At 38.8% G+C, this 143,110-nt stretch overlaps 9 protein-coding genes, 1 long non-coding RNA gene and 1 pseudogene across 15 annotated transcripts; 6 read left to right on the forward strand and 5 right to left on the reverse strand.

Annotated features, from left to right (window-relative positions):
* Positions 1–977: 977 nt before the first annotated feature.
* On the forward strand, positions 978–2,026 carry LOC145466738 (melanocyte-stimulating hormone receptor-like). Its single transcript, XM_081450447.1, has one exon. The coding sequence runs from the start codon at positions 978–980 to the stop codon at positions 1,911–1,913; it is 936 nt and encodes a 311-aa protein (XP_081306573.1). The 3' UTR covers positions 1,914–2,026.
* A 3,943-nt stretch (positions 2,027–5,969) lies between these two features.
* On the forward strand, positions 5,970–20,623 carry LOC145465221 (vacuolar protein sorting-associated protein 4B-like). The gene is made up of 14 exons (XM_081448995.1): positions 5,970–6,281; positions 6,463–6,574; positions 7,510–7,660; positions 8,526–8,605; positions 8,868–8,987; positions 10,282–10,319; positions 10,968–11,086; positions 11,863–12,011; positions 12,751–12,832; positions 14,277–14,408; positions 14,529–14,616; positions 17,580–17,646; positions 18,665–18,738; positions 19,241–20,623. The coding sequence occupies exons 1-14, from the start codon at positions 6,261–6,263 to the stop codon at positions 19,340–19,342; spliced, it is 1,335 nt and encodes a 444-aa protein (XP_081305121.1). The 5' UTR covers positions 5,970–6,260; the 3' UTR covers positions 19,343–20,623.
* Positions 20,624–21,346: 723 nt separating this feature from the next.
* Positions 21,347–23,729, reverse strand: LOC145466278 (uncharacterized). The gene is made up of 2 exons (XM_081449991.1): positions 23,418–23,729; positions 21,347–23,110 (listed from the first exon to the last, which is right to left on the reverse strand). The coding sequence occupies exons 1-2, from the start codon at positions 23,696–23,698 to the stop codon at positions 22,576–22,578; spliced, it is 816 nt and encodes a 271-aa protein (XP_081306117.1). The 5' UTR covers positions 23,699–23,729; the 3' UTR covers positions 21,347–22,575.
* A 2,573-nt stretch (positions 23,730–26,302) lies between these two features.
* Positions 26,303–35,563, reverse strand: LOC145465254 (V-type proton ATPase subunit d 1-like). Its single transcript, XM_081449033.1, has 8 exons — positions 35,312–35,563; positions 32,872–33,043; positions 31,677–31,855; positions 31,159–31,238; positions 30,527–30,604; positions 28,274–28,450; positions 27,591–27,668; positions 26,303–27,220 (listed from the first exon to the last, which is right to left on the reverse strand). Exons 1-8 carry the CDS (start codon positions 35,457–35,459, stop codon positions 27,059–27,061), a joined length of 1,074 nt encoding a protein of 357 aa, XP_081305159.1. The 5' UTR covers positions 35,460–35,563; the 3' UTR covers positions 26,303–27,058.
* A 1,232-nt stretch (positions 35,564–36,795) lies between these two features.
* LOC145465442 (neuroendocrine convertase 1-like) lies at positions 36,796–49,627 on the forward strand. Of its 3 annotated transcripts, XM_081449220.1 has the most exons (17): positions 36,796–37,494; positions 37,873–37,958; positions 38,756–38,928; positions 39,406–39,504; positions 39,656–39,763; positions 41,502–41,630; positions 41,781–41,854; positions 42,620–42,708; positions 43,145–43,320; positions 43,667–43,885; positions 44,173–44,273; positions 44,507–44,610; positions 45,590–45,707; positions 46,435–46,751; positions 47,695–47,784; positions 48,303–48,356; positions 49,189–49,627. In XM_081449220.1, exons 3-17 carry the CDS (start codon positions 38,770–38,772, stop codon positions 49,362–49,364), a joined length of 2,013 nt encoding a protein of 670 aa, XP_081305346.1. In that variant the 5' UTR covers positions 36,796–37,494; positions 37,873–37,958; positions 38,756–38,769; the 3' UTR covers positions 49,365–49,627. The 3 variants fall into 3 exon arrangements, with proteins under 3 accessions (XP_081305346.1, XP_081305348.1, XP_081305347.1); XM_081449222.1 differs by lacking the exon at positions 39,406–39,504; XM_081449221.1 differs by lacking the exon at positions 37,873–37,958.
* Positions 49,628–53,106: 3,479 nt separating this feature from the next.
* LOC145464970 (uncharacterized) lies at positions 53,107–75,890 on the forward strand (annotated as a pseudogene). Its single transcript, XR_014041477.1, has 6 exons — positions 53,107–53,676; positions 56,207–56,273; positions 59,303–59,898; positions 61,639–62,103; positions 68,951–69,016; positions 69,330–75,890. The product of XR_014041477.1 is annotated as an uncharacterized LOC145464970 (transcript).
* A 6,179-nt stretch (positions 75,891–82,069) lies between these two features.
* Positions 82,070–111,863, reverse strand: LOC145465572 (adenosine receptor A1-like). 3 transcript variants are annotated; one of them, XM_081449348.1, is made up of 4 exons: positions 111,141–111,863; positions 109,404–109,603; positions 96,915–97,013; positions 82,070–83,284 (listed from the first exon to the last, which is right to left on the reverse strand). In XM_081449348.1, exon 4 carries the CDS (start codon positions 83,275–83,277, stop codon positions 82,321–82,323), a length of 957 nt encoding a protein of 318 aa, XP_081305474.1. In that variant the 5' UTR covers positions 83,278–83,284; positions 96,915–97,013; positions 109,404–109,603; positions 111,141–111,863; the 3' UTR covers positions 82,070–82,320. The 3 variants fall into 3 exon arrangements, with proteins under 3 accessions (XP_081305474.1, XP_081305473.1, XP_081305472.1); XM_081449347.1 differs by lacking the exons at positions 109,404–109,603; positions 111,141–111,863 and having other exon boundaries at positions 96,915–97,929; XM_081449346.1 differs by lacking the exons at positions 96,915–97,013; positions 109,404–109,603; positions 111,141–111,863 and adding an exon at positions 84,378–85,364 and having other exon boundaries at positions 82,070–84,327.
* LOC145466155 (ATP-dependent DNA helicase RecQ-like) lies at positions 98,854–102,408 on the forward strand. Its single transcript, XM_081449918.1, has 3 exons — positions 98,854–99,249; positions 99,838–100,083; positions 100,747–102,408. Exons 1-3 carry the CDS (start codon positions 98,866–98,868, stop codon positions 102,406–102,408), a joined length of 2,292 nt encoding a protein of 763 aa, XP_081306044.1. The 5' UTR covers positions 98,854–98,865.
* Positions 111,864–129,372: 17,509 nt separating the features above from the next.
* Positions 129,373–130,836, forward strand: LOC145465259 (histamine H2 receptor-like). Its single transcript, XM_081449037.1, has one exon. The coding sequence runs from the start codon at positions 129,506–129,508 to the stop codon at positions 130,532–130,534; it is 1,029 nt and encodes a 342-aa protein (XP_081305163.1). The 5' UTR covers positions 129,373–129,505; the 3' UTR covers positions 130,535–130,836.
* Positions 130,837–132,630: 1,794 nt separating this feature from the next.
* On the reverse strand, positions 132,631–136,608 carry LOC145465274 (uncharacterized). The gene is made up of 3 exons (XR_014041552.1): positions 134,353–136,608; positions 134,034–134,242; positions 132,631–133,540 (listed from the first exon to the last, which is right to left on the reverse strand). It is a non-coding gene; the product is annotated as an uncharacterized LOC145465274 (long non-coding RNA).
* Positions 136,609–137,384: 776 nt separating this feature from the next.
* Positions 137,385–142,004, reverse strand: LOC145465485 (transcriptional enhancer factor TEF-1-like). Its single transcript, XM_081449270.1, has 2 exons — positions 139,933–142,004; positions 137,385–137,716 (listed from the first exon to the last, which is right to left on the reverse strand). Exon 1 carries the CDS (start codon positions 140,807–140,809, stop codon positions 139,940–139,942), a length of 870 nt encoding a protein of 289 aa, XP_081305396.1. The 5' UTR covers positions 140,810–142,004; the 3' UTR covers positions 137,385–137,716; positions 139,933–139,939.
* Positions 142,005–143,110: the final 1,106 nt, after the last annotated feature.

Here is a 143,110-nt window from a genome sequence, read left to right on the forward strand (position 1 = left end):
TGAATCAAGCAGCGATATAAACTTTTTTGACATTTCTTCAGCAACACTAATGCTATTGAACTCATCTTTGATCCCTGTAATGAAACTAAGACATGAGACACATTCGAAGCGCTATTATGGACATACTGCGAAATATATTAATTTTGTGTGTCTTGCTACTGATATTCTATTTGAAAATATATATTTTAATGTCATAATATTCGCACTGATTAATTACAAAAGAATAAAATCAACGATTTAGTGCTTCTTAAATGTGTCAGGCAAAAAGCTCATTTTTCAGGTGAAATGTAAGACATCTGGTTTAAACAAAGGCCGGGAATTTGAAACTTCCCAAATTAAAATATCATTTTTCTTAAAACAACAGCTTTATCATAAAAATTTCGACCAACTTTCAAGTTAAGTATAAAGCAAACGGCTTTTGAGTGAAAATTGAGCCGAATTCAGATTCGAAGCGCTGTTATGGACATACCGCGAAATATATCAATTTTGAGTGTCCTACTACTGATTTCCTGTACGTTTGAAAACAAATATTTTAATACTATAATATTCGTAGTCTAATTTACAAACGAATGTAAATCATCAACGGTTTAATGCCTCTGGGATGTGTCGGGCAAAAGAGGCTCACTTCTCAGAGGAAATGTAAAACGTATGGTTTAAACAAAGACAGGGAATTTGAAACTTCCCAGAAGAACAAATTTTGTCTTAAATACATAACAATGACCGCTTTATTATGAAAATTTCGAGGAACTTTAATGACGTATTATATACAGTAATATAAGTAAACGGCTTTTGAGTGCAAAATTAGACCGAAGTTTTTGAAACTTTCTCAGTCAATACTTATTCGATAGAGTTATGGTCAACTCATAGAATTGGTCTAGAACACAATTTTATTTTAAGCATGTGTCAGGCAATCTAGGAGTTTACCAGAAATATCTAGTATGGGAAAAGTACCGTAAGGATTGAAAGCATTCAAGACGATGAAGAACCATTATTTTGAGGAATTTATGGTATACCAGCCCACGAGTAAGGAAGATGAAATTTTATACTGGTCGTACATTGTTAAATGTGTCTTGAACGCTTTCCTGACTATAACCGCCATCACCTTCAACAGCGTCACAATCCAGGCGCTAAGAAAAACTTCCTCGTTACCACATCCTCTTAAAACAATGCTTCTGAGTCTTGCTGTCTCTGATCTTGGTGTTGGTTTACTTGTCGAACCTTTCTACATTGGGCTACTGGTCAATTGGTTACAGCGAGATATTTCAACTGACGCTACATACACCGCGTTTCTCGTTATCGGGCCAATGCTTTCCACAGTTTCCTTCTCGGGAGTCATGGTTTTAAGTGTGGACAGATTCTTGGCTGTGCAACTCCATCTCAGATACCAGGAACGTGTGACTCACAAGCGAGTTGTTACCGTGGTAATCTCGACATGGGTGTGCAGTGCATTTCTGTCGTTATTTTACACAGTGTGGATTTCCCCGAGTACTTCTTACATGGCGTTCACCATTATTGGAGCAGTTTACCTCGTATTCTCAGCGATGCTTTATTTCAAACTTTATTTTACCGTGCGGCGCCACAGAAATCAAATTCAAGCCCTCCAAATACAACCAGTAGCACAGAATGGCCAAATAGCAAATGCTGCTAGGCTGACAAAATCTGCTGTCAGCGTATTTTACGTCTATCTGGTGTTTTGGCTATGTTATGGGCCGATGTTCTGTTGTACTGCTTTCGTTGTAATCTCCGGTATTAGTACCGTAGTTAAAGTTTTTTTCATGACTTCATTCACCTTTGTATATATCAATTCAACGTTAAACCCTATTAGTTATTGCTGGAAGATGAGACACATTCGACGGGCTGTCTCGGAAATAGTGCGAAATATAGTCACAACTAAGGAAAGCGACAGAGAATAAAGGTAGAGAAGCTTCGGCTTGTTCACCATTAAGACATTTCTTTGTACTTTTTAATAGGCCTGATACCTACACTTGTCGAATAACTTAGATAGATAACTCACAACGCGATTGAGTTCATTGCGGCTTTGTTCAGAAAACAGAACTAAACTGTAGGTCGATCCTTCCCTTTATATCTATCAAAGGAAACTGTAAATATGGGCGTATATGAATGAACAAAAACCTTTCGTACTTTCGAAGCTTGTGGTTTGCAGAATCTATTAGCTTAGCACGTTTAAACGTCTCCGACATTTTTTATTGAGATGACGATCTCATGATAAATATGGTACACACGGCATTTGTTTAATACTTTTTTTAATAGAATTAGGATCAAGTTATAGACGAGAACGAAGACATTTCATCGAATTTGTCATTTTTAATGTGCGTCAGATAATCCGAGAGTTTATAGGAATCATTTAACTTTAGGAAATCAGGGTAAAGGTAGAAAACATACAAGGTTATGAAAAATCCTATTTGTGAGGAACTGCTACTATACCAGCCTACGAGTCCAGAAAATGAAAACTTAAACCCATGTCGAAGTTTTGCATTCGTAGCATTCTCTGAGTTAAGCACTGATATAAACGTTTGTGACATTTCGTCATCAACCCTGATGTTATTGAACTGATCTTTCAACTTTGTAATTTAGTGCTGGAAGATGAGTCACATTCGAATCGCTGTCATGGACATACTGCGAAATACATTAATTTTGAGTGCCCCGCTACTGATTTCCTGTTTGAAACATAATATTGGTATTCTATTTTACAAAAGAATATAATCAACAATTTACTGCTTCTTAGATGTGTCGGGCAAAAAAGCTCACTTTTCAGAAGAAATGTAAGACATATGGTTTAAGCAAAGACAAGAAATCTGAATCTTCCAAAACGAAAAAAAAACAAGTCTTAAATAAAACAACCGCTTTATCATGAAAATTTCGAGGAACTTTAATGACGTAGTATTTTAGTAAACCGCTTTTGAGTGCAAAATTGGATCGATTTTTTGAAACTACTTATTCAGTAGAGTTATTGTGAAGTCATAGACAGGGACGGCGGAGCCAGGAGGCCGGGGGGCGGGCTAAAGTACCTCCAATTTCAAGCAAAAAATACATAAAATGATAACTTTACAAATATCTCCAGACCCCCACAAGTTGGCACCTCTTGCGCTCGCTTGTAAGCCTCCTTTCCCCTCCCCCCCCCCCTCCCGCCGCCATCCCCCAATTCAAAATACGCTCCGCCATCCCTGATAGAAGTGTTCGAGAACACAATAATATTTTCAGCGTGCGTTAGACAATATCTAGGAGTTTACGAGAAATATCTAGTATGGGAAAATTACCGTAGGTATTAAAAACATTCAATTAAGGAGATGAAAAACCCATCTTTTTGAGGAATTAATTAATCATACGAACCCACCAGTACGGAAGATAAATAAATAAAAAAACGTTTGCTGGCTATACTGAGAAAGTTAAAACTTTCGAGCTTTCGCCTGTCAGACCCCAACCTTCGATGGATAATCAAAGTGGCTATGAGCCACTCAACTTGGAAGATGGCTCGTCTGTAAACAATAGCAATTTTGATGCCACTGACTTGAGGTTTTAATCCGTAGGTTAAGTTAAAGTTAAAGCCTACTAGCATTGTTAAGAAATAGTACAAAACGTAACGTTAAGTGAATACACGAGATGTGACACCGTTGAAAACATTCATGAAGTTATCGGTGATCCTCGGCTCGTCCGAGACAATTATAAGAAAGTACCGCTTCTTATCCGATCACCAAAGCAAGTAAAGTCTAATAATTCATTCTCCTTTTCATTTTTTTTTTTTCACTCTTTATTTTCCCAGCCAATATCAGTGATTTTTGTTTTCTTTCTTTGTTGCCTTTTGAGACATCTTAGAAATTAAATAAATGAATCCGACAAAAGAGTCACTGTTAAGTAGACAGTTCCGAAGTGGCGTGACACGCGAATAGCGCACGCGAGCACGGAAACATTTTGAATTTAAGTTACGTGTACGAAACATTTTGAATTTAAGTTACGCGTACGTTAGTTGCGCGTACGAATTTAAGGTGGCTGAACACAGTTTTTGATACCTGTTACCATGGCAACATGACTAAATATAAACAGGCCTTTAAAATCGGTTTTGTTTATTTGCAGAAAATCTAGTCATTAGATTTTCTTTATAATTTGCATGCAACAATCTTGTAACGATTTTCACAAGTTAACACCATTTTGCTAATAATTTAACAGAGAGATCTTTAATTATCCCTTGTTGAAGGTTCACCGGAATATCTAGAATTTCCTTTGTTAAAGTTCAATTATTTTCAATACTCCAGTTACTTATTTCCTTAAGTATTTTCGTGCCAAATTTCGTGAAATTCTAATGAGTGGTTTTCGAGTAATAGGCGTATTTCCGAGAGTACAATTTTCATTCAATCGCAATTTTTTGACTTACTACGCATGCGCTGCATTTAACTGGGTTCTTTCGGTAACAAAGAAAAAGCTGAGAATTGCTGGGTTCTTTGCATCATTACCTTTTCTAACATATCTTTCTAGTAAAAGACTACAGCCGTCAATACACTGGGTTCAATTATAGAGAAAAATAACGCAGATAGTGCAGGTGTTGAGTAAATAAAATGATCGCTGTATTGGCGGCATGTTTGTTTTTTTGCAATCCTTGTGCGCGCGCTGAATTGCATCAGCAAAAGCGCGCGCGAAAACTGTGTTCGGCCACCTTAAGTTGCGTGGACGTTTATCGGCAGAGTTTTAGACAGTTTCCAGTTAGCAGTTGTTGTGCCTTTTAGAGAGTTTTTTGCCGTTTAGAGTTAACCGTTTTACCGATTTTGGAGTGTTTTGGTCGAGTACCGTTTCCGTTTACCGCTAACGAACAATCACTATGTAGTAGGGGGTTTTAGCAAAACACGACGGCGACGGCGACGAGAGCGTCACCAAACAAAAGGTTTAATGAGCAGAACAATGGTTCTGCACTTGCGTTCTGAATTTTGGTACATTTCTTTGCCGTCCTCCGCAAAGCAGCAACGTGAAATGACCAAGTTCTACTTTTCTAATGGTTCTTCCCTTATTTCACATATCGCGAGCTACTCAGGACACAGTGGTTGTTTACCATTTACTCGAAAAAACCGGTTGGTCGACAGTAGTGGTAAATGGAACGCGTCAAATCCCGAATGGAAATCTCCACGGGGGTACGTTCGGTCCATTTCCACGACTTTTTCCCGGAAGATAGGATCAAAGGCGATCCAAGCCAAAAGGTTTGAAACTAGTAAAAACTAGCAAATGGAACGCACATTTTCCATTCGGAAATTCCGTTTGGGAATCTTGATCTACCTTTCAAAAAATCCCGTTTTCCCGAGAAAAATTCCGTTCGGGGAAACATTCCATCAGAAATTTCCGGATTTGGGGGGTATATGGTAATCAACCAGTCTTGAAGATTACGTCATAATGATGACGTAATGCCCCAAATCCTCCTCTTGCTGGCCTGGAAAACAGGTTCTTCAAGTTTTTCACAACCTCTTTCGTCGTTCCGTTCGCCGCGATCTCTTTTTTAGCTCGTATGTCACCGCTGACCGAAACGCGCGTGCTCTTGAGAAGAGATTTTCGCTTGGTGAGAAGAGGAGATATCCCAGGGATATCCCACGAATCACTCGTATTTTCTCGGTATACACACGAACCTTTAGTTTGTATACCACGAAAATACAAGTAACAAGTGGGATACCATGGTATACCACCAGAGAGCGCTATATAACTATTTTATACCATCCCGTAGAAAATACAATGGCCAAAACAATCAAAGCGACATACGCGCGTTGCATGATGGGAGGGTTGGATGTATACCGTCGAATATACAACGACTTTTCTGTATTCTGATTGGCTGTATTTTCTATGGCATAGTATAAGACCTGATATGGGCATTAAAATTTGTGTTGTTCACCCGTAGCTTCCACAGTTATCCAGTCAATTTTTGATAGCTCGCATCTACACGCCAACCCCAGGACACTCGACTCTGAATGAATGTATGAATAAATACTCTAAAGCCAAACACTAGAGAACCTGATAATGAAAGGCCGAAGTTAGTTACGCATATCTATAGCAATGTATGTCTGCGCAATAAGCTGGAATAACATCATTGATTTCTCGGGAGGGCATTTACGTAGACTTTAACGTGTCTTTATTTTTGGATGTTGACGCAAAGTCACGGTTTGCGGTCAGCGGTTTTCTTGGAAAGCTAGGGTAGCCATTTTAGTTACTGAGCGGAGGATCTCGTTCCTTTGCTTCATTTTCTGGGCTGTTTTGCTTCACTTGCGGGAATGTCCGGAGACACTTTAAAGGTGAATGTGCTTTTTGTTTTTCAGGAGGTGTTTTACTGGGTAGATTACCCTAGATGTCGCCTAAAGATGCGACAGAAAGTCGTGACGAGTTAAAACCTGTACTAAAACTTGAACTTATAGCGCCTTGCGAAATTATTCCCCCCTACGATTATACAATTGTTTTTGGTTGTTGTGTTTGCAGAAAGCTATAGAAATCGTCACGAAGGCTACAGACGAAGATAAGGCTGGAAATTACGAGGAGGCGCTTAGACTTTACGAACATGGAGTGGAATACTTTCTGCACGCCATTAAATGTAAGTAAGCTTAACTTAGAATTTTGTATAATAATTTCACTATTCAGTCTGTGTTTGTTTGTCGCTTTATTGAAGCCCCTTTGTAGTTCCTTGTAAACCTTGGTTCGTTAGTTCTGATCTTGTCATTGAACTCAGAGTTGTCATTTCCCGAAGAATATAGTGAACGAAACTCAATTGGCTAAACTTCTTCCTGTCTGTTTTCCTGTCGAAAATCAGGAAGGGGGCATGGGTTAAGAAGAGGAAGGTTTGAATCAAGACAAGGGTGTGATGCACACAGCCAGGGAAACACACTGTAGACTTTTTATTTGTTTTGGAAGATATTCACAATTGTCAAAATAATCTAATTAAAATAATGTATCATTAGGTATGAACTGGCCAATCAGCTGCTTTGTTGTACAAGTGTAGGTCTGACAGACGATTTTAAAATTTCAAATAAATGTCCAGTCAGGTTTTTCTCATCTTGCCCCAACCTCTTATCGTCCTTCCTCCTTTTACATTTGATGTCATGACAATAAATGCTTGTTGGGTCATGAGATAAACACTGACTGGAAGCAGTTTATTAATTAAAAACATACATGTAACCCTTCACTTGAGACTCTTTATTTACTGCAAACTTACTGTTGTATATTTTTCTCTTTTTTTGTTCATTTATTTTTAAGCTAAGCTTAGCAATATGTGTATGGTGCTCCAAAGTAAGTTTGGGAATCACAAAAGAAAGAGAGCCATTTTCAGACAATCATTGATTGAAACAATTTTCATCAAAAGTGTGTAAACATTTGGGCAGGAGAGCATTTGTATAAATCATACAGGACTGTATTAATATCAAGAATTTGGTGGCTGAATACAAAATACAGGGTTCTGCTTACTTCAGGGACATGATGCTCTTGCTTGAGAGAACTGATCAACTCAAACTGACTTCTTTTTTGCAACTGTAGATGAAGCCCATGGAGAGAAATCTAAAGAGAGTATCAGACAGAAATGTGTCCAGTACCTCGAACGAGCTGAAAAGCTGAAGCAGTATGTAAAAGGAAAAAACAAAAAGAAGCCTGTGGCATCTTCTGGAGGAGGAAAAGAAAGCAGCAAAGGGTCTGTACTTGTAACTCAATTTTGCATGTGTTTGATCAATACATTAAAAAGTAAACAGGTAATGAGTATTAGAGTAATCATCACCTCAGTATTGAGAGAACGTTATTATTGTTGGAGCAGGTGGCAGATTATGCCATCTTTTCCAAGAGACTCAAAAGTACATGTATAGTGTGGCAAAGTTGCTAGCCAAGGTACATTTACCTGGAGAGCACTGGTAATTTGCACCTTCCATAACCCTGCACCTGAGAAGGAAATGTTAAACTTTTATTTAAATTGATGTCAAAAGAATTACTTCTATAATTTCTTATTGACATTTCAAAGCTGAAAATGTAGCTTTAAAGAAATGCAATCTGCAGATAGAGCAGCCAAACTTGATGTAAATATTAAGTAAGAGACATGATGTTACAATTTTTTTGTGTGTAGATGCTGATAAGTACATGGCATGTTTGTCAGAATTGAGTTGTAGAAAAGATTGAAGGACAGGATGTAGCTGTACTATGTATTTTACCAAAGATATACATGTATGATTGATTGCAATACTTTTAGAATGTTGAGTGGTTTCAAATGGATCCGTGTTGACTATAAATTACTTGGGAAATTTTAGAACCAATTAAACCTTTAATCTTAGAATACAAGGGGCATTGTCATTGATGTTTACATGTTCCAGAATGTAAAGAGCTTCTTATGAGAGTTTAAAACTATTAGTGTGTTTGTAGCTGGGTCACTGGGACCATGAAGAAATAACCATTTATGAGAAGCATTGGCCTATGAGAAGTGTTCTTTAGCAGTTGTTCGACTGTACAGTAGCTGAGTTGATTTGTATTCATGAGCATGATCCTGATACATGTATGTATTTCCTTCTTAGTGGTAAGGATGGTAAAGATGAGAGCAGTGGTGATGAAGATGAAGATGCAGAAACAAAGAAACTTAGGGGGCAGTTAAACAGTGAGTAACAAGCCGGTAGTTGTTTTATAAACACAAGCACAGTACTTAGTGTATATGTTAAAAACACACATGGAAAGTTGCACGTGCATATTACTGTTTATGCACACCTGTATAACCCTTTAAGCCCCAATAGTGCCATGTGGCACAAGATGTTATAATAAGCTTAATATTTGGCCAATATCGTTTCAGTTGCCAGTTACCCACTTGTGTACCATAAGCTTACTGTCATAGTTTTCTGTTGATGATGTTTTTTTAATCTCAGGTGCCATTGTTATGGAGAAACCCAATGTTCAGTGGTCTGATGTTGCTGGCTTAGACTCGGCAAAGGAAGCTCTAAAGGAGGCTGTTATTCTTCCAATTAAATTCCCACACTTATTTACAGGTGATTTACGTGTATGAAACAAATACGATACCAGCTTAATCATAGCAATAACAAAATTCCTTAGAGCCACCTAAAATTTTTGAAACATTAGGGTGGTTCTGAACCCCCCCCCCCCCCTTCCACAGAATTTTCTTAACTTTGCAGAAGGTTTCACTTATCATGCTTATCACAGTTTGATAATAAACCTGGGTCAGCGAGCATTTTTTTTATTTATAAGCAATTAAATCTAAACTCAAAGGGTGTTACACTGCATTTCAGGGCTGCATTGTTGTTATGGTAACTTGTTATACAAAAAGGGTGATCACATTTTGAGCAATGATTGGGTATTTGTGTGCTACCATTATTTTGAGAGTCATAGTATTGATCCATTGAAGTATAAGTGTCAGAAAGAGATGAACACTATTGTCAGCCACCCATTTAAGATTAGGTACATGTATGTAAGTAGGTCAGTTGAGATGTAGGTTAGGGTTTTCTACCGTTACTTTTGTACACTACAGTGTATTAAGATGGAATCCACCAGACATTTGAGTAACAAGTGGACAAAAACCTAGTACCAAGATTATTTACATCGTATTGCAAACTTCTGTATGACTGTTTTAAAGATCTTCTCAAAAAAATCATTTCTAGCAACACCAAATGTCGAAAACGAATGTTGAACTTTGTATGAAACACTTGAAAGTACTGGTGAAATGAAACTGATGAGGAAATTTTGCGTGTGTTTGCACAAGTTCTCTGAACTTTGAAATTCAGTTTCTCTCATTCCCTTAAGAAATTGCTTTCGGTGTTATTTCAGGCAATTATTCATGTATTTACCTTTAAGAAAATGTAAAAATGACTGTAAAATACTTAAAATTATTCTGGTACCAGATTTTTGTCCACTAAAACCTGAAATTGCTTGATTTTCTATCAGATTTTGTCTTAATTTGTTAATGTCCTGATTCCCGAAACAACTTGGGATAAAGTTGTATCAAACCCAGCTCTGCTCCTGCTTTGAGGATCTAATTTGTGTTTCTCATTAATCCTTTCCCCACCAAGGAGGTATAATAATTATATACATGTATGTGCTAAGTGGTGTAGGTTGTGTCACCCAACCACTGAGGGAGTATGTAAGTCCTCAAACAAAATACTATGCCGAGAGCCCTGTTGTTTGTGGTGGCTATATATTATCAATCATTCACAGTCTTTTGGCAAAATACAATGTAATCATTGTAGTCACCTGGAGATGGAGAGGGTGTTTAACTCTTGTATCCAAGGGGTTAACGTTTATATTGACACAACTGTTATACATTTTTAGGGAAGCGTAAACCATGGAGTGGAATTTTGCTTTATGGGGTAAGACATCTGAGCCATGTATCTACAGTCTCGTTTTGTTGTTGTTGTTTTAAATCCAGAGCTATCATATATGTTTGACTTGTGATATAAAGTTATGACTAGTAAATGGTTTTAACCTGTACAGTGTACTCTAACCCTGCCAAAAAATGTCAAAGGAATGTACATTATTATTATAAGCTTACATATAGGATATATTACACAGTAGGTGCTAAAATCCCTTTGTTTTTACAATGTAACTTGACCCCTCAATATCAGAGAGTATGAGTTGCAGATTTAGTGTGGTTAGGGTGGTACTGGTTAGTTAGTGTGTTCAATTCCAGATTCAGTGTTCCAGGTTTGAGCCCTGTTGGGATCATTGTGCAGTGTGTTCTTGAGTAAAGAAACTGTTGCCTCATATTGCCCCTCTCAAACTAGAGTGTAAATGGTTGGGGCAACTGGTAATCTTTGAGGCAATTGTGTTAAAGTAGATTTGATCCCTGATACTGTTTGGCCAGTTCTTTCAGGATGTGCTTGTAATAGACTATCCGACTCAGTTGTTTTCAAAACTTTCCTCAGCCAGAGGACCACACTTGACAAGGCACTGTTGTTCTTGGATTCAAACCACGTACCATTTTACAAAGTATTGATCAATCTTCATTTTCTTGTTAGCCTCCTGGCACAGGAAAATCATATCTAGCAAAGGCTGTGGCAACTGAAGCAAACAACTCCACATTTATATCTGTGTCATCATCTGACTTGGTGTCCAAATGGCTTGGAGAAAGTGAAAGGTACAGTTTGAATTACTACTGTTGATATACACTCAGTTGTTATCTCTTTCTCAAGTATGCACAAACCCTTCTCCATTGTCCTTACATTGTGCAGTAGTCTTGTGATTGTGTGATGGTATTGCACCCAACCTTCCAATTGTGGACAAATTTGTTTTTTACAATAACTGTCTAATTTCTCATGCGCTGATTGGCTCATTTTTATCATCAATAAGAGTACAGACAGATAGAATTTTAATTTATGCAAGTTCAACTTTCAGCTGTCAAACTGTCAACTTTTTAACCAATGAGATTTTATGGACTTTTTTAAGTAGCCAATCAAAAAGCGAGAAAAGCTATTGACAGTGTTTGCATCATTTTGAATAAAATTCACTTACATGTATCTTTGTTTGTGGCAATTTTACGGTGTCTTTTCCCCTCATTTATTCCCAGCATTTGACCATTTTGGGGTCTTGTTATTGTAAAAAACAAATTGACATCAGTTTTTTTATGCATCTGTCCACTTATTGGTGACAAATTTTGTCCTAACATTGTGAAAGTTTACTGCAGAACCACTTGCTTGGGGTTCATGGTTCCATAGCCACCTTGAAAATGTTATGAAGCAATTTATCATCAATAAGAGGACAGACACATAAAAAACTGACATCAATTTGTTAATTGGAAGTACTCTGAAATGAGTTAATAAGTCATCTTCAGAAGTCTTTCCACACCCAAGGGTTGTGGGATTTCTTGTGGATGGAAAGATACTGTAGATAAAATCTATTTGAATTGTTTTGCAGGCTTGTAAAACAACTGTTTGAGCTAGCACGTGACAATAAACCAGCCATTATCTTCATTGATGAAGTGGATTCCTTGTGTGGCTCCAGAAGTGAAAATGAAAGTGAATCAGCAAGAAGAATAAAAACAGAGTTTCTGGTTCAAATGCAGGGTATGTTTGGTTTGTTTTGTGGAGTTGTGGTAAAAGCTCTGTGAAAATGCTTATCTTGGATGTAATAGCATATTTATTGAATACAAGAGGCAGCATATTACATTTTAAACACTGAGAAGACAGTTCAAATATTTTCGGTGAAACTTTAAGTGTTTGGATACTAAGGAGTAAACTGAGAAATAAAAGTGTTTAACCTTGATAAATGAATCAATTTTACTGAGTTTGAGAATGTCCTTGACTTGAAGTAAAAATTTACCAATAAGCAGGGGTTCCTAAGGCATACATGTATACACTGTAGACACGTATTCAAAATGAAGAAAACTCTCTTTACTTTGTGGCAAGCTGAACATGTCAAGCCATTGAAAACAACAATGAGCTGTTAAGAAACTAGGAAACAATACGTCAGCTCATTAATACTAACAAGGCATATGCCAGTACACTGTATACACAAATGTACACGCATACAATGTTTTTGCATTTTTGGCTGATGCAAATTATGCGGATCTTTTGGTTCACTGATATCTGAGCTGTATTTTATGTTTACAAAGCCTCATTTAAAATAGTTATTACTTCACAACCAAACAGAGTGTGTGTCTTATGGTTACTGTCCATTTAGTGCCTTCCTTCCAATGAGATGCCCTCCCACCTCCTCCCTCCTCCTCCCCCCCCCCCCTCAACCCTTCCACACCCTCCCCGCTCATTAGATTAACACTCAATGTATTCTGTTTCTTCACTTAAGGTGTTGGTGTTGACAATAAAGATGTACTTGTGTTAGGGGCCACTAACATTCCATGGACTCTCGATTCTGCCATCAGGAGAAGGTACAGAATCCATGATTTTTCAGTTTTAATTCATTAACTTCTGGTGATTTCACTCCTTCGTGCATATCATGACTTCGTTCACTCTCCTAAATCAAACCTTGAGTAATGTGCAAGGTGCTTCTAACTTTTAAATCTGTTGATGAAATCCCACTGTGTTTCCACCCAAATGAAAGCTATTGAGCAGTACATGTACTTTCAAGTGGTACACTTTACAGTATTCCACTGTATAATGTGGTTCTAACTTTCAAGTCTGTAGATGAAAGGTACATGTTCCCTTAGCTACATGTAATGTGTGACGATTTAAATGAAAGCTATTGAGCAGTACTTTCATGTGGTACTGTTTATTTTGCTGTACAAGGTGGTTATAACTTTAAAGTTTGTATAAAAAAAGCCCTAGTATGTGATCATTTAAGGGCCCATTAACCGATTTCTGCGCGCGCTCGCGCGTGTTGGTAAGGAGGTGAAATTTCACTTCCGGTTACTTACGTCAGCCTGAGCGCACAAAATAAAAATAACTCAATAACTTCCAAATTCGCTCAAATTTTAGATGTTTTTCTTTGTGTTTCACAAATTGCAAAGTAAAAAAAGTACAAGCAAAGACAAAAAAAGAGAAAGACAGAAAACCAAGAGCAATAGAAAGAGAAAAACTACCTCTGTGTGGCTTTGTTTGATCTTACCGAAGTGAGCTGGAAGGGTAAATTGCGCACGCGCTGATAGGGTAACTTCCAATATATATCGGGCGCACTTCCGGTTTCTTTAAATGCTAAAGGAAACGCGGTGTTTCCTTAAATCCAGCCTTTTTTGACGGATTTCGATTAAAACCAACGTTGGAAACATAGCTATGCATTCCTTGTTTTTTTCAGAAAATTACGAACTTTTTAATATTTTGAAATTCTCTCAAAATCTGACCTTTTAGAAATGAAACAAAATCGATGCATAGCGTAATGAGGATTTAAATTAAAATATTAAATCAATGAAAAAAATTCCGATAAAGTAATTTGCCTGGGAGCCTTTGCGTTTTTTCAGTATTAGTCACATGACCATGGGCGTGGCCTGATGACGTCATCACTAGTGTTGCTGGTCATGAAAAAGTTAAAACACATGAAATAACTCTGAAGTGACTAAAAATGACGAGGTTATATGAGAATAAATTTTCCCTAGCAACGGCTCGAAAAGATCGGTTAATGGGCCCTTAAACTAAGCTATTCGGATTCTTTCTTTTGATACTGTTTAATGTGGGTGCACAGACGATGAGTTATGCTTTCTACATATAGCTTATAATACTCACCATGTCTAATTTATTTTCTTGAACTCTCTGGGGAGAAGTTTACTTTAAACAAAGACTTCTTCAGAGTTGTTTGGGTCTTTCATTACGGATTAAAATATGTTAGAAATAAACATCTGCTGTGGATTGAAGTATCAAAATCTTGAAAATGTTTTGTAGATTTGAGAAGAGGATCTACATTCCCTTACCGGAAGCATCAGCAAGAGTGAAGATGTTTGAACTGCACATGGGAAACATCAAGCATTGTATACAGTCAACACAGTACAGAGAACTAGCAGAGAAAACTGACGGGTTAGTCTAGTTCCAAGTTGATGGATTTCTGTGTGTGTTGATCAATTGTCATTGGCAGGCACTTCTTGCCTCGTCTAATGGTCAGTTATTAATTGTGCCCATGTCTTGTTTTGGCATCAGGTATTCTGGCGCAGATATCAGTATAGTAGTACGTGACGCCATGATGCAGCCGGTCAGAAAAGTTCAACAAGCAACGCATTTTAAAATGGTTTGTATAATCATATCTTATACAGTACATGCATATCCTAATTCTGATCAACTGCCCGTCTGCTGTTTGTTTTGCTTGATGGCAAAATAATATAGGTGCACAGCTGTAGCCGCGAAAGGAATGGGGAGGAGAGGTCCCTTCTTTCTCTTACTCCCTGCAAACTGATGAGAGTGTTTGTTGCTGTTGTTGTTGTTGTTTTTAACCTAACATCAATTCAGTCCTGGAGACATCATTGGAAATCTATTGAAACTGTCCGGGAGAAGTTCGTTAAGATTCTTATTATCAAATTTTGTTATCCAAAGTCTTCGGAAATCCCACACATATTTGGCGAGACTTTGAGGTCTTCGCGAAGCTGCCAAGTTTTTTGATTTCTTCAGGTGTTTGGTTTGGTGGCGTGATTATACCGATGTGCCTTTCAAACTGCAGACGTTTTTTTGCACCACCAGTGTCCAACTCCAAAGCAGTGTCCTTTCTCTGGTAGTGTGATTTGTGAAATAGATTCTTAATCACGTGACCTAATTCTTCAAAAAATGAGTCCTTGGAAGCAAGCTGAAAAACGCCAGGAATTCCGCAAAATTTGGATTTTAAGTTTTTTTGTTAAGTAATACAGCCTATTGCTCACTAAGTTTCTTTTCGTTCTGTGTCTGATGTGCACTGACTATAAGATGTTGTTTCGCGGGTGAAATAAAACCACTTAGGGACCGTTCATTTTTTATGAGGGAGGGGGGGCTGGTGGGATTTGGGAAGCACCATTTAAAAATCGCATGACCCCCCCTCAGCTTACCAATTTTTTCACATGGCCCCCCCTTATAGCGGTCATTTTTTGGGATGACCCCCCCCCCAAAAAAAAAATTGAACAAACAATATTTAGATTTCAACTTTTTTAATATTTCTCTATTATCCCCCTACTTCACGTTATTGTGCTCACTATGAAGACAATATTTACAATCTCTATACGACAGAGAGCTGTTGTTTAAAAAACAAATCAAAAGAAAGAGAAGTCAATTTCGGATCTCCTAGTTATGGCTCGCCCTGAGCGTGTGGCATTTGGCCTCTCATTGGCATCTTCCTCATCTGAATTGATGAATGCAAGAATGACGTCTCTTGTGTCATCTTCTCCCCCAGAGTCAATGGCATCACTGTCATACTCATCATTGTCACTTTCATCCGTTTCACTGCTGTCAGCACTTGCCCTGTTGTCATTTTGTGTCAATGTCCTGGCATTTCTCAGTGTTGGTTGGCCAGCTCTGAGAGGACTCTTCTGCTACAAGCATGAATGTCTTACAATTGCCTTTACTTTCTCACTCTTGCTGCTTTTCAAATGCTGCTTCAGCCCGTGGTGGTTTGAGTACTTGTTTAGTTCTGGAACACGTAGCTTTTTAAGCTTGGTTAGATCTTCGCACAACTCAGTCCAAGGATAATCCTCCTTCCTACTTAACTTTGCCTTTTCTTCTGCTCTCTTTTTCCTTTTAAATTCCAGCACTTCAAGATGCTGAAGATAATCCACCACAAACTTCGATTTGACAATAAACTTATCTGCAAATAGAGCAACGCTCTCTGGGTCAGATAAAACCAGCCTGCCACTTCCATGCTCTTTCTTCTTTATATTGTTAATCCAATCGGGGAAAGAGCGCATTACTACATGAGCATCATGAAAGAGGCTCGTTCCAAAATGCGCAATAATGGCGAAAGCGACGAGTCGTTTAAGAAAAGGTTTACAGCTGAACGATGCAGGCAGTTTGACATCTTACATGCAAAAGAAGCAATTTTTCTAGGTGCGGATGGCTGTTCAGAAAGGGCGACTGAGTTTTTCATGCAAGGGTACCAGTTGAAGCCCATTGATGGAAGAAAACTGAACTTCTCCATCAAAGAGCACAGAGCAATGGTGGAAAAGTTGAATGTCATATTGAAAGATGTAAAGGAACACGATTCCACACTCTTTCAGTCCCATGGGCTTGCTTTAAAGCAGGGCGAAGAATTTGCCCACAGTTTAAATGTAAAACAGATCAAATGTACAGAAGCTAAGTTGACGAAGGTCACGCAGGACATGGAAGAACTAGAAAATGAGAAGAGCAATTATAACAGCATATTCAAAGGCATACTCAAACAGCACATCAACAAAAGGAGAAGGAAAAAAGAAAACCGCAGAAAGTCTAATGAAAGAAAGAAGAAGCGGACTGAAAACAACGTCCAACGAGTTTATGGAATCTGTGTTGAAAACCCGCTAGGAAATGATCTTCCAGAATGCCTTGTGTACCCTCCTAGAACGGCCGTCCCGGAAGAGTGTCTTAAAGTCACGTCGATATTTAGAAGAGATGGGCCATACATCGCACAGCTCTTGGAAGGGAATTATTTCACCGATGCTGCAAGCAGCAGAATCACCACCAACCTTGAGCGGAAAGTCAGAGATTATGTTTACACCTTCATGTACCCTGAAGAGTACACTCTGACGGAAAGCATTGCTGCTTCTTGCAGCATTGGTGAAAGAGACTCCCATAACAGCACAAGCGGCGACGAAGAACTCGACGACAGCGGAGATGAAGATGAGTGCCAGTGAAAGTTGCATTCGAAAATAACAGTGTTAAATACCTCTTTTCAGTAGCTACAAATGCTTTTTGTCGCCAAACGTTTTTTTAAAGCAGAAGGAAAGTTTGTAATAAATTTATATCCTTCCTTCTATGTTTATTCTATAGCAATTTTTTTGATATTCAAACATTATGCCATTTTAAAGTTTTACTAAAATATTTCACGTGACCCCCCCTTTTTCCCTTATTTTTTTGGGATGGCCCCCCCTCGAAGGCCATTTTTTTTCGCATGGCCCCCCCCCCAAATCCCACCAGCCCCCCCTACCTTATAAAAAATGAATGGTCCCTTAACTATACCTGTCAAATAGCTAAAGTGTTAGGTCAAACTGAGGCAGTATTGAATGTTGAGCGAGCCTGTTGGTTTTCTTGTCTTGTCAGGTGAGGGGACCCTCTCCACAAGACCCAGACCTCATACTGGATGATCTATTAACTCCGTGTTCACCAGGTAGGAGCGGTGTCCTGCATTGAAAGCGTAAATCAGATTAAATCCTGAATGTACGCATTGCTTGCCTATGCTCTGTAGACGGCAGAACAGCGAGTGTCAGTTGCTCTAGAACGTTGATGATCAATCCCTTCAAGCGCACAAGCAATGCTGGTAATACTGATTTTCCAGTGGTTATCTGTCGTAGAGATGATTGCGTGTCTGATTTTGGGGGCCACTAGCGCTTTGTTGGACAAAGTGAACTGATTACGTAATCCCTAATCGGATTCTGTGTGATAAATATCGGAACTTATCACATGACTGACAAATTTTTTTAATTGTGATTGACTGATAGCAGGCCAATTTATCTTTAATTTTTAATCTGCACTGCGCGTTAAAGCGCGCGTGTTCGCAATTTTCTCAGCCATATGCAGTAATAAATAAGTAATCGTCTGATAGCTTGTGCAATTAGGATCCACACTATACATGAATGATATCGCAAAATTCTCTCAAATTGCGCACACCTGAAGGCTCGTGTAATTTTGGGAGAATTTTCAAGTAATATATCATACCATAGTGATCATACACGGGAGACCGTCTTTCATCGGGATATCCAAACACAGGGAAGAGGAAACACTCTCTGGAGTGTTTGATATATCTTCTCAATCGAAACGAAAAGCAAGGAGTAAACAGACAAGTAAAATCTATGCTAATTGAGACCGAGTATCCAAACCTCCTTCATGGTTTTGATTTTCTTTGTTTTAACTTGATTATTTATTAATGAGTTTGAGAATTATCTCGCGTAACTGTGTGAATGCTTGGATAGCACCATTCAGTAGATAAATTGCTATCCAGGGGATAAACGTTGAGGAGACAAACCGCGCTATCCATGGGATAGTGATTTGTTCATTGGATAGCGGTATCCATGCTTTGAACAACCGGGCCTGTTCGACAAAAGTAAACCAACATTGCTGGGACTCTCTCGGTCGATGCATAATCCTTAAATCAAAATCTTGACGAAAATTTCTTTTCTCTTTTGTAGGGGAACCCGGAGCGCAGGAAATGACGTGGATGCAGGTGCCAGGAGACAAGTTACTAGAACCTGTCGTTAATTTGGTAATCAAGCATTTCTTCTTATCTAACTGTAGCAACCTGACAGACACTTTTTTATTTCCGTTCTCGTCCTTACACGCGACACTCTTCGGAGATTTACATTGTACAGATCCTCTTGCAGGAAGAAAAAGTGCATCATGTAACGTGTTGACTGTGTTTTTTTTGTTTGTTTGTTTGTTTTATGAATCACAGTAATGGAGTGTCAATGCAGAGTTTTTGTCCTTATTTGTAGAGTAATAGAAGTTTACACAGACTGATAAAAACATTGAGGTAGTTTGGGAGAAACTATTCAAAGCTAGGTAGACTTTTGAACGCTTCCAAACTTTTTCTCTGTACTTGCATTCAGTTTTGTCAACAAGCATATCACTTTCTATTTCTTACATCAATTGCCTAGTGTTCAAAGAGTGTTACTCAAGCCTGCCGACCTAGCACAACAGTTTCTTTGGAAGCCATTCTTTCTTTTTCCTTATAATGTTGAGATTGTTCTCATTGCATCTTTTTGTAGACGGACATGCTGCGATCATTGGCGACTTCCAAACCTACAGTGAATTCTGCAGACCTGAAAAAGTTCGAGGACTTCACCAGAGATTTTGGGCAGGAAGGATAGAGAAAGGGAGTCTGGAAACCAATGCCGCTCTCTCTTGTTTATTTCTTCGGCTCCAAAAATAATGAAACTAATCATAATTTGTCTTCTGAATAGCTGATTGTATGTCAATGTAAACTATGAAGATAATTTCTGTTTTTGCCTCTTCCGTCTTGTGAATGAAGAGATTTACATTTAATGCAAGAACGCTTTTACTGTAGAAATATGTTTAGTATTGTTAGTCGCGAAAAGTAGACGTAGTTTCTAAGTTAGAAAGTTCCACAGAAACGGTGAGCCAACCACAACGGTAGCAATAAAAACGAGAACTTCACGAAACAAAACATGGACCGTCAATTGCTTTGCACGTGCGTTGTAAATCTTGGTACATTTTTCGACCGTCCTCTAGAAAACTGCAACATGAAATTGACCAAATTCTGTGTAGTGTGGAACGCGTCAACCGTGACAATAAATTTTTCATGTTTCCAGTTTGATTTCAGCAGTGCGTTTATAGATTCATTTGGAGATTAGTGCTGACGGCAATAGCTAGACACGCTAAATTTAGATGGTCGAGTAAAGTATTTTACACTATACAACAACACATTCAAACACTCACGTGGCCAGCAGTCATGCAAACTTATTGGACCAATGGTATGGGGATATTGTGTGGCACGATATTGTGAAAATTTTGAACGACATTTTATAGTGTTAAACTACATATGAGGCTAAAGGCTCTTGAAAGTGTCAAATAGTAGCTGGTTTACTAAACGTTTCGGGCTTAGCCCTTCTTCAGTCTGAAACGTTTAATAAACCAGCTACTATTTGGCACTGTAAAGAACCCTCGGCCTCACGTTTAGTTTATCGTCATAGTGTCACACATAATATGAGTTTTTTCTTCTTTTTTTTTTTTTGTTCATTTCTACTGATTTTATATTGTTCCTTTCTTGCCCCTATGATTGAAGTAACTTGGACGGCTTGAGCTACTCCAGTTTGGGAAGTTTCCAATATAGCTACCAACTTTTCTACTACTACCTGAAAGTAATGTTCACTCCGACCCACAATTAATATTTTCTTCTTTAGTAAACGACACATTTGTATGGCGTTAGAAAACTACCCAAACAACACCCGTTTGCTCGGCCGTTGTTATGTATAAGATGCTGTTTTTGAAACAACATATAATGCACCAAACATGACGTCACGTGTAAACGGTATTCAGTATAGGTCTAAAATGAACCTTTATTTTTATCTTATCCTGGCAGTCTTTAATGTTGTACAGATATAACTTAGGCCACCCAATGTTTCAATAAATCAGTAAACTGTTACAAGACGAGTTCTGCTTTCACTGGATGGTTTTTCTTCCTTTCATTTTTGCCTACAAAGAATTCATATGCTACGCTTTGGACACATAAAACTGTTTCATTCGTGACCTTTTGTTAGTAGTTACTTTGCAGCAAAAGAAAAATTTGACAACAAACATATAAACTCGAAATTGCACAAACCGAATTAGCGCGGCGGAACGAGCAAGAATATAAATAAGCCTCTCGCTCGCACAAGTGCCTCACAACTCTAGTGGTAATTCAGAAAATGCTTCAAAGTCTGGTTACAGGAAGAGTTGTTAGTGCATGATAGGAGAGTTACCCTGTATATATCCCGCGCCATTTTGAGCGTATATAATGAAAAATGGTAAGTTGCTTGGTTCGGTCGTCGAGGATAACCTTCTCCATCAGTGCTACTCGTCTTAAAATTTCGTTGACGAGTAGCCCTCCGTTTCACCGACCACGTGACCAAAAGAAACGGAGGTTCTGGGGACGAGAATGGGATGACCCTCAAGGTTTTGAGCGCGTTCGATATGCCCTGACTTGCCCCTCCTCGACGAGCCAAAATATAGTGTCTGGAGGGGAAAACGAAGGCTTGCCCCTCCGTCCCTCGAAGTGAATGACCCACCAGCTAATGTCACCCCAGTTCCCGAGCCGACTTTTTCACATCTCGTATGAACAGTTCGCTGTTTTTTTCTTGTTTTTTTTGTTTTTTTTTTTACAAAGAAATGGCTGAAATGCGAAATGGTTCCCCGCTCGGGTTGCCCGGTATGGTGGGTTACCCTACGACTAGGAATAACATGTCTGCATTTAAAGGCCCTGCCCTCTATTCAGTCTCTCTAAGTACTTGTAAAGCATGCATGCATGTCAAACATGCATTAACAGATAATGCTGCACGCTAAATTTAACTTACTGAAGGCGCTTATTACACTTGACTACCTCAACTGAAAGCGGCAAAAGAAATTGATTGTCGAAGCGTCGTGCCACATTATCTCAGAGAAAAAACTTTTCATTGTGAACATGGGTGGGGCATTTTCACTCCTTTCTAAGCCCTGCCGTTGGAATTCGTATACTAAACGTCGCCACACCTTTGGGCATTGACTTGAACTTCCTGAAAACAAATGCCTGAGAAATATCCAGAGGGATGATTGGTCTTAAAATTGACAGAGCTATTGTGCGTCTATCAAAAAAAACTTAAGGTGTCATCCTCACAAAGTCCAACCACGTACTTCCTTTGTTCGGCACGTATGCTCCCTTTATGGAGTTCTTTTATGATAGTCTTTGAGAGTGTACTGACAGATATTTCAGTACATAATAGCATAGAAAACAAAATATATTTATATGCTTCGAATTTTAATAAAACAACGATGTTATAGCTTTGATCGTGGCTGGTTTTGTTGAAGGTGAAGATTGTGACAGCCGGCGCCATGTTGCCAAGTTGTGCAAGTTATCGTCTCGGTCCCCTTTAGTTGACGAGAAAGTCTTTAATAAATGGCACTACAACTAGACTTGAAGACTGCATTCTAAAAATTCAACTCAACCACGATTAAACGTGCCTTTTTAACGCAAATTCCATCATGAATTTGGTAGAGAAGATCCAACGGCGTCTTTTCGAATTGCCCACCTGAATAAGTGGGGTTTTATCAGTTTGGCTGTGCAACTTTAGACTATTAAGAAATGTAACTCATTTAAAACTAATGTTCACATTGATTTACGGAAGTAGGCGAAGAATTGTTCTGCACCAAAGGAATATTAAAGTACAACGAGTTTACTAAATTTACAAACGACTTGAGTTCTCCAGGAAGAGCTTTTTCACATAATAAATCTTTAAATACTTGAAAACATCAAAAAAGATCTGAAACCTAACCACTAAGACAACATGAGCCCGAAGAGAGAAGGATATCATAAAAGCTTTAACACTTTCTAAACTACTTCAATAAACTTTTAACGTTTTGGTATCCCCTGTTCTGGACTTCCAAACGATGCCAACAGCGAAGCAGCCCCCGCGGACGAAGTATGACCAAATCTACAAGAGTTGCTCTCCGTCCTCGGAGAATAGCCACAGTACTTCACAAAAGCGCTGTTATCGGACACCGTGAAACCAGGGCTGGTTGGCGGCTCGATCGGGCAGGAAGACACGGGTTGTTCAGGCCGCCAGTTGTTGTAAGAAGGTAAGCCCGAGAACACATCTCTAGTGTTCCACTGAAACTGGAAAGGAGTTGGCATGTAAGCGCCACAATTGAAAGACTGCTGCCTAGGAACGCTGAACTGTGAATGCAAAATGTTGGACACGCTCTGGATCAAGCCTCCGTTTCGTCCACTGCGATTCATAACGGCTAATTCTTTTTCGTCCTCGAGGCTTCTGTGTTCGTTGGTGAGCGCCGGTGATTCGGTTTTCACAGCGGCGAGCGAAAAATTCACTGCAAATTCATCAAAACAACACGTTAATTGAACTATACTGCAGTACAAGGAAAACCATTAAATGTAATACAGAAAACAATGGAGTGCAGTTAAGAAACGTTTCCCCAATGCATTAAAACAATTACGAAGTTTAACAAGAACAGTATGTTTACGCAAACTTCAAATAAACAAGTGAGAACTATACAACTTGAAACAAGTTTACCAAAACTGCGTAAACATTGTTAAGCTTTTGTAAACCAAAATATCCCTTTAAAATGAAAGCCGCGCTAAGTCTGCAACGTTTTAACAGTTGACCGGAAAAGAAGATCAAATGGAAGAGTAGAATAAGATTCACGTTCAGAGAAGAACAACAATCATTAGCTTACATTTCACTTTTCTTACCTCGCCCTGGTTCGACGGGTGTAATGCAGTTAGAACGACCTCGCTCAATATCTCTCATCTGTTTTCTCCGAAGACGAACTTGCTTTCTCATTACAACTCTTCTTTGCCTTCCCTTAACGCATGGCTGGCAGTCACAGCTCGAGAAAGGACATTGATGTTTGTGTCCCTTGGAGTTAGTTCGTACTCCGTGATTTCTACAAAGAGTACAACAAGGCTTTCGTTCCTTTCTGATGTTCATTAATTTTTCAATAGAAGACTCCTCCATGATATTGAATCTTTGTTCAAGTCCGAAGGTAGACGCTGGTGTGACTTTTTTTCGCTCAAGGTGACGCCCTGTGATCTAGAAATCTTGACGACACAAGCGACATAAATCTTGCAGCGGCGCCAGGGTTCGCCAGGGGCGGCGCTTATAAAATTACTTACTGGCATATGTCAGTCTGTCAGTCTGAAGTCAAAATGTCGAATATGATTGGCCCAAACAGCTTGTTCCCGTGTGCAGCACGTGCTATATGTACGAGTGCACTTTTCTGTTTTTTTGCACAGCGACACGGTTTAATTTTTTAAGCCTCTTTTTAACCAGCACAACCTCATAGCCTGTTTTTTAAAATGTATATAACTTAGATCCCGTCCACTTTACTATACGCCGGGTAAATTTGAAAACGCAGCTTTATTCCTACGATTAGAGCCACTGTCCACACTAATACGTCAAGAAAACGGAGCTTTTTGAAAACGCTCTTCAAACGGATATAACGCGCGCTCTGATTGACTATTTATAGGGCATTATCCTCCCATAATGCCCATGGGTCGATGACGGGCCTGCAAAAACAAAGCAAAAACCATATACGGCAAGGTCTCGGTTTGAGATTATCCCGTAAATACCTCACTCTAGGTCAATTGGTGGTTTTCAGTGTCACGCCATAAAAAATAGATCTAAATAAAAATCAAAACCGTTCAACAGATAAAGTCCAGAATCCGAGATAAAAAAGAAGGCAAATATTCCAAGACTCTCGCCAAGATTCAGGTCACAACAATTTTTCTTATCCAAGATATGCGAAAAAACTTTTTACCTAAATTTATAAAGATTTGTATTGAGACGCCATGCTGGTGCCCATCAGGATGGGCACCAACATGGCGGCCGGAAACCAACAGAAACATCTGTCACTGAGTTTTGCAACAAAAGGGTGAATTTATCCCTCGAGGAACTCAAAAAAATTAAAACAAGAATTGTTCAGATAGCCAAATTCCCCGCAATAAGTCACTTTTTTAACCAACATGAGAGCTCTCTTCGCCGTCATGTAAATGCCGCGTCACGCAAAAGCTTAGAAATTCGCAAAACCAAGAACCCATTCGGAGCAAAAATTCTAGGAATATTAGTTTTCAGCTGCTCTGAAAAGTAAAATCTCAGGAAGATCAATAGTTTTGTAGTTTGAATTTTAGTGACGTCATGTGAAAAGTGGCAATAAGTAGTTACTAATGCGGATTTGACGAGGCACAGTCAACTCTTGTTATAGCGGATACCCTCAGGACTGTCCAGGGCGTTTTTTGGCCTTTTTCCCCCCTGGGACTATCACTTGATGTCCGTTATAGAAAGTCCGCAATAGCAGGGTGTGATGAAAATGACCCAATTTTTAGTTTTAAAGTGTCACATACAACAAAAACTGCTGTACTCTTTCAAGATTTCCAATTTCTTTTAATTTGTAGTACACGTTTACTTGGATACGTACATAATCATATAATGTACAGGTGAAAACAGTGCAAACTAGTAAACAGTCCAAGACTGCAGGCCCCAGTTGTTCGAAAGGTGGATAACACTATCCACCGGATAAATCACTATCCAGCGGATAAGTGTTAACAAAACAAACCACGCTATGAAAATTAGTTCGGGAACAAAGGAAAAGTTCACATATTTCTTTCTAGTTTCGACCGGGGATGTAGCTTCTGTCACTATGTCTCTGTCAATTCAAAGCCCTCTCACCCCACCCCCCGGGCATTTAAACAGGTTGTAGGTCCCCACCATGGGGCATTTGCGCGCAAAGGGATACCGGGGGTGGGCCAAGAATTATAAACCGGTACTTTTTAAAAACTAAAGCCTTCTTTATCAAACATCAAAAGGATTAACCCTACGTAAAGAACATAGATTACCCCAACACCACCCCAAAAATTCGTGTTGGTCTTCCATGAGCGAGAGAATCGAGGCGAGAAGCGAGTAAGCGCAAAAGTCCGTTAGTGATTTATTCTCCCAAAATAAAGCTCAAGAAAAAGCCTTTAGACCGAAAAAGTTGGGGTTAAGGGGGAATTTCAATGCTCAGTTGGTCTAGTGCTCACCACACAGTCAAAGGAAAAGACAATTCATTCAGTCACTTGTGATTTATTTTGTCCTGAATTTGTAATATCATCATCGACCTAAACATGCTCACTATAAGTTTGCTAGACGTTTTCGCAGACATAATCTGGCTCGCTACGCCAAGAAGTCTACAAGCTTCCCTGAAAAATAAAGATTTCGGTCTACAACTGCTTAGAATCGTAAATGTTTTCTTTAATTAAGAAATAATTTCTTTCACATCGCGTGTATAGTTTTCCAAGCTGTCTAATAGAGTTCTTCATTCGCATTTTTTCGCCATTCGCATTTTTTCGCCATTCGCATTTCACTAGCCTTTTCCTGCCATGGAATAATATCAGGAGAGAACAGCGCGGGCTCCGATCCACACTACAGTAAAATGGGAACTTTATTCAACACTCACCGACAAAATCCGAGATAAGCCTGGGAACGAGGTTAGATCTACACTGTAATATTCATTGACGCATGAGTTCAAGACTTTTCCGTTCTACTGTACAGAAATAATTGAAAGTGAAATGCGAATGGCTCTTTGATCTAATGACACGCTTTAGCTTACTAGTTACTGTTTACTCACCCAAGTTGAATTTATCTTATGAGAACAGAACTTATACGAAAATCAAAGCTTACAAACCTCTTCCTCTGCACGCTCAATTCCGCTCCTGCTTGAGAGCGTCCGAGATTCGACCCGGATAATTCCAGTGATGATGTAACTCCAAAGAGACCCGTATGTTGCCGGTGATTGGCTATTGTTCGGTTTTGAATTTTCGCACGCAAGTTACAGCCAATCAAAGACACTGCACGGACCTTGCAAAAGTACGTCATCAGAATGGAATTTTTCGAAGTCGAATCTGAGATTGCGCAAAGAGAGACGTCTGTTTCACAAGACACGGTCTGTGACAGCAAAATCATTTAAACAATTCTTCGCGCTGAAATGGCTATAATTATTATAAGTCTCACTTAATTCATAGTATATTTCGTAGTTGTTGAAGTAAGAATCTCAAAAAGTCAGTTGTAAATAAAATGCGGTGTTAGTGTCATAGCATTTGAAAGGCTTATTCATGAGTAAAAACATCAACAGTGATAATCCATTATGAAGAAATGTAAACTACCCATGGCATTGCTTTCTTCAATTTTCCCTATCGAGTTGTAAATACAACTGCAAAGGGTATAGACTAATACATGTACAAACCAAACTTTCACAAGCAAATGGTTTCAATTCACTTCAATGTAATGTAATTACAATTTCTTTGATCAAAGTCATAAAGACAAAGTGGATGTCTCGTGAATTCAGAAAATGGGAATGTAGTTGTCAATTTTCGACTTGTTCCTCTGTGCAATGCATTCAGCAATCCATACAATATTCCGGCATTCCTGTTCCTTAAGCTTGACGTAAGCGTAAAACACTCCAAGATGGAACTGCTGTTGAAACGCGAGCGTGTTCATCTTAACCTGGAACAAAAAACAACAGCCTCAGTAAGATACATAATGCCTTTGTTCCCAATACTGATCAGAAAAAAAAATGATAATATTATAATACTATCAGAGTCGAGAGAAACGGTATCCCTGGCCCCATAAGTTGAAATTCTTTCAGGTGAGATTTCCTCATCAGACAATGCATTCTCCCAAACTACTGTATACTCATATAAATTATGCCGGCATTTCAATTTGATTGAGTCTTGAACATGCTTCCTTAATGCTTGGTTTCAGTACAAAAATAATAATTCAGAAAAAGTGTTCCTTCTAATATTGGTCACATTTACATATGTACTTCCTTATAGACTTGACTAGAGGTTAATAATGACTACATAAATATATGTACCTCATGTTCGAAGAACTTATCCTCAAGAGTCTTTTCACCGGGGTTTGTGCCAGCTCCTTCAAAGAGAGACTTATAATCCTATGAGAAGACCAAATATCTAGAATTCGTTTTATTGTATAAGTGTTGACAAATAAATACACACGATATTCTGACACATCAGAAAGTCCAATAAACCTTTAAACAACACTGTAAATAATTTTTAGCACAAACATCCTTGGCAACATGAACGCCTAAACTTTGAAATGTGAGATTGTCATGATCCAGTTACATTATATTTCACGGGCTTAATCTTGATTCTCCAAAAATTCACTTCTATCCCATTTGTTTCCTTATTAAAGATGAACACCTTGTTCTCTCAAAATTAGCCCCTCTTAGTCTAATAACTTTGCACGTTATGTCAATAGAAAGCCAAGCCACATGGAAATGTTTGCAGAAAACTAATTTAGGTTCTTTTTGGTAAAGGGCATTTGATTTACTAAACGCAGTTAGAAGATGACTGATTCATGTCAGTACAGCAGAAAAATTTCTGGGGCACCATGTACATTGTAGGTCAGAAAGTTTGCACACTAAGAAGCTTGAAAAAGTATTTCTCTCTAAACTGTGCTTGTCAAGTTGAACATCTGTGGATGGAAACAGTACTCAATGCTTCAAATAAACACAGAAATAATAGCAAAAGAACCTACGGAGTAGTAATCAGCCACAGCTCTGACTTGTTCATAATCATCTGCCTTGGCCAGTCTAGACAATCCCTCTGGGTATAGCTTGCCACACTTGGGATACAGCTTATTGCGATCATCTTTGCCAAGCTCGGTGCCAAAGGAGTTGATGGTGATGATGAAAGCTCTACGATCAGCCTCAAACTAAGTAATGTGGAATAAATCAAAATTATCATGAAAGTACTTCCGGAAAAGAAATGTCTTGATAGGTACATTCCTTACAGAAAAATTGATCATAGTCTGCTCACAGCCACTTCTTTTGTTTTGTTGGCCTTTTTTGGTTATGTAAACCTGCGAGTGAAAGGGACACACAAGAGGAAGCACAGAATCCCAGCCCCTTGCATTCTCGTTCCTTCAGTAATACACAGTTTCCAACCGTATGAACATGCTCTCGACGATAACATAATACTAACTGTAACTCAAAATTCAAGGTTTTGTTCTGAATCTACTTTTTAACCACTATCTTCTGTTCTAGATTTTATATTATACAGAAAATCAGTCTGCGAAGGACTTAGTTTTGCTTTTGAGGTTCCTTGCAAAATTGAGTCTCCTAATTTATGATGAATATCCAAATCTGGATATTATTTTTTTCAAAACAATCCAAGGGATCTCTGTTGACTCAGAATTTAAGGTGGCTCCATGGGGTAATCATTTATGGCGTTGCGCGCGCAAGTGTTACGTTTTGGATGCTGTTTTTGCGTTCGCTTTCACACCCAGTCCTTTCAAACATGTAATAACGAATGATTAAATAGTGTTTTGCCATCGTCTCTGTTAAAAGTTTGAACTTTAGTCTTGAATTATAAATGCCCAAACAAATGTGTTTTTTACCGTTTGTGTGGCTTTATTTGTGATTTTCTTGAATTTTCTTCGGTGAAATCTTCCAAAATTTTTACAACACATCGCTTCCAACGGGATACGAATTTTAAACACAAAAAAAGTTGGGCTTTTAAAGGCAGTTTTTTCGATTTTTTCAAATTTATGTCCTTTACCAGTGCAAAAAATCCGGTCTTATAGATTTCCCTGAAAAACGAGCTCTGACTAAAGTAAAATATTTTCTACCAATCTGCCAAATTTTATGGAATTTCACCGAAGGAAACGCGAGAAAATTCACTGTCAGTTTTGCTTTTTGTGCTCATGTCGACGTAATAAAATATCCAAAAACACTGACGTTTTCCTTCGAGCGCGCGCAGATTACTTGAGCTTTCGTCCTAAGCGCGCGTGCGATCGTAAAACTATAGGGAGCCACCTTAAGGTCATTCCCCAGTATTGCATCACGCATCCTTACTGCGCATAATTTATGGCGTCATTGGCACGCGTTCGTCCACGCGCACATTGAAAACATGGCGGATTTGCCTTGATATTGAGTTCTGTCAGTTGAAAAATGGCTATAGCTCAATAACGAGCATGGACACCCCAAATATTTTACCAGTCATTTTAATCAACTAATCATCAGCTTTGCATGAGAAAAGACTGATCTGATTTCTATGTTGAAAATTGAATAAATAAGGAAAATAGCAGCTGCACTGTAGTCTTTTCTATTTTGCAATTTGATAGCTGTGGGAAGCAATTTGGTTTCAATATTTTAACAAGGATTCAGCTGTCTGTCAAAATCAAACTTAAAAGGTTTATTTCTGTCCCACACAAGTATTGACTTTAGTTTGAGGAGTGTTTTCATGAGTCTGGGCTCACAAAGAGTTTATAATAACTTGGAATGCGTTCTTGTAAAAAGCATTAAATAACGCTAAAATGGGACATATTCAATGCCTCACTGCTCCTTAATGAACACGGGCACCCCCCTTTTTTTAATTTATAATTTAAGTTCTCATATGATAAATATTCAGTGGACAAAGTTTGAACAAAAATCTATGTGCAGTTTTATTTCAGGGGAATTACCTTAAGACAACTTGCCTGTCTGGCCACCACAACTGAATTTATTTTTTTTTAACCCTGTTAGTCACAAGCAGGAATTCTCTGCAGGTTTGTTACTGGTACATTACATATACATGTATTATCTTTGAGATATTATTGCAAAATAGGCCTAGTCTCTCCACCTTTCTCATAACAAGTTGTGGGAATGAAGGGGGTGATGATCTTAGAAGAGACACTATGACTAAAAATCAGATTCTCTCAAGCAGAATTAATGAAAATGTATGTAAACATCCTGAGAATTGAGATGCAGATCACGGAATTAACAAATACACAATACTACAGCAGACTCACTTGCAGAATTGGACACATCACATCAGCAGTGGTTCCACCTAAATCTTCACAAAACTTGTAGAAGCCCTCAAGGTATGCCTGATGGGGCAAGTGTGAGTCAGAGGAGACATTCTTTAAAATTGATCCTTGGCATAGTTAACCCCCTCCTTAGGTTTTCAAGTTCACTTGAAAACAAATTATAAGTCTCAAATTACATGTATGATGTAATAGTCAAAACAAATAAAATTTATCACTTCAGTACAGAACAGTTTTGATCTTCAAAGACTAAAAGGATGGTTTTTTGGGGGCTCAGAGCATGTGTAAGCTATAATGTTAACCAATTGGAATTACAATAAAGCGATAATTTATAACCAATTATTGGATGAGGTTTTCTGGGATATCTAGAATAATCCAGGGCAAGGTAAGTGTTATCAGCCAAATCAGAAGGCTAAAGCTGATTAGACTTATATGTACCAAGACCTTGATTACTTTGGACATCACAAAAAAACTGAATTCACTAACTATTGATTTGTTATGCACTGTTGCAAAGAATGTAGAACATAACGTACATTAAGCTGTGATTAAATCTAAGCACTGTAAAAGGAGGTTTCATTTGATGTTTTCTTTGGTGTTCATTGAACACGCTGACTGACCTTGTATAATGTGTTTCTGATTATTTCAATATTCATCTCATCCAAGTCCTGCTCTGATATGCATTCCACAAAAAATGGAGCTGCAAACAATACAGTATTCTTGGATTTAATACTACCGTTAATTCTCTATCAAAACATTATTCTTCTAGCTACAGCTGTATGACATTCAAGCAATCATATTATGTATCTTGTTAGGGAGGAGTGGTGACCTCATGGTTAGTGCGCTCGACTCCCGATCAAGGGGTCCTGGTCGGTGTCATTGCATTGTGTTCTTGGGCAAGACCCTTTACTCTCACAGTGCCTCTCTCCACCCAGGTGTATAAATGGGTGCTGGTAAATTTAATGCCGGGGGAAACTGTGCTATGAACTAGCATCCCATCTAGGGGGGGAGTAGAAATACTCCTAGTCGCTTCTACTACAGAAACCAGGATAAGCTCTGGCCTGATGGGCCACTTGGCTTGTAAGCAGACTTAACCATGACAAACAAGCAATCATGTTCAAGTTCTGTCTGTTCTCACCTAAAGGAGTGTCAATCATCACGGCATTGTACAGCTCCGCTGGAGTGGATGCAATATTAATGGAAGCCATCTCCTCAAAACTTCCAAGAGGATGACACTTTGGGACTAGTTCTGTGATAGGTCGCTGGTGCAATGTTCCAGTTATTAACAAGATGATATTGTCAATCATGTAACTATACCTAAAGAAAACCACAGTGTCATTAATTAAAAAGGAAATGAAAAACATTTTCTCCAGTATGACAACTTGTTACTGTTAATGTAAGCATTTTCATAATACACGTACTGTTATCTGGAACACTCTACTCTCTCCTTTGATATACAACTCAATCTGCTGTCTACTTTGATCATTTCAGTGCCATGGTTTTATTTGGTGGAAAACCTCCATTGTTGGAACAATGACACCATTTAATTGTTGGAAATACTGTCAAAGTGAAAATTTGTTGATATCTGTACATGTAAACTGAAAAAGCATTTCAATAAATGGGAAGATTGGATACAAATATCAGCCATTCTGCAATGGTTTGATCAGACAACAATATGTACCTCTTTTATTGTGTAACAAACCAGCTATGACATGTACAGTACAAGTCTCAATATAATTTTTTACAATAACTGCAGAAATTCTCATGTGCTCATTGGTTAATTTTCATTGTCAATATGCGGACAGACACATGAATTTATAATGTATGTGATGCGTCAATGACCAAAAGCGGACAATTTGACAACTTGTTATTGTAAAAAACAAATTGACGTCAGTTTTTCATGCGTCTGTCCTGTTATTGACAATGAATTTCATCATAACATTGTCAAAGTGATCCGCAGATCCACAGCTACTTTGACAATGTTATGACAAAATTCATGACCAATAACAGGACAGATGCATGAAAAACTGACATCAAGTGGTCTTACCAAAAAGAGCTTCATATTCCTATTGAGCACTGGTTGAGTTTTGAGTGATAACATTGCCAATGACCTGCGTTTTGGGGTGGGACATTCGAGCCCAAAACTGACAGCCCTGACATAACTTAAAAGACATAACTTTTGCTTTCTAACCAAATATGCCCCAAATACTGTTGAAGAATCACCCGGCAAAATTTCTAAATCAGTAGCATTTATGCTAAATTATGCACAAGTAAATACACGCCTTTCTGTCTGAATTCTACACATGTACAACAGTACTGTACAATGAACTTACGTGATAAAATCCATAAATGTTGCCATGGGCTCCAAGGCCTGATTACGTAAATGTCTAAATTCAGTGACCAACTTCTCTCTCAGTCTGTCATCAATAACTGACACATTCAAAGGACCAGCCTCATTTTGGAGAAAGTTTCCATAATCTGTACTCTGTAGATGAAGTTTTAAATCTGCAACAATGTTACCATTAAGTGAGAGGTCTTTGTTGGACTAATGCAACCATCTTTACTGAACAACAATGCTTGATGCTAAGTGATATATTGAACATGCCTCACAAAACTGGTACTGCAGGGCTTGACTCTAACAGTAGCCAACTAGTCACAGACTAGTAGAAAGTTAGTTTTGGCCAGAAGGTTTTTGATTTCCACTAGCCACTTTGGCTAGTTAAAAAATGAAACTGGCTGAACTAGTTTCTGTCTTCTTCAAGGAAGACAAACACAAAATTTACACTTTTCTCAGAAACAAGGTCAGAATTTCATAGTGGACATATCATGGTACCGGGCATGTGGTGTTCAGCACGTATGCAAATTTAAGTTTGTCTACTTTTCCCTTGGTGGTATGTAAACGGGCAACTGAACATGTTAATTTTGTTAAAAGAAATATCTGACAAACAAGACAGAATATTCTGAAAGCACACATCAATGCTCTTTTTTGTTATGAAATCTTTTTCATGCACAAAATAGTGCGGAACTGTAAAGGGATAACATTTCATTTAGTGTAACAATACATAGGTGATCTGTCGTTGTATGCATACTTACAAACCTACCACTACAGAAATAATTAGATGAGAAAGATTTATTTCCTTCAACATTTAAACCAGCCATTTTAGAAGTCGAATTTCGCCAACGACAGTTGACAGTATTGCTCAGATAGTTGTTTTGCTTTTGAAACATTTCTATGGTGCCTGTCTGTGAAGAAGTCTCGACAGTTTTAACAGTGACATCTTGGGGGTCTCGATATTTTTCCAAGGAAGTCTCAGAGAAAAACAGAGTCCTATAAGTCTTTTCGGGAATAGGAACTTTTTTGAAACTAGTTAAAGTACAGTATAATTACCAACATTATGTATTAAAGAGAGTCACTTGCATTTTGCTTTCAAGTCTTGCTAGTAATTCTGTTGTTATTAGACCTACCTGAAATTTTTGCAACATGTTAATTTTGCGAATTTCGCGATTTAAAAAAAATCGCGAAATTAAAGTGATGCAAATAAGTAAGTGTCTGGAACATAACACATTATGTTACGGTTGACATGTAGTAACGCCATTGCGTTTTTGTTACTTTTGACACCATTGTACCTTTGATAAAGTTAGTTCACTAAATTCAAAGACATGTCTAAGTAACATTATCAAGGAAATAAATTTTGTGTTACTCAAAAACGCGAAGTTAAAGTGATTCAAATACAAAATTTTAGCAAAATCACCAAATTTAAGTGTCACGAAATATGTGCACCCCCAGATCGCGAAATAAACGTGTCGTGAAAATTCATGTGATAAGGTAGCCAACCACAATGCTTGGCTAGTAAAAAAAAGAGCTTTTGGCTAGCAACATCTAAGTTATCACTAGCCACTAGGCTAGTAAGTTGAAACGTTAGTGTCGTGCCCTGTACTGCACGGAATTTATAACCTTGGATGCTTGACGATTCCTCTGTTTCCTTTAATTTTCAAAGATAAACAAAAATAAGTGTCCACTGGGAGGAAGTTTTTTGACAATTGAACATCTCTTAAAATAATTCCATCACAAGAAGTAAAGTATTAAAAAAGCCAACTAATTGTCCTTGGATTTTTTCACTCTTTATCAAGCAGCCTCCCTTAAAATTTTCTTCTGTTGCCAGACATACTCACATTTTGCTACAGTTTTTTTGGTGTGAAACCCCATGAAGTCTTCAATGAAAATAACACCTGTACTGGTTGATATTGAGTCTGGTTAAATATTATGCTCTTCCAGGTTAAAATGTAGAGAAAGTGTAGTTTGAGGGCAATGAAAGGCAACTTCTGAGCATCTTTTCGCGAAAATGGGTTTATGGGGTAAAGGGAGACAAAAATTATCATTGATAGTCTAATTAAGTTAAAATGTAGAGCTAAAACCCAGGGATTGTCTCAACAAGCTCCTCCGAATTACAGTTACTGCGGTAATGTGAGTAACCTGAAATTTAGTTTACTCGTGATTCCGATGTCAAAGATCGATCTTCGTAAATTAAATTTAAGCTTAATAAGCTTAAAATTACAGCAAGCTAATGTATATTTTATGAAAATACAGATGATCCGTTAAAGCCTTTGAAAATGCCAACGAAGTTATCGTGATGGATGTTCTAGCTTAGTTCTACTGTGCAATTTGATTTGATTCTATTTCGATGCCTGACAGGTAAAGAGAACCTAAATTATTACGACAACAAAGTGACCTTTCGATTCCTGTCGCAAGTTCTGTACGTACTGACGGCTTACCTTCCAGCGTTTCGCACTGCGACAAATTTAGGTAGTCACTTTGACTCAAGACACCTGACCTAAATCCTCTGACTAAACCTTCAAGATAACCATTATCAACATTGAAGAACAACTCGTGAAATGACAGCATTTGAGTTGTCTCAGCCATTTTGTCTTGTCCAATATGGCGGTCACAATAATTCGATCCAGTCCCTCTCAAAGTCACAAGCTCGTCATGTGACCATGTGAAACACAGAACACCCGAGTGATCCCTTCCCGACCCTAAATGATACTTGGCACAGAAATTATGACACCCGGTAGATAATAGGAGCTAACAGGGTGAAAAAATTGTATTACAGTTACTCTAGATCGTCTAAAAACATAAAACTTTTTCTATATAACCCACAACCGTATTCCATCTGATCTTTCATTAAGGTGATACCCCAGTAAAAGAACCCGCCATAGATTTCCTATGAAGCTTGGTATGCCGTTACAGGACAAGGAGATATTAAAAACGTAGTAAAAAGAGGGGGTCACCGTGCTTGTTTTCACGCCACAATGCTGACAAATACAGTTATTTAGGTGACTTTTGGTAATCTCCGTGCGCAATAAATAAGCTCGATTATTTTTCAATGCACCGTGTTATATCACACAGAGTTTGACTTTCTTTGATTGTTTATTCATCTGCTACGTCCCAGAAAAAATGTCTTCAAATACCCTGCATTTTTTATCCTTGAAAGAAAACATAATTTGGACATGCGCTGTTGGGCCCGTTATGTCTTCCTCTGTAGTATTTATTTCATTTGCCAAAAAAGTAGCCATAGATTTCTGCTAATTTTTTCTCAGTTATTGAAGATTTTGTTCTCGTTGAAATTATGAAATAAAAAGTGGGGATCACCGTGCTCGTTTAAGAGAAAAGGAGCATTTATTTCGCTATCGAGCTTAGTTTGAGGGAAATCTCTTACGTTTTGTACGATGCCTACTTTTGTTAGTGCGCACACGTTCTGCGCATCACGCAAGGCATGGTTTAAGCGCCACGCGCGCGCTGGGTTGACATGACGCGATCAACTACGCTACCAAGTACACGACTAAATTGAAAGCAAAATTTTCCTACTGTGACCAAATCAAGTTGAATGAACCTGTACATAAACCAGGAACACCAGAACAGCAGCATATCGCTAACCAACGTCTTCCAGCTGAAAAACTAGCTGTTATCTGTCGAAAATTATACTGAAATCCAACTGTAAACATATACCTACAGATGGCGTAGTGCGCACCAAAACAAGTGCGAGATACGCAAATGTTTTACTTACTGGGGAGTTGACAGGAAAAAATGTAACGGGCACCATAAAAAGTTTAAAAAAGGATCAAAAACTTTAAAAAACGCGTCGTTACCCCTATATTTTATGTTATGAATTGGAAGTGGCAAGCCAATTCAGCACGTGATTAATTTCTGGTTCTGAGCAAAAGATATTTAGACTGTATTTTAGCTGAAACAGAGGAAGGCTGTCAGAGACGCTAAAAGTGTTGTTGCAACGCTTTTGTTATTAAAAACACACCAAAAATGGTTTTTATGTTACCACTTACCACGCAGTTTTCAGATCTTTATAAAAGTGTTTGCTTTTCTGTGTGTAAAGGCGAATTCTAAAGAAAGCTTTGAAGAAATATCCTCTCCTACTAGTTTCAGAAAAATGCTGATGTCAGCATTTTTGTTGAGATTCAAGGCTAATTATCTCAAAAAAATGCCTGGCTACCCCCTTTTTTCTTTGTGGATTCCGGTAGCCCTTGCAAAGATCTACTTTTTCCGCGTGGTCCTAACCTGGCGCAAGAACCTTTTTATTTAGTAGGCACCGTCCTTAAACGATCCAACTTTCCAGGTTCCATGTTCCACGTTCGGCATTCCAATTTTCGAGGATTATTATGGTCCCTAAACCTAAAAATATGGCGGCCGCGCATAGTTCAGTTGCCCTTCCTAAAAGTTTCGTTGTTTGAAAGCCACCGTTGGATGAACAGTGCGACTCTTATCTCGCCATGAGATTACGATACCTCTGGGCGCTTTTATGAGAAGAGAGCGTGGAACCATGAAAGTTATTGTTTGATATTCAAGGAGATGGAAATAATACTACAGTAAATTTGCAGTCGGCCGGGAGGCAGCACACCTTGTGACAATTGAAGTTGAACTACTTTGATTATCACGGGCCACGGTGAGTAAAAATCCTTTTTTATGGACGAGGTTGCATGACTGCTGATGTGATAAAATGAAAGACCATGAAACTGAATTTTTTTTTTTCGTTTGTTCAATTTACCGCCTGCAGCTTAACAAAATTACATTAGAAGGGATTCAATATTTTCAACTCAAAATCTTTCAGATTCAACTCACGAGCTGTTGGTTTGGTCCAGATTTGTTACTTATATAAAGGCGTGGACATTTTCAAATGCCACTTTGTGTCGGAAAATATCTCGGGTTACAGCTGTTGCTGCCACTTGATATTTAAACAGCTGCCTAGAATATTAATTGGTGAATTCTACACAAAGATTAATCCTTTTGAACTGTAGTTTAAACTTTTGGTTCTCTTTTATAGCTGTGGTTTAGCTGTTTAAGGAAGTCTTAATGTTGCTGTAGTCTGTAGTGCTTCTGATCTTCTATTCCAAACCCCAAAAATCGAAGGTAATTAGATATAAATTGGGTCCTTGTGCGGTTTTCAATTGAGTGTCGTAAAACCAAACCAATATAATCACTTACCAATTACAATTGCATGCGGTCTAGACTAGCTATGCAACCAGTCTCATACCGTAGTGAAACCAAAACCAAAAACCAAAACGAAAACCAAAGAAATTGCCAGATTTCTTTCAGTACTTAATTGAAAACCGCCCTATTTTACAACAATAACTTTAATAAATTATTGCTTGAGTATGCAAGCTCCATACAGTATCCACAGTACAAGTAATCCTGCTTAGGCCTGTTAAAACATAAACGGAAAAGCAGTAATTTCTTTTCTGTTGTGAGATCGTTTTGGAGTACACTGGTCTGTAGCTGCATCACTATGCATATGTACGGCAATGTAAAAGGAACTATGATGGTATATTCCCTTCATCATTCACTGATTACTGAGTATTTGTTACAGTTTTCAGTATTATTTACACCTGAAGCCCTGCTTTTAGTGTCTAAGTTTAAAAAAATTGTTGTAAGGAATTCCCAAATATTCACAGGAAATTTGAAAGAAATACACAGTATACCCGATAGGATAGGTAAAAGTTTAGAGGCATTTATAATTACATGGTTGGGGTCATTGCATTGTGTTGTAATTAGCAAGTTAGTGGTTTTATAATAATATATATGTTCTGAAAAAGCAATTTACCAGTTAAACTAATTCACAAGTATGTAGTACAAAAATTAAGATGAAAGACCTTTTCATCTTGGACCAGTTTGCCAAAAGTGTACTATATTATCTCATTATTTCTTAGATTTATACTGTCTGATGTGGTTCTTCAAGCTGTTGGTTATTCTGGCTTTCTCTAATACCCATGTGATAGTGAGAAGTCACAAGTATACCAGCACATGGGCTGTGCAAGTAACTTTAGATACTGATGGAGCACAGAGAATTGCTGAAAATTATGGATTCTCATACAAACTGAAGGTAAATGATAAATACTTTCTGCATTGTATAATTTACATGTAATCATAATGCCACACCAGGGAGAAAATGTAGACTTTTATGAAATGCATCTGAGAAAATAATGGTTACAAGCCAAAATCATGCAACAAGTGGGAGATGATGCGTGAAGATGCAAGTGATTTTCTACTAATTTTACAAAGTTGTTTCTAAAAAACAATTTTATTTATGTTTTGCAATTCATGAAGTTACTGTAACTTCACTTGTAACAAATACACGTACCACACATACATTCCTACGAGGTCACTACATGTACATGAGCACCGGGATACTTTGAACATTTTAAGCTTTAATTTGGTTAACACTCTTGGTAACTTTGCCTTGTAAAAAGCAGTGTTTCGTCAGATGAATTGTCATACTGTACATGTATGTCTTAAGAAACAAGTAAGTGCAAATTACCATCATGATGACGTAATTTCATTGTGTTGTCCTGTCTCTCAGATTTCTGCTGATTGCTATCTTTTTGAGAACAAAAGCCTACCCACGATTTCTTCACAGCCAACTCAGATTCAGGGAGATGGTCTGAGTGCAGAGCCATTAGTAGGGAGTAACTAAGTCTTACATAATAGCTAATTAGCCTGTAGATGCAATCAGTTAATACACTTTAATGGCTCTAATAACTGAGTTTGCATTCATTTAAAAAAAATAATTTTCATTGTGTTTTTTTTTTTTGTTTTAATTGACTTTTAAGGTCATTTTGTTCTCCCAACAAGTAAGGCGGAAGAGAGTTCTCTATGACAGCCAGCTATCCTCTGTCTTATTTAATGATCCCAGGTGGAGAGAGCAAAGATGGTATTTGGTGAGTTACAAAAGTGATTGTCCAAGAAACCTTAAATTACTGGCTTATTGTCTGCCTTGATCTTCATATACATGTAGACCTGTATAGTTTAAACTTGTGTGTTGTACACATGTATGTATTGTACCCTGAAATATCTAATTGCCTTCTCTTTCTGCATGACCAGTATAAAGTAGGCAAATTATTTTCAACCTTCTGTCACAGAATATTGTGTCAAAAATATAAGCACCAAATTTACAGACTGAAAAAAACAGCTATAATATTATTCAATGATTGTGAAATATTCAGATAAGTATGACTGTACATGTCAGTTGAATATTCAAATAATAAGTCATGCAATGTATTTTGAGATTGCAGGTCAGACTGAAGTGTAATTGTCTGTTAATAAATTTTAAAATGTATTACATAAATTTTCTGCTCTGTGTTAATGGAATGAACAAAACATCATTCAATCAATCCAACAAGTAACCAAACAACAACTTTATATAACAGTATGCTTCAAAAGAAAACTACTCGGTGGCTATCCCTACAGGGTTTGCCTTCTTATTGGGGACACTTAAACTGTAATGCATAGAAAATGTACCAAAAAGTCTGGATTAAGCAGGAAAATCACAACAAAACCACAGTTTTAAATTTTACAAACATTCATCATATGTGTAATATACTGTAATTCATGTACACTTGTACATATATATTTACTTTTAAATTATATATAATTTATATAGTTATATTAAATAGCAGTAAGGGAGATTTGCAGCTTCATCCTATAGACAGCCTGTACACTTTGGCTATTTTTAGTAGCCTGTCTTCAAGGGTAACCGGAAAACACTGACCCCCCCCCCCCTTACTATGGACTGGGTCCACTTACTACCCTACGGACCGGTCCATGGACAACCCCTACAGTCCCCTTCTATGGACCGCCCCACAATAGAATAAAATATTGATTTCACGTATGGTTTGTCTAATGGATTATTCATGTCGGTGAAATTTCGAGCATTACGCTGTGCAAATGTAATGGACTAGCTGCTTTTAAAAAAACCCAAAATAATAAGCTGTTTTTGGTGTAAGGAGATGCCGTTGGAAAAAGAAGAAAAGTCCTTATCTTCCATTCATGACTCAATCTGGCTATGGAACTGAGCTTGCTTGTAATTCCGCTGATCAAATTGTGAAGCCTGAACGAATTCATAAGGGATTAACGAATGGCGAGGGAAGGAGCTCAAAATATTGAGGATTCTCGGAGGCTTCCCGGTCTTTCATATATACCCACGACAAACAAAAATGGCATTGTGTACATGCGATAATATAACTTGCACCTGAGCCTAAACCCAAGTCTGTCACATTTGCACAATGTAACATTCAAAATTTTGCCGACAAGAGTAATCTATTAGACAACCTGTGAATGAAATCCCTATTTATTATTTTTATTCTATTTTGGGGGTGGCCCATGGAAGGGCTATGTATGTATGTTTTAAGGGGTCTGGAGGGGGTCTGTAGGGGTTGTCCATGGACCAGTCCATAGGGTAGTCTGTGGACCCTGTCCATAGTGGTTAGGGTTAGGGTTAGAAAGAAAGAAAGGAAGAAATATATGCCTCCAGACCCCCCTACATGTACATAACAAGAGACCACCTTCAGCAGTCCGTATCACAAACCCCCTTCTCAAAAATCGTGCATTCACCCCAGATTGATAGTGTAGAGATGCAGGGGTCAACTGTATTTAACAGCCTATTTTCCTTTTAATCAGAATTCTCCTGACGGAAAAGGAATGAATATTGACAAGGTTTGGCAGCAAGGTGTAACTGGCAAAGGGATTGTTGTTGCAGTTGTTGATGATGGCCTTCAGGAATTTCATCCTGATCTAAAAGATAATTATGTAAGTAAAGTCTAAGTTATCTTTAGTTTACTTTAAAATAAAAAAGAAATTATAAAAAGTATATCAAACAGGTATCTGGGCATAAGTCAAAGCTGATTTGAAACAAAATTTTGGACACCTGTTTTGTACCTTTTGTTTTATTTTCTCCAGGATCCTGAAGCAAGCTTGGATCTGGTAGATTTGGATGACACTTTGGCACCTGATCCTGTGGGGACATTTGCAGGGTGAAAAAGAAAATGAAATTATTTTTACAGACTAAAAAAAACATGATTGCAACACTTTATTAAGCTTTTAGAACTTTGCTTGACTAAAAATTAGTAGCAGTTGTGAACCATTAGTGATTTGAAAGAGACCAGGGGCCCGTTTCTCAAAAGCCCCGGAAACTTTTTCTGGCCTGCAAAGCCATTTTTATTTAATCGGTATTTAAAGACAGAGAGGTGTATATGCCTGAAACTTCTTGTTTGAAGAGAACCTCTGTTTATGTTAACAATATGTGCTTAAAACAGCTCTGAAGTCATAGGGTTTGAGATTTTGCTATGGCTTTTCCCATGCGAAAACTTTTCGGGACCTTCGAGAAACGGGCCCCAGGCCACAGCCAGTTGAGGTTTTGATCACCCAATGTGCCAATGTACGGTTCTAAAGTAAACGAGTTGCAATTCATCATGAAAAGCAAAGTTCAGCCAGAAATAAATGAGCAAGTAATATATTAATTAGGCTTTCTTTCTTTTTTCAAACAGTTTTGTAAGTATATAGAGATCCATCCACAACATTACTGCAATTAATCATCTATAATTAGCCATCCAACTGTGGGTGCCCCTGTTAATTATTGTTCATTAAGATTCATCTATCTGTCAACACATAATCGTTTTCCTCTTCCTTCTTTTGTCTTCTTGAGTGAGTTCTAGTGGTTTGTGTGATTATAATATATAAATTACAGACAGTACAGTAGAATTGTATTGATACTGACGTGTTTAGCTTCTTTTCTTCAGGCACGGTAATCGTTGTGGTGGAGTCATTGCAGCTTCAGCTAATAACAGTCAATGTGGGATTGGAGTTGCCTTTAATGCAAAACTTGGAGGTAATGTTAATTTGATGTATAACTGAAGTGTTTTCAGAATTTTGGGGAGCAAGGAGATGGAATCAGGGATGTCGATGGTGAGAGCACTTGCCTCCTACCAATGTGGCGCAGGTTCAATTCCGGTCCGGTGCCATATGTGGGTTGAGTTGGATGTTGATTCTCACCTTGCTCCAAGGGTTTTTCACTGGGTTCTCTGGTTTTCCCTCCCTCCACAAAAACCAACTCTCCAAATTCCAATTTGACTAGGTTAGGGGACCCACATGAAAAGCAGCTGAGTCTCATGTGGCTTCCTCTCTAAATGCTGCAATTTATTTTATTTTTTTTATTCATTGTAATTTTCTTTGAAATGCTAAATTTCCTTTTTTATATGACCATGTATCATAAACGAGTTTGTCAAGAAAAACTGATCTTTCACCCAAGGTTTCTTTGCCCACAGGTATTCGTATATTTGGAGATGACGACCCTACAGATTCCATGGAGGCTCTAGCGTTTCAATACCAGCAACAGTACATAGATATCTATTCATGTAGCTGGGGTCCTGCTGACACAGGATGGACCATGGAAGGACCAAAACAACTAGCAAGAGACCAGCTGGAGAAAGGAACAAAAATAGTGAGTCTCTGAAAGGTCTTTAAATGAAGTATCTGAGTGTTGCTGGGTAGCCCAATCTACAGTGTAGAAATGAAATAACTCAAGTTTATACTTCTTTCCTCTTAATAAGTGTGTCTATCTTCTTTTGCCATCATTGATTTTTGGAATATCCCTCTAACTTAAACGTAAGGTTCACAAAACTTGTACGTTCATGCAATTTAGTCATGTTCTCTTTGTGCCTCAAGGCTCAACCTTGCTAGTGCAGGATCTTACACAGATTGCATTGTAGTTTTGAACTTGATTCATTTGCTATTATTTAATTAGTTTTAGTTTTGAACATGCTATTTTTTCATTCCTTTCAAATTAGGGCCGACAAGGGAAAGGATCAATATTTGTTTTTGCAGCTGGAAATGGTGGAAGAGAATTTGATAACTGTGCTTACAATGGATATGCAAACAGTGTCTTCACTATTACCATTACTGGAGTCAGTAGAAATGGAAGCATCCCTGGATATGCTGAGAGGTGTTCAGCGATAATGGCTTCCACATACAGCCAGGATAACATGGGAGCTGGAGTTGATGCTATCGTAAGTTCACCTGTGAATCAACCAGTCAGGTACTCAGCAGTCAGTGAGACAGACAGTCAGTTATTGAGTCAGATACTCAAGAGAGCAAGTCAGTGTGTCTGCCAGTCAAACAGAACAACGGGCAGACAGACAATTGCGAGACAGTCAGTCAGTGAGGTACGTCAGTCAGTCAGACACATCAGCCAGCCAAACAGTCAGTCAGTCAGATGGCTACAGTTTTTTCAGTGAAATGGCAAGGAACCCAAAATGTTACGTTCTTACAATTTGGCTCACATTATTTCCTTTAGATTACTTCAGACCTGAATGACACCTGTACATCAACATTTGCATCAACCTCAGCTGCGACTGCAATAGCTTCTGGAATCATAGCTTTGGCACTGGAAGTCAAGTGAGTACATATCGTAACTTCTATGTTTACTGCTGTGTGGAAGGGATGTCCATTCATTAGTGATTTAACTCTGGGGAAAACAAGAAATAAGAGATAATTTCACTAATCAGAGTTGAGGTTTTGACCAATCAGCTCAGCACTAATAACTGGAAAATTACCTATTAAAGGTATTTGCTGTACCTTTTCAGAATTATTGTATATGCTTAAACCGCGGTTTTATTTTTCCTTTGCAGTTCTAACCTCACATGGCGTGATGTTCAGCATTTGATAGCTTACTCATCAAATTATGATGTGCCTCGTTCTGATGACTGGCTGCAGAATTCAGCAGGGCTGTGGGGTGAGTCTAAAGTGTGTCCGAACCTAAGGTTTGTATGGATACTGCATCATAGCTAGCCTGCTCCTCCTTAGGTTGGGGATCATCATGAGAATGGCTATTTAAAAAAAAAAAACAATCCCATTCGCACTACTCTGTGACTAACTGAACTCGTGGAACAGGCCACCGTATGTGCCACCTTAAATTTATTGGTGTGGTGGAGAGATAAGATTATTCAGCATGTTGAAGATCAATTTTCCCACAGCTGCATCTCTGGAAACATTGGAAAATGTGGTGGTGAAGTAAACTTGCTCATGAAGAAGTGTGTTTAAACAGGTTGCCTTAAAATTTAATTGCAAGAGTTCGAGTCATTGAATGTCACAGTTTCTTTGTGATCCACCTTTTATTTTCTTTCACATTTTTTATTTTTATTTGAGTCACCAGCATGTTATTTGTCTTATCCTAACCTTAACCTCTTTCCTTCCCAAGACTCCAGTCACTCCAAAGAAGTTCGGGCGTTCATTGTAGAAATCCGTTGCATGAGGGGAGTCCAGGCAGTCATTTTACGCCTACACTCAAATCGCTCAGTGGATTCTGCCCACACATTTTTGACCTCTGGGCCCAACCCTTATCAGTGATCAGTCCTCAGTGTACTCCAAATCACAAATGAAATGTCTTTTTATAGTTTATCTTGGCCTCTGTAGCATGGGGTGGCTTAAGGTATTGCTACTCCCCCTGGATAGGATGCAAGTTCATCTTAGGCTACGTCCTAGCATTCTGTGTGGTTGCCCTAACGGATCGATACTACCCTTTTAGACACCCTGATGGGAGAGGCTCTATTAAAGTGTCTTGCCTAAAACACAATGCAATGAACCCCCCCCCCCTGCCCCATCCTGCCAGGGCTCAAACCAGGAGAGCAGATGCAGTGCACTAACCATTGCTAGGTTACCGTGTCTCCCTCAGCAAGACTAAAGTTAGGAGAGTTGTTTATGTTCTTTTACAGTTAGCAGTTACTTTGGGTTTGGACTCATGGATGGTGCAGCAATGGTGGAATATTCAAGATCATGGCGTACAGTGCCCAGACAGATCAAATGCGAAATACCGCAGCCCAGTGTCTACAGGTAACAAGGGACTAAATATACCATATTCGTATTCTCGGTATTGGACTGGAACTAGCTTGCAATGGCGGCTCGTGCAGGAGAATATCATTAAAAAGAGATTAATGTCACATTTGCATTCGATTAGACTCTCCGCATTAGCCTTAGTTGTAAGTTAGTTCCAGTAATCAGTTCCAGTAGAGCGGTTTTCATTTGAGTGTCGAAAGTAATAAGAAAATTACTTTGGTTTTGGTTTTACTATGCTTTGAGATTGGCTGAGTAGTCTAATTGGTAAGTAATTGGTTTGGTTTTGATTTTACGACACTCAATTGAAAACCGCTCTAATGGCCCTTAATAAATAACTAAAAAATACATAAATTACAATATTTAGAGAGGGAGTCACATCAGCCTTGGCTGATTTTCATGCAGGTCCTCCATCCTGGTCAAATTGGATTTGGAGGGTTGGTTTTTTGTGGAGGGAAGAAAGCTGGAGAACCCAGAGAAAAACCCTCGGAGCAAGGCGAGAACCAACAACAAACTCAACGCACATATGGCACTGGGCTGGAATCAAACCGGGGCCACATTGGTGGGAGGCAAGTGCTCTCACCACTGCGCTATCCCTGCTCTCCAATTAGAAACCCTATTAGAAAGCTCGTTCAGGTACAATCAAGCAGCAAAAGGTGGTAGCAGCCTGAGGGTCTTTGTGGAATATGCCATTTCCATCTACTAATTCATAACATTTTTCTCACAGACATATCTGGTCAAGTAGAGATACTGTACTGGATCTTACAGTCTCTGAAGATGACTGTGGTAAAGACAGTAACATCAAGTACTTGGAACACGTGATCGTAATCATCCAGGCCAGGTTTTCCAGGCGTGGTTACTTAGAAGGCTATGTGACCTCGCCTAGTGGGACTGTGTCTCAGATCCTTCCGTATCGCCCATATGACGTCATAGCGACCGATTTTAATAACTGGCCGATACTTAGCCTGCACTTTTGGGGTGAAAATCCTCAGGGGACTTGGAAATTGAGATTTAGGAACCATTTTCCTCGCAACGCATTTTCAGGTAAATACTATCCAAACTTTTTTAACACTGCATGAAATTTTTTAATCAATTTTGCAATTCTTTGGAAAACTGACTTTTCGTAAATTGCTCGAATTTTTCTACATTTTTTTAAATAATTAAGTGACTCTTAATTTCGCTACGTCGAATCGACCTCGTGATTACATGTCGAGAAATTTTCATGTAATGAGGTACATGTATATTACCCAGGAAGTCTTCCTTTAAGTTTTTCTGCTGGTAGAATCTCTTGGAAGCTGCAATGATTTATCCAATGTACAGTTTTAAAGGCCTGAATATCGACCATCATTTCTGATTTCGGTGATACGTTTTGGTAGATTGTTCCGCGATTTGGTATTTTGATAGTTTTGTCTGTATATTAAAGGTATGGCTCGAACTGACCATGTACACCTGTACCCGCCTTGTTTCAAACAATCCTTAAATCCTTAAATCAAACAATCCTTACACGTAATATACTCTTTTTATTTATGGGAATTGTCACGTATAGGGCTAACCTCATGATTTCCATTTCAAGAGGTATTTTTTTTAAACATATTATTTTGTCTCTCCTGAATAATGTATTGTGATTGTGATTATAGTCGGTTCAATTTTATATGCCCTGCGAGCAGAGCAGCCTTCAAACTTCGTTTGCTGGGGCGAATCGAGGGGGAGGGTGTATGCGCCCCCCCCCCCTCCCTGAGATTAAGCCATCTTTTCCGTAATTGCTTTTAAAATTTGCTTACCTCATCCCAGTCAGTTACGCCATTAGTGGTGCACCCCGTCCTAAGAAAAATCCTGGATCCGCCCCGGTTTGCGAATTTTCTATGGTGATCGAAGGGACTTTGCCTGCAGGTAACGTTTGATAGGATTGCTCTCAAGTCTAGAGAAACGTAAATTTATGAAGAAGTAGATAATAACACATGTATTTTGAATTCTTAACTTGCTGTAGGTACTTTGTACAACTGGACGCTTGTTCTTCACGGAACAGATAGTGATCCATTGGACAGCAACCCTCATGTGTCAAGACCTTTCATTCGCAGTGAGTTAGCTTAACCAAGAGACCATGATGATCCTCGTCTCTTGGCTTAACTAAGAGACTGATTAAGACTGAAAATACTCTTAGATACCTTAAGATAGCAGTAGTACGAGGGCGAGTAAGAGTTTGATCACAACTTTAAATGTCAATCCAGTTACTTCCCCATTATGACTAACAGAGCTCCTGTTACTGTTCATGTCTACACGTACCTGTTGTTGTTGTTGTTGTTGTTGTTTTTAATTTAAGTATTAGTATTGTATCGCATCTATATCAGTTCTTGGTGTGGAAGACACAGTTGACGTAAAACAATAAAGAACAAAAAGACAAAACAACGAGAAAAACAATGAAACCAATATGTTCTGTGAGACGGTGTGTTATTTTGACTTGTCCTATTGTATGTCTTCCACACCAAGAAGGAGCCTCTATATACTTTAATCACTTTATATACTATATACACTTTTAAGGCTTGGACGCCTTTTGCTTTTAGTATTCTTACGTAGTTTTGTTTTTCTAATTATCAGGAGTAACTACGGCCAATGCTGTTACTGCGAAACCTAATGGAAGTCGCCATGAAGGTCTGGATTTTTCTTTTGTTGTTTGTCTTTTTTTCCCTGCCAGTAAAGACATTCCCCGGCCGATCGTATCTTTAATACAAACCCATTGCGTGACTCGCGTGACCATCGCGTTAACCCTTTCTTCCAACACTCAAAGCGCTCAATCACAGACACTTCGTGTATCTAGGTAGTAGTACGTTATAAGAATGACAATTTAGGTGTCTAACATCAGTCGTATCTCTTGCTTTGACTGACGCCCCGTCTTCACTATGCCGTCGGAATTTGAAAATGGAGGTTTTACTCTGAAAATGCATCAAATTTTTTTACGTCCAAACTACGCCGGAGGAATTTGAAAACGCAACCGGCCATTTTGGATTTGTGGTTGAAGAAAACTCGGGCGGGGAAATCTCATTATTATCAAAAGATTTTCCGTCTACACGAAATCGCAAAGCCGTCGTTTTCAAATTCCTCCGGTTTGAAGAGCGTTTTCGAAAAGCTCCGTTTTGGTGACGGATTAGTGTGGACGGTAAGCTTAACCGTAGATAAAGAGCTGCGTTTTCAAATTCCTCCGGCGTAGTGTGGACGTGGCCTTAAGCCGCATGGGCTGTCCACGTGACGTAATTGGCGTCACACGATTGGCTATTTCCAGACCCTTCCGGAACTTCCAAAACCGGGAGTGATCTAAAAATAGCTTGCAAGGGATAAGCTTAGGAGTAAGGTCTGTAAGGGATTAACTCTCTTCCCTTGATCCTCTCTTGACAGTTACTAAGATAATAGTGTTTATAAATATTTGTTCTTATAGTTTTTACTTGTGTTAACTCATGCTGCTACTGAATGTTTGTGGTTCTTTCAGGTCTGACAGGGGCAGAGATTGTTGTGATAGGAAGCGTTGCATTTGTCGCCTTGGTAACACTTTGCGTAGCTGTGGTTCTCTACAAGTGTGGAGCTTGTTCTTGTGGAAGGAAGTCCTCCAACACAAAAGCATCGAATGACATCAGGTTATCACAACACATTGTCACTGAAGTCTAACACAACGGAGCAAAGGAAGATCAAATGTCTGTCTATAGATGTTCCCTATGTCCTCGTATCTCTCTCTTTACAGTGAAGTGGCGAGAAGAAACAAAGATGCATCCCGGTAACCGTTCCTTGGTACGGAGAAGGAATCCTGGAGAACGAAGTGATGAGGGGAACAGACATGCGCTCTGGACGAGAAAAAGAGGAGTCGCGCCCTCTTGAACGTTGACTACTTTTGCGATCAAGAACTATAAATAAAATTATATTTGAAAACTGGATTTTGTCAATTGGGAATTGTTGTCAGCGTCTCCAAAAAGGGTGTGGTGCTTAACCAGACCTGAGGCTGCCTTTTTTAAACCTCTCACCCCTTGACCGATCCGACCGGTGTGGTTGAACCTACCAGGGGTAAAATACAGCCGTGGGCATAGCTCCTGGAAACATCGAAAGTCGCACGTCACTACCACGACAGTGCAACTAGACCATGTAATCATACCAGGTAACCATGCTAGAGTGAAATCAGGACATGCGTCCAGCAACTGTGGCCAACAAGAATAATCTGGAAGAGGATTGAAGTTGAAGAGAGGTTTAATACGTTTCCATAGCTTTTTTAGGGGTATTTTGGAGTCAGCAGTTGAAATACAAATTTATTTATCCACGAAAAAATTTAATTTGCCAGAAAAATATGTCTCAGTGCAAAATACAACAAAAAGGTCATTTCCGAGTTACTTTGTGCCAGTCTTTTCACAACCTTTCTTATGAAAATGAATTTGATTTGCGTAAAAATCCTATAAAAAGCCCATAGGCGGATCACATTTTCATATATGAATGGTTTCGCAAGCAGACTCATTGTGAAACAAGTAAATTCGTGTTTTCAGTTTTCAGTAACCATAGAAAAAGTGAACCTTAAGCGAGATAGCGGTGTTAGGACGTGAGTAATGAAGTACAAGTAAAGATTCCAAATTTTAGCCTAGTTGCAATCAGAGCCCCAACCCTCCGTGATGTTAAACAGTTGAACAAAAGACTATCGACTATATCACAATATCTGTCTGGATCATTGGAAAATGCAATTCAAGAGTTTTCATTGGCTAATTATGCCTATGACGGCTGAGAACAGGAAAGCCCTGACAGAAACTTTGATGATGACGTTTACGGCAAAAGTCATAAATTGCCTCTGATTTTTTTTCTTAGGGAAAAATTGCTATTTGCAGTAAATACAAATATTCTTATCTCTTACTTTGGTGAGACATGGCCAAAGTTTATTAGAGACCTTGAGATACCCCGCATCCGGTGCACGGGTACAGGTAAATATCGAATTAAGTTACCCGCGCTTAACAGAGATGGACTAGAACCAAGCCTTCTCGTTGATAATATGAATAGCGGCCTCCAACGCAAGGTTAGTTTAATCCTAGTTTGTTTCTTCTTTTCTCTGTGGTTTATCGATCCCAAATATGCTGCTTTTTCTTCCCAGAAATGACGCCGGTGATAGCAGTGCAGTAATAAACCTATGTTCGCTCAATTCAGTGTTCAAACGAGTACATTTAACATTTAAGATAAGGTTTTGGTTAACGCCTTTTCTACTTTTGTTTTTGGAGAATGTTAAGTTTAACAAAGGGAGTAGTTTAATTTTGTCATCTAAAAGATTTTTGACGATGAACGTGTTTCCCGACATTAATGATCTTCTTTTACTTCGAGAGACCTCGTTTTTGTTGAATGTTTCATGCAAACTACACTTCATTTAGCATTAAACACAACTTAGAAGGCGCAAATATACTTACTCGCTAATTCATTTTTGTGTGGGCGAAGCTCACATTAAGTTGGCAGCTAAAAAATAACGTTTGTATGTTTTACGAGAGTCACGTGATCGAAAGGAATTCTACTAAGATGACTGGGCACTATTGTAGAGCCTACAGATGAGAAGACTGGGTACTACCTGGCTTGTTCGAGTGGATTTTCTGCCTCCTGTTGGCTTCGATTTTGTGTACCATTTATACATTGGTTTCGAGAGACTTCATTTTTATTTTCCCAACTTTCAGTTGCTAAGGTAGTTTTTTTCTTTCATAGCTTGTTTTGAGATGCAGTATTGCCTGCTAGCATTACTTACGAAATTACTTTTGGTTGGATACCGAGTAATTTCGTAAAAAAAAATACTTCAAACGGCCCAGGAAGGGGAAAAAACACCACACATGAGTCGATAAACGTTTCATTTAACTTTATTGGGATATTCAGACCGAGAAGTAATTTAGATATGCAATTTTTAGAGCTTTATTCATAACCTTCATAGATTCTGTTCGTTTCATATCATCATTCATCATTTATCCGTTCTCCAAGTGGAGAATAGGCCCCTTGCAGCTAAGTCGTCACGTGACCTACTTTTCATAAAATTATGGGCTATAACTTAACGAATGCCAGAAATGGAAAAAGCATGTCGAAAATATCAAAATGGTCAAGTTTGAGGCCCCCATCATCAGAGAATGAGATTTTATGATGGTCTGAATTTTTGAAAGAATAAGAAGATTTGTATGGAAAAATGTTGCTGGAGAGCAAGACCTTGCTCTCCAGCAACATTTTCCATACGAATCCTCTAAATTTTCCGAAAATTCAAACTATGGTATAAACTTACTCGTTTTTTCCTGGGGCCTCAAACCTGGCCATTTTGGTATTTTCGATGCGCTCTTTCCATTTCTGGCATTCTTTTAGTTATAGCCCATAATACAAAAAATTTTTAGGAAAAATTTGGTCACGTGACCCCAGCTGCAAAGGGCCTATTGGGCCGTAAGCTCTCTGCCTCCAGGCTGTTCTGTCCTCCGCAGCTGATGCTGCTGCTGCCCAAGTTCTTAAACCTTCCTTTTCCAGCTCCTTTTCGACAGTCGTTCTCCAAGTCTCGCGCGGTCGACCCCGTTTCCGTTTGCCTTCAGGTACCCATGTGAGGGCAATTCGTGGATGTGAGTGGTGATCCATTCTGAGGACGTGACCCAGCCACGTCCATCTCCTCCTTGCCACTTGCTTGCTTATTGTCTCTATTCCTGCTCTTGCTCTAATCTCCTCGTTTGTTATCCGCATTGGCCAGTAGATCTTTAATATCCGACGAAGGCTCTTATGTAAACAATTATATATAAACAATTATTAACCACGAACACATAGGGTGGTTAGCCTGTGGTGCAGGTTGCACAGGACTGGTATGCTTTCGCAAGCTAAGAGTTATCCAGTGATTTATCGGCCTGAATGATCGGCTCGGGTTGTCCCGTACAACGAAAGGAGTCTATACTTTCGCAAGCCAGTACCTCGCTAGCCAACATTTATATCGGCTTGAACTGATTGAACTGGGTAGCACTACGAAGTGAGACACTCTGAGGGATTGTCACTGAGATTGTCGGAAACTGTTTCAGTAGTAGACTGGCTTGCACCTCCATTGTACTTGCACTGTTAGGAATACACTTGAACAGTTGTTACAGTCACCCTGTTGTTACTTTTTCAAGATCAGGAGTTAGTATGGAGGAGTTAGTATGGGAATCTCGGTTGAAATAGTCAAGGATCGGCTTTTATAACCATTTCGTGAGGATCAGTTCTGAAATATGATACCAACAGTGTTTTATTTACACGCGTTTTATTTGCCAAAATTGAAGTAAGTTGTTACACAATACAAAATGTGGAATGAAGAGACGCTTTGGTTTACAAAAATGATGTGCTACAATGTGTATATTGCATTACTTATAAGGCAAACAAACGAATGATGTGGAGGAAAACCTTAGCCCTACGTACAATCCGACCGTCATTTTCTGCGAATTAGGGCATGCCTGAAATGGACACGCACCCCAAACAATCATTTTACTAGTATGATTTGAGAGATAAGCTATCTCTAAACGTATAAACACTAACTAAAATTACTGGTCACAATTGTGACTGGCTTCCAGAGAAACCCCGAGGAAACGGCTATGTCATTACCAGATATGGTCAAACATGGCGCCCTCCGCCTACCCGTACACCGGAAACCGGGAAAAAAAATGTCGCCGCCATCCCAGCTTATGACAAACTCTTGTAAATGGCACTATGGGAGAGAGTGATTAGTTTAGAAATTTAATGAATTAAAATGAACATTATTTAACCACTTGTTTTCCGAAGAAAAGAGGCTACAACGCCAATTTCAAGTGGCCTGAGGCTTAGCCTCGGCTTAGCCATACCGTGGAAAGCTGGGACTGAGGAACCATCCCAGAAGTTATTTCCGCTTTCATATTTCAGGACGAACGATTCCAGACCAACTCAGGGTGTTCAGGGGATTTTGTATAAACTAAAGCGCTTTCCTACGCGAAGAATAGAGAAAAATTACGAGGTAAGCTGACGATATTACACTGCTTTAAAACTGGAGATGCTTCGGTATATTTTGACGCGAATATTTGTTTACAAATCAAAATTTCTGATAACCTTTCGCGATGCGCAGTTATTCGGCTGTTTAGCGAGGATGCACTTTAAAAGGCCAAAGGGTATAAAAGGGCTGGTGTAGTCATTCAGACAGGTGAATTCGCTGCCCGACAAATACTGCGAAACACATTTTTAATTTAGCTATAAGCCCACACAAATTCTGCATTGATTTGCGTTGAGTGAGAGTGGCCAAGTTGTTTTGAATTTAAGACAGGAAGTGTACCCATAGTGCTAGGGCTCCTAGCAGGAGGGTCAAAGATTGCCCAAGTTTGCAAGCAAAATTTCACAGGCAGAGTTGTCTTATTTAGTTATAGCAGAAAATGGTAGATATCTCCAGCCTTCTGCCATATCCCTGAGGGAGGCTGGGGGTGGGACATGACTGACATTTCAGCGGCTGACAGTTGAAGAATGTTTCTAGGGAGCTTGATATTCCTACCTGTGCTGGCTGTGCATTTTATATCTGGTTCTTATTGCTAGACAAGGACAGCAACAGAGATGCCAAACTCTGAACAAGTTGCAATGTAAACACAGCCCTGTGATACAATTCAACTCTCACTGAACATGTGAAAAGGAAACTGATTCAACTAGAAGATTTAAGAGGAAAACCTTACTCAAGAGAGGGATTCTAGAAAGCGAATGGAAGAATAATTTCAGAATTAATTTAAGTGTTTTTGTGATCCGTGCTATCAAAGTGATCTTGGAGGTTTGTTGCCAAAATTAAAAATATATATATTTTGTCCAGTGGGTAGGCAAAGTTGTCCAGGTCCATACATGTATTATGAATCTCTGTCTCACAGGGTATCCATGGTGTACATTCTTTTGAATTGCACAATAAAAAATTACTTACTAAACAGTATCTTCGGGACACTGAACATTAAGTCAAGGCCTACATTTTAGGCTTAAAAGTTTTGGTAATGTGCCCTTATCAGGGCTCGAAATTAACTTTTTCTTTTGGGAGCAAGCTGGCGAGTAACAGAAAAATTTTGGTCGCCAGTTCGTAAATTTTGGTCGCCAACTTATTTTATATATAACTCACACAAGAACACGATTTTATACGTTACTTTCCATGTAAGAAAAGTCACAATTGAAGAGTGAAAACAATTAGAAACAACACGAGTAACAATTAGTTATAAAGCTACCATTGTTCTCAAGTGATATGTCTCTGGTCCGAAGGTGATGGTTGTCTCCGTAGTCATTTTAAATGAAGCGAAGCATAAAACATTCTAAGTCCGTGGTTTGCATTGTGAGACAAACACAGGTCCTTGCGTATATGCGTATTTTATTCAACAACTGAGGAAGGATTCAAAGTTTGGATTAACCTTTTGGCTGAATCTTCATTCCCCGCTCGTAAAAACTCAGATAATTCCTTCAGCTGATTGGTATCAGCCGCCATTTTCGTGGCAAATGAAAAGTACATAGTGTTGAAGTGCGCCTGCTATCCCAGTTTCGGAAGAAGCCACTGAAACAATATGGCACCCCATGAACGCAGTATCAACGTGTCGAAATACGTTCAATTTTTTCGATTATCTTGTAATATTCAGACATTACTTTACTGGGAACGGAAAGGTGAGTTGTATACTAGCTACCATATCCGATTGATTTCCTAATATAAAGATTTAAAAACAAAAGTTGTGTTGTGGTTTGCTTTAGTTATTGGACAAAACGCGAGTCGCCAGCTGGCGACCAGTTCTGAAAATTTAGTCGCCAGTGCTCAATTTTTGGTCGCATTGGCGACCAGTGAGTCGCAATTTCAAGCCCTGCTTATCTGGCTCTAATGCACCATCTGATGTCATAGATTTGGGGATGTTGCTCAATCAGGGAATTTTTGGCAAGAAGCAGCTTTATTCATAAATCTCATTTGACCTCAACATAAATTCCTGCTCTTTCACAATATACATTCACAATCCTCTGAGGTGCACTTACCCCAAATAAAGAAAAAGCCCCCTGGGTAGGACTTCCATATGAAAAGGTCAGGGACGGATGCTCATTGTCTAATACTCAAGGGTCTAGGGTTCTGGTCTCACTTAGGGTGTTCATGATGAAATGTGGCTACTTTTAGCCACAAAGATTCTTTAAGGTTGCACACGGAGAAATAATGATTTAAAAGATGCTATCCATTTTACATCTCAACATTGCCGCTCTCTTGAGTCTGCTCCACCAGCACCGGCTCTCTTCCTAAACAGCAGCTGTTAATGGAGCTTATTCTGTTTTAAATGATATATTTTAGGGATCAAATGTAGCTAGAGCCATGCTTAGATTGGTCTCCTGTAGGGGTTGAATTTAAATTTTCTGACAGGCAACCCACGCCTTTACATATGGGAGCCCCCATTCCCTCCCCTAGAGAAAAGCCCTAGTATCAAGGTTGAGCAAAATCACTCACCAGCCTCTCCCATGTATTTACAAAGAATACTGTTCCATTAATTGATTTTGTTTGACTGTAGGGTGGACATCAACTGACCATTATGTGAGAATATTATCAATGGCAACAGCAGTTACATTGTCAGGAGGGTAAGTGCAAATTTCTTAGCATCATATGCAAATTGCAGCTTTAATGATTCAAGAAAAATATACACTCAGATGGCATACTTTGACAAGTATTTAAGAAGATCGAGCAACTGTTGTGCTTGAAGGCATTTTTCGGCACCTGTGTCATCTGCTGAAACATGACTTTAAAGACATTAAACATTAAAGACCTATTCTTGGAGGAGTTGTAATTGCACTTGTGTAGCCCATGTGCTAGACAGTGATCATGAGGCGAGATCCAATTTTCACACTGACTCTTCAAGTCTGCAAACTAGACCATTGTTCTCTCATATGCCCATCAATTACTCTTTCATGGAATAGAAAGCTCTGCCAACAGAACTGTCTTTGATATATCAGTCCACAGCACTGGAGGTCACAGTGCATTGGTAACACCAGGAGCAGTGCCGTAGCAAGAGAAAAAAACTGGGGGACACAGAATTGGGCGCCAAAGGCACGAGCCGTTATGAGGGTCTGGGGGCATCCCTCCCAGAAAATTTTGAAATCTCGAGGTTTGGAGGTGCTAATTCCAGTGTTCTCCAAGAGCTATTTGTAATTTACACGTCTCGCAAATTACTCCCCACACTGTCTCAGCAAGTGAATGTAGATTGAAGAAAGTATAACAATTGCAAAGTCAATTACAAAATAACAAAACCGACGGTCTCTCAAGCAAGTGTTTCGCCTGTTATAGACTCAGAGTCAGGTATTAGCTCGTTATTAAACTGTCAGAGTTGCCTTAGATGCAAGATGCATGTCATTTTATGAAAACTTCCCGAACAAGTGCTTGCGCCGCTGTTTGTGCCCCACAAACAAATTCTTGGTAACTTCCACCATGTCAATACCATCTGCCAATTCCTTGTGGACATGCAGAAGCATGACATGATTGAGCATGGTCTCTCTTGTGGTTGAGCGCAGGTAAGTCTTGAGCCACTTTAAGGCGGAGGAGTGCTCGCTGTTAGTGTGGGTAGCTGGCGTGACAAGCATAAGCTTAGCAAGGGTGCAAATCTCACTCAATAAGAGTTAACAAGCATTTCCGATTGACTGAGAAAAACTCCAGCAGATCAGCGATGTCGAATCTGGAGGTGTCTGCTTGCACCATTTCTGGAAGCAGGGACAGCTGGGGTTCTAGCTTGTACTGCTGCAAGTCAGTATCCCTGTACACTGCCATCGCTTTCAGTAGCTTTTTGTTGTGGTGTTCAGCATTTTATACATGTCTGGTTTTACTTTTGGGGTAAAAAAACTGGGGGGGCACGCCTCCCCTCTGGCCCCTCCCCTTGCTACAGCACTGGAGACTATGGATATCTGCAAACACATTCAAATGATTGCAAAATGCAACTTACACTAGAGGTGCCACCTTCCTTGCAGATTGCTGCTTGATCATTTCACCTTTGTTTAAACACCAAATCCCATCCCAGGCTTATGGTCTGACACTGGCTATCAACACTTTGATAGGCTAGAACCTCTGCTCATTACCTGGCTTAATACAGCCAAGGTATTGATGTAGTGACTACTGACACTACTCACAAAAGATGTGACAACTCATAAAAGATTTCCTCCACAGATCCTGATTTGCTACAAGGATGTCACTGCATGCAAGGACATAAAGTTGAATGTTAAGGGTTACATGGACACAAGGTTCAACCAACCTGCCAGTCCTTCAGGCCACTGCTTTCCAAATAGCCAGTGCACCCTACATTGAACTGAGGTTCTCCCACAACAGAGCAACTGATTTCCGTCTTCTTACTTTTAAGTAAGAAGAAGTTATCTAGTACCTATTTCATCATCATTGTCCTAGGACCACTATGTGCTTCTTCTCCTGCAAACAAGACTTCAACAATCATGCTACACAGCTCCAATAATCTCTTTACACTTTGTGCTTATTGACCCTCAGTCTTGGACTCCACAGCCTCTTCCAGTGCCCTGATTCCTTTCCACATTAGGTTTCAGGGATGTAAACTTTGTGCACATACTCTGCTGACTTAGGCATGAGGTGGGACATGACTTACAGCAATTGGGAACAGTTACTGACTGCTGGCATGCCTGCTGAGTTAAGTTGAGTTGCGTTCATTGAAGCCACCAGTTGCAACTGTCCGCGTTGTCTCAGGTTTGTCAGTGGAAAATATGAACTAGTCTTAAATCACAGGATCACCTGTTTAACCAGACGTTTATGACCTTTCTCCCTCCAGTAGAAACCTTTCTTGGATTAAGATTTCAGGAGCAGAGCTGCAATAGCCACATCTGCCAAAGACGTTGGTAAAAGCGTGAGTTGGGATGCTTACAGCAAATGGGAACAGTTGTTGACTGCTGGCATGCCTGCCAAGTTGAGTTCAATGAAGCCACCAGTTCCAATTGCAGCTTTGTCCCAAGCTTGTCAGTGGAATATAAGAACTAGCTTTAAATCCCAGGATCACCTGTTTAGCCGGGCTCTATGACTTTTCTCCCTCCAATAGAAACCTTTCTTGGATTTGGAGCTCAGGAGTAGAGCTGTAAATAGCCACACTTGTCAAGGACTTTGGTGCATCTAGCCTGCAAGCAGGTTCAGAAAGGTGAACCTGATCACCGGCTGTGCTGTACCTAGCCTTCCCTTTCTGAGGTAACTACCAATTGCTGGGTCCCATAGCCTCCACCCTTAGGTCATAGTCACCCAATACACCAGTGGTGGCTTCATCAGTCAGTTTGGGAAGGAAGCAAACCTGTAAGCACCACAGTTTCAGCTTACCAAGATGGCCACACTTGTCTGTTGCCTTAAGGTCATCTTCAATATTCCAGCTGCTTTTGAATCTAAACTCTTTGATGCCTGTCTTCTCTGGCAACTGAATATTCTGTAGAGCCTGGACTGTATTAAATTCTCAGTTTAAGTTAGGTGGCAATACATTTATTTTAGTATTGATATTTCAAATCCATATAATTATTTGCTCTATATGTTGTTGGTCCATGATATAATTAGTCTGGGTATCCTGTGGTTCTTATCCAAAGTAATGTAAAATTAAAATACATAGTTTCATTAACTCTTTTAGGTCCACACTTCATTGTGTTACAGACAACCAGAAAAGATGGTTGGTCTTTGGCATTGCACTCAACAAGGTCCTGGTTACCCAAATACAACCTTTTGTAGAACAAGGAGTTCAGAGGGAGTATGGCAATCTTCAAACAAGCCACAGTGTTCACACTCAGAGCTCAGCTGGGCGACTTAAGAATTGGCCAACATTCTTAAAGTATGAGAACATCAATGGTAATGATGCATTTCCCAGGCTGCCAGGTGCAAGGTTCAATTACTCCTTATTTGACTGCCGTGTGACATCACATGTTGACTTTGCCAAGCTCTATGTAGAGAACCACATGGCCAAGTTTAACGCCTTTGATGAACACTGCGATGCATCTGCCATGCTCACCCTGCTTGGTAAAGTGCCAGTCTTCTCTCCAGCTGTACAGAGTGCTGCTAATGATGTTAGACAAGCTAGAAATTCCTGGGCCCATTGTGTATTCAGTGACTGGGGTCCAGTGAATTATCAACAGAGTTTTAACGAGATGGAAAGACTAGTTAAAGCCCTTGGTCTGCCAGGCGCCTTTGAGAGAGGCCTTTTAGCAGAACTCAGAGACTGGGAGACAAAAGGTACTTGCCTGATTTCCACAGTAGCCATTATTCCATTCAAATACTTATTAATCTGTAGATATGCAACAGGGTTAGGTACCCGGCTTTGAATTTTCATTTAACCCTTTTACCTTTCAAGCTTTAGATTCACACAGCATCAGAGCTAAATATATACAGGTACAGGTGATGTGGACAAATGATAAACTCTAGGTGTATTATGCAAAGCATTTACACTGAGACACTATTCTACCACCAGCAAACCATTATATCCAGTATCAACACAAAATGAATGATAAGATGACAAAGTTTTGATATAGATAATGACGTTCAATCGCAATGCATTATGGGTATACCTTTTTTACTCCTAATATAAATGAAAATTTTTGCTTCTAATTTTTTTTGGTTGCTTCTAGCTTAATCTTCAAGGAAAAAGGTCTTTCACTGCGTTAAATTATTAGGTTGAAGTTGCTCACTTTAAACAATAAACAGATTTAACGGACTGGAGCCCTCAGCATTTTTGTAAGTTTGCACACGCTTTTTGACCACTAAGAGTTAATCACCGCTTCAAACTTAAGTCTACATCAGAAACTATAGCTTTAAACATTCTTTTTTGTATGCGTAATCTATACATGGAATAATCTGCCAAAAGAAATTGCTGAGGCGGATAATTTGAACATTTTTAAAAACAGACTGAGATGTTATCAGCTTTGAATGTTCAAAGTATACATTAACGTGCCTATGAAGTGAAGAGTGTTTTGGCGTTTTTCTGTCGCTTGTTATGTCTACTTTTCGAAATAATGTTAAAGAGCGAAAAATTGGACCTTTTGCTGCCCAAAGTTCGAATTTGACAACCGAAAGTGGGTCCATTTTGCGCGCGGCCAAAACGAATGTATTACAAGGTAGTGACGTCGAAAATTGTTCAGACGACTTCATCTCAACTTTCCGACTCCTCGTACGTTGGAACTTTCACTAGAGGACATATATCCATCACTATCAAACATTTTCCTTGCAAAAAAAATGGCGAACTTTGAAGAAATCTCCTTTGGCATTTCACATCATTTCAGCATTTCATCGCTTGTAAACTCGTTGCCAGTCTCCGCACACACTGTTTTGCTATACTGAGCTCACTTTGGGCGGCAAAAAGTCGGATTTTTCTCTTTTTAACATTATTCGCTTTACGCAGTTTCGAAAAGTAGACATAAAAAGCGACAGATAAACGCAAAAAAAAAATTTCACTTCATAGGCACTTTAAGTGTTCCATCATGTAATATTTTTGTATTTTTAAACAGATGCAAATCAGTCATTATTTAAAATCAGATGTAAATTAATTGCTTATGTTTTCAATTTTTTAAATTATATTCGTAATTATTGTAAGGCGATATTTTGAATAAACAGTTATTTAATATTATATTGTTACTTTATTAAATGCTCTCTTTACAACTTATTGATGGTACTGATGACCTCAATTTCTTCCATTCCATGTATGTCCTTTCTTCGCTTTGGCTTTAAGAGCATATTTCACCTCGCGTTCTTTATTAGCTTAACTTCCAACCTAATCCGATTACGACAAAGCAGAAATTTACAAGACACAACAAGACTGGTGACAAGTCCTCTGTTCTCCGTAGTTAAGTAATGCAGATTAACGCATTCTTTTGGCGCCCGAGCGTTGCATGATTAGAAGTCTGTAGTCCATTACAGGCTCCCCTAACATTTTGTCAGCCTAGCATTCCTGATAGTTCACTTCCTTGTTTGTTACTTAAGGCACCATACTGTGTATGAATGCTACTGTGGATCCTGATCTGTTGAAGTTGGTACAACAGCACGTTAATACATTGAAGACAGATGTAGAGCAGTTGACATTTGAAGTGCAGGAGGATAAGAAGCGAGTAACACAAGCACTTAAGGACATTTTAACAAGTCTAGAGGAACTAGAAGCAAGAGTTGCGAGTGTGCAGCATGAACAAGAAGTCATGAAACAAAAACAAAGTTTGCTCTCGAAGACAGTAGATGCCTTGCAAAGCGATGTGGATACAAGAGTTGTAAGTGTGCAGCATGAACAAGAAGTCATGAAACAAGAACAAAGTTCGCTGTCGATCAAAGTGGATGCCATGCAAACTGATTTAGAAACTTTGAAACTACTTCAACAAGAAGATGTACAACGACGAGTTACACATATGGAGAAACAACGGAGTTCTCAGTCTTGTCCCGAGGAGAATCAGGATCGAGGTATAGATATTTTACTGACTAGCTTTAGCGGTTAATTTACCTTTATCATCTTGAAGTTGATGATTAGGTAATTGAGTTGCAGAAACTGATGACTTTGAGGTGTAACTCCGACTTAGACTCAGTTATATCTATATAAAGTTGTTTGACCAAGCATACTTCAAACAAGGCATGTATTTACTGCAATTATAACCTTACAAAAAAAGCGATAAATCTCTTCAATGGAAGAAATTTAATTAAATTGAGAATCACGTATCGAAATGTGAATCATTGTTAGAAAGGGCCTTGTAGTTGAGCTCCAGAGTTGTCCTTTTTGACGAGTGATAGCATAGCTAGAGGGAATCATAGTTGTAGTGATCAGATTATGCAAATAAGATTTCAGGCTATCATCCGTAAACTTTTAGTGTTAATTCCGCTGGCCAGTGTATTCCGCAAAAGGAACTGAACGATTAACCGAGAGATGAACTGATCTTTCGAGTCGAATAAGTCCTCCCATTAAAGGCTATTAATTGAGAAATAGAAAACATGTACTGTGTTTCTATCGAATTTTAGTAGAATTCTACAAGTATATTAATGCAAATGCTGTAATCTGCTTGGCCGAGCCATTGAACACTATTTAGTGAGCAGTGGCTGGAGGTCGTTTTGGAAATGGCGACGTCTTTTTCATTTTCCAAAGTTTTGGAGGAACATTTTGATGCAAATGGATAGTTAAATTCCAGAGAAGTCAAAATGAAGGACATTTACAGTTTCTTGACATTTGAAATTATTGAAAAAACTGATGCGCGCGCGCACAACTTCAATTTTAAATGACAATTCAAACCGAGCGACCTTTTTCAGACGTAAAGCTTAATAATACGTCGAGAAATAATTGGAAACCGTTATTTGAAGTAAATTTTAGTGAGAATTCTACTAAAACAATTAGATTATTCGCTCTCGATTTCTATGAGGTGATAGTTGACGAGGCCGAGGGCCGAATTAACTATCACCTCATAGAAATCTCGAGCTCATAATCTAATTGTTAAGTAGAAACACGAGTGGAAGTTTGGGAGAACGAGAAATGTTGTGGGAACGCGACTTTCACGAGTATTTCTATAACTCGATAGAAACACGGAGAACATGTTTTCTATTTCTTTTAGAAAACACCGGAAACAGTCCTAAGAAAAAACGCGCGCTGATTGGTTAAAAACCGTGTTTCTATAACTCGATGGAAACACAGAACTTGCACGAGCTGTTGATGTGATGATCTTGCGAGCAAAGAGAATTTACTTTTTGATGATCAAAGTTAACAAATTGTTTTCCTCTTTTTCGTCGCGGTATTTTCTAAAAGAAATAGCAAACATGTTCTGCGTGTTTCTATCGAGTTATAGAAACAATCGTGAAAGTTTGGGAGAACTCGAAAAAGCTGTGGAAACACTCCCTGCGGCTCGTGTTTGTAATATTTAGGCTTCAAAGCAAGGATTTATTCCGCATACAAGACATACAATTCAAGAAGTGAACAAGACGGTGGATCACGAAAAGCACATGGACTCAAGATGCAACGGGGTCTTATAACTAGAAAACCGGAAGTCTGATGTAATGAACAACTAATCCAACATCTTCCCCCAAAGTTTGAGTGCTAACTCTGTGCACACAGTTCGGTAAACTCAACAATAATGTAACAATGTTCAAGGCAAGTTCGCTTTGTTAAATGTTCACAGATCTAGCCATTGTGGAGGTTCCCAGTGTTCGGATGGCCTTCTTGGGTTGACACAGCTGTTGTGGATCCGGCAGGTGTTGAAGGTTCAGCCGGTAGATTCTCTCGCACATGGGTAGAAACCTTTGGATATGTTTGGTCCACGGGCAGTGCGTGATCGCGAGGTGCCACAGTTAGGCCATCAGAGGGAAAGGCTGGCTTCGAACTGGTTGGAACTAGAGCAGACCGATTACGTGGCAATGTGCTCATGTCGGTCTTCACCAAGTAGGATCTCGGTAGCTTGGTGGTTCCAATGATCTGACCCTCCCGGTTCTGGTCGCGCACCCAAACTTGCTCGCCAGTGGTGAGTGGAGGGAGGGCACGGGCTTGGTGTCGTTTGTCATGATAAATCTGTTGCTTTGACCTGTATTCGTCCTCTCTCAGTTCCACTCTTTGCCGGTCGGTGTCTTGCACATTTGGTTTGAGGACACTGGGCATGGCAGGAACCTTGGTTCGCAGACGGCGCCCCATTAGTAACTCGCTGGGTGAAAAACCATTTTGCAAAGGTGTAGATCGGTAAGCCAGGAGGGCTGGATACGGGTCTTCATTCTTGCGGAGCAGTGCTTTGACCGTACGGACTGCCCTTTCAACTTCCCCATTGGCTCTTGGGTATTCAGGTGAGCTTGTCACATGAACAAAATCGTACTCAGTGGCAAACAGCCGAAAGGCATCAGAGCTGAATTGTGGGCCATTATCTGATACAATGATGTCAGGTATGCCATGTGTGGAAAATAGTTCTTTCAGGATTAAAATGACTCTGGCAGATGATTGGTCATTCAGTTTCTTGATCTCAAACCATCTTGAATAGTAATCAACGACAATCAAGTAGACCTTTCCTTTGAGTTCAAAGAGGGCGGCAGCTAGCCTTTCCCATGGACGTGAAGGAAAGGAGGTTGACATGAGTGGTTCTCTGATAAGCCCCAATGCAACACAGGCTTTTCTGCTTAGCAGTCGACATGTCTGGTCTGGTATGACATAGACTGGTTCAGTAACTTTTCTCTGGCGGTATGAGAGGTTAGCTTGAAACATGCCAATGACTGGGATTTGAATATTTCCAGGGCCTGGTAAGGTTTGTTTCGGTTTGGCAAACTTCTGATCTTTCAGCCACGAGGTATGTGCGCCAATGACTGTGACTGCGGCACCGGTATCCAGCTTGAAGCGAGTACTGTGGCCATTAATCCCGAGTTGGGCGGTCCAACCCCCCCTCCCCCTGTGGTTTGAACTTCTCCAAGAAATAGAACCTCAACTCCCTCTTCCTGCTCTTCATCATCTTCGAGCTCGTATACTTTCTTTGTTGGGGAGGCAGGGCTGCGACAAACATTTTGAAAGTGTCCCCTTTTTTCACATTTGTTACAGGTAGCATCTTTAGCCGGGCAAACTTGGCGCTGGTGTCTTTCGCGGCCACACCATCCACAACTTTGGGCAGGTTTGGGAGTTTCTTTGTTCGGAAGTTTTTTATTTCCAGACTTTCCTGAGTTAATAAATTCAACTGAAGCTGGTTTGTTGTCCCCACGGACAAGATCACGGTTTTGTGCTCTAGATTCTGCCTGACGACTCATTTGAACGGTTTGTGCGAGTGTAAGAGAAGCTTCTGATTGAAGTCGATCGGAAAGTGAATCATCAAGTACCCCCACTACAATTCGGTCTCGAATTAAGTTATCCTTTAACACACCATAGTCACAATTATCTGCTAATCTGTATAGATCCTGGATGAATGTGTCGACCGATTCTCCCGCTATTTGAGACCTTTTGTTAAAACGCGCTCTCTCCACGATTACGTTTCGCCGTTCAGCAAAATGGTCGTTGAATGATTTCTTGATCTCCTCGTAGGAAACAGTTTCTTCGTCTAATTGAAGCGTTTGAAGAATGTCGTCGGCACTGTCACCCATTGCATAAAAGAGAGTACTAACCTGCTCCGTTTGTGGTTTATTGTTGAGCCCTGATGCTACTCTGTACCTGTCGAATCGGCGAAGCCACTTTGGCCATGTGTCTGCTGCTTGTGGGCTGTTTGCCTCTTCGAACGTTCCGGGGAGAGGAATTTGTGTGGTCGTTTGGGCCTGATTAATCGTCTCCGACGCTGATGAAGTAGATTCGTCGCCTCCTGGCATTGTTTAGCGTTTAGTGTCTCCAGCTACCGCTGCCACCATGTAATATTTAGGCTTCAAAGCAAGGATTTATTCCGCATACAAGACGTACAATTCAAGAAGTGAACAAGATGGTGGATCACGAAAAGCACATGGACCCAAGATGCAACGGGGTCTTATAACTAGAAAACCGGAAGTCTGATAGTAGTAGTAGTAGTAGTAGTAGTAGTAGTAGTAGTAGTAGTAGTAGTAGTAGTAGTAGTAGTAGTAGTAGTAGTAGTAGTAGTAGTAGTAGTAGTAGTAGTAGTAGTAGTAGTAGTAGTAGTAGTAGTAGTAGTAGTAGTAGTAGTAGTAGTAGTAGTAGTAGTAGTAGTAGTAGTAGTAGTAGTAGTAGTAGTAGTAGTAGTAGTAGTAGTAGTAGTAGTAGTAGTAGTAGTAGTAGTAGTAGTAGTAGTAGTAGTAGTAGTAGTAGTAGTAGTAGTAGTAGTAGTAGTAGTAGTAGTAGTAGTAGTAGTAGTAGTAGTAGTAGTAGTAGTAGTAGTAGTAGTAGTAGTAGTAGTAGTAGTAGTAGTAGTAGTAGTAGTAGTAGTAGTAGTAGTAGTAGTAGTAGTAGTAGTAGTAGTAGTAGTAGTAGTAGTAGTAGTAGTAGTAGTAGTAGTAGTAGTAGTAGTAGTAGTAGTAGTAGTAGTAGTAGTAGTAGTAGTAGTAGTAGTAGTAGTAGTAGTAGTAGTAGTAGTAGTAGTAGTAGTAGTAGTAGTAGTAGTAGTAGTAGTAGTAGTAGTAGTAGTAGTAGTAGTAGTAGTAGTAGTAGTAGTAGTAGTAGTAGTAGTAGTAGTAGTAGTAGTAGTAGTAGTAGTAGTAGTAGTAGTAGTAGTAGTAGTAGTAGTAGTAGTAGTAGTAGTAGTAGTAGTAGTAGTAGTAGTAGTAGTAGTAGTAGTAGTAGTAGTAGTAGTAGTAGTAGTAGTAGTAGTAGTAGTAGTAGTAGTAGTAGTAGTAGTAGTAGTAGTAGTAGTAGTAGTAGTAGTAGTAGTAGTAGTAGTAGTAGTAGTAGTAGTAGTAGTAGTAGTAGTAGTAGTAGTAGTAGTAGTAGTAGTAGTAGTAGTAGTAGTAGTAGTAGTAGTAGTAGTAGTAGTAGTAGTAGTAGTAGTAGTAGTAGTAGTAGTAGTAGTAGTAGTAGTAGTAGTAGTAGTAGTAGTAGTAGTAGTAGTAGTAGTAGTAGTAGTAGTAGTAGTAGTAGTAGTAGTAGTAGTAGTAGTAGTAGTAGTAGTAGTAGTAGTAGTAGTAGTAGTAGTAGTAGTAGTAGTAGTAGTAGTAGTAGTAGTAGTAGTAGTAGTAGTAGTAGTAGTAGTAGTAGTAGTAGTAGTAGTAGTAGTAGTAGTAGTAGTAGTAGTAGTAGTAGTAGTAGTAGTAGTAGTAGTAGTAGTAGTAGTAGTAGTAGTAGTAGTAGTAGTAGTAGTAGTAGTATACTTTATTTACCCTCGGATTGTAGAGTAACTTTAACAGCTAATCCAACAGTGTTCCCACAGCATTTCTTGTTCTCCCAAACTTCCACTCGTGTTTCTATAACTCGATGGAAACACGGTACATGTTTTCTATTTCTTAATTAAATTTTAAGACTACTTGGCATACAATAAAATTTGGTGTATAATTCGATCCATCGATAATTTTGGTAGGGTTGCCAAAAATCATGTGCGAGGGTTTCACGCTCGAAAATTGCTATTCTTCCGGGTGTTATTTCATTTCGTCTCATTTTCTTATGAAACTACATTATTTTCATGGCTTGAACATTTATATATTTCATTATGCCTATACAAACGCAACCATTCGTTAGTAGCACGGTAGAAATAAAAGTTACCTCACCAGGAGTAGCACCCCCACCTTCAGATTACCGCTTCTGAAATCTTACTACTGCACCAACCTACAACCACAGGGAGCAGAGGAGCCATAGTCATAGTCATAGCAATTTTTCTTGGACAGTTCTGTCCAAGGAGGAAAGGTGCAATGAGGTTAATCACCAACCCGTGAGACAAGGTCAGACTACAACACCGGGAGCTACGTACCCTACTCTTTTCGATAAGTGTATGGGTTCTTTAACGTCCCTTGCTAACCATGTAACACTGGAGATGCAGGAGACGGGGCCTACGGTTTATAGTCTTTATCAGAGAAGACTTGAATGTCTAACCATTTGCAGGTGTGATTTCAAAGGCAGCACGTTCCACTCAGTTATTTTAAGACCCTGAGTGTTGGTCCGGTCTGGGGCTCGAGCCCTCGACCTCCCGCACAGCAGACTGGCGCTCTATTTGACCGTATTGCTAGTCAAATTCACCTTATAACTGCAGCGCGAATCAGTCTGTTGTTGATTCGAGTCACAGTACGTGATCAAACTAAATTCGTGCGATTGCGTTACACGTCTGTTGAAATCCTATTCACAAGTCGAAAGCCACATAACGGAGTCGGGCGACGACCATTGGATATGATACAGTAGGGCGATTCGAATCAACAATCAACATATCAGATTAGCACCCGACTAGCTAAGGGCGAGGAGATTTAAAATGAAATGTGGATTTTATCTCATTTGATAGACATTAAGTTGATTATAGTTGTTTACCGATAAAGTGCTGTGCAGACTTTATCATTTGTAACAATCAAAACAGCTCAAAAGTTTCACCTAAATGAGCTTAAAGGACCCTAGTCAGCCTCCGTCATTTTCGATACCATCGGATTTACTGATTAGTATTGCATGGTGAAGCGAAATCTTATTGCTTAACTGTAAGTTGTGTTCCTGAAAAAGAAAGTAATATGATAGCCAAACTCTTGCATGTAAACGAAAAAAGGGTGTGTTTGACTGGGCCCTTTAATGATTATCTCTAAATTAACGATTTTTAAAATTTATGCTGTGACAGGCAAAATACAACTCCCCGAAATCTTTCTACCAACCTTAATTAATCTTTGTACCAACCTTAATATTATGTTATATGAACATGTCCGCTTCAAATATTACAAGCTGGTTTAAAGAGCCTTTGATCTATTTCAGGGAACTGCAGTTATGAAGGTCCCACAAATGGAGCTTCCCGGCAATTCCACAGCAACGTGTCCGTTGGTAAGTTGCTAATATAACGAGAAGTTATAATTACTTGAAAATCTGCGGTTCGCTGTATAATTTCTTTAACCACAGGCTCTAAACTGAGACTGAAAAAGGATAACAAAGAAAGAACACAATGAATGACAACCAAAAAACGTACATGATACACCTAAAACAAACTTAGCCTTCAAGTAGTTGGCATAGCGGCTCAGTTAATTAATTAATGTATTTATTTATTCATTTATTTACTGTTTGCTTTTAAATGGCTTTTAAATTTTAAAGTTACTTGTTCATGGGAAAAAAAAAGTGTACCGTAAAATTTTATTTTCAGAGATTGCCAGTTGTGAAATTGACGTCACATTTTTTGCCGAACGTTACGATGCAGACACAAGGCAGTGGTTTTTTGACGATTTTGACGAGTGGTTCCACACTCCAGGCAACTCGCGAGCTTATGTACTCCTAGGCGATCCAGGTGTCGGAAAAAGTGTGATTGCGGGAGTCATGGCACAGCGCATGAGAAAGGTTGGACACTTAGGAGCTGCCTACTTCTGCCGTCACAATGATGGTACAAGAAACGATCCCAGGTATCTTCTTGGGACTGTTGCCCATGAACTCTGTGATTGTAATACTCAGTATAAAGTAATTGTACGCGGAGAGAGTGGAGTAAAAGTGTTTTTAGACAATTCTGAACTTGGTGTTCGGGAGCTCTTTACAAAATTATTACAAGAACCATTAAGTAAGTGTTTGCCCTGTAGCCAGAGAAGGTTAGTCATCATTGACGCATTAGACGAGACAGAGTATGAGTCCAGGGAAGATTTCCTTGATCTCATAATGCACTGCTTTCCCCTGCTTCCTGATTGGCTTGTGTTCTTTATCACCAGTCGCCCTGAAGATTCGGTGCAGTTCAGATTGAAAAAGTACAACCCCTGTGTTAAAATTTGCGCTGGAAACAGCGACCAAGACAACTTCTATCAGCAGCATGAGCAGGACATCCAAACGTTTTTGAAAAAGAGAATTGATTTCTCTCGTTTATCCGTCACGGTAGAAGCCATATCAAAAAAGTGTAACGGATTATTCTTGTATGCACATTACATTGTGGAAGAACTTAGGCTTTCTCTGCATTCAGGTAAGGAATTGAATCAGTTGAGCGATTTTTTCCCTGGAGATATCGACAGTTTTTTTCTGCAGAATTTTACGCGCGTGTATGATCAAGTGGGACAGGATATCTTCAAGAAGTTGTTTGGTTGTGCCATCGTAGCCCCCACTCCACTTCCTGTTTCAATCATTTCTTACATTCTAAAGAGAGAGAAATCAAATCACGATGAGCAACAAGTGATCGATGCTGTATCACAATTTGTGGTGTTACGGACATCTGATCAGACATTAACTTTCCTTCACAATCTGATCCCAGCGTGGTTGACAGACAAAGCCAAAGCTTCGCGAAGGTTGTTCATCAATAAGAAGATTGCAGGTGAGTATGTTGGAACGATTTTTGTTGAAATCCTGTCTTCTATTGTGAACGAATCGCGACCAACATGCCTGTCAAATGACGCCGATTTGGAGGACTACGTTTCGTCCGTGGCCGTTCGCGTTTTGTGTCAGAATGGGGCTAAAGATTCGTTGAAGGCTGTTTACGATTGCTTGACGAGTTATGATTTCATTGAGAGAAGGATACAAAGTGGAAGAATTGAGATTTACCACCTGCTGGACGATTTAAGGCTTGCTGCGAGCTGTCTTTCCCTTGACGAAGTTTGGAAACAAGACATCCTCCTGGAGATCGTATTTGCTCTTGAAAACAATGTTCTTGTTCTCTTGAAATGCCCCTACCTTCTGCACTCCTGCATACGAAATGCTTCAAACGCTGTCCAAGAGACCGTTTCCATCCCTCAAATGTCCACTCCTTGTTTTGAGTGGTTCTTTTATCCTGTTCCTGACGCTAACATTGCTCACATGCACTGCTTTGCCACATCACCTGATGGGAGGACAGTGGCTGGAGCAAAGGGTCGGTCTCTGCAATTCTTTGACCCATCTACGGTAGAAAGAGTGAGCGATCCTTTTGATCTAAGCAACGAAACTATTGATAGCATTAACCATTTGGAGTATTCTCCCGACGGTAAGTTCCTATTTTTTGGACGTCTCGACAAATGGTTTTCTGTTGATCGAGGTTGTGTGGAGGACTTTCCTCAATTCTCAGGGAATTCTCATATCTATAAATGGGGCGTACTGACTCGTGATGGACAGTGCATTGTCGTGAATAGAAGTTCTCTGTCTAATCCGAGTACCTGCGAGGGTCAGTCTTGTGTTTTTGACTTACTGGCTCTTTGGGCAATGAAGGAGAGTGAGCAGAGTGGAGATGATGAGCTGACCGTCCGTTTTTGTCCTGACGGATTGAAACAGAAAAAACCATGTAGCAAAGCAGGGATGCAAATCAGACGCTTGTTCGAGCGTCATGGATTGAGCGAAATATTGGATGAGGGTGACGAAATATTGGGTGAGGGTGACGTTCGTGACAATCCTTCTTGCTATTACTGTCGCAGACTAAGAGAATTAACTGAGTCAAATCAAGAACCATCCTTAGTAGCTGTACGACAACTTGTCATTAAGCTCTACCCATGCATATTTGAATATCAGGTTTGGGATCTAGAGACTGGGATGCCTTTGTTGCAGCAAGTTTTTTCAGCGGACATTGAGCTCAACCCGTTCACCTATTTCAGCCATGTGTTCTGTGCTTATAGTGAAGATGGATCAAAAATGGGCTGTTCTGGCATATGGAAAGCCATGTCATGTTGTAACATTGCCACAATAACTGCTTTGCACAGGTTCTTTTTCTATTCTGCGTGTATGGTGGATCATAGTCTGGAGTCGTTGTGGATGCACGAGTATAAACCGAACAAGACTCTGCAGGAGATGACGCGAAAGCTGAAGCAGCTGTTCGAGCTAGTGGGTAATTGTGGGGAGCCGATTGACCTCCTAAAGTTCATCATGATTTCGGTAGGTTTTGGACTTGGAAGTGCATACCCAGATTATATGGACTTAACGAGAATAGAGAAGATTTACGAGCTCTTAAAACAGCAGATGGAGGAGCGTACAAAATGGCAAGGTTTTGCATCCGCTAAGTTATTGAGGGAGGTCCACAATAACGCATCCAAGATTGGCCTGTGGAGAAACATTCCTAAAGGTTTTCAGGATCTCGTTAATGTTTTTAACAACGAAATTGTTGCTTGCGTGTCACCAGAATCAAAATGGGTAATCCAGACCGGTAATTCACTGAAGATGAGTTTGTTACAAACAGGAAATCAAGAACGACACCATATTTATCACGAAAAACCAGAACACACCTTCGGTAAGTTCACACGCTTTACCTTTTCAAATGATGATCTTTATTTGGTGTATTCCTGTGAAGGTTCACTGCAAGCCTTATCTCTCACGACAGGTAAGGTACTCGCGAGTGTGTCGGGCTGTAACCTTTGCTACTTTGCAGGAGAAAGGCAGGTTGGTTATTTGTTTCGTTGTGGTACCGAAGAGACAGCCATCTTGTTGACAAGTTTATTTAGTCCTTTTAAGTTTGTTTCAGCATCACCTGTGCAACCATCGGTTTTCGGAAAATCCGTTGCAGCGATTTTCTGCTCAGGTAATACTGTTATGTCTGTTACGTCTGACTTGGTTGTTACTTTATGGGAAACTTCCACTGTTGCTGATAAAGACGTCATCGCCTTCTCTTCAAAGTATTCGTCGACTGCAGACTACCAGCAGTGTCTCCTTGTGAAGAATTGTGCGCTGTCCTCAGACGGAAGTCTAATTGCCATTCACTGGTCACGCAAGGTAGAGTTGTACAGTTTTGCAAATTCGGAATTGAATTTGCTTCATTCAGTGTTTGAATCTGCACACCAGTTCACGGTTACATACTTTGCATTTTCAGCTGAGAGCTTCTTTCTTCTCTTTTGTATCCAGGATAGCAGGAATGATTCACATTTCTATACATGGGATATCAAAGAGGAAGCTGTTTCAGCTTCTTTCAAATCACCAGGGTTCCTCACCGCAGAATGTTGTTATCTTTCATCGAATAAACGAGAACTAGTCTTGTGTGGTGACTACGAAATTGAAATCTGGGAGTACGCTGAACATACCTACCACCTTCTTACCAGACTCGCAGTCGATAAGCCTTACAACTCTGTTAGGTTCAGCCAGTGCACTTTGTCAGTAGACAAGCAGTTTTTGGTATGCTGCATCGCAGACGTAATTCTTGTGTACAGTCTCAATGCTTCCAATATCAATTTCTCACGGGCCCAACAAGTTCTTCGCGGCCATCTTGGTAAAGTTGAGTTTTGTCGGTTTTAAAAGTAAATCGTTATCTTATCTCATACGGCGTTGATGGTATGGTCTTTCTGTGGGACATCAGCGCGTCGAAAGCTGTTGGATTCGCCAGGATAGCTGAAGGGCAGGAAAGCATTGTAAGCATGGCCGTGTCCACTGAAGAAGACAGAGCTGTCTGTTTTACGTCGTCTGGTCGAGTGTGCATGATAAAACTCTGTAGACTGGGCGCTGCGCTGCCATTGATACCTTCGACGTCACCTTCGAAAGGCAAAGTAAAGACAGCTGAGACAAGTCTACAACTGCAAGGACAAATCGCTTCAGCATCTCAGATTAGCTCGTCATCCATTAAGGATGACATGCTTGAGCCAATAAGCAGTTCTGACTTTGAAGAAGATGAGGATTTTTCTGACTACGAATCCGACTAGGTATTACATTTAACGTATGGAGCTGTTCTAACATAGGATTGCGGCCGTCTGAGGTAGGTTTGGAGAATTTTCTTCAATATTCTAACAGAAGCCAGCGTTTCCAAACATGGCGAGAATTTCTCCAAGCAGCAAAATATGAAATGTGAAATTAAGTCAGTGCAGGCTGTTGCCATATTTCAATATTTTTTTCTTAAAGGAAAGTTTCCTTTATCCTTTACTGTTGCTATTTCCAGAGCTAGTTAGTGCTGAATGGTGTAACTGAATTGGAACGACAGCTGGGAAGAGATTCTGGATTAGGGTGCTAGAATCTCAGTTATCATTTTAACTTTTAGCCCATTTCCCAGGTATCAATAAATTTTGCGTATCTCAGATCTCAGCTGTCAGTTTAAAAAGAAGCGTTAATTCGCGGCTGACAAATTTTGCCAAATTCTCAGGTATCAGTTAAACCTCATTCTCTGATAAAAGTATTTCTGGGAACCGCTATTTGAAACTTTCCTGGGGCGGCAAGCGCAAACTAAACCTGATGAAAATTTGCTCGAAGAGCATAGATCTGTTCAAATATTTGAGATACAACTCGAATTACAACTGACTTCGCAGTTCTGTCAAGAGAAAACCATCAAAGGGCGCAAATACTGAATAAAAAGAACTCAAGTTTGTGAGCTAGCTTGGTGCTACCTTCGAAGACCTAGAGGTCAGTCTCTCCTGGACTTGAATTCTGTTTTGAAATCGAGAAATTAATTCTCCTTATCGATTACCATTAAATGTTTTTAATTTTAGTTGGGAGAATTGGGTGGCACATCAAAACAATAATACTAAATTGATGATTTTCGTTGTTCTCTTCACCTGCCTGCTTGACAGTGTGTTGATACTGTGTGGAGAAATAAGAAAGAGTGATCACTCGTATGAATTTATGGGATTTACCAGCTTAATCCTTGTATCACTATGTAAACTCAAATCAAAATATGTACGTTAACTACAGGAGCGGATCCAGGGGGAGGGTGCAGGGGGTGTGCAACCTCACCCCCTCCCTGAGTTGAAGCCTTCTTCTGCGTATTCGCTTTTAGAATTTGTTTACCCCACCAAGTCAGGTACGCCATTCCTTAGTGATGCACCCTGTCCTAAGAAAAATCCTGGATCCGCCCCTGAACTAGAATATGATCTTTAGTTTTCAATAATAATGGAGATGATTTAATCAATAGTAGTACAAAATAATGTACTGTTTTCAGAAACGGTTTGTAAAGTGTAAGTTTGTATAAACAGTGCTGGTCAAGTCAAGTAGTGTTAGCGTTTTTTACAAAGACATTCAGGTAGTGAAGTAATCATACAAATTAAAGGAGCTTCGTTGAGGCCAACGCATCTTGAAAAAAATGGCCAACTTTTTCAAGGTTGCAGTTCAGTTGTAGTCCGCTGTTTTGCTTTTCCACCTTTTTTTTGTTGCTGTTCTGCCCTTGAAAATTATGAGGATTTCTGGGTTTCGTTTACTTTGGAAGTATTTTTGAACATCAGTAAAATTACCTGAAATGTCTTGACAGAGCTCCTTTAAGTTGCACAGGTAACGTTTCTTCAGGATGATAAACTTAGACCGGATAAAGTTTGTTAAGGCACACGCATAAGACAGATATTTCTAAGAAGTTTGAGTGTAAAATGTTCTTAACCTTGATAACCGTTAAAAGTGGTGAGAAAAGTGTCAAAAATAGGCTTAAAAGGTGTTGCTGATGTAGTGGGCTCTATAGCTTTACGAGAAGTCTTTCAGTTGTTTTTTAGTTTTGTCATATTTTATATCGGATCAGTGTAGGAAACATACCTTAATTTACGTTTATCGTTTCGAGGTATCGTTATAGCTCAATATTTCAGTAGTAATAGAATTAATTCAATTATACTGTTTGTGTATTTATAATTGCTTTTGATTAAAACCAGTGTTAATTAAGCTGGTAAAAAGGATTCAGAAAGTAAATTTAGCTCTTTTAGGAAGTGAAACGTGACTTCTGCGATAGTAAGTGGTACATGTATAATTAATTTTCATACTTATGACGCTGTATAGTTTTCGCTTAATATGGGTTAAATATTAATTAATTGTTCTAGATAAAGAAGTAAAAAAAAGTACTGAAGTGCGTTTCTGTTTTTATAGGACTATAACAATGTAGCATAAGAAAGGGAAGAAGTTTAATAAATATAGATTATGTTATATTGGCCAGACTCTACAGCTCACCTAAACCCTTTATTTTGCAAGCTCGAACTGTCCCTCAGTTCCCTTTCCTGATTGCCATGCCATTGCTAACTGTGCCCATCCAGGTGCTTTGGAGACTATTGAGGGTCAAGTGGGTTGTGTATGCTTTATTGCAATACACCTCGCTATAAAAACGCCTGCATTGCAGGGTAAACTCATTTGGCCAGTTTGGCGCATGTCACTGGAACTTCCCCAAGGAGGTCACAAGTTGTTCACTTGATCTCTTGAAACGCTTGCATTTTTCAAAGGTGTACCCTCTTCTGTCGAAATAAATGACCACGTTCTTTTGTTTCCCCAAAACCCTGGAAGACTAACCATCCTCAAGCATTTCGCCATTGGCTGGGACATCAGCTGAAACTTCAGGGAAGAGGATGTGGTTTCGAGTATGAAAAATCCCTTGCAGAGGCAGTTTTCAGCAGGAGAGACCCCAAGCAGAATATTCATTGCCGGTGTCGAAATTCAGACAACAATTGGCAAAACTGGAAGTTATATTTCTGTAAGAACTATACCGTCATCAGACTAGAATATGTGCACACATTTCGTCGAGGTGGCTGGCGCTGTTTACACCCCTCCACTGTTTGATGCAGTGAACCTTCATGTCGTCTAGGTCATGTACAGGGGTGTTCAGCAATGGGGAAACCGGGCGGGTTCAGGCTCGTGATGGTTCGAAGGTGTTCACCTATGCGTTCCCTCTTTCAGGGAATGTGCAGGTGAACAGTTTTCAACCATCCCTATTTGGAGGAATTGGTGGCCGATTTTAGTAATATCATCCAGGAAAAACGTGTATTAGATGCAGGGTAATTTATTCCATCCTCGCACGTTTGGAATGATTGTTCCTCTTTTCGCAGAAGGTCGCAAAAGAATTTTGTAAGGTCAAAGACATTTTTTCAACAAAATTGGACTTTTGATCATTTTTGTCTTTTAAAAACGAAATCAATGGAGATCATTCCAAACGTAGGAAGGTAGATAATTTCAATTTGCATCGAAAGCGCTAATTTATTGATCAATAGAATGAAAATTCACCACCAATTCGCCAATTAACTAAATTTTAACAAAATGATCCCGCGGCACGTCACGTGCTCAAAATAATATGTTAAGGCAAGGCAAGACGCCGAGTGTTATAATCAGGGAAAATTTCAGCTTGGTAAAACAAATATAACAAGAGATATAGTTGCCCAACCATAATTCTACCTTACATTCCTGACCCAGGCCTTAAAACTGCTTGAGAATCTTATATAGGTCTCGTTGGATAGGATTGTTACTGTTAGTTGTTGTTATTGTCGTAGACTAAACAGAGTCAGTTCAAGAACCCTCCTTGGCAACTGTGCGACAACTTGTCCTTGAACTTTACCCTTTCATGTTTGATTATCAAGTTTGAGATCCACAGACTGAGATGCCTTTGTTGCATATATAAACATATGCACATATGCAAACTCTTCAAAATAAATTTCATAAGAAATATTTCGAAGAGATGCTTTCAATGACAATTCTCCTATTACGACTCACGGCATGTAGCCCTGTTTAAACTGAATTTTGTCCGATTGGAGCAAAGAATGTAACAAACAAAGGATTGGAAGAAAGGCGTGAGAGGGCACAGGAAAGAATAAAGGACTCAGACATGCTCGAAAGGGAGCTATTTGCATGGTCCGGCTCGGCGAAGATCTTAAGCTGTGTTTTCCCTGGACTCAAACTCTGATCAATTCCTCCAAAAGATGACAATTTTCTTTGTAGGGTACATTTGGTACGTAAAATTGAATTTCTGTTAAACGTAGATTTCTATTTATTATCAATGCTGAACTCGTTCAGTGATAGGACGTACGTACTGTGTGATTATTTTATGATTTTAACTCTTTGAATAACACTTTATGATTGTTTCAAGAGCAGTTTGTATTGCGCAATTCTCTTAGGGCGATTTTGTGATTTTAACTCTTATAATACAACTTGTTGATTGTGAACTGCTAATTTTATCCTGCGCTAAAACTGTTAAAACAGTCTTAGCTGTTAAAACACTTTTAGCGCAGGATAAATATGACATTTTAAAGGGTATGGCTTTTAGCCCGGTATTATTGTAAATAGATTTTATTCTAGTAAATTGCGTACAAAAGGTTGTTAATGCCCGTTTGACAACATTTGATTAATATCTAAAGGTAGAGTTTTTTTAAAATAGAAATATGATATATATTTTTCCCAGCTGAATATTTTTCTAGTCTTGTCGTTGTGATTACGAACGTACGAACAAACCAGCTTATCATAAGTTTAGGTAGTGTAAACAGTTATGTGACCTGTATGAATAATAGTTATAATGCAGTCAACGAGGCACAGCCGACTTGACTATTACTCATAAAAAGCAACGGCGGGTTATCTAGGACAACGCCCGTGCGATCGTGGACTATTAGCGAGTAGCCACTAAGCTGTGACCTTTTTAAAATCCACTAATCTAAATGGTTCGCTCATCGTTTTCTATTCGCTGATAGACATTGATCTGGCGTGCACACTGCTCTTGAAACTGAAAATTCTTCTTAATTTTAGGGTAAGAAATACTCAAAATTGTAGGTTTTGTGCCGTAATCCTTTAGAGTGTACTAAAACAATTAGATTACTCACCCTCGTTTTCTATGAGCGATAGTCAACTCTGCTATGCTTTGTTGACTATTCGCTCACAGAAATACTCGGTTTTGTAGTCTAATTGTTTTGAAAAAGTCTACGATGAGAGAACCATGCAATCAAAGTGGCGTTAAAAATATAGAAACAATTTTAGCCTTATTTCTTATTTCTGTTTTTTCATAAGAGTTCACCTATATCGTTTTATCTTTCTAAGTGTTTACTCTGCAAGTCACAATGTGTATTAATTAAAACCGCTTGGAAAAGAATCTTGTTATGAGATCGAGGTGTTCTACTGAGCTCTCCAAGTTTGTTTGTCAGTTTAGGTAAAACACATATTAAACTGTTTTAAGCCAAGAAACGAACAACGTTTTGCTGCTTGTGGGTGTAAAATAAAGTTGTAGCAAAAAGAAGTGAAAGTGGTCTGGTAAACAAATAATTCAGTGATATTGACCAAGACACGAAAGGTTCACTTCAAACAAACACATTGCTCAAAGTATTATTGCCGAAAATCTGATGGAATATATTCCCTTCTATACATTCCTGCCTCACAATGTATTTATTTGATATGGGGTAGTTTATGACTCTTAACTTTCCCCCTCTTCAAAACGAAGCGGCTTAGGCCAGGTTTAAACGTGGAACCTTATGTCACAATGAAGTTCGATTTCTGAATCAGTTACGATCAGCACATCTTTTTTTGTGTCGACCCCGCCGTTCTATTCGACTGCCACTCGAATAGAACGGCAGAAGTTCGACTTCTATTCAGAAGGCGAACTTCACACGTGCCGAATCTAATGCATACATCACAGAGACATTATATTAATTATATTATACCCACAATTCTTCACGTTCAAACAAGGAAAGGCTTGCTTTGGAAAAGAAAAAGCCATTTTCGTCCCCAGGCACAGCTTCGAAATGTGCTTATTTTTCATTTTCGCTAAACATTTTGAGTAGAAGCAGGAAACGTAGCTTAAAATTTTCGTCTTGTCACCCTGATTAAGAATATTGCTGCTTCCAGTTTGAAATCTCAGGAGTTTCGCTTTTAAGAGGTTCTCTTTCCAGATCCTGCACCTTGCAACATAGGAACGAGGCTGAAAGCGGAAAATAATTAAGGTATCAGTATAACCCATTTGACCATCCGCGCGCGGTCCGCTCTAGCGTTCGTTGCTTTAACAAAAACCCATATAAACCGTATATTTACTGGAAGCTTAATAACTACAGATTATGACCCGACCTGTTTAAAACGGTAGAAATTTACCGTGTTTCGAAAATGTGAATATATTTACAAAGCTTCACGAACCCATAAATCAAGGTATACACCCGCTCAATTTAAGTCGGAGAAAACGATTAACATGGCGTCCGTTTCTTCACACATTGACCTCAAAAACAGTGTCTCAGATTTTTGGCACATGCGTTTGTTATTATTTTACAAGAGGATGAAGTTAGAAAAGGGACGAAAATAGGACTGCCCGCGAAAAAAAGGCATAACTTTTTAATGAAAAGAGTAATCAGAATTCGCAGACACAGTATTGTCGGCGATCGTTCTGACAACATTCTCTCCGAATTTCAGCCAATTTGGTCCAGGGGCTGCCCACCTGGAACTCGAAATGCACGTACAACTCGCCTATTTTTTACTTTCAAGAAACAGAGAAAAAGTAAAATTCGGCGGCATCCAAGTGTTATGGGATTATCACACCAAGGGAGACACCGCAGAGGAATCAACTTTCTGTATAACAATAGGACTGTGACAGTTAACATGGAACAGGTACAAATTTTCGACGGCGCGCGGTAAATTATTCACCAGTGAATAAACCGCTTTTTCATGTGTGAAGTCAGAATTCCAAAGTTAGTAAACGTGAAATTATCTTTTGATATTTCGCCTTCTCGAAATTTTACGTATCGGCTGACTAATCTTCAAAATTATGACCATGTCACTGTTAACATGCCGAAGGCCAGTAGAAGGTCCCCGAGAAAATGCAAGAGCACAAAGGGAAACACTGGAGAGGACGTCGTAAACGGGACTACATCGACTGATGTTGATGCAAAGGCAAAGATACTGGAAGAAATGACAATAGCTGGGTAAGAAAAAAAAAATGTTGCACTGCTGATTCTAATTTTGTACAATCGATCTGCCTTTCAATTTCGTCCACTTCTCTTCGTCAATCTCCTCTGTTTCGACAGTTTATTGCAACAGTATTTTAGTGCGGCTTGCGCTCATTTCGGCTTGCTCGCTGGCTTCGTGATCGCGATCGTTGTCGAGTTCATCCAGCAATTTTTCTTGATTGTAAAACGAATCCTTTGCCGCGTTCCGCTAATTTAGCGGCCCACTCTTTGTTGAAAGTGTTTTTCGCCTTCTTTGGCCTTCCTTTAACTGATGAAAACGGGCAAGATCGCTCTGTCTTCTTCGAAGACATCCGGCACTGATTATGGCGCGCGAATCGCGTGTCAACTCAGCATGATCTTGATGTCATCTGACTTCTTGCCTCGATAATTAATTAATTCATTTGACAGAACTTGTCAACTCTCAATTAAGTAATTAATATGCAAAACAATCTTTCTCGCGCAATAACTAGCGGCAGATATAAGATTTTTTCGTGAAGTTTTTTTATCTTAAAGATTACTTTAAGATTTATCCAAACGCTTAAAAAAGTAAAATTATGCAAAACTGCAAATTTTCCCCTTACTGATACCTTAAAAGCATGACAAATAGCACCAAATTTATGGACATCAGTCATATAATTTAACACGTGACCATATTTGCTCTTGGAGAATGAAAGCGAGGCTGGGCAAAAAAGTCATTAGGGTATTGAAAAATATTTGAAACTGTGCAAAATTCGTCACGTTGACTTTCTTTTAAACAATTTTGATTAATCCAGCACTTTGCTCTGATGGATCTCAATAATATATACTTTTGGCAGAGGAGTTTTGTAGCGAAAGGAAGTTTGATAAAAAAAAAAGTAGCTGTCTTCAAAATAAAGTAAGCAACTTTAAAGACAACGCGAAAGCTGTTTGAACAAGAGAATATCAGGAAATCATATAGTGAAGAGTACAGGTGAGTCAGGTTACTTCTATCAGTTGTGTACACGACCTCTATTTTGTTTAAAAATGCCTGCATTTTGAATTTGCTAATGAATTTTCTGGAAATAAGGCCAAAAAAACTGTTTTGTTCCTATACAAGACTACTTTTAATGAAATGAAGGCAGCTTCCATACTTCCTGTGGGAGAAATCCATGCTGAAGACCATCAGCATGCCGGCATTTTGTAGTTTTGCAAAATACTGTATCGCGTCCCCAAAACGTATTTCCGCGGTGCCCCCCTGACAAGACATTTGTAAATGAAATGGAAGAAGCCTAAAAATAACAGAACAGTTATTATAAGTATAAGAATTAAAACGAGAGAGTTCATTAAAGCTGGACAACATTGTTTATTATCAATCTACATTTTTATAATTACTGAGTAGCCTAAATATTTCTAGGATAATGAAAAACCTTTCTTAAGTCTTAAAATGGCACATCGTACAGGTTGCAGTAGTAAAAAGAAATGTATCACAACTGTCAATGAAGGACATGCTAGATAAAAACCAGGAGTTTTTGTGGTAACTTTATTCTGCAAGTACATTGTCGCGAGTTCTTATGAGCACATACATGTGCATTACAATTCAAAACTGCAGTCCCCTAAATCTAGTTGCATGTTTTTGCTTTCCGGGCATCTATCAGGGTGGGTTTAAGCGAAGCTGCCCGTTCGGTGTTCTAAGGACTAACCAATGGACTTTTGTGAAGCCACGCGAGTCACTGACGTGGTACTGTCGTAGGTCATATCTTGCAGCAGCACATCTCGACCCTCACTGCGGGGTTTTGGACGACGAATTAACACCATGATGGCTTCTTTAAACTCCGGAATCCTAAACGTGTACACCGCGGCGTTCATGAAAGAGTTACTGTAGTGCAACAGCTTTATAAAGAAAACAGTGTTCATGGAGAACACGCACGTCTTACAAAAGTGAACTAAAATAAAGATGAGTTGAAAGGGAAGCCACGAAAGGACGAAAATAGCCGTGACACACAGCAAGGTCATGCTCAGCCGACGTTCAACCGTTAAATCCTTCTTATCTTTTGCACTGTTATTTTTCTGGTTGATTTTAAAAATGATGGCTATGTAAGCAAAACAGGCTACAGTCAACGACAAGGACAGCGAAAGAATCACAGTGGTGTAGAAGGCTTCTCTCACAATCCGCAAATAAAAAGCAATGCTAATGGCTGCCACGCATCCAGCGAGACACCACGTCGCCGCAACACAACAGAAGTAAGCTTTTCTAGGTATCATCCTGTATTTGAATGGAATCGAGACAGCCAGGAGCCTCTCTAGGGACACAATCGCCAGAGTGAACACAGACGCAAGTCCAGACAGGATGTCCACTGTTGAATGAATCATCGGCAACATGAGGCTCTGGGTCCACGTCTCTGGATGCACCAGGTAGGAGATAAACAGAGGAACGGACAAGGCTCCGACCATGAAGTCAGCAATGGACAGGTTGATCAGGAAGTAGTGGGTATGCTTTCGACGTGGTTTTGTTTTCATAAACGCAGTAATGGACACAGTGTTGACCAACATTATCAAGATGGCCACAATACCGTAAGACGTACCCCAGAATGCAGCTTGGACGTTGGAGAGAGTGGTAGGTAATCGTCTTTGGTGAACTGAGGAATTGTTCATGGTTAATCTGCGATACAACAAGAAAACGAACAAGTCATCAATGAGATGCAAACACCATCGTTTCACGGTTTGGTGTTAACGAAGCCCGCCAGTCGTAGCATTAAATAGGCAACGTGTGTCGCATGTAAGTTAGTGTGCTGGTGTTGTTTTGATTTCATAATTGTGTGATATCTTGAAGCTTAATCCTTTTTATCTCCGGCACATTACGATTAAGCGTGACAAAGTTATAAACATGACCTGACGGATCTATTTAGTTGAATATAAAGCTGATGTTGACATTTCACTTTGATTGCATCTTAAGTCAGAGAGATGGTTAAACTAGATATCAAATCGGGGGCAAATATTTTTAAGCTTTTATTTCCTTTCAGAATGTAAACACAATAGCAAAAGTCTTGACAAGCGCTCTTGAATTACATCAAATTTACTCCAATCAATTACTCCTTTACCATATGAAACAATACATCCCTCTCAACCAAAGCGGGCCGTAAAATAACATCATGACTTAAATGTTACCCAGAGCTGATATCATGTTAGGAGTGTCATATCGTTAAAAATTTCTTCACTTATTTGCTATTATTTTTTATTAATGTGATTATATTCCTTAATTACTTCCTACAAGATGCAAGGAAGAACGCGATTGCCCTCGTAGTTTTCCTAGAGGATGGTCTAGCATAATTTACGGCCGTTTACATCACAATAAGAAGTACACCTGTACTGAATTTTAATTAAATAAAGCGGCTGAGAAGGTTATAAGGAAGCTTAAGGACTGATACTCAGTTAAAAACGAGTCCAAAAGTGTACAATTTTGTTACATTATTGGAGCGCCTCTTTGTATAGAACAAATAGAACATCAACAGATGATCGATTTACATGATAAGGCCCAGTTCAGACGTCGTGCTTCTGTCGTGACGAACTAAATTGCAATTAGGTTTCACTGTAGCACGGCAGGAAAACAACTCTGATTCAGACGTCGCGCCAGAGTCGAATCAAATTTAGGATTTACTGATGCCTCGTAACAATTCTCCTCCTAACTCCCCGTGGGAACGCAATCTCGCTACATTGATATAATTTATGAATTTTGTTTAGCGTGGCAGAAGCACGATGTTTGAATCGCTGCCGTGCCAGAGTCGTATAGCACGGCAGAGCTTGTCGAACTTAATTGCTTGCCGAACTTAATTGCTTGCCGAACTTAATTTTAAAGTTTGATTCAGACGCCGTGCTTCTGCCGTGCTTTTGACGAACTTAATTCCTGAATTTAGTTCGGCAAGGCAAAAGCACGACGTCTGAACTGGGCCTTAGCCGATTTTTCTAAGCTTGTTGTTTGTTTGTTTGTTCGTTCTTCTAAATCTCATCTAATCCTTCTTTTATGTACATTTGGGAGGTAGCGCAGCAAAAGTGATTTTTCACACCGGTAGTGATGCCCTCAAAGTCACCGGGCCGACTCAAACCCTACGGCCTGCCACAACAGCATGTACCTCATGTAGATAGGCGCGAGTTTACCTTCAGGCCAAAATTTATATTTCTGGCCAACTAATCAGTCACCTCAAGCTGGAGTCTACCTTTTTTATTCGAGGGTCGACAGCAGCGGAAGAAGTCAAGTCCAAATGTTGAGGGAACAATGTGGAAGTTCGATGGCATAACCTTTTGGATCTTTTTAGTTTAAACTATTAAAAAAGAAATTCTATTAAGCTCTTAGCCTTTGTCGTGGGATTTATATACTTTGCCTTGAACAAAAATGACACTGTTAATGGCAGGAAAAAAAAAAAAAAACAGAGCGTTTAGGTGGCCAAACGGTCAAAGATTTCAACTCGCGTCTACTTGCGAGTTTGTATTTTCTGCATACGAGCCAAGTGGCCCATCAGGCCAGAGCTTATCCAGGTTTCAGTAGCATGAAGCGACTAGGAGTATTTCTATTCCCCCTGGATGGGATGCTAGTCCATCGACCCCCTGCATTAAATGTGTTGTCGTCATTTTCGCCTACTAAAGGAACGAACAAATGGTGGATCCAGCTAAACTTGGTTTCGGTTCTTTTGTTTGTTTGTTTGTTTTTGTCAGGTGTTGTTTTGTTATTGTTTTTGCTTATTTACTTGTTTATTTGTTTGTCTGTTGGTTTGTTTATTTGTTTTATAGTGGTTAATTGTGGCTGTTCAAAATTAATTTGCTGCAAAGCCTGGTTTTCACTACGGCATAAGCACAAGCACAAGCAAAAGCACAACGGAAACTATAGCGACGGCTTTCCACAAGTTGCTCGGCAACTTTTTGGCAACTTCTTGTGTTTCGAGCAACATTTTCGTTTCGAACAACTTTTTGCATTCTGGGCAATTTCTAGTTTTCTATCAATTTTGAGAAATCGGAGCAGCTTTTAGTGCTTAAATTGGCCTTGCTTCCATATTTCGCAATGTTTTAGTAGACAATTGATTAATTTCCTGTGAAAAAGAAACCAGATCCCTCTCCTCCTGGGGCAGATCAAGCTGGTGCAAGATGCATGCAGCCGGGCTGCTAGGTTAGCGGTTTTTGTTTTTTGTTTAAATCAAAATGGCAGACGAAGATTCACACTCGACTGTCTCAAGTGTCTCACGTGAAGAATTTTAACAAGATTAATATCAATATTGATGCACAGTCTTTCCTCATAATTTTTTTGGTTTTAATTGAGGACAAAGCTATTTAGCAACGCTGGTTACGCCTCAAAATTACACAAAAATGCTTTGAAACCCTTACTTTTGTTGTACTTTTGCATCAGACCAAATAAATGAAGAGAGCAACGATATAGCTTCCTCCAGAAACAATAGCTTCATTTTAACAAGCTATTCGTTATCAAAGGAGCATCATGTGAAGGTTAAAAGACTGGTTATTGAGTTTAGGGTTTTTGTCTGCTTGCGTGCAACTTTCGAAGCACGCGCGGGGCTACAGCCAGGTTGAATGAATCCAGTTTAATTCGGCGCCTGCTTTCATTTTCACCTGGTGCTTCGTAGAGCTTAATCGAATTTCTGTAGTTTCTCTAGCAAATAAACGGTGAAAAAGTCGGAATTTAAGTCGGAACCCAAAATAACTAAAAAAAATAATTGCGCATATACGTTTCTTATGAAACAGCCAGACACATGCCACATGCTGACGTAGTTGGTGCACGTATGATAGAAAATCGAGCGCAGGTGCGAGCAGAAGTTCTCCGCTCTTCTCCCACCGGGCAGAAATAGAAGGGAACTTCTCGCAGGGTATATTTTGATATATGGGGTCGAGTCGGAGTCCCGAAGTCAGCTTAAAAGAGTTTTAGTGGAAAAAGACAACCTTACGCGGTTAGCCTGCAATTAGGTACACATTTTGACGGGATTACTGCAAAGGCTTACGTCACGTGTTTTTTCCATAAAAAGATTTGATTTATATTTCACTTACTGAACATTTGCAATAATAGATTTGCGTTATTAAAAACCGCATATGGTCGACGTTTTCACTAAATGTTGTACCATAAAAGAACTATGCGTTAAGGAAATTATAAAGGTCCCCACACACTTTGTTATCGAGTGCTTCAACAGTTCTCCATTAGGCAAAATTGAAATAAATTCGATAAGTGAACCGCATTTATGTGTATATGCTTATGTAGAGTAAATAAAGGTCTCGACGACTGAATGACTTATTCTTTCCCATCGACGCAAAGCTTGTTTTTATCTTAGATTCGAATCGATCAACCGAGATTTTGCGTGAAAATCTGCTCCAAGCTTGTAGTCCACCAGATTTTCCTCAGATAATTTTTCAACAAAGACTGATGCACGGAATAAAATGTACAATTTTGATGATTTTCTCAATTTTAATGATTCTTTCGACATCCGATAACGGCTAGCAAAATAATACATCTAAATTCCATTTAATTCAAGTGCACAAGAAACCCAAAAGTCTTGCTTACAGGCAAGCAAATTAATATTGCTAGCCGTAAAATGAAGCTACATGACTCTCAAAATCGAAAGGGTAATTTTACATTCGTTTTGTAGCAGCAAATATTGCCAGGGATATTGGGAAGACTTACAATTTATGTGCGTATTTTAATGGATCAAGAAAAATTGATAATACTTATATTTGGGTAAACTATTTTCGGTTACCGCCGTATAGCGGAAGAAAGTAAAGCAGTTTGCCCAAATCTTTAAGATAAACAAGACTTTGATCTCTATATACAACAAATATGAGTTACCAATTCCCTGTAATTATGGCGTTAACATATTCGGCAGACACTTACACAATATAGCGGAAGAAAGCGCAGCAGTTTGCCTGGGTTTTTTTGTTTTTTTTTTAATAACTAACTAAATGCAACATAAATGAACGATGAATTCCATGCAAAAACAGCTTCAAATGAAATAATCAGCAGACACTTGCCTTCGGAAGATACTAAGGCCCAGTTCAGACGCCGAACTTTTCATGAGCCGAACTTAATTCGCCGAACTTTATTTAGTTTAAACCAAAACACATCGAAATGTCAGCGATTTTCAGGCAAAGTAAAAACTGCTTGTAAAATACGTTATAATAAGTTATGCATTAAGTTCGGCTCATGAAAAGTTCGACGTCTGAATCAAAGCCGTTCCAAAGCCGAAATTCCCGGCTGAGCTAGGCGGGAAGAACGGCTGGGCCGTTCCAAATTCAAATAGCCGTTCTTAACTGATTCAGACGCCGAACTTTTCATGTACTTAATTCAATATATTTGGTTCGGCTCATGAAAAGTTCGGCGTCTGAACTGAGCCTAATTTATCTTTGAATAAGGAATGTTTGGCGGAGAACCGATAATATTTGGTTTTGAAAACCTCCCGCAAAGTTCATTTCAACCGATCGGCGGAAACATTGAGGGTTTTTATGTTAACAGTTTTCATTTTCTTTCAGACAAATTGTACTGTTTTGTATCTTTAAAAGAAGATACCGGAGTAATTGTACTTCAGTGTAATTCAATAACAGATGAAAAAAAAAGTGGCTAAGTAAATCATAGTGTGCACCATTTTGGAAGGCCTTTAGTTTGGATATATTTTTACTCCAAATCAGACATTTTAATTTTACGGACACTTTGGACTAACTGTATTTTAGAAGAACTCGAGGCAAAAGTGCTCATCAAATATTGAAGGTGCCAATGTTATAATAACGTGACTTTGAGGCAACTAGGAATTAAAAGGAAGGAATATTTGACGTTAAACCGTTGTGCAAGACCGACTCCTAGATAACCGCGTTCCATTGAAACTGAAAATGAAAATATCTATCCAGCAAGCACGTACATATGTTTATTCTGGTTTTCAATTTTAAGTTGATGTCGCTTTTGGTTATCAATGGAATCTCTAAATATTAAGGAATAATGTAAATTGAACACCTTTGTAAGTTATCTTTTACTTTATGAATTCATTGTTCGGTTGTGCGTATCTCTAGTGTCTGTCTGTCATTTTGGAGAGTCCCGCACCGCAACTGGCTCTCCAAAAACGATATTTTATTTTATTTTATTTTATTTTCCTCTAACTTAGTGAAACGTAAATTATTAAATACTTTACTCACTGTGATGTCCGGTCGAATTTAGGCTTTCGCCAGTTGCGAAATTCTCTCAAATCTTTAATGTTTTCATGCTAGTTTTGCAAATTAAAGCTAGCAAAATGTTTTTCGCCACGAACGTCAACACTTATTTAGCGTTTAAAATCGACTTTTGTCTTGTGCTTAGACTCAAACAATGCGTGGACAAAAAAACAAGTTCTTCTAGAAAACCTCTTCCGCCACAAAGCCAATCAATAAAGCGACGCACAAAAAGTTGAACTTACCTTCCTGAAATGTTTTGCGTAAAGTTGCTGAGTGACAAATTTTAATATTCTCACTTGGCTCTTGATCTTAATTGTAAGTCTAGCTAGCTAGCTCACGCTGGCGCTGGAAGTAACTTCTCCGACAGCTTGGTCGAAAACTGATATCAGAGGGCAATTCGCTGAACGTTTTAACCGATCTCAAGATAAATTATCAAAATTTAATGAGGTTTTGGTAAAATTAGGATCCGATCCAATTGGACTGGACCACATGGTGGATGGTGGACTTCTGCCGGGGTTTTTTTTTTTTTTTTTGATGTTGTTTCGAATTATTTTGAACACCAACTGAACCTTCCATGACTATAAAAGCAAAACCTCATGGAAAATATTATCAAACAATGCAAATTGCGTCCGTTTGTAATTGACTTTGGACTGATGGAAACAATACTTTGATTTAATGAAATGCAGTAACACCTTCTTTAAAAATCTTACTAGAACAACTCAAAACGGCCGGTTCTTGGAGATAAAAACAGATGTCGCCAACATTAATCATGAGGAACTGTAAAATAAGTTTTAACGACCCAAAAAGAAGCAGAAAAGGAAAAAAAGATGGAAAACGGGATATTGTCTCGAGTGCGGTCTGGGCCTTTCAGATCCTCTCCAATCCTAAATTCACAAAACATAAAATATTCATGATAGAACGATATCTCATACCTTTCGTTGTGAAATCCACGTCTATGATGATAAATGATCGCTCATGTTATGGAAAAGAACTTAAAATTGTTATCTTCACTAAACAGCTGCATATACATAATATACAAGAGTACGTTACCCGGAAGTAATCCGCCAATAAAATTCATTCACGATGTCTTCCTTGCCTGTCAGAATATATAACTCAACCGCGTAAAAAAGAAATTCGTGACTTGAACCGCTGAAATAGCACTACTTCGTAAATAAAAACTCTCGTAGAATTTCCTCTTTCACGAAACGTTTACTGAAAAAGAAAGTAATCCGGCCTGTTCTTTCTTGGATTAGGCAATAAAATGACGGTACCTCTTCAGGACTTTAATAAATCTTGAAAATGACCCCTCAGATACTTTTCATAACGTAAAGAAATTCGCAAGACATTCATGAGTGGACAAGTCAGTGAACACTAATATATGGAAATTACTTTAATCCCGCTCATCTTCTCTTTAACACTTAACACCTACAAAAACCATGGAGTTTCACCTGCATGTAATTACTCGCACGAAAATGCAAAACCAAATTCCGTATTCTTTAGTATCGTGAGAAACACGATCAAATGGAGCAGATTTATGTTCTAATAATTGACTAAACGTAATGGGACATTTTGACCAAAAGCGTTCAATTTTATATTTCACCCAGACGAAGCTTAAAAAAAAATAGACTTTGGTCAAATTCAGATCAAAATTATCCCCACAGCGCCTATGGGAAAAAAGTGCGCAATTTTTATCCGATGAGTTACGTTACTTTACGTTGCGTTAATTTTCTCTTTATACGTTAGCTCATAAATTTAGATGAATCGATTTTTTCTGATAATTATTATATGCAAAATTCTTGTCAGATAAGAATTTTCTAACTCAATAAATTACTCTTTTGACATTCCCAGTAATTTACGACATCAGTAACTTTTTATTCTGCTGCTGTTTAGCGCGGTGCGTTCTCACGAGAGAGAAGTGGCTACATTAGGGTGCTGAGACTGCGAAGTACGGACTGAAAATCATCTTTATCCCGTTAATTCCCGTTTTCATGGCATGAATTGATTAGCTTCTCACTCGTAAAACGGAGGCTAATTCATTGTTGAACACTATGCAGTATTTCGTGGGCCTCTATAATTCGGCAAAACCACGCTCTTGGGCCCTTCTGGTTAGAGAGAGACTTTATAAGGGATTATGGCTTTGCTCAAGATTGTAACCATGCATGTATTATCCTAGCCTCATTCTTAATCTGGGTTCTATGCGAATTTTGGCTGGATCGAGCCAGCGAGTTGCAATTTTTCGCCTTTCTTAAAAATATTGAATTACTCTAACACATCTAATGAGAAACGACGCATTATTCTCTTTAAAAAAAATGGCATTGTCTATTGAAATATAAAAACCACAAACATAGTAGCTCATAAGAGCTGCTCTGGCTGCATACTAGGATTTATAGTGTGAGTACAATATCCAGAGGTGAATATTTGAATTGGACATTCTGATTGGTCGAAAAGTTCGGCTTATGACGTTACATTGACGGTGAAAAAAATATTTCTAAGCTTGGTTACTAAGCTCACCACCGTTTGCCATTTTGGCAAGTAAAATGGCAGTCAGTTGCTAGATGAAATTTTCATTTATTCGAAAGACATCGCTTCAAGTCCAGGATATTTGAAAGCAGGGGGAAATTTTCAAAGTGACTACTGTCGACCTTGAGCCACAAATGCGTTAAAAACCTCGTATTTAAGGCATTTAAGAATCGTAGACGCAGTAGTTTCATTGATCCCCAACAGGTCAGACCGAGCTCCGGAAATTTATTTTTCTGAGGCACCCACCACACTATGGCGGAGAAATTTGAAAAAGGTGTTTTTACTCTCAAAACGTATCAAATATTTAGTGTTGGAGGAAAATTTTGGGCAGGAAAATCACACCATCATCGTGTAATATCATCGTTTTCGGAAAGCTCCGTTTTCAAATTGTTTTCCATCCACACTAAAACGCGAAGCCGGCGTTTTCAAGTACCGCTGCATACGTTTATGCAAACAAGTAGCTGCTTCTGTGGTTCCTTGGTTTAGTTCATTATTTTGCAGCTCCGGGCATTCACCTCTGAAAACTATACTAAAACAATGATTCGCCTTAGTGAACATTGGTGACTGAATCTTCATGAGATATTTACCTTGGCTTCGTCTCGGTAAGGTAAAGTAAAACTTTATTTAAACGGGGTAGCCCGTTCAGCTAAGAGGCTGGTATCCATAGGGGCCCTGTATAAATGGCTATCTTTAAAACGGTGAACGGGGAATCGAGGAATAGAGGAATAGCAATGGAATGGGATGGAGAACGGGGAACGGGGAACGGGGAATCTTTAAAATGGGGAATCTTTGAAAGCGAGAATCTTTAAAACGGGGAATCTTTGAAAGCGAGAATCTTTAAAATGGGGAATCTTTAAAAGCGGGGGTCTTTAAAATGGAGAATCTTTAAAAGCGGGAATCTTTGACTGTATGAGCTTATTAGCACTTTTGCCAATTACTCTCGGAATATTACACCCAAAGAGCCAAACATTTCCAATTACTAAGTTTCACTAGCTCTTAAATGTTTGAAGTTAATTTTTTGTATAGCAAATTCAATGAGGAAAATTGCAGACAATGAAGCCAGCGAAGACTCTCCTATTCAAATGTGCTGAAAGTAAAATAAAGGACCTTTTCGTTTACATAGCCATAGTCAGCAGGTCTCTGGTTTATCACTTAAGATGTTGCCAGGAATATGCATGCCTGCCTGTGATTGGTTACCTCAGGACTTTAATTAGGATATTCCTTGACACATTAGTTTTCCATAAATTTACCAGCGTTTAGACTACAGACGCCAAATTATGTCTTCAAAGTGAATAACTTGTAAAGTGCTTGGAATAAAATATGCAAATATAAACTGAACGCAGCAACCTCCGGTCATTTTGGATTTGTGTTCGAGGAAATTTCGGGAAGGCAAATCACATGAATATCGTGATGTCATCGTTTTCAAAAAGATCCATTTGCAAAACAGTACTGTCCACACGAAAACGAAACGCCAGCGTTTTCAAATTCCTCCAGTTTGAAGAGCGTTTTCGAAAAGCTCCATTTTCGTGACGGATATTAATGCAGACGGTAGGCCTAACCGAAAAAATACAGCTGCGTTTACAAATTTCTCCGACGTGATGTGGACGGGGCCTTTGCAACTGCTCCCATACAGTCATACAGGTAGTAAACTATAGTTATCGCACGTGTGATAAAATTTCCTAGGGCACGGTTTCTAACTTAACAGCGGATTTAAAGATGGTGAGAGTGAACTTGAGCGGACGGCAAAATCGACATTTAACATTATGCGTAATTTGCCTCAGTTTCGCTTTCATTAAAGAAAGTTGTGAAAAAGTCATTACGCACCAAAATGATAAATATTATCTGCAGACAGCAGCAATTTAATCTCTAACTCCATTGACAAAAAGCAAATGAATAATGACTGGTATACATTTTATATGATAAAAATTTTATCTGCTTCCTAGCTTTTTTTTACGACGGACCAAATATCATTCATTGAAACCTACCCGTTTATTAGTTACATTCTGTTTCCTTTCATTTAAAGATTCTTGTGATAAAACGAATAGTATTTGGGATAAAACCGCTTGATTTTAAGCCCAGCATTGGGTGACACCTCAATGAGTTAAGGATGACATTTAATTTGAAAGTTTTGGCGATGCTTCACACAAATTTGATAAAATATACAGACGGTCACAACGGTCTTGCCAGACTGATCAGAAATTTAAAAACTAGCTTTGTTTTGGCAAACTGCAGGCTTTAAAATCTATTAAAGGTTATGACTCTTAAATTGTCTTTAATCCTCTCTTTTACCTCTACACTCAAAACTACGGTGTAAAGGTTCAAAATTTGTTAAAGGCTCCACGTTGGGTAAGAATGTTTTCCTTAGAAGTTTTCGAATATTAGTTCTTAGGACCAGCTAGTGGAAAACACTGTCTATAATTTTAGCCCCATTAATCTCGCTGGTATTACTTTATTCAGCGACGTTCCAATAGACTGGAGGAACAACATGTTCTATTTTGCCGGTTGTGATGGCATTGTGCTGTTTGAATGTTTCAATGGCTTTTTTGAGACTTGAATAAGTAAACATTTGACACGACTGAAATAGAACTTACCAGTTAAGCCTTATTTTCAGATTCCAGTTACTTGATGAATAGATCTTTATCGTAAACTTGTTTGTCTTGTAGCTTGTAGTATTTAGCCTTAGTTACCAGCAAAAATAGAGCGATTTCTTGAGAGAAACTTCTGCCCCTCGCAGCTGTTTTTTTTTTGTTTTTTTTTAATTTGGAGGTGAGTTTATTGACTGCTTTTAGATTGGTTGGGTTTTGTTTTAGTTTCCTTAATTTTCAATAAATGTTAGACAATGCCTTAAAGTGTGGATCTCGGCAACACGCGAAACAGAATGACTTTGTAAATGCTTCTCAGCAGACGCCCCCTGTTGCGTATATGGCCTGTCTTACCATATTTGGACTGAATATGTGCTTTCCAGCTGTATGTGTCTTACATGAAGTAGGCATTAAAATGAGTTAAGTTGCATTTCAAATAGTGTCTTGTTGTGCCATTCGCCTCGCCTCCCTTGACAAAAACGTTCAGCTATCGAGTACGACTCATATTATATTCGCTGTATGCACCTGGGCAGAAGGAGAATCAACAATTAATGAACGAGGTTGAGCAAAATATCGTAATTTGTCAGTGGCGAGCGGATCAATAATGTGCCGCAGCCGAAAGCTGAAGAAAATAATTGATCTGCGAGACACTGACAAAATCACGATATTTTGCAATAACTGAGTTCAATAATTGTTTTATCAATCGAGCAACATTTTTTTTTCATATTTACATCACACTCTGATCTATAGCTCAAAAAAGCGATCTGCTATTTTTCACACAAGAGCGAGGTTATAATTACGCATGAGCAGAATATTATTTGTAGCAAAACAGGTTTAGACGGTAGTCCGCATGAGCAGACCATTGTTTGTAGGCAGCTATTTGCAGGTCACGTGGTGGACTTTCGGCCAATGACTAGGAAGAAAAAATTGCATCGAATGATAACAGCATTTATTGGTTACACACTGCTTGGATTTATTACATTAGATGTTAGCTCCCCAGAATAGCATAGGCCATAATATGTTAAGCTGGCATGCTAACTGAGTTGTCTTTGCCAAGCAATTAGAAACCTTAAGCAATGACCGAGGCGGCGCCAGGAACGACGGCTGGTAAAATGGATTTAATTTTACCTTTCAATTTCGTAGCTATCTGAATCTGCTCAGGACGCCAATCTGTCTGAGAACCTGCTCAAGCTAAATTTGTATTACCTGCGACCAATTACGAAACATTTGCCGTCGTCAAAACAATATATAAACCCTGAATATTCGTTCGGCTTATTAGCGTCACCGTAATCGGCGTTAGAAGAGATTTCTTTTCGGCTTGATAAGCCTTTAGTTAATGGAGGGAAATGGTTAAGAAGCCCGGTAAACATCAAAGAAACAAACAAACAGGCTAAGATTTATATGTTGGAAGGTTCTTGACCCTTCAAATCTTTTGTTTCATACTCGCAGACTATGCATGAATTATGAAGTCGCACTGCTTCTATTGGTTGGTTGTATGAGCGCACATGACCAGCTTTCGTACTTTGCCAGGTTTTGAGCGGGGTCAACCCCAAAATAGCCAACAAAAACATGCAACAAAGAACTTTGCCAAGTTTTCTAACCATTCCCTCTACTGTGATTAACTATGGTAAGACAGAAGCACTCCGGTTAGCCTACATGCATCTGAAGAGCAATTTGGCGAAATTTTGCGAGACAGTGCTAGTAGCTAACCGGAGTGCCTTTTAACGCCAACCTACCACTTAACTGAGAAGATTGTACGCTGTTCAAAACATTATTCTCGTTAAACGTATTGACTATTTATTATATGGAGAAGAGTGTTTTACTGGGAACTAAACCACTCGTAGATTCCATACGCCACTTCATCCGGGACCCGAGTGGCGTATTTTCCCTATGTTACCTTTGTGAGTGTCGTATCGTTCAATGACGTCACGATTCCCGCCTTTTGCTTTTGTTGAATTGGTTTCAATATTTAGTCTTCATATAATAAAAAGAACATTACACGTTGGCTCGAAGATATGAATTTTATGTTCTCGTGGCAAGAACAATATCTCACTCGTTCGCTTCGCTCACTCGTGAGATATTGTTCTTGCCACGAGAACATAAAATTCATATCTTCTCGCCACCGTGTAATATCCTCTACATATGGGAGAGTCTTTGTTTTCAATATTTTCCTCATTATCATAAGCGATACAGATTCACATGGAGTTACAAAAATATTAGTTCTGAATATTAAAAGGCACAGCGCAATTACCTGTCCCAGTGAACTACTTGAGCCCGGTGTATTGAATACGTTTTGTGCGACGCGGGTTTAAAAATTTAAAATTTTACAAAGAATGCACGAGCTCATTAGAGATTTTATCACCCAGAAATTTTGCAAAGCCAATTTCTCCTTGAACATTACACCCAAAGACCCAAACATTTCTCCAATTACTAAGTTTCACAAGCTCTTTAAACGTTTGTAGTCAATTCGTGTTTAGCGTGATGCTTTCTCTGGACATTGCCGCGTGTTAATATAAGGAAAAATGTAAACAAGATCGCCAGCAGAGATTCTCCAATTCAAATGTGCTAAAAGAAAAATACAGAACCTTCTTTTTGCTTACATAGTCAATAGGGCTCTGGTTTATTACTTTCAATGTTGCCACGTATATGCTTGCCTGCTTGTGATTGGTTACCTCATTAGTTAAGATATTCCTTTACACATTAGCTTTCCATAAATTTACCAGCATTTAGACTACAGACGCCGAATTATGTCTTTAAAGTAAATAACTTGTTAAGTGCTTGGAATAAAATTTGCAAATACCAAAACTGCGAATCAGTTAAATTTTAACACCCAAAACTATAGTTAACGTTTTCCTTCTTGATATATAAGCTTGCTGTAATTATCTCTGTGTTTTACAACTTGTGTAAATTTTTGCAGCGAAGCCTCTAAAGATGTATGTAATTTTTGTAACGAGACACGGCGAATAACAAAAATTTTAGGAACACTAGCTTGTAAACATTACATACCTCTTTAACCTCCTGCTTTTCTCTGGTCTTACTTTTGTTTTTCAGTCGTACTTTGAAACAAATAAACCACCGCACAACAGAAATGCAAGACGTCTAGATCTGAAAGACATGTATGCAGACTGAAAAAATACAGTTCATAAATAGAAAGAGAATTATCAGACCACCTTTGTTCCTTCGAGCATATTTTGTCTCTTTTTGATTACAACAGTTAAAGAAACTACCCGTTTTTGCGAATTAAGTTTTCCTGTCTAATTTGGTCGACCGGAGTATGGTTCGCCAATAATAAGGTTTCGTTTTAAACCCTTCAGTACCTGAAATATGGTTACGTCCTTGTTCACGCGTATTAAACTGTCACCCTGGGTTTAATTTGAGCAAATAGCTCCTATTTAGGTCCCGTCCACATTACGTCAGAAAAGTTTGAAAACGTCAGCCTTTTCACTCTGACAACGCATCAAATGTTTTCCGTCCACACTACGCCGGAGAAAATTAAAAACGCAACAATCTCCGCGGTCATTTTGGACTGATGAGTATCGTGATGTCATTGTTTTGGAAAACGGCTCGGTTTTAAAAAATGTTTTCCGTCCAAGGTTAAAACGCAAAGCCGACGTTTTCAAATCCCACCGGTTTAAAGAGCGTTTTCGTAAAGCTCCATTTTCGTGACGGACTAGTGCGAACGGTAGGCCTAACCGTAGAAATACAGCTGCGTTTTCAAATTTCTCCGACGTAGTGTGGACTGCGCCTTAGCACCTGCTCTCATACAGTTATACAGGTAGAAAACTATAATTATTGCACGAGTGATAAAAATTCCTCGGGCACAGTTTCTGATTTAAAGATGGCGAGAATGTACTTGACCGGACGCAAAATCGAAATTTAACATTCTGCGTAAATTTCCTTAGTTTCGCTTTCATTTAAAAGAAAATTGCGGGAAAGTCAGTAAGCACCAAAATTATGAATATTATCTGCAGCTAGCAACAATTTAATCGTTAATTAACTCCATTGACAAAAAGCAAAATGAATAATGAATGGCATACATTTTATATGATAAATATTTTATCTGCTTTCTAACTTTTTTACGATGGCCCGACTATCTTGAATTGAAAACTGCCCGTTCATTAGTTACATTGTGTTTCTTTTTATTTAAATTTTCGTCAAAAAAACCGAATAAAAGCTGAGTTGCGATAAAACTACTTAATTTTAAATGTCACTTCAGATGAAGTTTCCATGTCATAAGAATGACGTGAATTTCTAGCGATGTCTCACGCAAATTTGACAGAATATACAGACAGCGACGGTCTTGCCAGACTGATCAGAAAATTAAAAACTAGTTTTCTTTTGGCAAACTGCAGGCTTAACATGTAAAATTTATTGAATTTGATGGCTCTTAAACTGTCCGGCTTTAATCATCTCTTTTACCTCTACACTCAAAAATACAGTGCAAAGGTTCAAAAATTGTTAAAGGCTCCACATTGGGTGATAATGTTTGCCTTTCAAGTTTTCGAATATTAAATCTTAAGGGCCCATTAACCGATTCATGCGCGCGCTCGCGCGCGTTGCTAAGGAGGTGACATTTCACTTCGGTTACTTACGTCAGCCTGAGCGCGGAAAATAATAACAACTCAAAAACTTGCAAATTCGCTTACATTTTAGAAGTTTTTCTTTGTGTTTCACAAAATACAAAGCAAAAAAAAAGTACAAGCAAAGACAAAATGAGAAAGAGAGATAAACAGGAGCAACAGAGAGAGAAAAACTAGCTCCGTGTGGCTTTGTCTGATCTTACCGAAGTGCGCTGGTAGTGTAAATTGCGCACGCGCTGATAGGGTAACTTCCAATATCTATCGGGCGCTCTCTCCTCCGCAGAGGCTCTGACAGGTTTTAGGTGGGGAGAGTCCGCTGTACGTAGTGAGTGCAGGCGTAATAAAATGGCGAGAGCGGCCGCGAGAGCCTCTGCCAGATGTCACGCCCAATATGGCCGCCATCTGGGGGAGGTAACTTTTCATCAGTATTCCTCACCGGGGTATGCCGCACATGTTTGTCGGTCAGCAAAATGGCGGCCAGATTGGAATGTCCTGTTCTGCGGTTACGCGATGTTCAAGTACAAAAAACGTATTTGGATGCGTGGAAAGCTGGAAAACTTTGTTGTCCTCATAAAGACTGTTTGTCTGAAAGTATTTTGCTATGTAGCGATGGTTTAAAGCATCACTTCAGAATTCGACATTCGCGAGATCCGCCATGTGGCGATCAAGAAATTAAAGAAGGAAAGAATATCTTAAGGAAACGTTTGGCAGATGAAACTCTGAACAACTTATTGATTCTGTCTCAAAAGAGAAGAGAACAAGTAAGGTTTCTTTGAAGTGTTGTTAAATTCATTGATTATCGAGAACGAAATTTCCTTGTAGTGCTGCTAAACTTAAGCTTATTAGTCATATTTTTCCTCGACCAAATAAATGCTTTTCATGTGTATTTTGAAATGTACTCGATCAAATCGCTGATATATTTCCTGTAAGAAAAATATTGCTGTAAAAAGGAGCTTTCTGTTCAGCAGTATAATCAAATTCGATAAATTTAAGCTTCAGTTGAAAGACTTTTCGTTAATAAACAACAATCCGTACCAAAATATTCTTTTAAAAGCAGCACAAAAATACATGTAAGATATGTATTAAATTTCCTGTTTTCTTGTTTTAAATAAAGCTCAGGAATGGTTGATTCGTTGATGTGTCAGTCTTGTAAATAGTCTTTATTTGCTGGAAATCCCCTTGAAAACTTATAAATTATTCCATTTATTATTTTATTGCACAAACACCAAAAATACTTAACAGTCAAAATAACTTCAACTAAATACATACAGTTGCAGTTAATTTTCATCTTTAACGTTGCATAATTAGTTATTAAACTCGCTGATCACCTGTCTTCTATAACAATCCAGAATTCAGCTCATTATGAATCATTCACCATTGAATTCAATGATGAATGTTTTGCCTTAGTGGCAACACACGAGAAAGAGGCAGCAAAGCTGTTTGGCCTTTACCTTTGGCATAAAGGAGTATTGAACTGGCTGGAGGCTGGAAATAAACCTGTAACAGTTGCCGTGAAGAACAAGTGGTTGGGGTCAACATTTGCCTTGTGGCGAAATAAGGAAAAAATCTATGCAGAAGCCACGTTTCATAAAAAGGTAGCTAGAAAGATAAATGGGGTAATTGTCTTTGTCCCACTCCAAATTTAATTGTGGATGAAAATATGAAAGACATACCATAGAATAAAACAATGCATTCTGTTTGTTGTTGGATGTTTTAAATTTTTATTCTTTCATTTTAACTTTTAACTAAATTAACATACACAGAGTAGAATTTTGAGACTTCCAGAACTGCACCTAAAACATACAATTTTTACCCATAAAGACAAGATTATTTTCTGACTCCTCTGGGTGAGTGCTGTAAAATTCTATCCTAACACTAGTATTTAAAATTAAGTACCTTTAAAGAAATTAAAAAACACCATTTCACAAATTATCCTTACTGGTCTCAAACATTTTCATGAGTACTAGTTGAGAGAACTTGTATACACATCAAGACATAAGTAAATATTCATCATTGGAGATCATTTCTTTAATTCTCATTACCTATGTGTTACAATTCACTGATAACAGGAGAACATTGACCAGCAAATTAATTAAAATTAACCTCTGTTTGCCCAGATATATTCTATTCTTTTTGGCCAATTTTCTTGTTGAAATCAGCCACTGCCATGCCCCCCCCCCCTAAAAATACCTTCACCATCTTCAAAAGAACTGCTTCATGTGGCAAACATAATCTTTTGTCTGCTATTTAAATTGTAGTTTCAGGCAAGTCCACTACCTACTCCTGCACCTGAAACCCAGCCAGTTCATGCTGGAATTATGCAAGGGGTTCCAGATGCCGTGTCTAAAGAAGATGAACCTCTCCATGTCATGAAGACAGTTTTCGGATATGATTCCTTCCGTGAGGGACAACAACAGGCCATCCAAGCCATAGTTGAGGGCAAAGACTGTGTAATATTGATGCCCACTGGGGGAGGCAAAAGCTTAACTTTTACTATTGCTTCCATAATTAAGCAAGGTCTAACTGTCATTATTGAACCTCTAAAATTTTTAATGGAAGAGCAGGTTGCTGCTCTGAGGGAAAAAGGTGTGTCTGCCTTTTACTTTAACTCTTCACTCACAGACACAGAGACGGATTTTGTAGTTCACGGTCTTACTCGGTTTAGGTTCCAATATGTTATGCTTTTTACTAGTCCAGAATGTATTTTTAATGTAAGACTTCAAAATGTCTTATCTAACTGGAAAGGCAATAGCCGGCTGGCCTTCATTGCCATTGATGAAGCTCATTGCATCGATTCCTGGGGAGTTGGCTTCAGACCAGATTTCACAAGACTAGGAGAACTAAAAAAGTTTGGAACTGCAATGGCAGCTTTTACTGGAACAGCAACACCCCATACTTTGCAGGTAGTTATTGACAGCTTAAAACTCCAGCAGTGTACTGTAATCAAGACATCTTTTATGAGAGAGAACCTGTTTATTGAAGTGCAAGAGAAGAAAGACAATGCAAAGAAACAAGTGGCCACAATACTACAGGAGAAATTTCAGAATAGTTGTGGAATTGTTTACTGTGCAAGGCGTCAGGATGCAATGGACATGGCTCAAGAGCTAAAGAAACACAACATAAGTGTCACATATGTCCATGGCACCCTAAATGATACTGACAGAAAGAAACATGAAGAACTGTGGAGCAATGGCAATGCCAAAGTTATGTGTGCAACAAAGTGCTTTGGAATGGGAATCAATAAAGAAGATGTACGATTTGTCGTTCACCTAACATTCCCAGAATGCCTTGAAGACTATTACCAGGAAATTGGAAGGGCTGGGAGAGACAGAAATCCTGCAACATGCATTGCTTTGTTCAAATTTGAAAACCGGTCTTTTCATCTGCATAACATCAGTAAAATTCAAGATGAAGGTAACAGAAATGAAAGGTACAATAAACTCAATCAATCCAGCTATTTCTTTTACAACTCTAATGTGTGTAGGCAGGTGGGTCTACTATCATATTTTGGGGAAGATGATTCAATCCCTTGTGAGGAGGCATGTGATGTGTGCACAAGAGGACCTGTAGCAGAGGAAATACAAAGTGACAAGACAGAACTTGCCAAAATTGTCATCCACTGTCTGATAGAAATGCAGCCACTTGGCCATGGAAAAGTGACTGTTACTTTGCTTTCTCAAGTTTTAATGGGATCTGCATCAGCTGAGATCTTAACTAATGGTTTGGATAAACTTACCAGTTATTGCAAGGCTAAGGAATTTTTACCAGGAAGAAATGGAAGAAAGCTGTTGGTAAAATTCATATACTGCCTTATTCTTAAAGGTTTCCTCAAAGAGAAAATTGATGGAGCATCTTCCAACATTCTCTTAACTGTTGGTGATGTAAATGGCATACTATCAGGATCAGACATGTTGACCTGAACTAAAACATAATTAGCCTCAGTAAGAGCTTAACCCTTTAAACCCCATAATCAACATACAAATTCTCCTTGATCTCTGCACTTTTAATTTGCTGTTTCTGCAGTTATGAGAAATTTTTGTTTCAGTTTGAAGGTAAATTCTCTTTGGTGATTGACTTAATATTGATATTGCAAGGAGAAATTTGAAGTTGATCACACTAGGGCCTTAAAGGGTTAATGCAGCACAAAAAATCCTGAACTTGTATCCATGACTGTTTTAATGATCCCCCTGGGGTCATGCAAACAGTTGACAATAATTTCATGTAAATACTCGAAAGACCAAAAAAGTACATCCTGAGTGATTAACTGGGTTTGCTGTTGTCAGCTTTAAATAACTAAGTTTTCTTTGGTCCAAGGTTATTGACTACTGGTACACAATTTTTCTTTATTTGCACCTTCCCAACAATCTGACTATCATTAGAGCACCTAGGAATAGCTTCTACATGTAAAATGATAGAATTAACCTTCAAAAAATTTGAGGGAAACTTAAGAAATAATTATTATAAATTGTGTGACTTCCTGACTTGCAATTGGCTCTATTTATTGTGTTGTTCCAGAAAACATCCATACCCCTCCTGCAGAAGGTTTTTTATCCCCTCAAATTTGTAATGACCTTCTGTGAGGTGGGTATATGAATATTTTCTTGAACTGCACATTTTCTGTCTGTAAAAGACACTTGGCAATTAAGTACTTCATGTTACACTTCGTTAGCCTTTTAAGCAGTGGATAAATACTTTCATAATTGTAAAACTTCACACTGCAAATTTCAAACTTAATTTGTCAAAAGGTCAAAGTGTATGTCAGGAAAGGATTCATACAGCTTATCCTTGAATTTCTCTGCAACCTTTTTGGTGCCCTTCTCATTGACATCCAAATGACATTTTTGAACTTTACCACTTGGTTTGCCACTGCCTTCAAGAGTATACACATCAGGGGGGTCATCCGATTGAACTCCATTGAAGAATCCATTTTTTAAGCAAAACCACGTGCCTTTAAGCTGGTCTAGGAAAGAGTTTGGAACAGAATGTCTTTGGGTGGTGTGCTCATCACAACCTTGTTTGGAGGAATATGCTTTCCTGACAGCTTTAAACAGATCAATACTAGACATTATCCTTTCACACATCTTCACTGAGGTATGTCCTAGAATGGAAAATTACAGACATATTACATAAGTCAGGTTTTTTTTTTCATATTTATAATAATTTCTATACTATGACAATGTTCTGACAACTACTTAAAGACTAGACATTTTAAGTGATAGAATTTTTTTTTTTGATATTTCATGTTCAATAGGTGTCCACAACATTAAAAGAGAGAGTGCCTTGCTTGGCCATCTTTACACAAAAATAAAGTTTGATCAAATGAATTCATTTTTGTAAGGTATTTGATTGGTGATGATAACGATAGTTATTTATAACATAGCTAGCAGAGGCTTGCAATCAAATACCTCCATTGTGCTCACTAAAGCATGAACCAGTTGTTAACTGGCAAATATATATGATTATTTAATTCATTCACAACTTATCTTTAGACCTGTGAGCTATATGAAATTTACAAAAGTTGACATGACAAAAATTGTTACAAAACTGAAATTTTCCCCCAAGAACACATGCTCTTAAGTTCGCATGACATGTATCAATAAAACTGTTTCCTGCTATACATTGTAGTCTGGGCAACATTACAAAATCCATGACGTCAGAGGGTAACAGTACACCTTTGCCTGCAAATGTTGAGGGCCATCCTTATGTATTAATTATGAATTATAACAAATCACTTACTCCCTTAGGAAATCAATTAGTTAACTTTGTTTTCCTTGAACAAAATTAACTGTTTTCCCTCAGGACCAGTCATTTAGTATCAAGTGTATTCAACTGAGTGTCAAATTTGAATTAATTTCATCACTCAGACAATTTTCCCATATGATTAGGGCACTATTGTGCTGGTTGGTCAGGACCACCTGTCATATCATTACAACTGAACTGCTCTTACCTGACACATAGATCTTGAGTGGCTGAACTATTTCAGCTTCCACAAATGCATCCAATTCCATGGCTCCCCCTTTCTTTCCAGAAAGGTTAACTGCACAATTCTTTTGAAGCAATTTGCGGAATGCCAAAGGCCATTTTCCAAGAAAATTGACAACATGAGCAAATGTTTCTGTGAAATAGTTCTTGAAATTCAAATGAGCATAAGTGGGCAACTGCAGAATATAGCAAACCTCTCTTGCTTGGCCTAAAACATGCGATGTGGAGATGTCAAACAGTTCAAGGAGAGGCCCATAGTACAGGAACATTCTTGAATAGTACCTGAAAGCAACATTCCTTTCACTTGATTGCTCTATCCATTTAATGAATGCATCATATATCACATCATTGTGGTTCCCTGACTTTCTGAGGCTAGCTGACCTATCTCTCGGACCTGGATAACAGTCACTTTTAGCAAATTCAATTACAGCAGCTATTCCATATGACCTAGCACAGTCTTGTACTGCTTCTTTTATTCGATCTTGATTTCCTGTCTCAAACTTTTTCTTCTTGAAAACATCAGAAATGAGCTTTGGTCTCTTCATTACCTTGTTGGCAATGTAGTGGAATCCACCAGGTCCTTGTTCTTTAAAACAGGTTTCACAAAGGTATCCTTTTGTATGCAGATCACCTGGTATTATCCCTGCCCACTCGTAAGCTGAAGCTCTCCCCATCACTCCCCTGATAGTTTTGCAGGTGCCTTGATCTCCTACTAAGCCTGTAACAAATCCTTCCAAGTTATGATCCACCTGTGATACTGGTTCATCAGACCCATCCCTGATCAAAATATCTGTTCTCTTAAAGGAGTCATCATAACCTGATATGTCATCATCCTCATTATCTGACGTTTGTGGGTTCAGTACTTCATATATTTCAGCTAGTTGCATTTGTTCTGCAATTTTAAGTGGGCATGGAATATTTGTGAACAAAGGCCCTCTCACACAAGCTCTGTGATTAACCAGAAGTTCACAGACCTGTTTGTTTTTCTTTATCACTGCTATTACAAGAGGTGTTGCACCACACATTTCTTTTGCATTTGGGTTGCAGCCAGCTTGCATAAGACAACAAGCAAGGTCATAGTTTCCTTGTTCCACAGCCATATGTAACAAGGTACGGCCAAGATGGTCTCTAACATCCTGCAGGTTAATGTTGCTCAAGTCTTGAATAACACGTTCCACTGAATCACTTTGTTTAGATTCCCACACCTTATCTGCAATGTTATTATACAGCTCAGTGAAAACTTGATCACACTTTGCAAAGCGACTCTTAGCTTGCTGAATAGTTGTTCTATTTTCATCATCAGAATCACCTGCAAGCTCATCATCACCATCATCATTTGTGGTTAACTCTTGAGAACTGTCAAACTCTTTTTCTGTTGCCTCCAAGGTTTTTAATAAGTCAGCCATTTCATCTCTGTGTTCATACAACATGATTAAAAACTCAACATGTTCCCTGGCTTTTTTAAGGCTGAAATTCCTGTTCCTTTTGTCAAATGGCAATGTTTCCAGTTTGTCCACTTTATTGCAAAGGCCAAATTCCTCAGCAAACTGATCTAGAATCACACTTGTTCCTGTAAGGGTTGCATTATTTTCTAATGACAGAGGTAATATGTGAACATCAGTCTTCACTGTGGACATACTTGTGTCAAAAATGTTTTCAATGCTGGGAATGCTCAGTTTCACATTCTGTTGGGTACAACCATCAGCATTTGACAACCACTGGTTACATTGTTTTTCATTCATTTCACAAATGGGTTTTTCATGTGGTGGAATCTTGTTCAATCCATCATAAAGCAACTGGAGAATGTAACTTTTACTGAACTTCTGCCAAATTAAAAAATGTTCATTACAGTTTTCCAATTGTATATTGTTAGCATTCCACCCTACCACATTGTCCTGGTTCTGCAGTGAAGTGTCAGGTGTACTCAACAAATCTTCAATGCCAGTGATGTCTGGGTTTAGTAATCCTCTAACAGTGAAGTTCCACATGTTCACCTTTGGCACCTTAAACAACCTATGGTGTCTTTGATATCCCCTGTGAATGTTCACATTGTCCAATAGCAAAAACAAGGGTTTCTCTGCTGGTATATTAGAGTGCAGTTTGTCAAACTTTTTCCTGTTGTACCTGTCCAGGAATGACATAAGAGTGTCCCAGTGAAGAGTTAATCCAACTTTATTCAGCATATTGACCATTCGTGTACCAGCTCCATAAGCAACCAGAAGAATTGTAAAAACTAATGTTACATCATTTTGGCACTGATTGTTTCTCAGGCTCATTAATAGGCTTAGAGAGTGAACTGCTCCTTTCTCCTTTCTCCTGTCGTCACTTGGAAAGAGAGTCTTAACAATGTCAAAGAGAAAGGGAAACTTCTCTGCAACATTGTTTACAAGATCTGTAAAAATCTCCTCATTGATAAAGACTTCCTCACCACTTCTCAATCCAAAACTTAATGTTTTTGATAACAAGTCTACCTCCTCTGTAAGTTTTGTTTTCTCTGACTGAGAAAGTGTGGATGACTGATCAGTTCTCATTAAAAATTGAATTTCACGCTCATAGATCTTGTCAAGTAATTCTGATTTAGCAGTTAACAATTCAGTTTCCGTTTTGTAAGCCAACAAAAGTGCTTGCAAGGCATTAGTCTCTCCAGCAGTTACCTTGGCAATAATATCCTCCAGAAGATCATTTCCTCTTTTTCTTGACTCAGCAATAAGGGCTTGTACATTAGCTATTTCACTATCCACAGTAACTGTTCCTGATTTATCATCTTCACAGTTAAAAGAAACTGCTTTTCTGATGTTAGTATAAACCCCTTTTCTTTTATTTAATTTGGAAGAGGGGAATGTTTTTGTTACAGCACGTGTGGCCAGCCCTTTCTCTTCTTTGTTTAACTGTAAAGCACTGAGAATGGATTCTTGTGTGGCTTGTTTCCCTGGACTTTCCACAAACCTTTCTTGGAGAACAGAAGAAAACGTTTCTTTCCTGTCCTTGTAAAATCGTCCACTTAAATTCTGTCGAGACCGTTTACTGGTGGGCTCAACCTTCGATGGTGTTAACTGTCTTTTCTGTGGGTCATCTAAAAAACCAAAGGAGGTTGTGAGGTTTTCGTTTAAAGGATTTACACATGGCAAAATGGCCACCAAAAGCACATAAAGCACTTAAAATAGAGCATTTCAATAACACAGCATATATATACAAAAGGAGATACGGTCGGATGTAGAAAAAAATTAAATAAGATTGAAACGGATTGCGATACCGATTTTTTGAAAAACTAGTAGACGGAACAGTTTTCAAAGTTTAAATCGTTTGTTTGTAACTTTTTATATGCTTAATTGTTACTTCCGAGAGACAGATTTGTTTGTAACGAAGCTATGGCTTTGTAAAGTTAGTGAACTAAAGGCCGAAATTTAATAAACGAAATGCAGCTAGTAGGGATAAAAGACAAAAAGAAGACATAGAAGAGGAATATTTACCTTCAAGAGACATCTCTTGGAAGGAAATGTCAAGCGCTTCCTCTCTTGCTTCCGCCATTTTGACATTTGACCTCCAAAAAACAACGTACTTGTCACTACTCCCCATAGTTTCAGCCAGGTTCCAGGGGGGGCTTCGGAGAACAATATTTTTGCTGTTTTTTGCGAAAATATGTAACGTTGTCTGGAAAATAACGATTGCTAATTGTAGTAGCATACCTAGCGCTGATTTTTGCCAAGTTTCAAGCTCGCAAAGTCCGCGAGGGCTGAGAAATTGATCAATGTACCAGAAAACGACAAGGATGTACCAGAAAACGACAAGCTTCTGGCAGAGGTTCCCCGCTCAGTGGATCCCGTTCTTTTGCGCCTGCACCCACCTTGCCCAGCGGATTTTTACAACGAAAGCCCCATTGGGAACCTCTGCGGAGGAGAGAGTATCGGGCGCACTTCCGGTTTCTTTAAATGCTAAAGGAAACGCGGTTTTTCATTAAATCCAGCCTTTTTCGACGAATTTCGATTAAAGCCAATGTTGGAAACATAGTTATGCATTCCTTTTTCGAAATCATGCTTTTTTCAGAGAATTACGAATTTTTCAATATTTTGAAATGCTTTCAAAATCCGACCTTTTAGAAATGAAACAAAATCGATGCATAGCGTAATGAGGATTTAAATTAAAATATTAAATCAATGAAAAAAATCCCGATAAAGTAATTTGCCTGGGAGCCTTTGCATTTTTTTCTGTATTAGTCACATGACCATGGGCGTGGCCTGATGACATCATCACTAATGTTACTGATCATGAAAAAGTTAAAACACATGAAATAACTCTGAACTAACTAAAAATGATGAGGTTATATGAGAATAAATTTTCCTTAGCAACGGCTCGAAAAGATCGGTTAATGGGTCCTTAAGACCGACTCGTGAAAGTCGCTGACTGTAATTTTAGCACTAGCCCCATTAATCTCGCTGGTATTACTTTATTCAGCGACGTTCCAGTAGCCTGTCTGTAGGAACAACATGTTCTATTTTGTCGGTTGTGCTGGCATTAAGCTGTTTGAAAACAATTTTAATGACTTTTTTGAGACTTGAATAAGTTAACATTTGACACGACTGAAATAGAACTTACCAATTAAGCCTTATTTTCAGATTCCAGTTACTTGATGGACAGCTTTTTATCCTAACCTTGTTTTTCTTGTAGCTTGTAGTATTAAGCCTTAGTCACCAGCAAAATACGAGCGATTTCTCAGAAGAAACTTCTACCCCTCACAGCTGTTTTATTATTATTATTATTATTATTATTATTATTATTATTATTAATTTGGAGGTGAGTTTACTGACCGGTTTTAGATTGGTTGAGTTTTGTCTTAGATTCCTTAATTTTCAAAAAATGTTAGACAATACGTTTAAGAATGGATCTTCGCAACACGCAGCGTCGCGAATTGCGAGCGCTTACAGTAGAAACAAACCTCTACTCAACAGATGCCCCCTGTTGCGCCGGTATATGGCTTGTCTTACCATATTTGGACTGAACATGTGTTTTCTAGTTACATGTGTCTTACACGAAGTAGGCATTTCAAATGGTGTCTTGTTGTGCGATCCGCCTCGCTTCTCTTGACAAAAACGTTCAGCTATCGAGTACGACTCATATTATATTCGCCATATGCACCTAGGCAGAAGGAAAATCAACAATTATCGGACGAGGTTGAGCAAAATATTGTGATTTGTCAGTGGCGAGCAGATCAATAATTTGTCGAGGCCGAAAGCTGAGGAAAATAATTGATCTGCGAGACACTGACAAATCACGATATCTTGCAACAACTGAATTCTATAATTGTTTTATCAACCGATCACCATGTTGTTTTTTTTCATATTTAAATCACTGATAGTTCCATAAAGTGATCTACAATTTTTCACTCAAGAGCGTGGTTATGATTACGCATGAGTAGAATTTTGTTTGTAGCAAAGCACGTTTAGACGGGACTGGACCTTTATTTGTAGGCATTTATTTGCACGTCACGTGGTGGGGACTCGGTCAGTGAAAAGGAAGAAAACTTGCATCGAATGGTAACAACGTGCATTGTAACACATTAGATATTTGCTCCCCAGAATAACATAGGACATACGTTGGTATGTTAACTGCGTTGGCTTTGCCAAGCAATTAAGGTGGCCAAACACAGTTTTCAAGTGCCTATGCCTAATTCACCATTACTTTTAAACTATTTATGCTTTGGCGCCCGTTTTTTGCAAGAGTCAAGGTTAACCACAAAAGGGTTTATTCTCGCATTTTGGCTAAGGTGTGTGCTGTTTCCATGGCAACGGAGCTGGTTAAAAACAAGGCTTAAAAAATGGTTTTTGCTTATTCAAAAAAAATCCAGTCGTTAGATTTTTTTCATCATTTGCCCACTACGAATTGACATTAAATTCCTTCTGTCAACACTGTTATAATACTAGTAATAGTTATCACTAAATCTGCCCCTGCCTTCTTTTATTTCTGCTGATTGAAAACAATAATATTGAACATTTTTGTATGAACTAAAAAATTTATTTTTTGTAAACTATAGCACTCATACTGTTGCAGTACCTTAGGCGTCTCACCATAAATATGATCCAAACAATCAACTAAGTTAACTAAACCAACACATTCTGTTTAACTCATTCTATCACATGATATTCTTTACATAATACTCTCACGAAGCATTTACAGCAGAGCAGTTTACCGTATCTCTCATGGAAACAAATATTTCTTTTACAAAAATTTCACTCAGTAGAACTTTATAGGAAAAAAAAGGTTAGAAATCTATAGCGAAACAAAAAAATTAAGCCAAACTACTCTGCTGTTCCAATTTGATGCTGATACAAACCATTTGTCTTGATATACGAGCAAAGACAGCAAACGTATCTCGAAAGCAGAACGGAAGTCGATTTTTTTCCGAGACGTAAACAGAAGTATCGCCTTACAGTCACCATATATGCAAATTAGAGTCAAGCTTTTTGACCTCAACGAAAACGCTGCAAAACAATTGCCTTTACATTTGGATCCCTACAAAGTCACCCAACCGTCACATGAGCTCTACGCTACTTAGGATTACTCAATACAAATAAGCGATCCGAGTAAACGAGATACCAAAGGTAAAACTGGCGATCGGAACGGGATTTAACACTGGCCTCGAATTTCTAGTATACTTCAGAATTTCTTACGATACCCTCTGAGTTGCTTTTCTCCCAAAATCCATCTTCAGGATCTTTGAAATCGTTTTCAATTCGTCCCAGATGAGAATTTCGGCCATTTCGAAGCGAATTCATTTGATCGCGCTAAAATCGTCATGCAGGCCATATTGCTGCATATTGTAATTGGAGAGCACTTTTTGACCTTGAAATGCTGCTCGAAGATGGCGAAATGCGAACTCGTGGTTGGGAGACCTTGAAATGCTGCTCGAAGATGGCGAAACGCGAACTCGTGGTTACAAGAACCTTGAAACGATGCTAGAAGATGGCGAAACGCTAACTCGTGGCTGCAAGAACCTGGAAATCAAGCATATCATGTACCCGACACCACTCAAGCCGTTTTGTGAGCCCGCGTTCCTTGCCCTACATTACCCGAGACCACCGTGCGCGCCTAGTTTCATCAAATCGAGAACGCTTTGCATACTACCAACACATTCCTTACATACTACCAACACATTTCTTACTTTTTTGAAATTCCTTGTATGTATACACGCGGGGAATCCTAGGGGAATCCTAGGGTGCCTCCTCGCCTCTGGGCCACAACCCTAGGGGGGCAAAAATTTTGACATAGACGATTTTCGTAATTCGCCGTAAATCGTTTTCACTGCATGTTCTGTATTATTAAAAATTCCCTATGTCAAAATTCAGATTTTTTGTGATAGATCATGCACGTGGTCTCTGAACTATTTTTTTTTTCTTTTTTTTTTTTTTTTTTGCCAAATTTCTTGAAATTCTAACGACTGGACCGTTAGAAATCGGCAAGTTTCTGCAAAAGCAATCGGTCTCGATTTTTGAGCAACTGCGCATGCGCTGCATTTAACTGGGTTCTTTCGATAACAAAGAAAAAGCTGAGAATTGCTGGGTTCTTTGCATCGTTAGCTTTTTTAACATATATTTGTAATAAAAGACTAAAGCCATCAATACACTACATTCAATAATAGAGAAAAATAGCACAGATAGTCCTGGTGTTGAGTAAATAAAATGATCTCTCTATCGACGGCATCACCGGGAGCCCTCACATCCGTTTAGAATATGAATACAAGATTAAACTCCCTTTCTCGTGCGTGTTTTGTGTGTTATGGCGACCATTTTGAATTTTTTAATCCGCGCGCGGTCTGCTAGTTCGAGGTCTGGAACCGAAATTACGGAAATCGCTCGGAGCCTGCTCGGAGCTCTAAGAAAATGACTTTATTATACTCGGTGAGCGATTGGATCCCCCGAGAATTTGCGAATTTTCCCGCCAGTCCCAGACCTCCGTAATTTCGGTTCCAGACTTCGCACTAGCAGACCGCGTATTAAAAATTCAAAATGACCGCCACAAAACGTTTATCGTATGCGGTCCCTTGCAGTTTCTGGTTTCTCATTTATGTATTTTCGGACCGTAGGTCTTTTCAGATCCGATACACTGCGTTTTTAAAGCATGGTACTGGCCATGCGGTTGAATGTTTAAATGTTTAGGGTGGCCTTGTCCAGCCACATTTGTTCTTTTGCTTTTCGAGACACCAATTTTGACACTATGTCTCCTTGCGCCCCGAAACAAGTGATGTGGCAACGCGTGTTTCGGGGCGCAAGTGAGTTCAAAGTACGGAACTTGATATATTGAACGGGTCATTTTGCATATCTTCGCTACACAGTGCTGACGAGCCCCAAGAAGGGCGAAACAGCTGTCCACTGTTGCGATCCTACTTTATCGGCTCTTGTCATGTTGGTGTCTCGAAACGTTTTTCACGTAGTATCAGCCTTGCAGTCTATTGTTTGTCTACAAAACAAAAAACACGCGCGATAAAGGTAGGTTAATCTTTTATTCATATTCTAAACGGATGTGAGGGCTCCCTGTGCGGCATGTTTGTTGTTGCAATCCTTGTGCGCGCGCTGGATGGCATCAGCAAAAGCGCGCGCGAAAACTATGTTCGGCCACCTTAAAACAGAAGAGGACTACTACTGCTGTTATTTTAATCAACCGAACAGCCCCGCTGAAGGAAACCTTGTTGTCTTTTTGCGCCATTTTGCTTTCTTCTTTCGATAAGGACTGGCATCTTAGTCTGCAGCTGTGTCGCGCCTCGTGAAACTCTCTCCAGTGTCTGTTCCAGTGAAGACCTTTGTCAAAACAGAACCCTTGCAATCTGCAATTATGGCTCCATTGCTAGGGAACTTTTCTTCTTCGGATGTTATTGCCTGGAGGTTTTAAATGACAAATTTAGTGGGTCTAAGAGGAATATCAATTTCTGGGTCGAGAGGGAAATAGGGTTTTAAAATCATACATCTTGAACTGAAATAGGGTTATAAACCCAGGAATTACGTAAAATGTAATAGAAGTGACAAACCTGGAAACACACTGCGAAAAGCGAAAGCCAAATGATCCGTTTGTGCAGCATTTTATGGAAACGCTTCGACGGTTCAAACGCTGAGAGAATAAAATAAATATATCCTATTAGATGTTTTGGTGTGTAGTATCGCTGTTTATTATATAGACACGAGTGTTTTACTGGAAAATACACCACTCATAAAATTCATACGAAACTACATCCGGGACTCGAGTGGCGTATTTTCCATTTCCTCACTAGTAAAGGTATCGATAATTTCACTGATATCAAGTTTGTCTCTTAAATTGTACTTAAATTCGTTGGTGTAACAGGGAAACATCTTCGGGTCTTCCTCGAAAGTCTTCGGCAATCTTCGGCAATCTTGGGACATTTTCGGTAAATGTTCGGCAATTGCAACGTTCGTGTGACCTTCGGATAAGTTTTGGAGAATCTTCAGAAATCTTCGGAAAGTGGTCGGAAATCTTCGGAAAATCGTTAAAAACGCCGTCATCAGTACGTCTATGTAATAAAAAGAACATTACTCGTTAGCTCGAAGATATGAATTTTATGTTCTGATGGCAAGAACAATATCTCACGAGTGAGCGCACCGAACGAGTCAGATATTGTTCTTGCCACTCGAACATAAAATTCATATCTTCTCGCCACCGTGTAATATCCTCTATATATTTTTACGAGTTGTGCCGTATTTTGAAGGGCCCTTAGGGCGAGTCAAACTACAAACAACTAATAAAAATATAAAGCGATACTACACACCAAAACATCTAATAAGAAATTTATTATCCAACTGCTGTAGTCAATATATTTATCAGTGAAAGACGGAGAGTGTGACAGTTTTGTGTGTGCTCGCCGACCTGTCCGGCATACAGGTTTTCTACTGTACAAATAAGTGTACAACATCGCTGTATATTTGTACTGTTATTTGGACGGTATTCGCTGCAGTTGGATAATAACTCATGTTAATACTTGACGTGGCATACGAAATCAGTTGAATATTCTGCACTCAGATTCAAATTCATCTACGAACCACGTACATAATCAAGAGAGTTATTATACATATCATTTTGATATCCAGCAAATAATTAAGGTACATTTACCTTAAAAAAATTCTTAGCACTTTCGCAAATCATGCTCGTCATATTTTCCCTTGGGTTCGGGTGAATCCCGAGTCTAAACTCGCTTCGCCACTTTAAATTGAGAAAAGACTGGCCTATCTGATGGTGGTTTGCCGGCGGGCAGTTAAATGCTGGGGGGGGGGGGGGTGGTAGCCCTGCAATGGACTAGTATCCCATCCAGAGGGGAGTAGAAATACTCGTAGTCGCTTCATACTACAGAAACCAGGATAAGCTCCGGCCTGATGGGCCACTTGGCTCGTATGCAGATCTTTTTTACCTTACCTAGTTGTCAAAAGCAAGTTCCGACCCTTTTAAACCGAAAACTGGAAAAATACTTCGCTCCTGTTGGAACTTGACATTAGAAATCTGGAGTTCAGTCATGATGAAATAATAATTGTGTCGCGGCTTTGTGATCTGAGTGCAAAGTCCAAGGTGGGACGATTTGATTTGTTGTTGTTTCTTTTATCTCCTAAAATTAAAGAGAATTCAAGAAAAGGTTGCTGTAGTCGTTATTTAGTAGACAAGCCTGTGGTTAAGTGGTTCGCACAAAGATGTACGTATAGAAATTACGTGCAAAGTGAGGTTTAACTTCGCAAGTTTATTACCTACCATAACACTTGCTGGTTACAAGGCATAGCGGTCAACCTATAGCATACAATTCGCGACAGTCCCTTTCACGCTCGCTGAATAAGAGATGTAGAAATGTTCCGCGCCCAAAAGTTGAACGTTTAAGTAAAGCCCCGAAATAATTGCCAATACTCAAAAGCGAAACCCAAAATTTAAACTAGCAAATCCTATACCTACCTAAAACTTAGGACAAAGAACTATGCAATTGTAAGGGAAGAGGGTGTGAACAAAGTAACCAAAAGTTGCCAGTCTTTGAGTGGGATAAAGGCACACGATTAAGGAGAAACAAAAAGGTGCAGAAGAAACTCACCCAAGGGATGGCAGCCTGAACGTCAGTAACCCGATTAGGGCATTAGACACCATTGCAGGTTGTCGTGGGAGGAGGAGAAACGATGCGACAGACGTGCATAATAACATAAGTCCAAGGTAATAGTACAAGTTACAAGAACATAGGTGTAAGAACCAAACGCAAAACAAGGAGAACATATTACTGAATAGTACAAACCAAGAAAACAAGCGTGTAGCAATTACACCGAGCCAAAGGAATAGTGCTGCAAGAGCTCGGAATGCGCGAGGCAAAGCAACGTTGACAAAAACATCACTAAATTGTACAAAACATAATAAAGCGTGCAAATAAAAGGAGCTGAGGGAATAGCACTGCACAAACCCGATGATTGTGAGGCAAAGCACGCATTCAAGAACAATACTTAATATAACAAAGCCTGCAAACTAAGGGGAACCGAGGGAAAATGCACTGCACAAACCCGATGTTTGTCAGGCAAAGCACGCATGCAAAAACATCCCTGAATATAACAAAGCCTGCATACCTCTAGGGAGTCGAGGGAAAAAGCACTGCACAAACCCGGCGTTTGTGAGACAAAGCACGCATAAAATAATAAACAGTTCTGCGACTTAACGGTAAATTAACAGCGTGAAAATACTTAAAGGGCGTACGGGAAGGGAAACCAAAACCAGGCAACGAAATATGGGACAATAAGTGCACAAAACAAGCTCGTAAAAAAAACTAAAAGCAACAAACAACAAGAAAAAGTTCTGTTGTATCAGTAAGAGTGCCAGATTTGGGTTTCCATAAACTGGACCTACTGTACGCGTTTAGTTCAATTGAAGGAATCAGGAACTGTGCAAACAGCATGGACGAGAACTTGATCATCCGGCATAGGATACAACACGTGAGGTTACGAAGCGAAGGATTCTTACGCGAACTGGGCTGAAATGAGATGCAGAGCTCTTATTTAAACTCGCCTAATGTAAGGGACCGTTGCGAATAGTTAAATAATTAACTTAGAAAGCTTCTTGAACACGAAATTTAAGAAATGTTGGTTTCTTTTTCGTTTTAATTGATCAAGCGCTACGATTACATGTAACAGAAACCTTCAAAGGTTTCAATATTTTGAGTAAGCAGTATTTGCCTGCGGCTTAAAAGCGGCAATGCTTCTGACTCGACAGATCAACGTGCTCTCTAACAAAATGAGAAACCCTGTCGCACTAAAACGTTGTAAAACGTCAGTTCATTAGAGGGTCTTACATCTGATGAAACTAAAACTTCAGAAGGATTGGTAACTTTTAGTTTTGGAAAATGATGATGCCCAATTGCTACACTGATTCATGCTACATTTCACGTGCAAATCAGAAATCCTCTCTGTCCTGGGGCCCGTTTCTCGAAAGGCCCGGTATCTTTTCGGGCCCGAGAAGCCATTTTTAGTTAATCGGTATTCAAAGAGAGAGGGGTGCATATCACTGAAACTTCTTGTATGAAGAGAACCTCTGTTCGTATTAAGAATATGCGCATAAAGCAGCTCTGAAGTCATAAGGCCTAGGTTTGAGATTTTGCTACGGCTTTTTGGGTGCGAAAACTTTTCGGAACCTTCGAGGAACGGGTCCCGGGCCTCTTTTACGCTTTTATATGAAGGATTTTATCCACGCTTCAAATCGAAGACAGAGCAGGAAACATAAATCGATTAGCTTCGCAATACTTTTTTTTTCCCTTAATTTCTGTCTCATTAATTTTATCCCAGAATACTCAACTTGTATGCAACAACTGAAATCGGGGAGGAGAAGGGACAGGTGTGCTGGTACATCCGTCTCCTCTGCCTTCCAGAAACAAAACGAAACAAAATCGAGACATCGTTGCTACAATGAACATCTCTTCTGACATCACGGGCAGTTCTGAGACCATTATCCATCGTGCGGCGGATCCTACAGCTCGATCACATCCGCGTAGCTCATAAACCATGATTTAAGTTTCAAGAATTACTGGATAACGTTAACGACAGGGACGAGCCCAACGACAGACAGGGAAGTTTACAAGACAATCGAGCTTCCTTCAGCGACGAGACTGTTAGAAACCGTAACACAAGACTGAATGAACATGCATGAGCCATGATAATGATGTCAATAATTACATTGCTGAATATCATCAACTTGCAAAACCACAGAATAGACCATTTTACAGTTGTCTGCTCAGTGACCTGGCCTTTGGATGGCAGCGAGGCTGGAGTTGACCTTGTTTTGATAAAGACCTCACTACTTTTGTCATGTAAATGCACCTTGTTAACATCAGAACAACTTGTTTTACACAACAAAAGCAGTGAGGTCTGTATCAAAACAAGGTCAACTCCTGCCTCGCCGCCATCCAAAGGCCAGGTCACTGAGCAGACAACTGTAAAATGGTCTATTGACTGCGACTCTGCAAACTCCACAGTACAAACTATTTTCAACAACTGACTCTCGAAGGCTAATGCACTAAATTAAAATAAAGCCTCTCAACAGATGTCAGCAACTACCGGCCTTTAAAAGCGACTTATTCACGACATGAAACAAAACCGACGGACGGATTTTCAAACAGACCGACTGATTGAAACTCACTAGAACTGACCAATCACTGCTGACAAACCTTACACGCGTCTCAGAGCCAATTACATGACGGCTAAACTGACATACATAAATACATACATAAACTTCATTAACGTGTCGAAAAAAAATATTTAGCCGAGAGGAAACACCCCTCTACTAACTGTGGACACTTAATATAATTAAAAACCTACCAACTATATTGTCTAATAAATTATTAAAACGCCTACCTACTATTAACTAATGAGATAAATTATTAAAAACTTAGCCAAGAAGAAAAAGAAGAGAAAAAAAATCATTCTGTTATGAATTACAAAAAATGGAATTTGGACAATTTTCATCCTCTACCAACACACTTAAAGCACATTGGTCAATCTGACCAATCAGATTGACTCTAAAGATGATTTTCGTCAAGGCTGTCAACTGAACATTTGTCACCAAAGGCGGTTTTTTTTATAAATATACCCTCGCCCGAGCACAACCACATTAGACGAACATCTGCTTCCGGGTTAATATAAACAAATTGCAGGGAAACTTCCCATTCATGTCAAAGGTCACAGCCTCTCAGTAAGATCAATATTCCTGTGGACAATTTCGACAGGCCATAAAGTAAAGTTTTCAGTCTTCCTAATCCAAGCTTAAATCCAGGCTCCAAAGAGAATATTTAGTTTGTGAGGCATCGCTGATATGTTCTCTTGTACATTCACATTATTTAAGATCTCACTTTCTCTGTAGCTGCTATGCGTGACTCAAATCATATTTTTTATCAAAATAAATTTAAGGAGCCCTTAGGAAAACCCAAATAAATAAACGGACGGTCAGTGTTGATCACGTAAGATATACTTAACGGCCTTAAGAACTAAAATTAATTAGCTCTTAATTAAAGAGCTGAAATTGGCGCTTTCAAAACTCTTCCGTTGTCAGTTTCCTGTTTCTTCACGTCAGCTGCTAGAAATTGATTAGGCTGGTTACTGAACATTCGACACGATAAACGACGCATTGAACGAAAGTTGCTGTTTTGAGCAACATTTATTAACTTGAAAAAACAAAACAATAAATATCTTATTACTGCAATCACCAACCAGTTTGGGTGAAGTATTAAATTTGCAATTATTTACTTGGAACTGATCAAACTACTACCTGATTAATTTGTCCAGTTTCTCCAAACTTCATGAGGCGCTTGGATATTTGGTCCTCAGGGCTGGCGGATGTGTAAATATATATACATTTAATTTGAAAAAAAACCTGGATGTGAACTTGGCAAACAAGACTAAATACATCCTTCTGTGAAGCATACATTGGCCAGGCATTCAATCTAAAAATAACTCTTATCATATTCATAAAGGAAGGGAGGAAACTACGAGACGTAAAATTGAAAATGCCAATCTCCAGATGACAGATTACCTATTTGAACTTCGACTGATGTTTGCGAAAATAAATCTTCATGGCACGAATGGTTTGGTGATTAGCCTCTTAAATCGGATAAAAGTGATTTTTGAAAATCAATTGCTTCCCAGATATTCAATTATACGGTGCAGTTCTAAATTACGTGACTAAATACAGGGGACATTTATAGCACGATGCAATTTGTGACAGAAAAATAGCCTTTCGATTTAATAAATATTTACATAAAAAGGAGACTTTCCTTTAAAAATATCAGTAGACGCCATTTCGCCGCAATGGACTTATCTCCGATGATGTACAGTGCCCTTAAGTCTGCAAACAAAGCTGATATCTGATTATTTCACGCGTGGTTGATAATTCATCGTCTTTTGGATACGCTTTTAGTACAGTGTCAAGGTTTGTCATCCTCACGTCATTGTTATTCCATTTTTAATTCTAAATCCAAGGTAACTAACAACGTCTTTCATCAGCGAACTGTACAAGATTTTCTTACTTTTTGTTTCAATGAAAAAAAAGAAGCAAGGGTCATCTACGGTTTCGGTTATTAGAAGTATTCTATACCTTAATCTTTGAATCTTGAACTAAACCAATGTTTTGATTATTTGCAGAGTGCGAATACGGCATTTGTTTTGAAAGTGTTGTGAGAACTTAACAGTTCATTTCGAAAGAAATTCTCACGTAATTGACCGTATAAGCGACAAGACACTAATTTTATTTTAAAATGCACTGAGCTTTGTTGAACTTTGCTGGTCTCGGTTTGGAGGGTGCACTGCGACTTCTTGCATTTATGACGTTGACAATGCTACAAAAACAGAGCAGTTGATACAGTTCATATAAAAATGGATATCTTTGATACAACAGAAAGCCTGAAAGTATCTGGCTACAATGTTTATGGGAAGCCATCTTAACATTTGATGTTACGGTACAGTGTGAGAAATATTAATGCAGAGTAGAAATCGCTTTTGAAATCATTAGCTTGATAACCACATGATATCACTACACAAGAACATTTTTCTCTTGTACAAGAAAACTGGCAATAAAGCGATGTGTCATATAGCTCCCTACTGAGCTGGTCAAAAGTTGAAATGAGGGCTGCAAGCCGACGTTAAGAACTTCCAGTGACTTTGACTCAGTGGCTTGTAGTTGTCATCGTGTGACAGAAGGTTCGTTATCTCCACTCACAGGCGCTAGATAATGTGTCTAAAAGCTTTTAAAACCTTTTACGTTATTTCCTCACCATATGAAAAAGAAAAACAGGATTAAATACGCTGCGACAATTGTAGTTTTATTTTTCAAATGTAAATTTGAGTGATATTTTAAAAGCACCACACATGGAAGTGTAGAGTTAGTGTTTTGCCCATGTATAAAGTGCAACGGATTTTAATATCGATAATGACAGAACATGCGTAACATGGTTCGCAGATTTCTTCGGTATAACAGCTACATGATTAAACGTAGGCTGCAAAACCATTTTACGATTTTTAAGTTCTGCAATGTGAAAAACTGAAAATTCTTTAAAAAAAAATAAACTGACGAAAATGACAAATGCATGAGCCAGAAAAGGCAATGCTAGAAAATTGGTTGAAAAGATGTCTCAGTTTTAAGAAACATGCGTCATGCTACAAGCACTTTAACAAAACTTTATCTCCCATTATCTGCAACAAAGAAGTCAAAACAGAAAAAAATGCATCAGGCAGGAATGAAGACTTGAATACCTGACTAAAAATGAGTCCACAATAACATCAATTAACAAAGTATTCCACATTGTCCAACTGACGACAATACAACGAGCTATCAAAGAAATATTAAGACAGTTTTTTCCAGTTTCTTGTATGTCTTTCGTCATCCACTTTGGAAGATCAGTGGTGTTTTACATGCAGCTCGACGAAAACATAGTTCAGGTTCTTTTTGCTTACATATTCTTCCGTTCTATGAGTCCTAAAAATCGTTAGCGCTTTCAAGATCAAAGTTTGTATTAAGTGATTTGATTTTAAAAGGAGAAAGGTGCTTTTTAAAAGCGATTTTAATAAAACATAACAAGTTAATGATGCACGTTCCCATTAGCGAAAGAATTAAGGCCCACATTGGCAAAAAGCAATCATAAGACATAAACCCGCGCTAAGCGAGCACGGCTTATTTCAGGCACAGGCGTTTCAGAGCAATCTGAACCAACTGTTCACCGCTTCCTGGAGATATATGCAGCAAGGTGAGTTTCTGGATGACTTGCACATTTTTTTCAAGGTATCTGACTATATATTTTTTTATCCTCAAGTTCACGTTAAACAAAGTCACTTTTATAAGCCTGATTTTGAGAGAATTCTACAAATTTGCCACTTTCATTTACCTGAATTCAGAATTTCAGAATAGATCTCTTTGTCAGTACTGCAGAGTACTAAAGTTAAGTCCATATCAGTGCCTTGTTTCACTCTGAAAATCACCAATAATTACGAATTAAGTTCGTAAATGCATTTTTCCAAATACCCATGCAACTTGATGACAGAGACGCAATCAAACGCAGCTATTAATAAAAACTCTTGCTTGTTCGATCAACACAACCAGCATTTAATTTCATTTGTTTTTCCTGAACGGATGAGTTGATTTCACATGCCAAATATCCCTATTAAAAGATATTCTTGAAAGACTGAGAGTCTTTTTAAATTCACTGTCGGAAATAAATAAGTTTAAAAAAATTAAAAATATATTTCAACAGCACAAAATATTTTCTGCATTGCGACGAAATGTCCTGATTTTCTAGGAATTCAATTCAAATAAAATGAATATTTCATACTCACTCTTGGAAATTACCAACATTAAGCAAATATTAAAAAGGTGATGGAATTACTGCACTAATACTAATACTAATACTACTCATTATACGTCTATTTATTTTAGTTTAGTTTCATTGGCCGAGAGCTGGAAATAATACTCTGTCCATAAAACAATAATTATATACAGTGGGTGCATTCTGTGATTTACCTTAAACAAAACACATGTTGTACTGAACTCTGAGCATAAAGAAGAAATCGGTCGGCGAGCCTTTAAAGAATTCGCTTTGATCTTGTTTTAATGTCACAGCTGGATGTGAGATTTACTGAAAGTATTCATTTTTCATTTCGTAAACGACACGATACAGACACGCTATAGAATTTTCGGATTCTTTTATTTACAAAATATGATCTGTTGACCAATGATAAGCCCTGTCTTATCTTCGTGTGTCCTGGTTTTGGTTGTGCAAAAGATGGATGATTTTTCGGGCAAGTTGAAGAAGCTTTTGACAGCTTTTAAGGCCCGACATTCGATAATGCTCATACATGACTAAATTATCATTAGCGACACATCTGGCCTGGCAGTTGAAATCTTAGTACTTATAGTTATTAGTAGTTGTAGTAATTTTACAGTATTGAACCAAGTCAATCATGAATCGTGGTTGCCATTTCTACAGATTGATGTCGTTTCATTTCATTGTTCCAAAAATGCCTTTTTGAGGGGATGATAATTAATTGAAAAATTCCCCTTATTACTTACCCGATTCGATTAACATTATCTGCTATTTTTCATAGGCCCCGTCCACATTATGCCGAAGAAATTTGAAAACGTTGTTTTCACTCTGAAAAAGCATCAAATGTTTTACCACCACACTACGCCGGAGAAATTTCAAAACGCAACAATCATCGGTTATGCTTATGGAAACTTCTAGCAGGGAAATCACGTGATTGTCGCGATGTCATCATTTTCCGTCCACGCTAAAACGCAAAGCCGACGTTTTAAAATTCCTCCGGTTTGAAGAGTGTTGTCGAAAAGCTCAGTCCGTTTTGGTGACGGATTAGTGTGGACGGTAGGCCTAACCGTAGAACTAAAGCTGCGTTTTCAAATTCGTTCGGCGTAGGGTGGACGGGACTAAAGTCGAATCTGGCTTTCAATAAACTTCAATGACAGATGCATGCAAGTTTAGCACACCGCGTCTTTTTCCTAAGCAATACACGAGAGATTGTCATTCATTAAAAAGTATATTTAGCTCTTATTAACCGAGCTAGAGGTCTGTATGGGAGAATCTTGACCGAGGTCGTGAGTACAGACCGAACGCAGTGAGGTCTGTACACACGACCGAGGTCAAGATTCTCCCACACAGATCGACTTAGCTCGGTTAATAAGATCTTTATTATATGACAAAGAAGAAAACTATAATTCTTTTAATGTAACTGGTTTGCTGACATTTTGCTTGCGAACGGCGATGACCTTAACTTAAACCTGCCGAAATTTGCTCGTCCTCTTTACTTTTTTTTTTTTTTTTTTTTGTCATCAGGCTTTTTGACACTACCAAAAATAATTGAGAAGAAAATAAAAGAAAATGGTGAACATTTTTGTATTTTAGTCTGCTACTTTTTCAACGCAAAATGAAACCGGTCTAGATGCCGATCTAGATGGGAAAATCTAGACAGCGGTCAATATCGATTTTAGCCAATCAAATTCGTGAATTTGGTAGTTCCCAGTCCTTGTGAGACACAGCCATATAATAATAAGTGTTACAAGACTATTACAGTGTGCCAGGCACATATTACAAAGTATGGCAATTATTACACCGAATGACACAAGCGACTTTTGTTAAGTACTTCCTCATATTTCCTTCACGCATGTGTTATAAAAGTTACACAATCTTAACCAAAACGTGCCTAACTATATGAAGATCACCTTTTAATTTGGGATATTTGGTTGTGCGAAGAATTCCTCAGATGAATCCAGATAATTTCCGTATTCCGGTCCTGCCCAAATAACTCCAACGGATCGATGATAGTAAACGGTTGGGCAACTCGATATCCTTATAATGTAAACGCCGACAAACCTGACCGCCCTAAATAATAAAAGGCACATTTAAATCCGATATTCACTGGTGCACTGAAACATAGAGCACTTCTTATTCGGCAAACAATTCCATTTTAGTGAAGACTAGAAATTTCTGGTTGAAAAGTAAGTCATAAACTACAAGAAAATCTTCAGGGCTAATCTCACGGGATTATTTGGATATTTTGAGAAGAGAAATCTGGCGGGTTGATTTCAGTTACTGATCCTCTTCACTTAGTACCGTAATCAACACGGTATAATCAATATATGAGGCGAGATGTTGTTGGTCAGAAAAGGAACAGCAATTTTCTAAACTAGCTTGAATTTGCCGGCGGTTATTTAAATTGTGCAGTCGCCCTGAATGAAGCCAACAAATATTCTTCACCGAATGTTGCTAAAAAAAACCTCCCAATTATACGGTTGGCGCCCGACCCCATAAATTGTTTCATTTTTTATCACCCTCCCCCTCGTTAAAGTGAGTCGGTTGATCAAAAGAAATGTTTTTTATTAATATTTTTATTATTATTATTATTATTATTATTATTATTATTATTTAAAAAATAAAGGATTTTATTCAGGGTTAAAACTAAAATTAAATCATGACAAAAAACACCCTGATGGGGAGTTTAAAGAGGCGGTCCCTATGTCAAAAAAACCTCCCTAAAATAAAATATGTATTAAAAAGCTAACGCTAAAGTTTTATTACAGATACTAAAAAAAAATAAATTTGTATCATAAAATACATAAAGAAGATTTGCAGGTACAACATTTGCAGGTAACTCGTTCCACCCGAAGCGTTTTACCGAATAAAAACAAGCCCGCCTTGATTATATCTTTCCCGCTTTGCATCAGAACCACTACTGATCACTCGCTGATGATCATTTGAGAAATGTGTATGAAACTTGTTATCTTAGGAACACTTGAATAATTGTAGAAGGTAGTGAATCAACAATATTTCTTTCACGCTTAACAAAAAAGACTGAGTCGGACGGTCAATGGAAAACAAAATATATTAAAATGCCAGTATGGCATATGTTTGGAGTTTCAAAGAACTTAATTATGGTTTCGTAATTTTCCTCTAACTTTTTAATACAAGTGGAAACCTTTTTCGGTAATCAGCTGAGGCCCACTGGAGATGTAAAATGTGTATTGTAAACAACAGTGCGTGGGTGATATGAGGTTTTGAGATGTTATTAGCACTTTTTTGATTTGCCAATAACTGGCATTTGTCGGAAAACCATTTCAGATTTCATACACAAGACAGATCATTAATTATTATGGAAACAAACAGACAAAGATATATTTATTTTTCAATTAAGTGTAGGAAGTGATTTGATCTTTCCTCCAGCTATTATCATAAACTTTAAAAATTGATTTTAAGAAATCGAGTACGAGCGAGAGAAAACGATTGTCTTGTACTGTAAGAAAATCGGTGTCAATCGATTCCCTTTGGGTTCAATACCTGTGCGATCTCCGGATGAAAAAAATCTTGAAATGCTCGTCATTTGCGATAGAACTTTCGATCAACATAAGGAACTCAGTTGCTATAATCCGAAAATTGCTTTTAGATATCATTTCAATAACATTGAAATCACTGATAAACTTCTGTAAAAAAATAAGCTGATACTACGATGTAGACAACTTGACGACTTAATTTCCGGACTGGGTTTCGATATTTTCTTTGAAGCATTTGACATAATGTATTGAAGTTTCATATTCATATTTACACCGCTCACGGAAGTAATCTAAGGCTCTCAAATATTGATAGGAGTGCTAAGCATCTTCATCACTAGTTTAATTATAAATTTACAGTTGATCACGTTTGTTTCGGTTCAAGACACAAACCTTTCATAGTAAACAGCCTCGTAACTGGACGTTCAGCTATCGTTTCCCACTCGCGAGAAAACTCGTACAAGCCTTGGAAATCAATCTGACAAAGGTATGTTAATACTTTTATGTAGAGTGTCCTCTTTTCCTTTGCGTAAAATGACCGAAGAAAAAAACTGAACACAGTCTCACAATCGACAAAGTAGAACTCTTAGCCCAAACACATCATATCTTAATCTCTCAAAGAAAGCTGGAACAGAACTGAAAACCCTGTCTGTCTACATCCAACAATCTGTTCTTTAAAAAGTGTTTGAAAAGTCACTCAGATTATTTTCAGAATAACTGTGCAATTGAAAATGCTTAGTAAAAGTATAGTTTGAAGAAGCCAGTGTAAAGCCATAAACTTCAGATTTAGAATTTTGTTTCCACATTAACGCTGAACTGAAAAAAAAAAGCAGAATCAGTGTCAATCTGGCGTTCTTTAAATAAATTAACTCTGTCTTACATATGCCAAGAAGTATTTTATCTCATTCAAGTACTCACTATTTCGATCGTGCATTTGTTGAAGTGATACCTCTGAACGCTGATTTAGAGGAACTTCAAGAACATCTCTTTGTTCTTTTAACACCCAATGTATCGATGTTGTTGAGAGAGAAATGTAAGATTGATATAAGATATCAATGATTTTTCTTTTTCTGCAAACAACACCACCAATTGAGCCTGAACACACGAAATTTATTTGAATGCAAAGTCCGTACACGTACATGTGGCTATTTAAGGAAGGATGAATCAGGAAAAAAAAGGATGAAAGTTGAGTGATGTTTTTTTCCTGCTTAAGGCTTTACCTTAAATTGCACAGTTCCTGTCAGTTGTTTCAGTTTTACTCGAGATAATAATAAAATCCGAGAGATTTCTTCTCGCTTCTATGTTTTGGAATAAGAAAGCTTAATACAAAAGAATAAATTTGACATTTCGTTTGATTGTAGCATCACTAAATTATTTGCAAATTGAAGAATTTCACTAAAAATGTGCTGTAGTCACCTTTCAGACTTAGAAAACCTGATCATCTTGAAATTTCAGCCCTTCAGAGAATTCATTTAAATTAGAAAAACCCGATTTGCGCACATAGAGATGATTTAATGCTTTCAAGTTTCCGTTACATCAATTAAATGTTGCTAAGAGACGGCATCACTGTGACAAAGCTGCTGATAAATTTAATTTTTCTACTACAGCTGTCGCCTTTTTCTTGAGCCCCGTCCACACTACGCGGAGAAATTTGAAAACGCAGCTTTATTTCTACGGTTAGGCCTACCGTCCTCACTAATCCGTCATGAAAACGGAGCTTTTCGACAACGCTCTTCAAACAGGAGGAATTTGAAAACGTCGGCTTTGCATTTTAGTGTGGACGGGAAACATTTTGAAAACGAAGCTTTTCGAAAACGATGACGTCACGATAATCATATGATTTCCTCGCCCGAGTTTTCCTCAAACACAATCCAAAATGACCGCTGATTGTCGCGTTATTAAACTCCTCTGTCGTAGTGTGAACCGAAAACATTTGATGCGTTTTCAGAGTGAAAACACCGTTTTCAAATTCTACGGTGGGGTGTGGACGGTTGCTCTTCAGTGACTGCAAAAGAGTTGTAATACTGTTCCAATACCAAAACAAAATGTGGTAACAGTTTTTTGAAAGGGCATTATTTGGGTGTTATTTCCCCGCTGAAAGGTGCTGATAAAATTAACCAAATCTACAGCCAAAAGTTTATCGTTTCAATTGCAAGCTAATGCCTATATTGCAAAGTGTGTAATAGTTGACGTCGATAAACTATGTCTGCTTTGTTATTGCGGCTTAGACTTAATCTGTCCGTATCAGAAAAATTCTTCTCTCTCTATCCGTAGAGATTCAGTGTCACGGAAATGTAACTTAAATTTACACGTGACGTGGATTTTTATAGGGTAAGGTCATTTGCCGTATCAAATTCAAATGTCGAACCAAATTGTCGCTTTTTAGCTGTACTGACTTACACGTGTAGGTCAGTGGAGCGATGTAAAATGCGTATGCGAATTTATTTACTTGCAACGTTCGGCATGGATTAGTATTATTATCTATTTAACCTCAAATACAAAGAAGTATCGATATAATCGCCTTTTTTAATTAAAAGGACTCCGTGTGAATACTGGCGGGCTCTTTATTTCTCCTTTCGGTCTCAAAACAGATAAACAAAAAGATCATTTGCCTATCGTAGAAAAGTAAGAAGACTTTAGAGATTAAAGGCTGTATCTTTTTATATGATCCTGTTAGTTGCGCAGAACATTTACAAGGATTTAGTCTTAAAGATAGAAACAGCCCGGGTTCATATTTCCGACAAGTTTACTAGCGTGAAAATTTAAACTGAGCTTCGGATTGAGGTACGAATTATGTCTTACGCTACTATAATGAACAAAAAATTATATGCAAAGAACTGGTGTGAAATTTAACCGCTAGTGTTGCATCCAATTTTCTGCACGCAACGCCGAGGATATTCCCTCAGGGAAATCATATTGCTGTCTATTAGAAACTGCGATTTTTAAAACAATGACGGTCTTTGTTTTAAGAGTTCTTTAAAAATAAGTTTCTATCAGCCTATGATTTTTACCCATCGTGTTTTTATTATTGTTTAGATCAAATAGACACAAAATTCCTTGCTTTTTAGAAAGGACTTGCTATGAAGTTACTTTGTTTGAAGAGAGAAAATTATGACAAAAAGATCCAAAATTTTCCCACAATCACAATTTTGAATTCTTGAAACCCCATCGCAAAATCAAATTTGACGAGCTGTAATTCAATTCCATAATTATAATCTCTTATTTCTCCTCCAAATTAAAATACTTCTTCTCCTTTGCTCTTAAGAATCTTTTATCCAATTTATTTTGGTGGTACTGATTTGACAAAATATATGGAAATAAGAAAAGGACTGATAATCAGCTGGGACACTTTCCCTCTAAAACAGTTTTTTAATTATCCAGTGCAATATTCTATGTGTAAGGCAAAAATTAGCGAAAGTAATAAGCGACGTTTCAACATTGTCGGATGTCATTTTCAAGTGAATATGTAGGTTAGTTCTTGCTTTATAAATAGATCTACAATTATGCGCATAAGATGGCAAATACGTTAAGTGAAAAGAAAGCAAGAAAAAAGTGGCTATTTTATTTAGAAACTATGTTATTTGAAGTTTGCAAAAAGTTGTATCTTGACATGCCATACGAATACCTTTTCTACTTTTTTTGTGTTTCTAGAGCAAGAATTTGAGTACGTCTAGCTGTCTGAAGTCTTAGCACAGCTTCAAGTTTGACTGCGAGATGGGTCTGGGAGCGAGCCACTGTCGAGGTGTCTGGGCGCCAAGAGAAGTGTCACTCACCACTCTGTCCATAGCTGCAGTTTTCTGCTTTGTTACAGTTCCCGGTAATCTGCTGATTATCCTGTCTGTTCTGATGGATCCCAACAAGAATCTCCGACGCACTCCTTACATTCTACTCATTTTAAACCTGGCCATCACGGATCTGATCGTGGGTGTCATGGTGGAACCCCTGTCAATGTACACACACTGGAATGAGGCGCATGGCCTGTCAATCAACTACTCGTGGCTGTCGCAGTTTGTCTATTTCATGTGTTGTACCGCCTCGCTTCTCAGCCTGTGCATTCTCACAATTGACCGGTACCTGGCGATTACCTCACCCATGTGGTACCGTGCTAACATGACAAACACACGCGTCCTACAAGCCTCCATCTTCATCTGGGTGTTGTCAATTTCTTGCAGCGGCGCACTGTTTGCCACTGGCTTCGTCACATACGCCTTTATCTTCGCCACCTTGACGCTAATCTGCGCGATTTTCATTTTGGCCTTCACGTACGTCCGCATATTTTTGGTTGTGAAACGGAAAGTCAAGGAGCTAAACAACTTGCATCAAGGCGATGCTGAACGGAAGAAAGCCCAAGAAAGAAACATGGTGTGGGAAAGAAAGCTGACCAAAACCCATCTGACGATGCTGCTCGCCTTCCTGGTGTGCTATGGCCCTGCGTGTATCATGATTTATCTCATGAATACGTGCAGCATTTGCAGCTGTGAAGTCATTCATTGGTTACGAGACATGCACTTTGTGTTAGTCACACTGAACTCGTTGATCAATCCATTGGTCTACGCTCTAAGGCTTCCTGGATTTCGGAAAGCCATCCATTTCTTCCTGCGTCCTTGTCTTTGCTGTGGAAGGGGAGTGGTGGCACCGGATCCCAGTCTGGAAACATCTCAGCGCGGTGAAACAGACGTCACTCAATCTACCAATGTGCATGTTAGCTACCATCCTGAAAGAGGGCGATCATCTGTCCGATGAGGAGAATGTAGCCTGGCGTTGTCATTGGGACGCAGGTCGCCGTCATGGTTTTTCCCGCTATAAACTGCCTCTAACTAGGTTTTTTTCTCGGTAGTCCCCAATTCAAATCCAAAGCCACGCCGTGTAAATAGTCACCTCGCCAACCTACTGTTATTTGGAAATCTTAGCTATGCTCTATTTGATTTTAATGTTGTTTCTTGCGTTCTTTTTATTTATTTTTACTGATTTCAAATATGATCAGACTACAAACGCACGTTTGACGATCGTGATTCTGACGTTCCTCAGTGCTACATACAATATTTCATGAACTAAATACAAGGGTATATAAATAACATACAAGTGTAAATTACAACTAAATTATCAGGACGATGTAATGTTAGGTAATGGATCAAAGAACAATTGAATAGAACAGCGGCTTTCAGCTGATCGTTAGAAGGCTTTTAATCCACTTCGATTTCCTCAAATGAATTGTCACCTCGGACGTTCTTGATATAAGAAATATAATTAACTTTTAACGCTTTAAAAGCACTCCAAATAGTCTAAAACAACGTTTTAGATCATTTGAGAGAAAAAAATTCCATTGGTGGCCTTGGTAGAGCTCAATAATGGTGTGGAAAAGGTGAGGCCAAGAATGAGGTAAATCAGAAGATGTAAATAACTTGAAAACAGTAAACTCAATTTGAATTGCCAAATATTAATACTGCCGTTATTATGTTACTGAGCGACAGAGCTTGATGTTTAGTGTAATCAGTTGGGCAGTGCTGGCGGTCCTCCATTTCTTGTGAATAAGTTAAATACAAGTTAAGAATTAAATCTAAGCTAACTGTAACAATTCTTGGCTGAAGTAAAACAAAGATGCAAAGGCTTTCTTCTTCTTCAATATTTCCCATTTTCCCCAAATCTCTCTCAATTCTTCAAGGTTTAGAAGGTCTTGTATGCAATATCAAGCATACCAGTACAACACCTTAGACCCGCTTTATTGTAACATACAAGGGTAATTTCGAGACGAGCGAAAAAATATCACAGAAACAGTAACTTAATGCTCTTAGTGTTGTCGTTATTATTAGCCGTAACTTCGGCTTCGGTACTCCAGTACCCGGGGAGTACTTCCATATAAAAAGGACAGGGGGGTGCTCATCGGAAATTTTAAAAAGAACCCCTAAGGGATACCAAGATCCTGTTTTGTGGGCGTGGCTTGAAATGTTTTTCATCCCTGAGAGGTATCAATTCTAAAACAACACATTATCTCATGTCATATTTTTTGGGGGCTCAACACCCTAAAAGGTACCTAAAAATGTATGGGAGGTCCCCCCCCCCCCCGAGCTCCACTACAGCACAGGTATTCTTGGCCATGGGACGCAAGATAACGCAGGTTTAGGCAGGTCTGCAAATAGAGCAATAGAGTGAGAGAGTCTTGTGCTAGCACGGTATTTCGAACCTTATCCTTGACTCATTGCAAGTCTATGTCGCAGTAATACATCAGCTAAATTTTATAAGGGCGAAGATTTTCTAACGTCACTGTCTTTGTTTTAGAGCAGGCATTAAAGGAATTGATTTCAAACATTTAAACAGCTTGTGAAACTTAGTGAATTGGTGCAAGTTTTAATTTAGAAGTCATTGGGTAATTATTAATTTCACGGTGGACAAGCTCCAGCCACTCAGTCAGTCTGTAAAAATACCAGTCCAGGGTGGACCTAGCTGCCATATCCCACTTTCTGCTATGAACTTTAGTGTTCTTGCATGACGATTTTTCTCAGACAAATTAGACAACAGTGCATTCATGAAATTTTCAACCCTGTTAACATGAGATTTCATAATTTCCAGTGTATATGGTTTAAGTAAATCTTCTTCCCTCAACCCAACTGTAGTACTCATGCTACACATGTTTCCTTTGCTAACATTAGCATAAGGAGAAGGATGAGTAGCAGCTTGATTTAATTCATTATTAGCCCAGCTCTGCCAGCTCATATCAGCACGTGGTTGAAACTCTAAAGTACATAACCTGTCACAAACATTAAAAGCATTACCCTCTAACATTTCCATTTCATCAGTATGTTGCTTCCAAATACTTATTTTAAGTATTTCTTGTTTCTCCCCCAAACTGACACACTGTAAAATACCTTGAAAGTCCCTATTTCCTACCCTATCCCCAAAGTTCCAGCATGTCAGACTTCCTACTGACATAGTTTAAGTTGGCTGGATTCAGGAGCCCCATCATCAGAAAATTGAAACATGAAATGATATGTGCTTTCCTTGAACTCACCAAGTGAGTTTACGTGACAAATGAGGAAGTCTCAAGTGCAAATCAGTTAGCATATATACCATCACAGTTATTACTCTAGAAACAGCCAGTGCATTGGGGATTTAATTGACTAGGCCAATGTCAAGACTCCTCACAAAAATTTCCACCCGCTTATCAGAAATACTTATACATGCATGTTGCAAGGCACCAAGAGTTCAGAATTGGGATCAAAAACTGACGATTGAGCTTTACAGACAAGGGCATACTTTTGTCTAAACAAAAAGTTTTGATACTTCATAAGCACAGCTCACTTCAAGGCCTCTACTGAATTTTGATACTACTCCATTGTCTTGTCAAACAAGCTTTGGATATATTTTTGCCAGTTGAGCCCTGAAATCAGCATATACATGGTTTGATTGTCAGCAGTAGATGGCACATAATCCCAAGCCCCATATAGTGATTGTTCTTTTCCTACATGCATAAATTCTAAGACAGTTTTGGTTTTGTGTCTTCTTCTATATCTAATAATAGAATTGACATTTGTGCTCATCTCATAAGTTGTACTAGTATTTTGTCTCCTACTGACAGAAAACCCTTTTTGCTCAAGTTAAGATTTAAATTTGTTGTACTGCTCATTTAATTCATTAACTCTCTCTCCTCTTGCTGCTGAACTTGGACTGTCTTTTCTTTCACACTTCTTTCAAGCCTTTCAAGTTCCCCCTCAGCTGCATCATGTTGAGCTACCGAGGTTTGTACTTGTTTGTCTGTAAAAACAAACTCAAATATTCAGAAGTCAATTGCAGGTAAAAAACAAGAGAATGGTCATAAAATTTAAGTCTGTTTACTAAAAGATGAAATAAATTATTTTTAATTTATAAAATTTGTTGTGATTTTAATATATGAAAAAGGAGAAACTTATTTAACGAATAAAGAAGCCTGAGCAGTGTATTACACTGTGATAAAGCATGACGGGCATTTCAGAACATGAGGAAAACATAGAACACATGAGCTGCAGGTGAGTGTTTTCTACATTTCTCAAGTGTTCTCAAATGTCCGGAGTGCCTTATCACAGTGTAATACACGGCTTAGGCTTCTTCATTTGCTTTATGATATAGAGGTAACGTGACGAAAACAATAAAAAAGCTTTTTCTATGCTTTATACTCTGATAAAACATGGGTTTTTGACCAACCAGAGCGTGCCCAGGGTCCTATCTATATAATAACGCCTTTTAATACTATACACTCTTTGATATTTACCAGTTTCATCCAGGTGAGCCTTTTTAGTGTGAAGTTTTTCTTCGATTTTCCTGTTTTCTTCATTTAATTGTCCCTTCCTTTTCAAAGCTACATGTGAAGTTGAACTTTTCCAAAACTCATGAAAAAAAAACTCTCTTCCAATCACGGCGTCCAGGGTGAGCATTGGGCTTGCTGCACTTTTTGCTTTTTCCCGGCTCGACCGTCTTCGACTACAACAAGAAAGAAATTAGTTGTTATTCATGAGTCTCTGAAATCAAAGATGACCGCCAAGTCAAGACACGTATTGGGTCAAAGCCATGCTCAGCACTATTTTCTTTACCTCTCATTCCCTTCATACGGTCCATATGAGAAATCGCTAGTAAAAGGTCCTTTCACTGTGGTACTGTATGAATGGCCGATGCCAGTGATGAATCCAATATGGCGGCCAACAAGAAGCTTTTAGTACCCGATAAACTCTGAGTTTAAACGAACTAATTTATAGCTTTCTGCTCCCAAAGTCAGAACAAGTGAGGGCGAAATACATCGACAAAGCCTTTTGATTTCACATTAGGGAGGTTACAAAAAGTAAATATACTGGAGAAATTCGCAATTTCCTCCACGATATAGTCTTTCCGCTCTCACAAACAATCCTATGGATGGGTCCCGAAATTAAAAAGAAACGCTAATAGGGGGAAACTGTCCCTACCCCGGAAAAAGACGGTTTAGTCCGGATTTACTTCCGAGTGGGCGTTAAACAGATGTCATTATCCGTCTCTAGCGGAAATATATGCGATCGAAACTATTAGAAATCCGTAGCTGGAAGTTTGGGCTATTATATGAGGGCTAAATATAATCATATTGGTTCTCGTAACCAACAACGAGGGTCTTTTGAAAGCAACATTATTTTGAGCACAAACAAGCGACGCCATCGGCGGGCCGCTTGGTAAGGAGACCAAAAGGACGCTATGCTATGGGAGGAAAAAATCACCGTGATTCTTGCGTGGAGAGAGGCGCGTGGGAGGTAAGTGACACGCTAAAGTATTACAACGAGCTCAATACACACCGCTTGCTTCGGAGTCCAGCAAACTGTAAGGTTATTGCATCTGCGTGACATTTGTGCCTCTGCGTGACATAGCATTGTCACACACCACCACTCAGAGATTTTGTCTACCTCTTTCAACCGGTCGAAACCTAACTAATTGGCTCTGAAACTAAAAAGATAGAGTCTCACCATCCCCTCCAAACTTAAACCATGCTATTTGACACATACAAAGATTGATAACAAAAAGAAAGGGAGTCAGGCAATAAAGCAAAAACAAAGTATTTTATTAAGCAAAGCGTCTGCAAAATATAAAGCGAAAAAGGGTGTCTTTATAATGGTTATTACAACTTGAACCTCTAATTAATAAGAATTAAGCCTATACCGTGGCAAGAGCACTGGGAGACGAAATGGCTGGAAAAGTTTCGAATCTTTTTAATAAAAGATTGTTAGAAAAGAGTCCAGAAATAGTCAATATCCTACATTATTATATGGAGAAGAGTGTTTTACTGGGAACTAAACCACTCGTAGATTCCATACACCACTTTATCCGGGACCCGAGTGGCGTATTTTCAGTATGTCACCTTTGTGAGTGTCGTATCGTTCAATGAAGTCACGATTCCCGCCTTTTGCTTTTGTTGAATTGGTTTCTCCATATAATAAAAAGAACATTACACGTTGGCTCGAAGATATGAATTTTATGTTCTCGTGGCAAGAACAATATCTCACGAGTGAGCGAAGCTCACTCGTGAGATATTGTTCTTGCCAATCGAACATAAAATTCATATCTTCTCGCCACCGTGTAATATCCCCTATTTATTAATTAGAGGATACTAGAGAATTTGTGCAACCACAACGGTGACCCTGAAGACAAGATCAGTTGAAAAGTCAATTTCAATTTGGAATCTTAAGATCTCTTCAGTTTGTCTGTCAGAGCTATTTCTCCAGCGCTAATTTAACCTGTCAAGGCTCTGTTCCGTTACAAACAAAACTGTAAATAATTTGTCGACTTTATTCTCCTTGTGGTTTTGTAAAGGACGGCTAAGAAACGTGCAAACATTTATAGCGCAGGTGCAAAACTATTGCGCCGCTCTCCACTGGAAACGTCTTGTCTTCGAGGTTTTCTTGTTGCTGTCTTCGAGGTATTAAGCGTAAATTCGCTAATGTCTTGATGTACCAAATCCTTAGAACCAACGGTAAAAGAAATGCATCCACAAGGAGAACTAAAGTCTGAAAAGTTTAACTAAAAGATAAATATATAATTATACCATGCCATAGAAAATACAGCCAATCACAATACAGGAAAACCGTTGTATACTGGACGATCCTTCCCATCATGATTTTGTTGGCCACTGTATTTTATACGGCGTGGTATAAAGTAGATATGAAACACTCTCTCGTGGTATATCATGAGATATCTCACCTGTAACTTGTATTTTCTTGGTGTACACACTCCCTTAAAGGGTCGTGGGTGTATCGAGAAAATACAAGTGACTCGAATACCATGCATAACTAGTATATAGCACTTTAACAGAAATGCAGGTGGCAGAAGTTCTTGCACGCTTATTAGTTCGTACTTATATTATTTATTGATAATAAATAATTGATAATAAATATCTAATAATTCATACTTATTGTTCATTTAATTAACTTCTAACAATGGTAAGTTCTTGCTTGTTATTTTGCTAGCTCTCAGAACACGCCATTATTTGGCTACGTCACGTGACTATTTGGACCACTGACTGAAGAAACGCTAAACCCTGAGTATGTGAAAAGTTTATGTGAAAAAAAAATAGTTCTCTGTATAACAAAATATATAATGTACAGTTTTTACATTTTGTATGAAGCTAATTTGCCGGTGAGTTCAACTGAGTTTATTGAACTTCTTCACTATTTAGTCTGAAGCCTTCAAGAACCGTAAATGTAGTCATTGCTAATCGCTTCCGATCAAAGAATTTTAAAATTATAAATAACGGAAAAAATAAGTTATCAAAGAGCGAAACACTTTCTAAGAGGTGCCAGACCAGAAGTGTGAAATCCGTGCCAAGCGCGAAAAACCAAGTCACGCTCAGTTTTGTGGTTGTAACTGATTTGCTGGATGAAAACAGGTTGGATCTGATTAGTGACTGAACATTTTGCTGGTTAAACCAATGAACGAACTTGTTAAACATAAAATCAAAGCAAAAAAGCAGCAAAATTAAGACATCATCGATTAAAAATATCTTATCTGTTACTTTTATAACGAAAGTAAACAGATTCCATTCAAACGCTTGAATCAATTTTAGTAACTTCTTGGCTTGCGAAGACTCATTTAAAAAGATCAATGTAAAGTGGGAGCAAATTGTCTCAGGTACATTTTAGGTTCTTAAAGGAATCAGAATTGATATTTACTCTAAATATATGTTAGAATAAACTAATTCTATCCCGCTATTCTATTCTATTCTTTCCAGTGTCACCATTTCTGAAGGACATAAGTTAAAAAATACTGACTTCCATAATTTAGTTGGTCAAACGCTTTCGAAAGCCATGCTAATGTCGACTAGACTATACAAGACTAGACTATAGACTATAATGGGACTTGTTATCAGTGTAGTGGCCTGGAGAGAGGAAATTGTGTAACAGCCCAAGTATATACCAGTCCTTTTCGGTTTCAAAAGATCTCTCGCTGCCAAAATAGACGTCAAGAGAAAACGTAAGATTAACCCATCACGGTCTCCAAGACATCTACAATAACTAATACACTTGAAATATATATGACAAGAATAAAGCTTAAATTTCGTTGACATCCTCATATCTACTTCATTTCAATCACGCTCGCTTTTCGTATTTCAAGTGTTCCCCAATTCTCACCCAATTCTTTCAGGAGGCTACTTAAAGACAGAATTTTGACAAAGAAAAGCTAACAACTTTACTTTATTTAAAAATGATTATACGGTTCCGATGACTGGCTTTGTAAAATCTCCATTCAACGTGGCACGAAAGCCGTCACTGGATCGAATGTCTTCCCCCACTGCCTCACAGATAACAGGTTTCTAGCTTTTAAAGGCTCTGAGGTTTCTTCCGGCTGTTAAATTGATTAAATTCGTTCTGATATCAATACACATCCGATACTTGATGTTTTTTTGAACGTTAGAACCGTTTGAAAGAGTCTCTGTGGATTTTTAAAATATCGCGCTTTGACACCGGCTGACACAAAAAGGTCAAAAACACATTTATCGTATCCCTGCCTCGTCCCCTGGTGAATAGCTTTTTACCTTGAAAATTGCCCACGCTCAATAAGGAAATCTAGGCAATAATGATCCGAAAACCGTTTAAGGATGAATTTGCCATCTTACTTACAAAGTTGAACACCATTACTTCATTGACAAACTGAATGTAGGCAGAAAATCCGAAACTTTAATTTTAGGGTCTTTCCATCAGTTTCAAGGCCATTAAAACAATTTCTAAGCAGTTTTCTTCACTTTTTAACCGGATGAAAACCTAAATCAGGGCAAAGCAAAGTTATAAGGGAAAGTTCTTTCACTTTGTAGCTCTGTTGGCAGCAAATATGAACCACAGCGGGAAGCAGTGGACCATGACACCAGTTAGAACTTCAGAGGTCTTACAAAGACCGCCCACTAGGACAACCATGTCATTAACAGTTCTTGGCGCTTACAAGGGATCAGTACGCCTTCACAACTATAGACAATGAGTAGGAGCTACTAATAAAGGATCCTAAAGTCCGGCGCAAGTACACTTATGGGCAGGGTCTTATAGAGGGAGTTGTGAACAAAAACGTTCGATGTTGTTTGTTTAGATCTAAGCCTTAGAATGACTATTGACGTCCTAATTCCAAGTTGTTAAGGGAAAATATTTTAAAAACTGCCAACTACGATCTCATTTTGTTTAACAACTTGGTTTCATTGGGCCAAACTGCACAAGGTTCAGAAAAACAATTGCTCAGTAACCATATTTCTAAGTGTGAAAACTCGGTAGTCTTCACTGTGCCAATCGGATGAGTGCTCCTCCACAATACTAGTAATGTATATATCAAAAAATACGATAAAAATCAAGTAAAACACATTAAGTAACTGAGCTTCCCTCAAGCGAAAATTAAATAGCACTTGAACAGAGCTGGTGGATTAAGGCTACCCTGACGAAAGTGTGAACCGAGACAAGCGAAAACAGTGAACCATGGCGAACAAAGGATCTGGTGATAAGGGTAAACATTGAATTTGTTTTGGAAGAATAGGTAAGCAAGGTCGATGAAAGGAAAGCAAGGAAAACACAGCAATGACATGTCAACCGTTTAGACGGGCAGCAGGTGGAACAAGAAGCAAAGAAAAGAAAAACACAGCTTAAAAAAGAGGCAAGTTAATTCGGAAATTCTCCCGTCAAAAAAAAAGGAGCAAAAGTACAAACCATTCTTGAAATGAAGCAAGCAAATTACGTATTTTTCGTTGAAGATAGCTAACAAGGGTTTCATGAAAATAGGCTAGTTACTGAAAGGAAAGAAAATAAAATTAAACAAATCGATTTGACAAGTAGAGTGATTACAGTAGGTTAAACCGAACTTTAGTCGAAGTCAAAAGCTTTCCCATTCACATAGATCTCTGGACATCAAACAAGCAATATCTTCTGATTGATCTTACTGCTCGAAAAAAAAAATATTTCAGGTAACACAATAGCGGGGTGGGTAACGCACTTGCGACAGGTAATTAGACAAAGGAAGAAATCGGCTAACCGGAAAGATGATTTTAAATCTACTCTATAGGCAAACCAGGGCATAAGTCCGTTATCTAAAAAAAAAAACAAAATGAAAGCGTTATAACGCCCGCCTTTTAAAATAAAATCAAATTATAAATGTATGAAATAAATTTAAAATATCTGATTTATAATTACCACTGTTTCACATATCCGAGAAATCGATAGAGGGACAAGTTTGATCGGCGTCGTACACCAGATAGTCGTCAAATGTTGGCGTCTCGGGCAAAGACGATGCCGAACCGCCAAGAACGCACGTCGAAATCACAGGCTCGTCCTTGCATCTCGAACTGTAGATCACTTCAGGGATTGCGCGCCATGAATGTGCATTATTGCTCGCGCTGTTACTATACTGTGGAGAATATCCTTCTTGCTGTTCCCTGTAGTTTAACTCCTGTGTGATATCCGGTACTTCCCAAGTCAGACTGCTCTGTAAAGCACTGTCATGAAAGCTGGTCTCTAGTTTATTAGAAGGAGTACGAGGGGGTGTAAATTCTGACATGCCTGTTTGATGCTCTCTTGTCACCGGAAACTGCAGCTTCGGGGGAGTACGGGGTCGGGGAATTTCCACCATTAACTGTGCATGTTGGTTCGGGCCCGGAGCGGAATAGCACTGTAATAGCGCAGGTGGAGGACCTGGCGGAATATCAGAACAGGAAGAGGATTCATAACCTTCGTTCGCCTGGTGAACCACAGGCGACAAGATCTCGGCGGAGGACATGGTCATCATTTCCTGAAGGCCATCGTTTATATATGTCTTCTCTTTAATTCTGGACTGAAATTGGCGGATTTTTTTCCTGGCCAAGACTTGAATGTGACTGGCGACTTGTTTTCGAGTTCGAACCTTGCCAGTTTTCATAAGGATGTATCTCGCAATCAATTCATTCCTGCCGTACATCTTGTCTTTTGTCGACAACATGATCTTTTGTCTTCCGCACGGCGGGTAGATCGCGAGCGCCTCTTGAAAACTTGTTTCGATTTCGCCGGTCCATAAGCCCTCGGCTTCACCGGACATGTCTTCGGCAGCTAGACTGAAAGCCGTTTTCTCAAGACGTCCGCTGTTGACACTGTTCTTTGCCTCGTCTCTCTAAAACGCTTCGCCTTGACATAGACTCTTAAACTACACGGGACACGGAGATCTTTGTTTTGCGTATTTTCAAGTTCCGCTTGGTCCGCAAAATTCAAACAGGAGTTGTTAATGAAGCCAAGGATACGTGTTCAAGAGGAGAGGCTATCTTTCAACTAAACTACTAAAAAGAAAGCCCGTCTTCACGTAACCACGGCCGCTATCTCGCTTCTCGTTTGCCAAACTCTATTTGACCAAAACCTAATAGCACTCATGGTATATAGCGGTGGGAACATGCATAATTGATCGGCTCCTGAAGATTGTTTGACTTAAATCATTAATGCTCTCATGTAGTTAAAGAGCTAAAAGTTTAGTTGAAGTACTCCACAAAGCAAAGCAATCCTAAGGTAACAGCGCGATTTCTCTCTGCTTTTATCGAAAGAAGCGACGTGTGAACAAGTCTCTTTGATGCTTCTTTCGCCAATATGACGTTCTATGGGGTGCGAAGTTTTCAAACGTTTTTTTGGATAGCTCATATAGTTTGCTCAAGCTCCAGATCTACAAAACTTTTTTTCTTAGTTGAACAAGTCTGCTCTCACGCGCCCATTGACAAGTTTGTTTCTTGAACTGCAAGCAAAGACAGAATGCTTGTATGGATGCAAACGTTCCGGGCCGCTAAAACTACCGAGCGTGTCCCCGTTCGCGGTATAATTAGCGCTCCGTTCAATTTTACGCTTCATTAGCTTTTTAAACAAATCAGACAGGTGAGGTCTTGAATTAGTCAAGAGTTAAGAGTTCTCGCTTGATCTCTGATCAGACTGGTTGTTTACACTTTGTGTACCGGACTTAGTAGTGGTTAACAATTGATTATCGCGATAACTGTGAGTCAAACGTCCTGTGGGAATTAGAGGGCAAAAGGGTCGACGAATGTAGTTAATAGATGGTCTTACAAGATTCTTGCAAGATTAGCTGAGCGTTTCGTTGGTTCTAGCCTTGCTGAAAAGGTTTTTCCCACTAAATCCCGTTTTCCTCCTTTACCTCTCTTAACCAAACAGAAGCCATAAAACCAGCTACGGTTGATATGGATTTCGTCTTTAAAACAGCTGGGTAAGATTTTTTTAAAATTTAACCGTAAAATGCTGAACCCGGGTTTATTTATTCTCCATCGTTTGTTTTTTTTTTTTTTTTCTTTTGTAGCTTTACAGTTCAACCTGTCAACGCAGTTTGTAGACAAAGACTTTTGTGTCATAAAAACTTTTGATATCTTTATTTAGGGAAAATATATTTTCAAGGGGTTCCTGATTGGTTCGAAGCTGTGCAATACCAGGTGATACCACCCACCGTTTTCCTTCTCTCTCTTTCTTATACTGCTAACTCGAATTGTAGTATCGTGTTTATCTACCTCTGGCTTTTTTTCTTGCAAAACGATGTGATCATAAAGCCACAAATGCCGGGACCTGTTTGGATTTTTAAGGGCGCGTGTTGACATCATGCCATTCATGGTATTTCCTACGATTGGCCTGTGATTATTCTTTAGCAAGTCCTAAAATCGGAGTTTTTCATGTTTACTTCATCGTAAAATCAATATCACAAAAAATGTACAAATGACGCACGACAAAAATATATTTTTTTGAACACGCAAAACACAAAAATACCTTGCTAGTAGTTTGCTCTTACGTGTGATCTTGGAAACTAATTATGGGTCACATGTATTTGAATTTATCACGCATCATTGAAGTGTTCTTGGCAGTTAGAAAAAACCAGTCACGGAATTTCAGGCTTTTAAGTATCATTAAACGCATTAGGAGCATCTTTGGGTAAAGAAACTTCACGCAAAATTGCAACATAAACTAAATACAACTGATGGCTAAATTTCAGTTTTGTACTTTGCCTTTATCTACTAAAAACCTTGTTTGACACCCGGAAGGCAAAAACTCAAGCGATTGACATGCAGTGATATAGATAGTGTATTGAGTCCCAGGTACGTTTCATCTTAGCCAGGTGACCACAACGTCAAAAAACTGACAACCTTGACCGAATGATAAAAAAGAGGCGCGGTCTGTACACGAGCAATGTAAACTCAGCCCAAGCTCGTGTGAAATGGCGGGGGTGTTTTCCACCATGAGGTCAGTCTGTAGATAAAATGTTGATCAGATTGTCCGGACAGGTTCGCGAGTACCCACTCCTGGGCTGTGTTTTTAAAAATTGACTACAAAAACCACTCATCGGTCCATGGAATGGCTCCCAATT

This window comes from Orbicella franksi, chromosome 13, assembly GCF_964199315.1.
Source record: "Orbicella franksi chromosome 13, jaOrbFran1.1, whole genome shotgun sequence".
Taxonomy (NCBI): Eukaryota; Metazoa; Cnidaria; class Anthozoa; order Scleractinia; family Merulinidae; genus Orbicella; species Orbicella franksi.

What these genes read in the sequence shown, in the direction of transcription:
- LOC145465254 (XM_081449033.1), bottom strand. Translation starts at nt 35,459, where the DNA reads ATGGCTGAGACAACTCAAATGCTGTCATTTCACGAGTTGTTCTTCAAT. An exon ending in ACATTTATGGATTTTATCAC is followed by an intron (nt 31,856 to 32,871) that starts GTAAGTTCATTG and finishes GGTTTTCTTTAG; the next exon opens with GTATAGTTACATGATTGACA. An exon ending in GATGATTGACACTCCTTTAG is followed by an intron (nt 31,239 to 31,676) that starts GTGAGAACAGAC and finishes TATTGTTTGCAG; the next exon opens with CTCCATTTTTTGTGGAATGC.
- LOC145465259 (XM_081449037.1), top strand. Translation starts at nt 129,506, where the DNA reads ATGGGTCTGGGAGCGAGCCACTGTCGAGGTGTCTGGGCGCCAAGAGAA.
- LOC145465572 (XM_081449348.1), bottom strand. Translation starts at nt 83,277, where the DNA reads ATGAACAATTCCTCAGTTCACCAAAGACGATTACCTACCACTCTCTCC.
- LOC145466738 (XM_081450447.1), top strand. Translation starts at nt 978, where the DNA reads ATGAAGAACCATTATTTTGAGGAATTTATGGTATACCAGCCCACGAGT.
- LOC145465442 (XM_081449220.1), top strand. Translation starts at nt 38,770, where the DNA reads ATGTGGTTCTTCAAGCTGTTGGTTATTCTGGCTTTCTCTAATACCCAT. An exon ending in TGGAGAAAGGAACAAAAATA is followed by an intron (nt 43,321 to 43,666) that starts GTGAGTCTCTGA and finishes CTTTCAAATTAG; the next exon opens with GGCCGACAAGGGAAAGGATC. An exon ending in TCCTCGCAACGCATTTTCAG is followed by an intron (nt 46,752 to 47,694) that starts GTAAATACTATC and finishes AACTTGCTGTAG; the next exon opens with GTACTTTGTACAACTGGACG.
- LOC145465221 (XM_081448995.1), top strand. Translation starts at nt 6,261, where the DNA reads ATGTCCGGAGACACTTTAAAG. An exon ending in CTTTCTGCACGCCATTAAAT is followed by an intron (nt 6,575 to 7,509) that starts GTAAGTAAGCTT and finishes TTGCAACTGTAG; the next exon opens with ATGAAGCCCATGGAGAGAAA. An exon ending in GATTCTGCCATCAGGAGAAG is followed by an intron (nt 12,833 to 14,276) that starts GTACAGAATCCA and finishes AATGTTTTGTAG; the next exon opens with ATTTGAGAAGAGGATCTACA.
- LOC145465485 (XM_081449270.1), bottom strand. Translation starts at nt 140,809, where the DNA reads ATGTCCGGTGAAGCCGAGGGCTTATGGACCGGCGAAATCGAAACAAGT.
- LOC145466155 (XM_081449918.1), top strand. Translation starts at nt 98,866, where the DNA reads ATGTCACGCCCAATATGGCCGCCATCTGGGGGAGGTAACTTTTCATCA. An exon ending in CTCAAAAGAGAAGAGAACAA is followed by an intron (nt 99,250 to 99,837) that starts GTAAGGTTTCTT and finishes ATAACAATCCAG; the next exon opens with AATTCAGCTCATTATGAATC. An exon ending in AAGCCACGTTTCATAAAAAG is followed by an intron (nt 100,084 to 100,746) that starts GTAGCTAGAAAG and finishes TTTAAATTGTAG; the next exon opens with TTTCAGGCAAGTCCACTACC.
- LOC145466278 (XM_081449991.1), bottom strand. Translation starts at nt 23,698, where the DNA reads ATGGAGGAGTCTTCTATTGAAAAATTAATGAACATCAGAAAGGAACGA. An exon ending in CGAGGTAAGAAAAGTGAAAT is followed by an intron (nt 23,111 to 23,417) that starts GTAAGCTAATGA and finishes GTATTACATTTA; the next exon opens with ATGGTTTTCCTTGTACTGCA.